The sequence below is a fragment of the Macaca thibetana genome, chromosome 17 (assembly GCF_024542745.1).
Source record: "Macaca thibetana thibetana isolate TM-01 chromosome 17, ASM2454274v1, whole genome shotgun sequence".
NCBI lineage: Eukaryota > Metazoa > Chordata > Mammalia > Primates > Cercopithecidae > Macaca > Macaca thibetana.
This window is the reverse complement of record NC_065594.1, coordinates 17750235-17894413: the sequence shown is the minus strand read 5'-3', so window position 1 is coordinate 17894413 and position 144179 is coordinate 17750235. Positions and strand designations below refer to the sequence as shown.

The 144179-nt window shown below is 39.2% G+C and overlaps 3 protein-coding genes and 1 long non-coding RNA gene across 7 annotated transcripts; 2 read left to right on the top strand and 2 right to left on the bottom strand.

The window, feature by feature from the left end:
• Positions 1-3368: 3368 nt before the first annotated feature.
• On the bottom strand, positions 3369-34486 carry LOC126940355 (uncharacterized). Of its 2 annotated transcripts, none has more exons than XR_007720723.1 (3): positions 34179-34486; positions 27986-28256; positions 3369-4233 (listed from the first exon to the last, which is right to left on the bottom strand). It is a non-coding gene; the product is annotated as an uncharacterized LOC126940355 (long non-coding RNA). The 2 variants fall into 2 exon arrangements; XR_007720722.1 differs by lacking the exon at positions 3369-4233 and adding an exon at positions 21725-24383.
• Positions 34487-63191: 28705 nt separating this feature from the next.
• On the bottom strand, positions 63192-74946 carry NHLRC3 (NHL repeat containing 3). The gene is made up of 7 exons (XM_050766141.1): positions 74541-74946; positions 73971-74123; positions 73547-73694; positions 70984-71184; positions 68816-68907; positions 66151-66263; positions 63192-65627 (listed from the first exon to the last, which is right to left on the bottom strand). Exons 1-7 carry the CDS (start codon positions 74622-74624, stop codon positions 65375-65377), a joined length of 1044 nt encoding a protein of 347 aa, XP_050622098.1. The 5' UTR covers positions 74625-74946; the 3' UTR covers positions 63192-65374.
• Positions 74947-75418: 472 nt separating this feature from the next.
• PROSER1 (proline and serine rich 1) lies at positions 75419-103995 on the top strand. 3 transcript variants are annotated; one of them, XM_050766108.1, is made up of 13 exons: positions 75843-76067; positions 79054-79119; positions 81526-81594; positions 83805-83899; positions 84876-84969; positions 86795-86905; positions 88627-88710; positions 90049-90127; positions 90758-90808; positions 96289-96333; positions 99687-101457; positions 101914-102064; positions 102650-103995. In XM_050766108.1, the coding sequence occupies exons 1-13, from the start codon at positions 76023-76025 to the stop codon at positions 102770-102772; spliced, it is 2784 nt and encodes a 927-aa protein (XP_050622065.1). In that variant the 5' UTR covers positions 75843-76022; the 3' UTR covers positions 102773-103995. The 3 variants fall into 3 exon arrangements, with proteins under 3 accessions (XP_050622067.1, XP_050622065.1, XP_050622068.1); XM_050766110.1 differs by lacking the exon at positions 79054-79119 and having other exon boundaries at positions 75419-76067; XM_050766111.1 differs by lacking the exons at positions 75843-76067; positions 79054-79119 and adding an exon at positions 82668-82737 and having other exon boundaries at positions 81564-81594.
• A 13418-nt stretch (positions 103996-117413) lies between these two features.
• On the top strand, positions 117414-141927 carry STOML3 (stomatin like 3). The gene is made up of 7 exons (XM_050766145.1): positions 117414-117645; positions 130499-130602; positions 130684-130756; positions 134679-134761; positions 136848-137051; positions 138981-139115; positions 140805-141927. Exons 1-7 carry the CDS (start codon positions 117594-117596, stop codon positions 141027-141029), a joined length of 876 nt encoding a protein of 291 aa, XP_050622102.1. The 5' UTR covers positions 117414-117593; the 3' UTR covers positions 141030-141927.
• Positions 141928-144179: the final 2252 nt, after the last annotated feature.

Here is a 144179-nt window from a genome sequence, read left to right as displayed (position 1 = left end):
GCTGCCATTTTTAGTATCTTTCTATCTCCCAGTATTGGCATAACCCAATTGCTTCACTTTTCCTCACCACTACTAGAGGTAGTACTTTTGTATCCCTTCTATTACCTAGGGTACATTCACTTCATTTTGTCTATTGTTAAGCATTTGTTCTTGGATATACTGTAAGAAAGAAAATACTTCATTACATGATATCTTTATCTAGAGAAGAATTAATCATTTTCAAAATTATGTAAACACACAAAGTCTGAAATGAAAACCAGGATGCTGTGAATCAGGAAGATTGTCAGAGCTGGGAGACCTTCACCTGTCTACTCAGTCCAGCTCTGTGACTGCCACACAGTCCCTCTTCCCTTATGCTCTCTTGGGGAGGGGTATTCTGTCTGAATCACTAGTACCGCATGTAAAGAATAGCATTAAAAATTTGGAATCAGAAAGCTTTGATAGAGTAGGCATCTGTTGGTTGTTCTGACATTGTGTGGTAATTCAAAATATTTCAGTACAAAAAGAGTAATAACTGGGTACAAATTCATTCTCATTTATACCATAGGGGAAGTTAATCAGAATTTTGAATTCTCTTTTTGTTGTCATTTTAACTTGAGTTTTATTTTCCAACTTTTAAGTTCAGGGGTACATGTGCAGGATGTGCAGGTTTGTTACATAGGTAAACGTGTGCCAAGGGTTGCTGCATAAATCATACCATCACCTAGGTATTGAGCCCAGCATCCATTAGATATTCTTCCCGATGCTCTCCCTCCTCCCACCCCAATCCTCTGGCAGGCCCTAGTGTGTGTTGTTCTCCATGTGCGCTCTTATCATTCAACTCCCACTTATAAGTGAGAACATGCAGTATTTGGTTTTCTGTTCCTGCATTAATTTGCTGAGGATAATGGCTTCCAGCTCCATCGATGTCCCTGCAAAGGACATGATGTCATTTCGTTTTTATGCTGGCACAGACTTTTGAATTCTCTAATCAAGACTCTACATTTCACCTTCAGAAGTAGTTACCACAAATATTCTTATCAAAATATATGCTAGGAGTTCTGTTGCACAGCATAAAGTATATTAGTAATAATTTGTATTGAAAATATCCATAAAAATCAAGTCATGTTCAAATTGTGTGATGTTGATTTAAAAAAACGTAGTCTCTTTTCTCAGTGAAGTGTAAAACATCCAGCAGGCCCAGCAGTCATACAACACGCCTACTGGAAGAAAAGTAGTGGTCTTCAAAATGAAGTACCCAAACACCCTTGGAGGTTATGAGAGGGTTTTCTAAGGAGTTTTAAAGAGCTCCATTTCCAGATCCTCAAATTTCTCATGCGTTCTTTTGTAAAAACTGTTTATCCCGGGAATGTGACTGTTCCAAACCACTTCTGCTTTCCCACCACCTCATTTACCATAGTTCTTCTCCTACATTATGAAAGAAAAGTAGACCTCTCACTCAGAACCAGTGACATAGTTTGCAGGAACTAATACAGAATGAAAATGTGAAGCCACTTGAAATTAAGAATTTCAAGACAGTGTGAGCAGTGCATTAAACCAAGGGCAGGGCCCTTCTGAGCTGGGGGTTCTGTGAGAATGTAACCTACCCTGCTGTCACCCTATCAAATTCTGTCACAGCATATTTTTACAGGGGCAGTGTAAAAGTACCTGGACAACAGACGAAGGGAAAAGTCAGTGTATTGGCTTGGTATTGAGAAAGAAACAAGTACTTTTACAAGTCTGGTGGTCTCCCATTTGTTGCTTTCAGCTAAACTAAAAGAGAATGAAATCAAGTTGTAAGATGACAGATAAAAAATAATTTTGATCATAGATCACTATGTGATTTTTGGCATATAACTGAAAAGGAATTCAAAGAATCAAATGACATTCCTATAATAAAAACTTTTTATTCCATCTATTTACTTAGAATGAATGGATTTTCTTTGAAATTTTGCTTATAAAATGCTAAATGGAAGTAAAATCAATGCTGAACACCATCTCATTGTAGTTAATACACAGGCATACATATGAATATACATAATTGTTTTGGATAGCCATCTTATTAAGAGATATGATTCTAATAAAATTTTCTATGCTTAATAAATTTCTTTTAAAAATGGGCTACATATTTCTTATCTGAGATGGTTTGGACCGGAAGTGTTTCACATTTTAAGGATTTTAGAATATTTACATTATACTCACTGGTGGAACATTCCCAATCTGAAAATCTGAAACCTGAAATGCTCCAATGAACATTTCCTTTGAATATCATGTCCGCTCTCATGTCGTGAATGTTTCAGATTTGGAAGCATTTCAGATTTTTTTATTTTTGGATTAGAAATGCTCAACCTGTATATGTAATACGTTTATGACATTTTGACTAATTTTAATAATTATAACAACTTAGACCAGAAGGAAAAAAATCATGAGCCTTAATGTCACAGAAATTTTTTGAAAATTTAAATGCATAGACTTACATGGGGATCAATAAAACCCCTTCGAGTATAAAAATATAAGAAATTATGATACCTCTCTGAAAAGGAAGGAAATGACATGTAAAGAGGAAACAGAGGAATTATAGAAAACTTTTTACTGATAAAGTTTATTTTTTAATGGCTCATAATACTATGGTACTGTGTTTAAATTCCATAGGCTACATTTAAAAGACTAATGTAATAGGCCCAGCATGGTGGCTCCCACCCGTAATCCCAGTACTTTGGGAGGCCGAGGCAGGTGGATCACCTGAGGTCAGGAGCTCGAGACTAGCCTGGCCAACACGGTAAAACACTATCTCTAATTAAAAAAAAAATACAAAAAGTAGCCAGGCATGGTGGTGGGCGTCTGTAATCCCAGCTACTTGGGAGGTTGGGGCAGGAGAATTTCTCGAACCTGGGAGGCGGAGGTTGCAGTGAGCTGAGATAGGTCCAATGCACTCCAGCCTGGGCGACAAGAGCGAAAAACTGTTTCGTTTTGTTTTGTTTTGTTTTGTTTTTTAAAAGAAAAAATCAGGGCTGGGCCAAGACGGCCGAATACAAACAGCTCCTCCGGTCAGCAGCTACCAGCAATAGAAACGCAAGAGAGCGATTTCTGTATTTCCAACTGAGCTAGCCAGTTCATCTCACTGGGACTGACTAGGCAGTTGGCATGACTCACGGAGAGCAAGAAAAAGCAGGGGGCGGGGCGTGACAGTTCACTCGGGAGCTGCGTGTGGTAAAGGGACCTCCCTCACCCAGCCAAGGGAGGTGGTGAGGGACTGTGCTACCCACACCTGGGGTACTACATTTTTCCCACGGATTTTTGCAATCCACAGATCAGGAGATTCCCTTGTGATCATACACCACCAGGGCCTTGGGTCTCAAGCACAAAACTGGGCAGACCCATGACATCTGCTCCCGTCAGCGGCTTTTCCAGCAGGCACTGAGCTGCAGGAGTTTTTACATACTCTGGCAGCGCCTGGAACTCCAGTGAGGCAGGAGAACCATCCACTCCCCATGGAAAGCGGGCAGAAGCCAGGGAGCCAAATGGTCTCGCTCACAGGCTCCCACTCCCACGGAACCTCGCAAGCTAAGACCCACTGGTTTGAAATCCCTGCTGGCCAGCACAGAAGCCTGAAGTCTGCCTAAGACGACTGAGTTCCCAGCAGGACGGGCAACCGCCATTACTGTAGGTTTAGTTGGTGGTTTTCCCCTGCCAGTGCTAGGCAGACAGGGAGGTTTGGACTGAGTGGTACTCCTCACAGCTCAGAACAGTGGTTGTTGCAAATTGTAGCCAGATTGCTTTCTTTAGGTGGGACCCGGATCTATCCCTCCTCACCAGGCAAGGCCTCCCTGCAGGAATTTCAGCACTCCAGCCAGGAGCTTATAGATAATCCCTGGGGCAGAGTACCTTGGGGGAGGGGCAGCCACCGTCTCAGGTTCAGAGGACTTAATCTTTCCTGCCTTCTGGCTCTGAGGAGTCCGGCCGATCTGGACGAGGGAGATTTTCCCAGCACAGTGCACCAGCTCCACTAAGGGACAGTCAGACTGCCTCCTTAAGCGGGTCCCTGATCTGATGCCCCCTGACTGGGTGAGACCTCCCAACAGAGGTTGCCAGACACCTCATACAGGAGAGCTCCAGCTGCATCAGGTCAGTGCCCCTCTGGGATGGAGCTTCTGCAGGAAGGAGCAGGCAGCAATCTCTGGTGTACAGGAGTCTCCACTGGTAATACCCAGGTGAACAGGGTCTGAAGTGGACCCCCAGCAAACTCCAGCAGGCCTGCAGAAGGCAGGCCTGTTTTAGAAGAAAAACAGCAACATCAACAACAAAAAAGACCCCACAAAACCCCCATCCAAAGGTCAACAGCTTCAAAGATCAAAGGTAGATGAACCCACGAAGATGAGGAAAACCCAGCACAAAAATACTGAATATTCCAGAAGCCAGAATGCCTCCTCTTCTCCAAATGATTGCAACAGTTCTGCAGCAAGCGCACAGAATGGGGCTGCAGCTGAGATGAACTGACAGAAGTAGGTTTCAGAAAGTGGATAATAACAAATTTCACTGAGCTAAAGGATTATGTTCTAACCCAACGCAAAGAAGCTAAGAACCATAAAAGGTTATAAGAGCTGTTAACTAGAATAAAAACAGTTTAGAGAGGAATATAAATGACCTGATGGAGCTGAAAAACACAGCACAAGAACTTCATGATGCAAACACAAGTATTAATAGCTGAATTGATCAAGCAGAAGAGAGAATATCAGAGCTTGAAGACTATCTTGCTGAAATAGGGGAGGCAGACAAGATCAGAGAAAAAAAGAATGAAAAGGAATAAACCAAACCTCTGAGAACTATGGGACTACATAAAAAGACGGAACCTATGACTGATTGGAGTACCTGAAAGAGACAGGGAGAATTGAACCAAGTTGGGAAAACACTCTTCAGGATATCATCCAGGAGAACTTCCCCAACACAGCAAGACAGGTCAATATTCAGATTCAGAAGTCCAGAGAGCCCAGTAAGATATCCATGAGAAGATCTACCCCAAGACACATAATCAGATTCTCCAAGGTCGAAATGAAGGAAGAAATACTAAGGGCAGTCAGAAAGAAAGGCCAGGTCACCTACGAAGGGAAGCCCATTAGACTAATAGACCTCTCAGCAGAAACCCTACAAGCCAGAAGAGATTAGAGGTCAATATTCATTTTTCAAAGAAAAGAATTTCCAACCAAGAATTTCATATCCAGCCAAACTAAGCTTCATAAGCAAAGGAGAAATAAAATCCTTTTCAGACAAGCAAATCCTGAAGGATTTTGTCACCACCAGACCTGCTTTGCAAGAGCTCCTCAAGGAAGTATTAAACATGGAAAGGAAAAACCATTACCAGCCACCACAAAGACATACTGAAGTACACCGACCAATGACACTATGAAGCAACCACACTAGCAAGTCTGCAAAATTAACCAGCTAGCATCATGATATATTAACCTTAAACGTAAGTGGGCTAAATGCCCCCAATTAATATACACAGAATGGCAAGCTGGATAAAAAGAAAAGACCCATCCTTGTGCTGTGTTCGAGACACACATCTCACTTGCCGAGACACACATAGGTTCCAAATAAAGGAATGAAAGCAAAGTTTGCCAAGCAAATAGAAAGCAGAAAAAAGCAAGTGTTACAATCCTAGTTTCTGACAAATACACTTTCAACCAACAAAGGTCAAAAAAGACAAAGAAGGTCCTTACATAATGGAAAAGGCTTCAATTCAACAAGAGTAACTATTCTAGATATATATGCACCCAATGCAGGAGCACCCAGATTCATAAAACAAGTTCTTAAAGACCTACAAAGAAACTTAGGTCCTCACACAATAATAGTGGGAGATTTTAATACCCCACTGTCAGTATTAGATCATTGAACAGAAAATTAAAGATATTCAAGACTGGAACTTAGCTATGGACCAAGTGGACCTGATATCTACAGAACTCACCACCCTAAAACAACAGAATATAAATTTTTCTTGGTGCCACATGGCACTTACTCTAAGGTTGATCACATAATTGGAAGTAAAATGCTCAGCAAATGCAAAAGAAGTGAAATCATAACAGTCTCTCAGCTTACAGCAAAATCAAATTAAAATTCAAGATTACGAAGCCCACTAAAAACCACACAACTACATGGAAATTGAACAACCTGCCCCTGAATGACATCTGGGTGAATAATGAGATTAAGGTGGAAATCAAGAAGTTCTTTGAAATCAATGAGAACAAAGAGAATGTACCAGAATCTCTGGGATGGTGCTAAAGCAGTGGTAAGAGGGAAATTTATATCACTAAATGCCCACACATCAAAAACCTCAAAAGATCTCAAATCAACACCCTAACATCACAATTAAGAGAACTAGAGAACCAAGAACAAACCCACCCCAGAGCTAGCAAAAGACAAGAAATAACCAAGCTCAGAGCAGAACCAAAGGAGAGAAAGACATGAAAGCCCTTCAAAAAAGTTAACGAATCCAGAAGCTGTTTTTTGAAAGAAAAAAAAAAAAATCAAATAGACCACTAGTGAGACTAAGAAAATTCAAATAAGCACAATCAGAAATTATAAGGGGGACACCACCACTGACTCCATAGAAGTATGAACCATCAGAAAATACTATAAACACCTCTATGCAAATAAACTGGAAAATCTAGAGGAAATGGATAAATTCCTGGACACATACACCCTCCCAAGACTGAACCACGAAGTCAAATCCCTTAATAGACCAATAACAAGTTCCAAAAGTGAGGCAGTAATAGCCTACCAACACCCCCCTCCCCCCAAAAAAAGCTTTTTCTACCAGAGGCACAAGGAGCTGGTACCATGTCTTCTGAAACTATTCCAAACAATTGAAAACTACCTGACTCATTTTATGAGGCCAGCATTATCTTAATACCAAAATCTGGTGGAGATAGAACAAAAAAACCAAAATGTCAGGCTAATATCCCTGATGAACATCGATGCAAACATCCTCACTAAAATATTGGCAAACTGAATCCAGTAGCACATCAGAAAGCTTATCCACCACGATCAAGTTGGTTTCATCCCCAGTATACAAGGCTGGTTCAACATACATGAATCAATAAATGTAATTCATCACATAAACAGAACTAAAGACAAAAACTACATGATTATCTCAAAAGATGTAGAAAAGGCCTTCAATAAAATTCAACAACCTTAATGTTAAAAACTCTCAATAAACTAGGTATTGAAGGAACATACCTCAAAATAATAACAGCCATTTATCACAAACCCACAGCCAATATTATACTAAATGGGCAAAAATTGGAAGCATTCCTTTTGAAAACTGTCTCAAACCAGGATGCCCTCTCTCACCACTCTTATTTAACATAGTATTGGAAGTTTTGGCCAGGACAATCAGGCAAGATAAATAAAGGGTATTCAAATAGGAAGAGAGGAAGTCAAATTGTCTTTGTAGATGACATGATACTGTATCTAGAAAACCCCATTGACTCAGCCCAAAAGCTTCTTAAACTGACAACTTCAGCAAAGTCTCAGGATACAAAATCGATGTGCACAAATCAAAAGCATCCCTATATACCAACAACAGACAGAGCCAAATCATGTATAAACTTCCATTTACAATTGCCACAAATAATATATCGAGGAATACAGTTAACAAGGGAAGTGAAGGATCTCTTCAAGGAGAACTACAAACCACTGCTCAAGGAAATGAGAGAGGACACGAGCAGAAGGGAAAACATTCCATGCTCATGGATAGGAAGAATCAATATTGTGAAAATGGCCATATTGCCCAAAGCAATTCATAAATTCAATGCTATTCCCATTAAACTATCATCAACATTCTTCACAGGATTAAAAGAAAAAAAAACTACTTAAAAGTTCATATGGAATCAAAAAAGAGCTCATATAGCCAGGACAATCCTAAGCAAAAAAACAAACCTGGAGGCATTACACCACCCAATGTCAAACCATACTACAAGGCTACAGTAACCAAAACAGCATGGTACTGGTACAAAAACAGATACATAGACATGGAACAGAATAGAGAACCCAGAAATAAGACCACATGCCTACAACTATCTGATCTTTGACAAACTTGACAAAAACAAGCAATGGGGAAAAGATCCCCTATTCAATAAATGGTGCTGGGAGAACTGGCTAGCCATATGCAGAAAATTGAAACTGGATTCCTTCCTTACACTTTAAGCCATCTTGATTTAATTTTTGTATAAAGATTTAAGTGTAAAACCAAAAACTATAAAAACTCTAGAAGAAAATCTAGGCAATACCTTTCAGGACATGGGCGTGGGCAAAGATTTTATGATGAAATCACCAGAAGCAATTGAAACAAAAGCAAAAATTGACAAATGGGATCCAGTTAAAGAGCTCCTGCACAGCAAAAGAACCTATCATCAGAGTGAATAGACAACCTGCAGAACGTGAGAAAACATTTGTAATCTATCCATCTGACAAAGGTCTAATATCCAGAGTCTACAAGGAACTTAAATTTACTGGGGAAAAAAATCCCATTAAAAAGTGGGCAAAGAATATGAACAGACACTTCTCAAAAGAAGACATTCATGTGGCCAAGAAACATATGATAAAAAGCTCAACATCACTGGATCATTAGAGAAATGCAAATCAAAACCCCAATGAGATACCATCTCACCCCAGTCAGAATGGTGATTTTTAAGAAGTCAAGAAGCAACAGATGCTGGTGAGATCATGGAGAAACAGGAATGCTTTTACACTGTTGGTGGGAATGTAAATTAGTTCAACCATTGGGGAAGACAGTGTGGTGATTCCTCAAAAATTTAGAACCAGAAATACCATTTCACCCAGGAATCCCATTACTGGGTATATACCCAAAGGAACACAAATCATTCTATTATAAAGATACATACATGAGTATGTTCATTGAAGCATTCATTGCAGCACTATTCACAAGAGCAAAGACATGGAATCAACCCAAATGCCCATCAATTATAGACTGGATAAAGAAAATGTGGTACTTGTACACCATGAATACTATGCAGCCAAAAAGGAAATGAGATTATGTCTTTTGCAGGCACATGGATGAAGCTGGAAGCCATTATCCTCAGTAAACTAATGCAGGAACAGAAAACCAGACACCACATGTTCTCACTTATAAGTGGGAGTTGAACAACGAGAACACATGAGCACAGGGAGGGGAACAACACACACTGGGGCCTACTGGGGGAGGGTGGGGTACAGGAGGGCATTAGGGAAAAGAGCTAATGGATACTGGGCTTCATACCTAGGCTGACAGGTTCAGCAAACCACCATGGTACACATTTACCCATATAACAAACCTGCACATCCTGCACTTGTACCCTGGAACTTAATAAAATAAAAAAGACTGATGTAACAGGTTTACATTTAAATGCCCATACCTGCAAAATCCCAGAAATTAGGTACTTCATAAATTGGTAAACCTTGCAAAGTAAGAAATCTTGACTATGATCTCTAAAGGTGCTTTCCAGCTGTCTTGCTAGTATGTTTAATATTAATTCCATTGTTTTCTCAACACACGTTGGAATAAAAATAGCAGAATACATGACTCGTTCCTTTATGTATTCAATACATTTTATTAAGAACACTATATCCCATGCACTTTTCTAAACACTAAAAATATATTAATGTTCAAAGCTGATGAAATATCCCACCCTCATGGAGCTTATAATTTAGTGGGAGAAAATACAGAAATGCATAAAATATGTAATATATAAGATAGTGATAAATTCTATAAAGAAAAGGAAAGCAGGAAAGGGATGGAGGATCTATGGGGTAGAAGCAATTTTTAATAAGGTCATTGAAGTTCTCTTTGAGAAAGTAACATTTGGACCACGTGTATAGCCATACGCATTGTGGGATGATCCGGAAATCCTCACCTTCTTGAGGCTGACATAAATCGGTAAACACAAAAGTGAGATTTTAGCGACTGTTCACAAGAAAGATTATGATGGTGAACCTGTGAGCAGGGGCTGATTTAATGAGAAGCTTAAAAGAAGCTTCAGTTTCAAAGACCCTCATTTGCATGGGCCCTTATGAGGACCCCAGGAGAAGCTAGCAATAAATTTGCCTGGTATTTTGTGATCTTTTACTTGAAAAGAGCACTCCAAAATGTATAAAACTCAGCCCCACAGAATTTGGATCCTCTCTGGCTGTAAATGTCGCACAGGGGGAGAGGTGATGGTGCGGCTCATGCCAGGAGCACACAATTCAAGGGACTCCCACTGAACCTGCTGATAATTATCCAGCTAGTGGTGGATTGCATTGTTGTCTATGCTTTCCTTCTCTATCTACCAACTTAGTCATAAGACTTTGCAGTTTGCCCTACAAGAGGCAGGGTCTATTTCCTTGCCTAGCTGATACTGGATTTAGCCAGGGAGCTTGCTTTGGCCAATTGAATGTTCTGAATGGGATGAAAGCAGTCCATTTAAAACACATCTATAGGCTTGGGGTTGTCCTTTTGTGCTCTTTCCTTTTGTCATGAGAAGAATATGTCCAGGGTAACCTAATCTCAGAATGAGTAAAACGTGGAATGCATCTGAACTCAGCCTAAGCCTGAAGCCAAGGTCAGCCAAACCCAGTCTAGACAAGTTGGACCTCAGCCAACCTGCAAGCAAGAGAGATATAAATGCTTATTTTTTAAATGCTAACTGGGATTTTGTAGCAAGACTATGTTAACTACATAGCATAATTGATGGAGTAAGCCATACAATTTTGTCAGCTTAGGCTAAGTTATGCTGCAGTAACAAGAGATCCCCATATTTCTCACTCATGTAAATAAGCCATTGTGGGTCAGCTGAAACTCTGCTCCATATTTTGATGGGAAAGTCCCTATTCTGGATTTACTGGTCTCCAAGCAGATGACAAAGAGAGATAGGGAGCTATTCACTAGCTCTTAAAATTTCTGCTCAGAAACAACATACATGACTTCACTGAAATTTTATTGATTTAAATAAGTTACACAGCTCCACCTGAACAGGACAGGAATGTGTAATCCTCCTGCAGGAAACAACACAACAGAGAAAGGGCCCCTAGGAAAACTTTCACTTTGAGAAGAGGCAGTGAATAATCTGAAAAATAAAATCTACCATAACAATATACCTTGGACATATGAGTACATATTATGTAGTGAACTGTCTCCATCCCCTGCCTCTATCTTTTAGCTTTTTTCCTGATTGGCTTGAATTATGCTGCAACTTGAATCTTCAAACCAAAGGGTGTAAGTGTGCATTCATGTGAATCTGCACATTATCACACATTCCCCTGGTGGGATGTGTCCACCACTCTTCACAGGACAGACAAGCAATGATACAGAGCTTATAAATTTTTCCCTGATAATATTAACACTGCTCTGCTCTCTAAGCATCAGATTTCCCATGGAAAAGAAATTAGAAATCATTAATTTTCCACATCAAGATGACTAGAGTGGTGCCATGATGCTACAGAGACCTCATTTTCATCTGGTGCTTTGCAACAGTGAGTCCTAAGTGTTTGGATGTCAAAATTGATCCTGCTGGACCTAAAATTCCACCGAGCCTCCAACTCATGCCACAAAAACTGAGTTTTATGTTTCACCCTAGTATGGAAGAAAAATTCTATAATTTCTTTTTTCTGTAATTAAAATCTAAAGAACCAGTTAGTCAAAGCAGTGCATTTTTTTTTTTCTTTGAGAATATGAACTTTATTGTTGTGTGGTTCTTTTTGGTATTAGTATTTTATACAGAAGCCAAGATGGTCACTTTCTGTGAAGGAGATACTGGAGGATAATGCAACCATCCAGCTGCTTGAGCAAGAGACCTGGGCATCTCCAAGAACCGTCTATTCTACTTTCCCTATTTTATTGCTGCTGCCATTGCCTTAGTTCAGGCCCTGGGAATCATTTGCTATATTTAGCCTTCTAAGAGCCTTTCCACTTCTAATCTCTTCCCACTCTAACCCCCTAAAACAGCCAGTGATACTGGAGCTCCTCTCGAGTTTTCTTTTGGTAACTGACCTAAGAAAGCTTTGGATATGTTGTAATTAGAGGAAAGAGATTTGATACAGAGGCAAATCATGACTGCAAAATATGACACTATATCTGATAATTTCACATTTTTGACACCTTGTATCTTTTTGGGGCAGCAAAAGAAAAAAAGTCAAAAGGTACATAGAATCTGTGTTGGACCTTTTTTAAATCATTGAAACTTAGGGGAGAAAAAGGTCATCCACATTTTGAATGAGAGTAGAATAACAGGAGAACTCAAAGTGCTTGAGATCTTGATTAAGCAATTCTGAATATGGTCTCATGAATCCCTGGCTCACTTAAATGCATTAAGACTAGCCTGCCCTGAACAGGAGTGGAGAGAGAATTCTCCAGGCTAACAGGCTGGGCTGTTAACAGCTAACAGCTGAGCTGCAGCATCAGCTTTTCCTGGGTTTTCAGCCTGCTGGTCCACCTGCAGATTTTGGACTTGCCAGCCTCTAGTATAGTGTGAGCCAATTCCTTCAAATAAATCTCTTTCTCTCAACACACACACCCTATTGGTTCTATTTCTCTGAAGAGCCCTGACTAATAAAGGCTATACCATTTGGCATTCCCAACAATCATGTATGAGAGTGCCTGCTTTCCCAAAGCCCTGTTGATAGTATATCAACAGTGTTGAAATTTTTGCCAAACTGGTAGGTAATAAATGGTATATTAATGTACATTTAATTTGCATTTCTTATGAGTGAAATAGAGGATCGTTTCATATGTTCAATGAAATGTCTTTTGAAAAGGTTTTTATAATGAAAAAAATAAATTTCTTCCTATGGACCAGGCTAAATCACACTTAGAAACAGACTGGGTTCTGATGATAAATATAATCTATTATTTCTAATAAGATGACCCAATTCCTTTATGGAATGCAGGGTGTACATACTCCTTATTTTTATATATATACATTTTTATTAAGCTTTATTAAGCAAAATTTGATTAGCAATAATGTATACAGGGAAATTCAGTTTCCTAAATTCCTAAAAGAAGAAAAAGAATGCACTGCTTTGACTAACTGGTTCTTTATATTTTAATTACAGAAGAAATTATAGAATTTCTTCCACATACATTTTTTTGATAAAAATGTGTCCTGATGAGAATCCAGATTTTACAATGTAATTGTAAAAAACGTAGGGGAGAAGAGATGCTTTGTTAGGGCACATGGACTCCTGAGCTGACATTTTTTATTAACCAGGGTAGTCCTCACTTTCTCTCCCCTCTTCTTACTCCCTATCATCCCCCAGGTTCTCCAAAGTTTTCTTTGTGTTAGTTGAATGAAAACAAGTCTGTGGCTTTTCCTGTTGCTCAACACTTTCATTTTGACACAAGTGTAAATAACTGCTCAAAAGCTGCAAAGTGAATGCATTTCAAGTTAAATCTTCCTCCAAAGTGCTAACTCCCAAGAAAACTGAACTGTAACAGGAACTTTAATATCCTGTGTGTACGGCTCGCCCCTAAATGATATTCCAATTCTCCCAAACTTGCCAGAGGAAAATGTGTTTAATGCAAATAGAGGTTGAAGTAATCAGCAAGTAGCGAGCTAGCAGTTCCCCCACACCCGACAGTTGCAAACTGGCAGCTTCTGAGATGAATACACCTTTCCAACAGGTTCCATTTTATTTAGGTTTAGAATAAGTTGTATTTATTTTGAAACTTAAGTTTATTGAGCCAGTGTTTTTTGAAAAGTTCCTAGTTTTTCTCCAATATTTTCTTTCAAATGTTATAATGGATGCATGCGATGAATGCAAATGTCGTTTTGCATAAGGAAGGTGTAATTTCAACATAAATTCCTAAAAGGTGGACTTCTGGATCAATAAGAATGTAACATTTTTTTAAAAATCAAAATCTCTTTGAGAAAATGAAGCATAAAAACTGTTTGCCAAAGTCCCCACCACACCCTATCACTAAACATGGTTCACTTCTGTCATTATTATTCATCTGGCATCAGTAGACATTTGAGTTTACCAACATTGCTGCAAAGAGCCAGGTACCCTCTGTTATGCTCATGCTTCTTAGGCTCCATTTGTGGAAACATCCGTCTGTGCTTGGAATATTTCAAGCTCTTCCAGACCTCTAAAGCCTTTATTAATTGTGTTCTCTCTGCTTGGAATAAGCCCCCACCCAGCCTTCCCCCGGGAGAATCCCTGCACCTTCTGCAATTCAATGTCAATTTGTGATATGTGGCAAAATTGCCTGCTCCCTCCTCTGGAATCACACCGTAGTTGAAGGCATCTTTGTCATACAGAGTTCTCTCCCCATTCTATATTATGATTATGACTATACATCTCCACCCCCCTTGACTGAGGGGTCCTCAAGGGCAATTGTGAGGATCTACATGTCTTTGGATCCCCATCACCTGTCTGGCACATGGTTAAGATGTGGTACATGTTTGTTCTGTGAACTGGCAATAAATAGCCTCTGGGTCTTGAAACAATGTAGCACCAAGTAGAAAGAATAATATTGCTATTTGAAAACTGCATCCCAAACTGGGCCCTCCCACTTACATAACCTCTTTAGCCTATGTCTTCATTTGTAATAACGGTTAGCAACGCCTACCTTAGTTATTGTGAGAATCAAATGAGATAATTTAAATAAAGTGTCTATCATCACAGCCGGAAGCTCTTAGCACATGCAGATTGCTCATGATTGGTTTGGACTAGTTTGTCTGCTGAATTTGAAAATATGAAAATAAGTGCATACGCAGAGAAATAACTTATTCCAAATAGACAAATTGTCCATTTTTCACCAGTCCATCTTAACCATGTAAAGTGAACTAAATTTATAATTTCATATGTGCAACAGAGCCACAGCACAAGAGGGTGGGCAATAAGCAGACGCCAGCCAGAAGTTTTACTCATGAAAGAAGGCCCTAAAAATTGGCCCAGAAGAACCAAAGCTCAACAATTACGGACATTCTCATTTTTTCTATTCCTTGGAATTCTCTTACCTGTTTCTTTCTAAAACTACTATGAAAAGCAAAGATTTTTTCCCCTCTCTTCTCTCAAGAGAGTTACCAGCAGTTACGCTAAACTAAGAGGAAGACAGGGTTCAAGTTTTCTCAACTTTAAAATTCTGATAAATAATCATTTCAGAGACTGGATTGTGTCCAATAGGATATATTTTTATCTACCTCAGAGCTACTATATACATTTACATAAACCCATTTTTTTAACAGGCTAATATCATAAAATATGAGAAATGAACAAGGAGAGAAAAGGAAAACAGCTCTTGAAGCTCATGAATCAGACTTTTTCAAGAGAACCAGATTCAGAATTGGTTGCTTTTTGAAGATATTAAACAGGACCCCTGATTTCATCAGAACTGTGCTCTGAAGGATAGTCCAAACTAGAAAGCTACATAGGAAGCAAACATGACAAATTGTCATTCCCCTTGTCACTCAGAAGAACCATCTGCTTCTGAGTTAAAGCCATTTTCTATTAAATTCACCAGCATGCTAATTAAAGAATGACTGGAGGATAGTGAAGCTGCCAGATGCTATGAGGATATATCACTGTCTTTTTATATGGTTAGGCAAACGTTTAATTAAACCTGCAGCTGCTGTGTCTGGTCGATCCACCAACACAGCTAAATCTCATTTACCTGAGAAAATCATTTCGCATTAGTGTCTTTCAAGAGGTAAAACAACTTAAAACGGACTTTGCTGAAATATGTAATGTCTTTGTACATGATTTAATTATATGCAACAGTAATTACATCAGGGCAACTTGAAACTGACTTTCCTTGGAGTTCTTGTTGTGTCTCCTGATAACTAATCAAATGTCCTCTCATTGAAGACATTGGAGGAGTAGAATTACAGAGCGCCTAAGTGCTTAGCCCGTTTCTATTACATTTTACTCAGGCATATGAGTTTGAGTGCATTTGAAAGACCTCTTTGAAGAAAATTAGACAAGACCTAGAGGAGATGGAAATGAAATGCAGCATCAAGTTCTGCTTATCTTGAAACTCTAATGATCAACACACTCGCCACCAGGACTGTGGACCTGTGCTGATTGTCTAAGAAAATAGCCATTTTCTTTTGTAATAGAGTTGTTTGAATTTTGGATGTATGCACATTCTTCTACTTTTTAAATAGAACAGTATTTTGATCAGCAGTGGATTTTTAACTGGAAAACATTCTGTATATCCACAAATTCAAAAACAAATCATAACTATTAACAGATGCTAGCTTCAGATTAAAATGGAGACAGCCGTCTTGAGGATCTTGAAGACTAGAGACATAGTCTTCATTGACAGGTTTTTAGGCTAATGTCTTAAGCATCAGATGCAGTACAAAGGGGTTTAAAAAAAAAAAAAAAGGTCATGTAAAAGCCCTAGATCGGCTGAGAGTTGAGCCTCAGCTGCAGATTCCCCTGCTCTTCCTCAGGGAAAAAAAAGCCTCCCGGAGGCAGCCAGCTTCACCTCCCTGCTTGGCTGGTCCTTAGAATGCTGTGGCAGCAAAGCTGCTGAGACAGTTTGCCTGAAGGATGTGGCAGAATGTGGTAGTATATGTAAGAGAAGCACCACCTGCCTGGATTGTGCCACGAATGTATCCTAAGGAGTTTGTGATTCTATTGGCTCCCCCTTTCTAGAATGCTCGGTGCACTGGCGACTCCTTGTCAAGCACAACTTAGCCAGCAGTTTCTCCCGACTTTCCAGCACCAAGGATGTTTCCTTCTATTATTAGGTACATGGATGTGCTTTGGTCAAGAATAGGCTGAGGCGGACATCCAGGGCAGCGTGACTCGGAGTTTAGAGTGCAGGCGCACAACTCCACTTGTTATATAACCTGTTTGTAGAAGCTCATACTTGGCTCAAAGCCACTATTGTCTGCAAAAGGTATAACTGCCCTGCTGACGCTGTACATACAGCTCTTGCAGACGGACAGTGAGGACCCGGGAACTAGCTGCGTGCCAAGGAGTGCAGCTGTAAGTATGGGAGCGGCAGGAGCTGCAGAGCCGGAGCAGGCAGCCAAAACAAAGGTGGACAGTGTAAGAGGTGCAGAATAAAACCATATTTCACCTGCCTATGCCTCCTCCACCAGTGTTCTTTCATCTATCTGCCACCCATCTACCCAACTCCCCTCGGAACTCAGCATGAGCTGGAACCTAACACTTCGTGTGACACCGTCACAGAAGAGCTGGGGAGAGATGCCACAGTCAAGATCTGTGGGATCAGCTTTATGATGTATAGCTGCTGGGACAACACGTTGACCTTGTGGCTTGCTTTCTTGCTGAGGAGAAAGAGGGAAGTTCTCCTGGGGAAAACCTGGTGATATTTTCAGTTCTATGCGGTCAAATATTTTATCATTTTGGTAATGGGATAGCTTGCTACCTTGCCTAATACCCCTAGAATGTCTTCCCCCTTCTCTTAATAACAAAGGGCTTCTAAATGCAGTAGTTGTAGTTGCCCAGGAAAACAGTAGAGGAGGGACACAGGAAGCAAGAGAGTGATTACTTAAGAGTAGAGCACTGTTTTGTGAGCCTGCACCCCCTGGTGTGAGTTGATGTGTTTCATTATGAAGTCGTACAATCCAAATTAGAATTTTTCTGGGTTTGTTGTCGTTTCTATTTTCATTAAGGAGAACATTCACCATGCTGTAATCACACCACAGCTATGTTTTGACAGCATGGGACACAGCCACTAACATTCTGTCCTCTTTCTGATTATTTAGGAATAAACAGTGCAGAAACTAAGAACGCAAGACACACTGAATGGAGTGGGATTCCTTGGAAGCAACTCTATGGGGAAGTGTTAGACAATCACTTCCTACTTGGTCTGTTTTAAATTAGTCCTCCAAGTGTCCTTATTTCTAAATTTTAAGTTGACTCTCCAAATTTAAAAAAATCAGACAATCAGGAGGTTGCAACCTGAGTTAGGCCTTTGATTTCAAACTTACAATTGTCTGCAATCTCGCCATTGGCAACAGTCCAAGAAAACATGTGTTGTGAATGCAGCTGCCCAGTGTGCTCTGCCACAGACATATGGTAGACTTAAAGATATTAAACCACAAGCTCTAAATACAAGTATGCCAGCTGTTTTTCCATCAGGATCAACTTACCCAGGTCAATTCTCTCAGGAGAGAAATTGGAAAGTGTAGGAAATAAATATTCTTAACAGGAATTCCCTTTTTTTTCCTGAAATTACACAAAGTAAATAGTTTTGGATTCTGAAAACTATCGTTGTAAAAATTAAATATCTGGGGTAAGATAAATGAGCCATTTATAATCCTGAGAGTCAAAAAGGGAAACAATTAGCTATCAATGTTAATAGTTGGTTACAAGAAAGCAATCAAAAGTATAACAATATTTTCTTTTAATTTATAAGCATGGCATTTATATACCCCTGCTCAAGAGGAAATGAACTTTGGGTGGATTTTCCAGTGGTGGGGTTCTTCTGTTCCACTTTTCTGAGATGACTAGTTGTGGCTAAGGATGGGATTTGTGACTTTGTAATATGACAGGCTGTTTGATCTTGGCCTTATTGGTGCCACCTGCCAATCAGTTGAAGTGTACAGTCAAGACAAAGCAATAATTTGTAGGGAAAATATATTTTCAGGGAGGGTCTCAACTACAGCTCTCAACAGCCATTCAGATGGGATTCATGAGTTAATTGATTCTCATTTCATCTAATCCCAGTTACCTCTCCAATGGCCCCATCTCAGAATACTATCAAATTGGGGGTTAAGACTTCAATATATGAATTATGGGACACGCAAATTAATCCATAGCAGTTAACAAGAAATATATATTTGTAAGTGCCCTCCCAGGTATTTATCTTCATTTAGCAATTTTTTTTTTTTAACACTACTATGGGCATACAAAATGCAAAAATGATTTAGACACATTTCCTAACATTGAGTAGCTCAATGAGTAACTCAGTGAGGAAGATAGACACAAATCAAAAATTGCAATAAGGTATGATTATTATAATTAAGTTTGTAAGAGGAAATGTGTTAAGGCTTTATTACAGTTCAGTAGGTTAGTTCATCAGCAGTCTCTCTGAATTTGAGCATCAACTACATACCAGGCAATATACACTTGGCACTCAGAATATAAAGATCAATAGAAAGAGTACTAAGCTCAGTCCAAAGGATCCAGGGAAGATTTTCTGAAGAAAATGGTATGTGCTTACCTGAAATGAGGAAAAGTTAGCTAGGTTGGTGAGAGAGGAATAGGCATCCCTAGCAATGAGAGGAAAGTGTGCAAACACACAGTGGTATGAAGTACTGGCAGAGAACTAGACAGTGTGGCTGGAACATAAAAAGATGTGAGATTGGCGTGGGTCAGGGAGGTCGGGATGGGAGAGGTGATAAGAAATGGCCAGATTCTGGATCTATTCTGAAGCTAGAGCTATCCATTAGGGTACGTGAGAGAAAAGAGTCAAGCTGACTCAGATTTTTATTCAAGAAACTGGAAGAATAGATGTGTCATTTACAAACAAAGACTGGTGGAAGGAGTGGACATGTGGGAAGAGGCTGGTTCAGACTCAGGAGTTTGGCGACTGGAGATTCATTTGCTTCACAAGTTTTGTTTTAAGTGGGCTTCCAACTGAAAGAGAACAAAGGCTTGAGTGCTGTAGGAGGTAGAACTGACGGAATTTGTGGACTAATTAGATCTAGGCAGTGAAGAAAAAAAAAAAAAAAGTGGAGTCTTAGATGACTGACTGGATCACGAGGTAGGCAGTGGGACCATTCACTGTGACGGGCATTACAGGCAGGAAAGGGAAGTTACAGTGGGGTGATAACAAGCTCCATTTTTTTCATGTTAAAGGCCTGTGATACACAAGTGGAAATGCCATCAGAGTCTCTGGAGCTAGGGAGGGAAAAGTGCTAGAAACATATCCTTTAGTGGTGGAAACTGAAGCCATAGGGTAAATGAGAAAGCACATAAAGGTGAGATACAATGCAAAGAGAAGCAATGTAAAGACAGAACTTTATTGAATATTTAAGGAAAAGAGCCCAAAGAAAATCTATCCTGATCTAGTTCAGACTTCCCTGTTGTAGAAAAATACGTGTGATCTGTACAGAAGAGCCATTAAAGGTTTACAGACTAAGTTTTCATAATCATGGTAAGATAAAGAACTGTTTCAAAAGATCAAAAGCAAGACCAATTAAATTCATTCTTCTATACTTTACACTCAAGAAATCTAGGCTATCATAATTTGAGAAAATACTTTAAAATTTTTATTAAAATATAGTATGCCTACAGAAGTGCACGTATCATAGAAGTACCATTAGATTATTTTTCATAGACTGAGCACACTCATGTAACCGAACCAAGAGGAAGAAATAGTATATCACCAACATCTCAGATGATGTATTTATCAATTTGAATGTCATGGACATTTGAGTAGCTTCTAAGTTTGGGACTACAAAGGACTGCTAGAAATATCCTAGAACTTAGCTTTTGGTAAATATATATAGAAGTGGACTAGTTGGATCACAGTATTTCCTATGTTTAGCTTTAGTTTTTCAAAGTGGCAGTCCCAGCTTCCACTTAAGCAGAAGTGTGTGAGTTCTAGTTGGACCAAAAGTTTTCAAACAGAGGGAAAACTGTTGCAAAGGAGCTCTTCAATGAGCGGAAAATGCCCAACTCTCAACACTGATTAATTTTTTCTCATTTTAATTTTCTATGGGTGAAAAGACTCGTGATGGAAATAGGAATTACTCTAGTTCTACATATATGCATTTTACTTAATAACTAGTAAGCCACAGCCCCCTGGCCTCTCAACTTTGAGAAAGTCTGCTTTAAGTCAAACTCAAATGCTACTACTGTCCATACAGCTTTCCTTATCCTCTCAGCTACAAGTGATGTCCCTTATTAAAACGTTTTTTCACTTTATGCTATTAACATCCCAACTTGTATTTTGGTCACATTGTCTTATCTCTTCTGATTAGTGGCTTGAAGGTAAGGACTGTTTACGTCATCACTATTCCATCTAGGCTTTTTCCATTTACCCATAGACAGTTTTTCATATACTTGTTCACAGAATAGATAATTTTCACATCTATTGTGAAGAGTCCCACTCATTTATTTCCAGTACCACAATGTGTTATATCCCTTGGCTTTAGGGAACAAATGACTAAAAAAAGACTTGATTTCAGAAAATTAAACATTGAAGCTCATCTCTAACTTACGCCAGGGAGCAGGGAGTGGGAAGGAATTTGGAGGGGAGGCAGAAAGTCAAGCAATTTTTACTGTTCAAAGGAATGTGCAATATGTTCTCTTGGAGCTCTGGGGATTTAAATATCAGAGGGATTGTTGGCAGCTTGGGTTTGCATATGCAGCACTGTTTGGGAATGCTCATATGGTGTGTGATTGTGCTGTGCCTAGAACTGACAGCGCCATCTGTTCCTCGCTTTATTGAGCAATGGGAATTAGCCTGCCCTCTCCAAATGAGCACATGTGTGAGTGCACACACACACACGCATAGCCCCAACCCCCACCCCCACCCCAGCCTAAACAGAATACTTGATCAACTCTCCATTTCAAGCTTTAATCTCAGCAGGCAATTCAGATGAGTCAGGTATCAGTACGGCCATGGCAAGATCCTACTCTTTCATGGAGAACTGTGAGGTCCAAGTGACAAGGAAACCAGTAATCATCACATGCAAAGCTATTCAGCATGGAAGATGAGTTATAATGACAGATGGTACCAGTCAAAAAAATAGCTCTATGGAAAAAAGCATGCTGACAGGGTACCAGTGTACAAGTTAAACATGGGCAATGTAATAAAATAGCAATAAGATGACAGAACAATTTTTTGAGAAATGTTCACAAGAACCGTTTTCTTAAGTGCACCTGTATATCTGTTCTCTATTCATCATTTGGAAACAAAAGTCATTTCCTATCATCATCATCATCAAATAAAATAGATCTCAACATCCACAGATATAGCTGTGTTGAAGGAAATCATGTGCCCTGAACAGAAAGGGAGAAGCTATGTGATTAATGTGCTATAGATGTGGAGAACATATGCCCAGGACTTTCCTGTGATTGTCTCAATTTTATGTAATTTTATTCTTAAAACAGAAAGGACAATGATTGACTAAAGGTATGAGAAATTTTTACACAATTGTGTTTTCACACGAAAGAGTTCACAAATCAAGAGAAGTTTAGAAAACAAATATCACAATGATGGCCTTGAGAAAAGTATGTTGGCGGCAATGTACGCAGGTGGGTAAAGCAATAATCATTTTCAGCAAGTTGTTAGAGTTAATCTGAAAAAAATAATCCCCATTACAAAATGCAGGGGAAATGCTGGATAAAAAATAACAAGCATTCTATTAAGTGTATTAGCTGAGTTTGTAAGACAGTAAGAAGTAATATGGGTCTGAAATGGAAAGGAAACTGAAATCTTTCTGGTAAGCCTCTAAGCTGAGCCTGTGGAAGGCATTTATTTTGGGTAAAGTGGGCGAGTGCTTGTTAGTTTAGGTAACCTAAGAACTTCAGTTTTATACCCATAGAAGATTAGGTCTTGGGTAGCCTGATGTAAAAGTTCAAGTCCAAATGGGGCATTTGCATAGTCTCAAAGTATCTCCCTTCAAATATGCAGCAATTACAAATGGAAAAATAGTTAACATTAGAGTGGAGCAACTTGGCAGACATCATCTAAGCCAAGGTATGATTAACATTGTGAGTAATATAGACACTTGACACATACCCCCGACAGGATGTTTTAAAAAGGGCCCATAACTTTTCTAGTATCCTTCCCATTTGTGCATAAATTCAGCATAATCATGAGAAAACGATAAACCCAAACTGAGGAACATTCTACAAAATAACTGAGCAGAACTCTAGGTGAGTGTCAAGGTTATGAAAGACAAGAAAAGGAGGAGGACTTGTCCCAGAGGACTAAGGAGTTATGATAACCAAAACCTAATGTGAGATCTTGGTTTGGATCCCAGAACAGAAAAAATGACAGTTGAAAACCTGGTGAAATCTAAGTGATCTTAGTTTATTAGCTTTAAAAAGCTAATAGTGTTATAACAAGATATACTTCTTTGTTTTGTTTTGATCAATGTATTGTGGCTAGGTAAGATGTTAACACAACACCGTATACAGTTATAGAAAATATGAACATAATGGAAGGACATATGGAAACTAGTTTCTGCAATTCTTTAAATTTATGTCAAAAAAATTAACTGTTTAAAACAAAGGTACCAGTGACCTCATTGTGGCTATAAAGGGGATCAAGAATGAAAGAAAAAAAAAGTCATTAAATCATGGCTAGAAAATTTATTAAATTCAACTCTAATAGTTAAAGAAAACTGCCAACTCATTATAAACAGGATGTGTGGGCACTGTGCCCATTCACTCCTTCCCACCTGCTGAAGTCACCCAGTAAGTGACAAGCCACTGCTAATGGCAAGGTAAACCCCAAAAAGAAGCTGTCAGAAGCAGGTGGTTTCAATGTCCCAGGTGGCTTTGAATTTCCTGGAGTCAGCTCCTACCTCTTAACTGTGGGCTGAGCATTGTGACTTTACAGAAACCATAAAAGTAACAAGGCATTCAACAAGCCTCAGACTGAAGAGACTGGAAAAGTGAGAATGTGGGAACATGTGATTTGAATGAATCAATCCCAACTAACGATACATGCAATCACTGTAAATCAGTTACTCCAGGTTTTATGTTCTTTCATGTCCCTAACAATTTCTTACATTCTGAAAAGTTTGAGGGTGAGTGTGGTAGATCATGCCTGTAATCCCAGCACTTTGGGAGGCCGAGGTGAAAGAGTCGCTTGAAGCCTGGAGTTTGAGATCAGCCTGGGAAACAAAGCAAGACATCATCCATGAAAAAAAAAACTTTTTAATTAGCCTGGTGCAGTGGCATGTGCCTGCAGTCCCAGCTCCTTGGGAGGCTGAGGTGGGAGGATTGCTTGAACCCTTGAGCCCAGGAGCTTGGGGCTGCAGTCAGCTATGATCATGCTACTGCACTCCAGCCTGGACAACAGACCAAGGCCCTGTATCTAAAACAAGTTTGAGAAATGGTGAATAACATTGTCTGATTGTTCTAGAAAGTGCTACTACTTTCCTTGCAATTTAGGAGTGAAAAAAAATGAGGGCTAGGGATGGAATTTGGAAACAATTTGACCTTTGATTACAAATATAAATAAGTTCTTCACAATTTGATGCAATGGTGTTTAACATGGTGGACACAGATGCAAGGACTGGAATATTTTAAATGTGGAAAAATAATCATAGAACATACCATTTGGAGCTTGACAGAACTTGAGGTTATCTGGTCCAGCTCCCCACTTTTGATATGAGAAAACAGGCTCAGAAGGATGATTGGACTTGTTCAAGACAACACGATGGCCTAGCGGGTCACAGTCTAAATGTCCTTCAACCTCTGCTGTGCTTCTTAAAAGCAAAGATACAAGTTGCCAGGTGAGAATAATGTGTGGAGATCAAATCTGAAACAGGCTTCAAGATGTAAAATGAAGTGAAAATACAAGTAGTACCTTCACTTTGTTAATACTCAATTACAAAGGAAACCCATCATGTTCACAGGGAAACTCAATTTCTTTTTGAAGATTGTAAAGTTAACTTTTAAGAATACACAGAATATGATCCGATTCACCAAGAACCACACAAGAGACACAATGGAAGGAAATATGATCTTGGGACAAAGGCAAATGGGGATTCCTTGCATGGCCTTTGGTGTTTTGATAGTAGCTATACAGAAGCATTAATGTCCATGCTTTAATGTATGTGAGTTTCTTACCCTAATTTTATACTGTATGTAAATAAATCATGGCTTTTTGGTGATGCAGTAAGCTTTTAAATAACTTATACGTAAGACGTGATATTCTGACAGGATACCTAGACTTTATGTTCTACAAAACAGTCATACATAAAGTGTAACACAGAATGACACTAAAGTATTGATATGGTTTTGGCGGGGTCCTGACACAAATTTCTTGTAATTTCTTTAATCCCCATGTCATGGGAGGGACTGGCTGGGAGATAATTGAATCATGGGGGCAGTTACCCCCCATGCTGCTGTTCTCATGATAGTGAGTTCTCATGAGAGCTAATGGTTTATAAGGGGCTTTTCCCCACTTTTGCTTGGCACTTCTTGTGGCCACCATGTGAAGAAGGCTGTGTTTGCTTCTCCTTCTGCCATGATTGTAAGTTTCCTGAGGCCTCCCCCAGCCATGCTAAACTGTAGGACAAACCTCTATCCTTCATAAATTACCCAGTCTTGGGTATGTCTTTATTAGCAGTATGAGAATGGACTAATACAAGTATGTTGGTAAATCAGAGCGCGAGCGCGAGCGAAACAGCTAACATTCAAGAACCCAGGTTGAAAAATACGAAGATAGAATAAAATACACCAAATACTTTAAAAAAAAAAAAAAAAAAAAAAAAGCTGGCAGAGAGTCTTATTTAGGAAAGCAGAAACTTTAAAGCAAAAAGCATTAAGAATAAAAAGCTTACTATGTGGCCAGAAAAATAATTCACTAACCATAAAAACAACAATCCTAAACTTCTATGTACATGACACAGCCTCAAACTATAAAACAAATTGATAACATTCCAAGGAAAATCAATGAATTCACATTTCTGCCATTAACTCATGGGGAGCAAAATTTTTTAATATAGAAAATTCAGACAGGTAGTTTTAGCTAGTGACAACAATTAAAGACTCATTCTTTTCATGCATAAAATGAGGCATTTCAAAATTGACCATGCACTTAGTTATAAGGCAAGTTTCAACATACCAGATGGTCTGTATCAAACATACTACCTTCTCTGTCCACTATGCAATTAAGTTAGAAATCAGTAATGCAAAGAAATATAATTAATCATAAATTTAGTAACAAACTTCAAAGACAAATTATGGAAATAAAGCATTTGGAGCTGTATTACACAATCAAGACACTACACTCAAAACCGGGATGACCTAACTGAAGTGGTACTTAGAAATTTATAAAATTACAAAATAATTTAAAAATAACAAAGCATGTACTTAAGTTAGATAACAGAATAAACCCAAAAAGTAGAAAAAGAACAAAGGCCAAAATTAATAGAAAGCAACAGATCACAGAATCAACAAAGGCCAAACCTAGTTTTTTGAAAAAGACAGATAACCTCTGGCAATATTAATTTTTTTAAATAAGGGAAATAACAAGTAATATCAGGAATGAAAAAGAGGCCATGAATAGAGTGTAGCACATACTAAACACCAGAATGAACATTGATGAAGTGGCAAGTTCCTATTCTCATCTCTACGGCCTTCAGATTTTCCCCCACTAGTTGCTTTTTTGGCTCACTCTTTCATATTTTGTTCTGCAAAGCTGACCATTCCATTTATTGGATTTAAACTTGCCTAAGTCTACAGGGCCTTGTGCTTGTAGAATGTGTACCTTCCCCGTCAACAGGGTAGTAGAAAATGAGAGAGTGAAGTACTCAATCATGTAAACTAAACGAAATCAGAGCTCTCACCCAGCCCCAGTGTACCCCTGGTGTCATCAGATGTGCTGCCTTCCTTTCCCCTATTTCTACCCCTAGTCCTCATTGTCCCATCAGCAATTACTTTCACAGCCCGTTAAAGGTTACTTTTTCTCGAGTCTGGCTCTGTTCTAATCTCTAGGATAGAAATAACAATTTTAGCCATTTTGGAGACCTGAGAAAAATACACTTTTTCTGTGGCTTTGAGGGCTCAGGAACTATAGCTGTGAACCTAAGATAGTTTCCGCAGAAATTCCTGCCCAACAGAAAAGGCCTACCAGCATTTAACAAGTAAGGTTTGCGGGAGCTAAGAAACTTGCCCCGAGACAGTAGGTATCACAGTTGTAAATCTCAATTTAGGTCTGTCTGAGACAAAATACTGCCTTCCCCGCACCCCCCACCCCCCACCCCCCACCCATGTAATTTCCACTGAGGTTAAATCTTGGTTTCCTGTGATGAGTCCTTTCTATCATTATATGCTGTTTATATTTCCCATGCTTCGTGTGAATGCCATTACAACCTCAAAAATGAAACCAACAGAGATCTTTCCGAACTGTACACAAAAGGAAAGGTACTATTTTGAAAACTAAAACCCTAAATGCATAGTGCCCTTATCAGACTCTGAAGATGCAAAATATAAAAACATCCAGTGTGAGCACATTTTCTCCATAATGATCTGTCTCCTCACTTGAAAAATAAAAGATGGAGAATTGGACCAAATATTAACTCCTTTAGCTCTACTTGACTAATGAACTGAATAGTACATGCACAGACGTTTTTCCCCTTTCAGTGTACCTAAATTAATATTTTCAGGCATCGTGGGAGGAGCTCTTTTGTTCAGGAGCTGATAATTGCCATTTTTGCAAAGCAAATCAACAGCAAAACACCTACAGGTGAGTTTTAAGATATTAAAGAGAACAATTGCTTTTGTTTTACCATGTTTTTGAGGTCAAGTTGATGCGATTTCGTGCAGTTTGAGAGGTTTTTACTAATCACCACTAGTATTTTTATTTGTGATGTTTTTATGCCATAAAAATCTGTGCCTAGATATACTTATCTTCAAAGTCTTGGTGTGGAAGAAAAGGAATGGGGTTATTTTAACGATTAAGGTGGGAAGGTATGGGAAGCAAATGAGTATTTCCATTTCCTCTCTCATATGCACTTTCTTTCCCAATTCAGTGGGAGCAGCTTACAGCATAATGAAAACTAAAGCAAGCCCCACTCCTCATTCTGTAGACTCTCCCCGTCTTGCGTCAACTATACTTTCTTTCCAATCGTTAAACTCCATCTTCCACTCAGCAAGTTTTGCCATTTCTCTCCAATCTTAAAAGCAGACACATTTGTGCATTCAACCATGCATCCTTTTCTAGTAAGCTGACACCCCATATCTCCTCTTCTACAAACTTGTTGAAAATTATACTCCTTATCTCTCCTTCACGATACATTTCTCAACACACAGAAAGTTGACTTCAATTTTCTTAAAATTACTAAACTGAATTTGCCTTTACCGTAATTACTGAGGACCTCCTCAATGGTTATTTCATTATTTTGTCTTTCAAATGTTTCCACGCTTGCCGCATTTTCGTTTTGAAATTCTTCTTCTGGCTTTGGTAACTTCTATCATGCTTGTCTTTCCCTGGGTTTCCTGCCATCTCTATGGCTGCCCCTCAGTCTTCTTTGCTAACACTTTCTTTTAACCCTCCTCTTAAAACTTAATGCTTTTAGGCTTAACTTCTCAGTATTCTGTTACTGTCTCTGCTTCCTGAGACATCTCACCTACTGACTTAACTTCTGACTTCTACCTAAACAAAGATGTTGTTGGGGTGATCAGACCCAATACCAGGTCGTGGGGGTGACAAAGTCCAGCGGAGTCAAAGGATTGAGGAAAAGAGTGAAAGAAAAAGGTGGGACGCCAGAGGGCCATTGCTATTGTAGAGGCTGCGAAGGCCCCAAAGCCCTGGGAGCCCACGGTATTTATGGGTAATCAGCAAAGAAACAGGTGGTGAGAACGTGGAGGTCAAAAGGACATGTTGCATTAAGTACATGATTTACAGCTGTGATGCTTTAGCATTTATATGGAACATGTTCTGCTACTTGAGATAATGGGAATAGGAGCCTAGGAGCCTAGGAGGGCTATAAGCAAGGAGCCAGCAAGTCTAGACACATTCCAGAGGACATTAAGCAAGCCCTGCCTCAGTTTCCCTCCCAACACTCAGCTTTTTCCCAACACATGGGTCCCAAATCCCCATCCTCAGCTGAGACCTTCTTCCTAAGCTCCAGGCTGGGATATACAGCTGCCTGCAAGGCATAAAATCTTTAAAAAACCACAATCGTCAAGTTCTAATCATGTCCCAAGTTGAGTTTGTTGCTTTTCTTTCTCCAAACCTCCTGGAACTTATCTCTTTCCTTTTCTAGAAACCCCAGCCAGAATCTAGAATCATTCTAAACTCTTCACTGTTCATCACTTTACTCATCCAGTTTCATGCAACCTGTCTTATGGATTCTGTAGTTATAATGCTATCCATTTCTAGCTCCTCCTTTACACCCCCCCTACTGACTTAGCTCATATTCTCTTTATACCTGGCTTTAACCTACTTCAGTGATTTGAAGAATCCCTGTCATTTGGTCATCTGTGCCCTTTATCTCCCTTCCCAAACATCCTCCCCACAGTGATCAATCTGACCTTTCCAGAGTGTCATTTATTAAATGACATAAAGGTACATTTAACTTTGATGTTTTAAACCCTGTTTAACTCCTGTCAATGTCTCCCCATTTCAGAAGTCCCTAAACATGAGTTTAGGGATTACTGCTGGGCCGTGTTCAGTAAGCTGATTAGAGGGGTGACATAGATGAGAAGAATATGTATTTTTCAAAAGCTCCCACTATAGGATTCTAACATACAGCCAAGTTTGAAATTCTCAGGGCAAAAGGCCAAACCAAAAATCACATATACTAAGGGGATTAATCACTCTAGATGACACATTCATACTAATTGGGATGTGGGCCAAGTGGTATCCTGTATTTCTCAGGACTGTTGAGGACCTCTGACCAAGAGGTCCAAGCCAAAACTCAACAGGTACAGAGGGCTTCCTATCATTGGGTCCTTGACCCAATGTGCTGCATTAATCCCCTGCCCCCTCCAAGCATCCTGTGTTCCAACCCTATGAAGCTGTTACAACTCCTGGCTGGGCGCAGTGGCTCACGCCTGTAATCCCAGCACTTTGGGAGGCCGAGGTGAAAGAGTCGCTTGAAGCCTGGAGTTTGAGATCAGCCTGGGAAACAAAGCAAGACATCATCCATGAAAAATTTTTTAATTAGCCTGGTGCAGTGTCATGTGCCTATAGTCCCAGCTCCTTGGGAGGCTGAGGTGGGAGGATTGCTTGAACCCTTGAGCCCAGGAGTTTGGGGCTGCAGTCAGCTATGATCATGCTATTGCACTCCAGCCTGCACAACAGACCAAGGCCCTGTATCTAAAATAAACAAGTTTGAGATATGGTGAAAATTGAGTGCAAGGAAAGTAGTTGCACTTTCTAGAACAATTTAGCGGTGAAGAAATGAGGGTTAGAGATGGAATTTGGAAACAATTTGACCTGATTATAAATATAAATAAGTTCTTCACAATTTGATGCAATGGTGTTTAACATGGTGGACACAGATGCAAGAACTGGAATATTTTAAATGTGGAAAAAATCATAGAACATACCATTTGGAGCTCGACAGAACTTGAAGTTATCTGGTCTAGCTCCCCACTTTTGATGTGAGAAAACAGGCTCAGAAGGATGAATGGACTTGCTCAAGACAACACAATGGCCTAGCTGGTCACAGTCTAAATGTCCTTCAACCTCTGCTGTGCTTCTTAAAAGCAAAGATACAAGTTGCCAGGTGAGAATAATATGTAGACATCAAATCTGAAACAGGCTTCAAGATGTAAAAAAGTAAAAATACTAGTACCTTCACTTTGTTAACTCAATTACAAAGGAAACCCATCATGTTCACAGGGAAACTCAATTTCTTTTTGAAGATTGTAAAGTTAACTTCTAAGAATACACAGAATATGATCCGATTCACCAAGAACCACACAAGAGACACAATGAAAGGAAATATGATCTTGGGACAAAGGCAAATGGGGATTCCTTGCATGGCCTTTGGTGTTTTGATAGTAGCTATACAGAAGCATTAATGTCCATGCTTTAATGTATGTGAGTTTCTTACCCTAATTTTATACTGTATGTAAATAAATCATGGCTTTTTGGTGATGCAGTAAGCTTTTAAATAACTTATACGTAAGACGTGATATTCTGACAGGATACCTAGACTTTATGTTCTACAAAACAGTCATACATAAGGTGTAACACAGAATGACACTAAAGTATTGATATGGTTTTGGCGGGGTCCTGACCCAAATCTCTTCTTGTAATTTCTTTAATCCCCATGTCATGGGAGGGACCGGCTGGGAGATAATTGAATCATGGGGGCAGTTATCCCCCATGCTATTCTCATGATAGTGAGTTCTCATGAGATCTGATGGTTTAATAAGGGGGTTTTCCCCCCCTTTTGCTTGGCACTTCTCCTTGCTGCCACCATGTGAAGAAGGCTGTGTTTGCTTCCCCTTCTGCCATGATTGCAAGTTTCCTGAGGCCTCCTCAGCCATGCTAAACAGACAATTAAACCTCTATCCTTTATAAATTAGCCAGTCTTGGGTATGTATTAGCAGTATAAGAATGGACTAATATAAGTATGTATGTTGGTAAATCAGAAAGAGAAACACCTAACATTCAAGAACCCAGGTTGAAAAATACAGAAGATAGAACAAAATACACCAAAGAATACTTTAAAAAAAAAAACAAAAAAACCTGGCAGAGAGTCTTATTTTGGAAAGCAGCAACTTTAAAGCAAAAAGCATTAAGAATAAAAAGCTTACCATGTGGCCAGAAAAATAATTAACTATAAAAACAACAATCTTAAACTTCTATGTACGTGATGACACAGCTTCAAAATATATAAAACAAATTGATGACATTCCAAAGAAAATCAATGAATTCACATTTCTGCCATAACTTGGGGAGCAAAATTTTTTAAGAATAGACAATTCAGATACAGTTAGGTAGTTTTATCTAGTGACAAAGAGTCATCCTTTTCATGCATGAATGAGGCATTTCAAAATTGACCATGCACTTTAGTTATAAGGCAAGTTTCAATATACCAGATGGTCTGTATAAAACATACTACACCTTCTCTGTCCACTATGCAATTAAGTTAGAAATCAGTAATGCAAAATAAATTCATCGTACTTTGTAAATTTAGTAGCAAACTTCAAGGAAATTATGGAAATAGGAAAGTATTTGGAGCTGGATTACAAATTAAGATACTACACTCAAAACCGGGATGACCTAACTGAAGTGATACTTAGAAGTTTATAAAATTACAAAATAATTAAATGAAGCATGTACCTAAGTTAGAAAAACAATAAACCCAAAAAGAGTAGAAAAAGAACAAAGGCCAAAATTAATAAAATAGAAAGTAACATCACAGAAAGAATCAAAGGCCAAAATTAGTTTTTTGAAAAAGACGAATAAGATAACCTCTGGCAATATTAATTTTTTTAAATAAAGGAAATCAAATTAGTATTGGGAATGAAAAAGAGGCCATGAATAGAGTGTAGCACATACTAAAGAACACCAGAATGAACATTGATGAAGTGGGAAGTTCCCATCTCTGTGGCCTTCAGATTTTTCCCCACTAGTTGCTTTTTTGGCTCACTCTGATATTTTGTTCTGCAAAGCTGACCATTCCATTTATTAGGTTTAAACTTGCCTAAGTCTACAGGGCCTTGTGCTTGTAGAATCTGTGTACCTTTCCCATCAACAGGGTTGTAGAAAATGAGACTGAAGTACTCATAGAAACTAAACAAAATCAGAGCTCTCACCCAGCCCCAGTGTACCCCTGGTGTCATCAGATGTGCTGCCTTCCTTTCCCCTATTTCTACCCTAGTCCTTATTGTCCCATCAGCAATTACTTTCACAGCCCGTTGAAGGTTACTTTTTCTCGAGTCTGGCTCTGTTCTAATCTCTAGGGTAGAAACAACAATTTTGGCAGTTTTGGAGACCTGAGAAAAATACACTTTTTCCTTTCTGTGGCTTATGGTGAGGGCTCAGGAACTACAGCTGTGAACTAACCTAAGATAGTTTCCGCAGAAATTCCTGCCCAACAGAAAAGGCCTACCAGCATTTAACAAGTAAGATTTGCAGGAGCTAAAACTTGCCCTGAGATAGTAGGTATCAACAGTTGTAATCTCAATTTAGGTCTGTCTGAGACAAAATACTGCCTTCCCTCTCCCCTCCAACCTATGTAATTTCCACTGAGGTTAAATCTTGGTTTCCTGTGATGAGTCCTTTCTATCATTATATGCTATTTATGTTTTCCATGCTTCGTGTGAATGCCATTACAACCTCAAAAATGAAACCAGGAGATGTTTCTGAATAACTGTACACTAAGGAAAGGTACTATTTAAAAAATAAAACCCTAAATACATAAGACTCTGAAGACGCATAATATAAACATCCACAGTGTGAGCACATTTTCTCCATAATGATCTGTCTCCTCACTTGACAAAAGATGGAGAATTGGACCAAATACTAACTCCTTTAGCTCTACTTGACTAATGAACTGAATAGTACACGCACAGACGTTTTTCCCCTTTCAGTGTACCTAAATTAATATTTTCAGGCATCGTGGGAGGAGCTTTTGCTCAGGAGCTGATAATTGCCATTTTTGCAAAGCAAATCAACAGCAAAACACCTACAGGTGAGTTTTAAGATATTAAAAGAACAATTGCTTTTGTTTTACCATGTTTTTGAGGTCAAGTTGATGTGATTTTGTGCAGTTTGAGAGGTTTTTACTAATCACCACTAGTATTTTTATTTGTGAAGTTTTTATGCCATAAAAATCTCTGCCTAAATATACTTATCTTTAAAGTTTTGGTGTGGTAAAAAAAAAAGGAATGGGGTTATTTTAACGATTAAGGTGGGAAGGTATGGGAAACAAATGAGTATTTCCATTTCCTCTCTCATATGCACTTTCTTTCCCAATTCAGTGGGAGCAGCTTACAGCATAATGAAAACTAAAGCAAGCCCCACTCCTCATTCTGTAGACTCTCATCCCTTCCTGTGTCAACTATACTTTCTTTCCAATCGTTAAACTCCATCTTCCACTCAGCAAGTTTTGCCATTTCTCTCCAATCTTAAAAGCAGACACATTTGTGCATTCAACCACGCATCCTTTTCTAGTAAGCTGACACCCCATCTCTTCTCAGGCAAACTTGTTGAAAATTATACTTCTTATCTCTCCTTCACCACAATACATTTCTCAACACACAGAAAGTTGACTTCAATTTTCTTAAAATTACTAAACTGAATTTGCCTTTACCGTAATTACTGAGGACCTCCTCAATGGTTATTTCATTATTTTGTCTTTCAAATGTTTCCATGCTTGCCGCATTTTCGTTTTGAAATTCTTCTTCTGGCTTTGGTAACTTCTATCATGCTTGTCTTTCCCTGGGTTTCCTGCCATCTCTATGGCTGCCCCTCAGTCTTCTTTGCTAACACTTTCTTTTAACCCTCCTCTTAAAACTTAATGCTTTTAGGCTTAACTTCTCAGTATTCTGTTACTGTCTCTGCTTCCTGAGACATCTCACCTACTGACTTAACTTCTGACTTCTACCTAAACAAAGATGTTGTTGGGGTGATCAGACCCAACACCAGGTCGTGGGGGTGACAAAGTCCAGCGGAGTCAAAGGATTGAGGAAAAGAGTGAGAGAAAATGAGAGAAAAAGGTGGGACGCCAGAGGGCCATCGCTATTGTAGAGGCTGCGAAGGCCCCAAAGCCCTGGGAGCCCACGGTATTTATGGGTAATCAGCAAAGAAACAGGTGGTGAGAACGTGGAGGTCAAAAGGACATGTTGCATTAAGTACATGATTTACAGCTGTGATGCTTTAGCATTTATATGGAACATGTTCTGTTACTTGAGATAATGGGAATAGGAGCCTAGGAGGGCTATAAGCAAGGAGCCAGCAAGTCTAGACACATTCCAGAGGACATTAAGCAAGCCCTACCTCAGTTTCCATCCCAACATTCAGCTTTTTCCCAACACATGTGTCCCAAATCCCCATCCTCAGCCGAGACCTTCTTCCTGAGCTCCAGGCTGGGATATACAGCTGCCTGCAAGGCATAAAATCTTGAATAAACCACAATCATCAAGTTCTAATCATGTCCCAAGTTGAGTTTGTTGCTTTTCTCCAAACCTCCTGGAACGTATCTCTTTCCTTTTCTAGGAACCACAGCCAGAATCTAGAATCATTCTAAACTCTTCACTGTTCATCACTTTACTCATCCAGTTTCATGCAACCTGTCTTATGGATTCTGTAGTTATAATGCTATCCATTTCTAGCTCCTCCTTTACACCCCCTACTGACTTAGCTCATATTCTCTTTATACCTGGCTTTAACTACTTCAGTGATTTGAAGAATCCCTGTCATTTGGTCATCTGTGCCCTTTATCTCCCTTCCCAAACATCCTCCCCACAGTGAACAATCTGACCTTTCCCGAGTGTCATTTATTAAATGACATAAAGGTACATTTACTTTGATATTTTAACCCTGTTTAACACCTGTCAATGTCTCCCCACTTCAGAAATCCCTAAACATGAGTTTAGGGATTACTGCTGGGCTGTGTTCAGTAACTGATTAGAGGGGTGACATAGATGAGAAGAATATGTATTTTTCAAAAGCTCCCACTATAGGATTCTAACATACAAGTTTGAAATTCTCAGGGCAAAAGGCCAAACCAAAATCACATATACTAAGGGGATTAATCACTCTGGATGACACATTCATACTAATTGGGATGTGAGCCAAGTGGTATCCTGTATTTCTCGGGACTGTTGAGAATCTCTGACCAAGAGGTCCAAGCTAAAATTCAACAGCTACAGAGGGCTTCCTATCATCTGGTCCTTGACTCAATGTGCTGCGTCATCCCCTGCCCCCTCCAAGCATCCTGTGTTCCAACCATATGAAGCTGTTACCACTCCTGGCTGGGCGCAGTGGCTCACGCCTGTAATCCCAGCACTTTGGGAGGCTGAGGTTGGTGGAGCACGAGGTTAGGCAGCTTGAGACCAGCCTGGCCAACATGGTGAAACCTCGTCTCTAATAAAAATATAAAAATTAGCCGGGTGTGGTGGCAGGCACCTATAATCCCAGCTACTTAGGAGGCTGAGGCAAGAGAATTGCTTGAATCCGGGAGGTGGAGATTGCAGTGAGCCAAGATGGCGCCATTGCATTCCATCCTGGGTGACAAGAGCAAGACTCTGTTTCAAAAAAAAAAAAAAAAAAAAATCCCTAAGCTTATTGTGCTGTTTTGTACTGACTGGAAAATTCCTACTCATTCTTTAGACCACTTTGAAGCTGCTTTGCTACACCTTCCTAGGCTCAGGAAATAAAAGTGAATAACTTCTCTTTTATGCCCGTATTATTCCTCGGACATGTTTCTATGCACTTGCACTGCACTTTAACTCTGTATACATTACCCATTAGCCTGTGATAGCCTTAAAGACAGAGATAACATCTCAGACATTTTGGAGGCTCTAGAACCTGAAACATTTGACTCATAAATATTCAATCTATTGAATGAATGTATTCCTCCAAAGAAGATCTCCCCAAAAGATTAAATGCTCAAATATTAGAAAATGAGGTAAATGACAAGGATTCATTCAGTCTTTGATCTAAATTAATTCAATAAGTCAAAAGCTTGATTAGTATCATCTACTAGTTATTCTAGTCCCTAATACTTCCTCTTCATTCTGATGTGCTAATTCATGGGCCATTTGGTGAAGGGCACAGATATATATCCAGTGAGACTCTGGAAAGACCAGTGTTTGCAGTGTTTATTTTTTCAGGGACAAAATGAAATAAACTATCTGAGTGATTTCCATCAATGATCAACTATTAGCTGTTGTGGAACCTATTATATGCCAGGCATTATACTTGGCATTGAACATGCAAAGATGACACAAACAGAACTATGCCCCCCAAATCTATTAGGGTTCCAAAGAGATACTTGATGAATTCTGCCTGAAAGACTGCACATGGTCTATGAATTCATGAAATCTTAGTTTGTGAAAGCCAAAAGGTGACATCTTAGATAATAAATGGCTATTATTCACAACATTTACACAAACAAGATGACAATAATGCATTTGTTAATTGTACTCAATTTATGGACAGGAGCCCAAGCTGTAGATGGCAATAGTGGCTATTGCAGAAGGCAGTGATGAAGTAATCAGCATAGCCAGGCCTATGTGAAGTTATTTATTGAGAGGTTTAATCATTTATTATATCAGGGAGAGCCTTATGCCTTAATTACAGTTGATAATAGAAAAAAGTATCAACTAGGCCTGGATTTCTGTCATGAAAGGAGAGATTACAAGGTACCTTCTTTATCAGTAGACCTTGTTGACTTTAAGAAAGGCAGACTTTCCTTCAATCTTAGTTTTATGGAAAAATGAAAACATTTAATAAAATTTTTATAAAAAGGGGAACCAAAACCTCAGAGATATAAATAAATGATTCAGAGTCACACACTGGCAGTCAATTTCACTTAGACCCTAAGCCCACCCTCTTTTCACCACATCCAAGATTGGATGACCATCCAAATTGACTGGATCCACAATACAAGTGTAGAGTGTTACTGATTCCCCTCAACCAACTGATCCGTTCTGTTCTAAATATGCTGTGGTGCAGCAGACAGCGCACCAATCAAACATAGTAATGAATGCTACATGTAAAATGGGTGCATTGCATTCACACTTTTACTGTCTGAAGTAAAATATGAATAACTTGGGAAGAATAGTATTTTAAGGACATCAGGAGAGCTATGGTTTAAAATTTCAGGCAGCTTCAAGAGCGGACAAGCAAATGAAATTTCCCATTTTGATTTCTGTCTTCATGTGGTGGAGCTTGTGACTCAAAAGGTGGAGAAAATGTCAAGAATTTTGGTTATAAACTATTAGGCACGTATCAGCCAGTAGTGGGAATTGCCAGGCTCTAGAGGCAGACAGGCCTTGGCTGAAACCCAGCTCAGTCACTTCCTACCCTTGTAATACTGGCACTCAGTTTCCTATATAAGTGATAATACTAATAGCTGCCTTGGAGGGTGGCTGTCAGGAATAAACAAAATAATGTACCAAGAGGAGCCTGGCATGAAATTCTTAGTGAGGCTCCCACCTTTCTCCTTTCTTTTGTGAGGCCCAAACTATTTGTCAGGTTCAGACTGGTTCCCCAGTCTTCACCCTAAAGCCAATGTTAGAATGAAGTGAGTGAGGCACTCAGCTCAGGCACAAAATTTATGAGAATGCCAAAATGCAGTAATCAAGATAAATAATGCAATATTTTAACAATCAAAATGCCAAAAAAAAAAAAAAACTATGACGAATACAATTTCAGCAGTTTAAAATTAAGATAGGGTCCAGCCCTTCATTTACATGACTCAACCTCACTTGCCTCACCATAACATTGGCCCTGCTAGATCCTATCTTTATTTACAAGTTTGATATTTTGTTCTTCATGGGTTTCTCACATTGTGATTTTAAAAATCACTTCAGTAAATATTATTCAGATTGATGACTGAGTTTTTTGGTGGGCATTACATTTTATGTCTGAGCCAAGTGTATCACTCACCTCCTCTTAATCTTGAACCTGTTTCTTCCTTCTCCCAGGCCCCAGGTCTCAGGAGCCTTTCCTATCTATCCTCCCCCTAGGAAGCTGGCATTCTAGTCTTAGGGCTCCTCAGTGCTAGACTTGCTGCAGTGGGAGGCAGTCTATCAAGGGCAGGTTCTTTTTGTCTTATGAAGCACTTTGAAGATATAAGGATAAGACAAATGTAAATGGAAGAGGGCCATTTTATCCACTAGGAGACACCCACACAGGGCCAGGAACCATTGAGGTAGAGAGGAGAAAAGTGTGGTGCTGAACAACCTAGTAATTCCACCTCTCACTACCTGTGTAACTTCAGGAAGTTACTTAAGCACTGCCCTGTACTAGCTGTGTCATTTTGGGCAAGCTATTTAAGCTTTCTCCTTACTGGTTTTTTCATCTAGGGCAACCTACTTGAGCTCCTTTACTAAAAATTAAAGATAGCTGTTGTACCAGCTAGATTGCAGGTAGCTAGGTAGCTTATGCAGATGTCAGAACTCTGTGTCCCTTTTCCATCTCCTTTTGATGAGAATGGTAAGTCTCCTTACCCTTGTATGTTCACATAGGAAAAAATTAACCTATTTAAGGTTTGATCCCTGATTTAGCAACAGAGGGATCCTTTGGACCTGAACAACTGGCTACTTAGGTTCTAGGGGAACAGTCTTTCCTCTCTGTTTGCTCCAGCCACTTGTGAGAGTCTTGCCCTTGACACAGCACTGCTCCTCTGTGCTCAGCTCTGTGCAGACTAGAAATCCTGCCCTATAGCTTTTCTACTCTCCACCATTGAAGAATCTTTGAATCCAAGTGCAGTCGTATTAGTTGTGTGTTTACTATGTCATAGTACTAGGTGAGGCATTCGAATGACATCAAAATTCTGTTCTCTGTTATTTTACAAATTTGATAAAAGTTAAGGCCTTACAAAAGCAACTGAGAATAATAAATATACTAAGGTTGAAACTAAGGAATAAATAATTAAGAATGGAGAAAAGAAGAGAGACGTTTTCAAGAAAGATTTCAAAAGCTATTAAAAAATAGTCATGGTCTTGATAGTTCATGACATATCAAATGCCCCAAGAGAACTTTCATTTAAAATTTGCCTTTCATATTTTTCTAAATGGGAAAAGTAGTGTTCATTTTCTTTTTGTGATAATTATAAGCTCTTGTTTCTACATAAATATTCATAGGTCTGATATATCCAAACGAGGCAGGTAATGATTTTTATGTGCATTTTTTCAAATTCATTGAAGATTTACTTTAAATATGATTTCCAGCCGTTTCTTGAGAGTCAGCTGCTTTATTGATGATCTGAAACCTCTTTGTCTTCCCTTTCTCCAGTAGAGTCATACATCATCAGCCCTATTAAGGGCCTGAGAGGCTGAAGACATTCTAGCCCATTTTTTTTGTCCACAGTAAACTTGTCTTCTGCCTTGTGGAGTTATACCCTAGAGGATCCTCTGCATTACAGACTGAAAGGTCCATGTTAAACTGGGAGACAAGGCACAAAGTTGTCTTGAAAATAAATTGTCGCTAACAGCCATAAGTTAAGGAGAATATAAAACACTGTCAGAGCTAAAAGTTGATAAGGTTGATGTTTATTGAGTTATTTCCTACAGAAAGGACAGGAACTTTTTCTAAGCCTATGACTGACAGAGGTGTTTTATATTTTCAGCTTTGACTACCTGCCATTGCTAGTAATAGCTTACTAGTTGGTAAGTAGCTTAGTAGCTTGCCAGTAGTGATAGTTTACTAACTTGGTAAGATCGTGTCACATAATATATAACTGATCATAGAAAACTTTTCCTAGTTCAGATTATTCTTATCTATCATCTTTTCCTGTCTTACATACATGCTCAACCTCTTCCTCATGCCAACCAACCTTACCGTTCCTACCTCTTCCCCATCCATTACGTTTTCTGTTCAAATTTTTTAGCCATATCTGCATTGCTTTTCCTAACACTATACATTCCTTGTTAGTCATATGCACTTCTGTAATCCCTAATCCTTAGTAACTTCTGCTCTTCATGTTCTCTGGGCCACAAACCACAGTGAGAGAAAGCAAGGGAAATAAGAACACTGGACACATTCAGTATTCTTGCTCTCTGATTTCAGTTGGCAATCACTTCATTCGTGTTGCATTTTCTATATGCTCTGTGTAACAGATGTTCAAATCCTCTTTACTTTCTCTTACACCCAACTACTTTTCTCACTTAACAGATGTATTATAGGTCAAAGTTATTTTGCAAGTGTTCTCTCACCTACCATTCCTCCACTGAAAAGTCTCTTTTTTGTTGTTTTCATTCTCCATTCTACAACCTTCTGTTTTAGTTTCGTCCCATTCTTTAAATCATTTGATTAAAAATAAATTTTTAGGTTTAATTTACATTCAATAAAAAATGCTCATTCAAGTATACAGTTCAGTGAGCTTTAACAGATGTATATACCCATGAAAATATCACTAAAATAAAAATAATTTTTTCATAACCTGAAAAAAGTTGACACATACCACTCATGATTAATCTCTGACACCCACCATAACTCACACACTGATCTGCTTGTGTCATGAGAGATTAGTTCTGCCTTTCTAGAATTTCATATGAATGAAATATTTGGTAATTTTTCAGATGTTATTTTGTTATTGACTTCTAATCTAATTCTAATTAGATTACAAGCATATTCTGAAAGGTTTCAAATATTTTAAATTTATTGAAACTTGTATTATGTCTCAGCATGTGCTCTATCTTAATGACTATTCCATACGCATTTGAAAAGAATATGTATCCTGCAGTTTCATTCTTCTGCAAGTGGTTAGCCAGTTTTCTCAGCACCATTTAATAAATAGGGTGTCCTTTCTCCATTGTTTACTTTTGTCAACTTTGTTCAAAAATCAGCTGATTATAAATGTGTGGCTTTATTTCAGGGGTCTCTATTCTGTTCCATTGCTCTATGTGTCTATATTTGTACCAGTACCATGCTGTTTGGTTAAGGAAAGCCTTGTAGTATTGTTTGAAGTTGGGTAATGTGATGCCTCTGGCTTTATGTTTTTGCTTAAAATTGCTTTGGCTATTCAGGCTCTTTTTCAGTTCCATATAAATTTTAGAACAGTTTTCTAATTCTGTGAAGGATTGTCTTGGTAATCTGATAGAAATAGCTTTGAATCTGGAGATTCCATCGTATAGTATGGACATTTTAACAATATTGATGTTTTCAACCCATGAGCATGGGATGTTTTCCCATTTGTTTGTGTCATCTATGATTTCTTTCAGCCGTGTTTACAGTTCTCTTCATAGAGAGCTTTCACCTCTGTGGTTAGATGTAGTCTTAGGTATTTTATTGTGTGTGGCTATTGTAAGTGGGAGTGTGTTTTTGATTTGACTCTCAGCTTGAATGTTATTATACGTAGAAATTCCACTAGTTTTAGTACGTTGATTTTGTATCCTGAGGTTCTACTGAAGTCATTTATCAGGAAAAGGAGTATTTTGGTGGAATCTTTAGGGTTTTCTAGGTATAGAATCATATCATCAATGAAGAGAGATAATATGACTTTCCCTTGGATGTCTTTTATTTTTCTCTCTTGCCTGATTCCTCTGGCTGGGACCTCCTCCAGTACTATGTCAAATAAGAGTGGTGAGAGTGGACATTCTTGTCTTATATCAGTTCTTAGGGGGAATGTTTCTAGCTTTTGCCCCTTCAGTATGATGTTGGCCATGAGTTTGTCACAGATGACTCTTATTATTTTGAGGTATCTTCCTTTAATGCTTAGCTTGTTGATAGCTTTTATTGTGAAAGGATGTTGGATTTTATCAAAAGTTTTTCTGTGTCCATGGAGATGATCGTGTGGTTTTTATTTTTAATTCTATTTGATGAATCACATTTACTGATTTGCCTATGTTGAACCACCTTTGCATTCTGTGAAAAAAAGTTTAATTGATCATGGTACATTAACTTTTTGATGTGCTGCTGGATTTAGTTTGCTGGTATTTTGTTGAGGATTTTTGTGTCTACGTTCATCAGGGTTACTGGCTTGTAGTTTTCTTGTGCCTTTGACAGATTTTTGGCATAAAGATGATACTGGTTTCATAGAATGAGTTAGAGAAGAGTTCCTCCTCCTCAATTTTTTTGAAATAGTTTCAGTAGGACTGGTACCAGCTCATCTTTATATATCTGGAAGAATTTAGCTGTGAATCCATCTGGTCCAGGGCTTTTTTTGGTTGGTAGTTTTTTTTTTTTATTGTTGATTCAATTTTCAAACCTGATATTTGTCTGCTCAGGGTTTCAGTTTCTTCCTGGCTCAATCTTGAGGGGTTATGTGTTTCCAGAATGTGCCAATTTCCTCTAGATTTTCTAGTCTGTGTGCATAGAGATGTTCTTAGTAGTCTCTGAGGATTTTTATTTCCATGAAATTGGCTGTAATGTCATCTCAGTCATTTCTGATTGTGCTTATTTGGATCTTCTCTCTTTTTCCTTGTTAATCTGTTTATCAGTCCATCAATTTTGTTTATCCTTTCAAAGACCCAACTTTTTATTTCATTTATCCCTTGTATGGATTTTGGATCTCAATTTCATTTGGTTCTGCTCTGAGTTATCTTGTTCCTTTCTCTAGCTTTGGGTTTAATTTGTTGTTTTTCTGGTTTCTTTAGGTAAAAGGTTGTGTTGTTAATTTGGAATATTTCTATATTATTGATGCTATAGTGATGCATTTAGTGCTATAAGCTTTCAAGATTGCTTTTGCCTACAGTTGGGGCATTGTCCACTCTCATTACTCAATTTTGGCTGTTGGGTCCCTTCCCCCGTCCAGAGTCAGCACTCCAATCTCTGGTCATCTTAGAGGTTTTGGTATATTGTGCCTCTATTTTCATTTGTTTTAAATAATTTTTTGACTTCTGCCTTTATTTTGTTGTGTACCTAAAAGTCATATAGGAGCAAGTTGTTCAGTTTCCACATGTTTATGTGGTTTTGAAAGTTCCTCTTGGTGTTGATTTTTATTTTTACTCCACCGTGGTCCAAGAATATGCATAGTATAATTTCATTTTTAAAAATTTACTGATACTTTCTTTATGACAAAGCATGTGGTCAATTTTGGAGTATGTTCCCTGTGTAGATGAGAAGAATGTGTTGGGAGAATGTTCTGTAGATATCTATTAGGTCCAATTGGTCAAGTGTCATATTTAAGTTACAAATTTCTCTTAGTTTTCTGCCTCTATTATCTATCTAATGCTATCAGTGGGGTATTGAAGTTCCCCACTATTATTGTGGGGTTGATAGTCCTTTCTTAAGTCTTGAAGTAAATGGTTTATAAATATGGGCACTCCAATGTTGAGTGTGTATATATTAGGATAGTTAAGTCTTCTTGTTGAATTGAACCTTTTATCATTATGTAATGCCCTTTGTCTTTTTTTTTTTTTAAACTATTCTTGGTTTAAAGTCTATTGTATCTGATACAAAATAGTGATGCTTGCTCTTTCTCGTGTTCCACTTGCATTTGCATGATAGTTCTTTCTCCATCCCTTCACTTTGAGCCAATGGGCGTCATTACATATGAGATGGGTCTCTTGAAGACAGCAGAAGGGTGTCTTCTCTATGTCTTTTAAGAGGAATGCTTTGGTTATTTACATTCAAGGTTAATATTGATATGTGAAGTTTTATTCTTGTCATAAGATTAGCTAGTTTCTTTGTAGTCTCTATTGTGTAGTTGCCTTATGCACTCTTTGGGCTATGTGCTTGTGCATGCTTTTGTAGTAGCAAGTATTGCTCTTTCATTTCCACATTTAGAACTCCCTTAAGTATCTGTTGTAGGTCTGGTCTGGTGGTGACAAATTCCTATAGCAATTGTCTGTCTGGGAAAGACTGTTTCTCTTTCATTCATGAAGCTTAAATTGGCAGGATATGAAATTCTTTGCTGGCATTTCTATAAGAATGCTAAAAATGGGCCCCCAATCTTTGGCTTTTAAGGTTTCTGCTGAGAAGTATGCTGTTGGTCTGAGGGGGTTCCCTTTGTAAGTGACCTGATCCTTTTCTCCAGCTGCCTTTAAGGCTTTTTCTTTTGCATTGACCTGGGATCATCTGATGACTATGTTCCTGGGGATTGTCATCTTGTATAGTATCTCATAGGAGTTCTTTGGATTTTTTTTTTTTAAATCTGCATGTTAACCTCTTTAGCAACATTGAGGGAAATTTTCCTGAATTATATCCTCTAATATGTTTTCTAAATTGCTTACTGTCTCTTCTCTCTCAGGAATGCCAATAAGTTGTAGACTTGGTGGCTCTATATAATCTCATATTTCTTGAAGGCTTTATTTTCTAAATTCTTTTTTTCATATTTTTGTCTTGAGTGGGTTGATTCAAAGGACTAGTCTGCAAGCTCTGAAATTCTTTATTCTGCTTGGTCCAGTCTGTTGTTAAGGTTTCCTATTATATTTTGAAATTCCTATAGGGAAATTTTCAATTCCAATAGTTCTGTTTGGTTATTTAATATAGCTACTTTGTCTTTCAAATCTTGGTTCATTTTTCTGGCTTCTTTCTGTTCAACTTTCTATTGGATCTCACTAAATTTCTTCTTCATCGATATTGTGAATTCTATATCTATCATTTCACACATTTCATTCAGGTTTATACATTGCTTGGGAGCTAGTAGAATCCTGTGGACGTGACAAAACACTCTAGCTTTTTGTATTGCCAGAGTTTTTGCGCTGCTTCCTTCTCATCTGAGAGAGATGATGTTTCTTTCATTTTTTAAAATTTGCTATTGTTTGGATGGAGCTTCTTGATTTTTAAATTCTTCTTTCCCTTGGGGTTATGGCTGTTATGTATATTGTGTCTAATCAATTGGCTTCACTTCTGGGTGCTTTTGGGGTGCCAAGGACCTGTAAAGGTTACTTGGTAGCAGATATGTTTATGCAATGACTCTTTCAGATATTGCTTTTTATAATGATGTAAGTTTATTTGGCAGTATATTTTATGCTGTATTCCAATAGATGGTGCTTAAGAATAAAAGCCAGCAGGTAGGGGAAGGGGTGGAGCCAACAAAGAATTGTGAAAAGTGCCCTCTTCTGGCATGTATTCACCTTGAGAGGGAGAGGAGCCACTGGAGAAGTCTGCAAAGCAGAATTTTTCAGCCCATGTTCCCCAGGCCCAAATGGGGAATGTCCCTGCTGAGCCTGCAACAGCACACTGAGAACGGGGCTTGGGGGGCTAGAGATAAACCCCTCCCCACGTCCATTCCTGGACTTTGGTGGTGCTGCCTTCAGTGGCTGACACTGCATTCATGTTTCCTTTGACCCATGGGGGGGACTTTGGTGGGCTGCATTCTGCACTCCCTTAGGGGCAGTCTGTATTGAGGGTTAGCTTTCCAGGGGAATGGGATCTGCCTCTCTCCTGCTCTTCAGAGCTGGTGGAGCACTATCCCCCAACTGACCAAGGGAACAGGCTGGGACACCCAGTAATGACACATGGAGACCAGTTCCAGGTCATAAAACTGTTCCTGGCTGCATGTCTTACTGCCCAGGAGAAACCTCGGCTTCAGCAACTCTCCTTCTGTTCTAGTTCTGTGATGGGAGAGATCCTAATTCCAGTGCCTACAGCTGGGGCACTGTCCACACTCATTACTCAATTTTGGCTGTTGGGTCCCTTCCCCTGTCCAGAGCCAGCACTCCAATCTCTGGTCCGAGACTAAAATGCCAGCTGTAACCACCACGGCCAGGTCACCAAACAATGTCTCTAAAGATTATGCCAGCTGTAGACTTGCAACTGCAGAGGTTGGGCCCCTCTCAGACAAGCAGTATGGGCAAGAATCTGTGAGGAGTGTGGTCCACTTGAGTCTCAGTCTCACTCCAGCCTGTAGCAGAGTGTTGGGCATTATCCTAGGCAGGCGTAGGAGAACCTGGCTTCCCTTCCCTTCCTTGGCTGGGTGGCACCTGAAGCCACATCAGCCAAAACTCAAGCCAAAGATGGGGCAGGGCTCAGCATTACAATCTCAAAAATGATACTTTGGGCCTGCAACCAGGTAGGATGAGGCACTGTCTGGGCAAGAAGCATGGGCAAGCAGCTGTGGGGAATGCAGTCCAGCTGTATCTCAGTCTCACAGCAGCTCATTGCAGAATAGTGGGTATTGTCCACTATATGCATAGGATGGCCTGGCCTCTCTGTCCCTCTTTGGCTGGGTGGCAGCTGCAACTGCATCAGCACAAACTTGGGCCAAGGGTGGGGTGAAGTCCAGCATTAGCCTCTCAAAATAGCGCCTTAACCTGGGGCCAGAGTTGTGGCACCACCCAGGCACGAAGCATGGGCAAAAATCTATGTGAGGTGCAGTTCACTCATGTCTCGGTCTCAGCAGCAGCCCCTTGCAGGGTAGCAAGTCTCCTCCTAGGGTTGTATAGGCAACCTAGGAGGTTCTCACCTTTTCCTTACTGGAGCAATGCAGCAGCTGAAGCTCTGTCTGCAGATTCCCAGTATCTACGTTCTGAAAATAGTGCCCAGCTGAGGACGCTCCAGACTCGGATGCCTGTGGGATTCTGTGTGGATTCCCTTTATGCAGCAACGTCTCTGCAATATTTAGGCAGCTCTGTGTGTCAGGCATGAGGCCCTAGTGGGTTGAGGGTTTCTCCTGTAGCAAAGATCATACAAACTCATTTCAGAGCTCTGGGGATTTCTCTCTGTCTCCCTGTGTCAAGGAGCCTCTCTTGGTGCTGTCAGTTTCCAGCTGGGGAAGCTGCCTCAAACCCCCTCCTTATTTACTTCTAGCACTTCCTGTCTCTACTCCGATGAGCCCAAGTGTTCTCTCCTAGATGATCTGTTCAAAATGTATATACTTATTATTCTGGTTCTTCCCTATGGAGAAGGAACACACTACCTGTGTCTACTCAGCCATCTTGATCCCTCTAAATGAAAAAAAATTTTAATGAAAAAATGTATTTTCCATTTAGCTACCAAATTTACCATTTTGGGTCCTTTTTCGTTTTGTAGAGACAAGTTTTCAACTGATATTATATTCTTTCGGCCTAAAGATCTTTCTTTAATATTTCTTATAGTATAGGTTTGATGGGAATGAATATTCTCAGCTTTTGTTTGAAATGTCTTTATTTTCCTTCACTTAAAAAAAGTTTGCTGGATATAAATTTCTAGGTTGACCAATTTATTTTTCTTTCAGCAAATTTCAGACATTATTATACTGTCTCTTATGACTTGCAGGGAAGATTCCATTCCTTGCCTCTTCCAGCTATTGGTAGCTGCTGGCATTCTGTAGCTTTTCACGGTCAAGTTGACTTCTCTGCTGTCCTGCTTTAGGAAGTATCTTGTAAATCCATTATTTAGATTACAACAACTACCTATTTCTTTTCTTCAAGTAAAATATTTCCCGTCCTTTCAGCTTCACAGAATGTTAGTTGGACACACAAAACTCAGAAGTTAGAAAACAGCTTCATCCCCAAGGTGATTTATGGGGACAAACAATAGGAAAGAAAGTTGGAGATAGCTGTGTAAAATGTAATGTAGGATACAGAATATATTTGAAGTTGCTTTGAAAATTCAATGTTTCAATATGAGAAAGGATTCTTGAGTATATTTAGATGAAGAGAAAGTGAGAGGTAGCATGAAAATCATACATTCACAAAGAAAAATGCAACACAAAAAAAGAAGGCAATGCTGAAAGCCACCATATGCATCTGGGTATCACAGTGAAGCCTAGGATACTGCAAAAAGAAACAAACCTAGAAATGGGAAAGAAGAGGGTAAAATAGTGATGGGTGAAGGCAGGCAGTAAGAAAGGAAAAAAGAAGAAAGGAACTAGGTCTCAAGAAACCAGGCTAGGACTAGTGCAGGCTGGTGGGCGGATCCTGCCCACAAGTCTGAAATAGAATCTAAGCTGATAAATTACTCAGATCATTTGACCTGAGAAGTTTAAATTGAATTGATTAAATGATATAGTGAACTATTAAAAGACATGAAACTCAACAAAGAAACTAAGTTATGATACAAGGTAATGAGAGTCATTCACTTAGTCACACTTGACAAGTACTTACTGACCACCTACTATGTGCCAGGCACTGCAGTACTGAACAAAGCAAACTCATCTTGCCCTCATAAAGCTTATATTCCATTGAGGGAAATAGGTGATACACAAATAAAAAAATAAATGAGCAGTGTTAGAAAATTATGAGATATAACAAAAATAAGGCAGAATAAGAGAAGAGAGAATGACAGGAGTCGAAATTTATTTATCAATAGAGCAAATGTTCAAGGTGCACCTCTTTGATGAGCTTGTATCTGAGCAGAACCTGAAAGAATAGAGCCATCCTCAGTATCTGCAGGGGACTGGTTTTAGGAACTCCTTAGGCACCAAAATCCATGTCAAGTCTCTGATATAAAACAGCATAGTATTTGCATGTAACCTATGCACATCTCTGATGCTCAAGTCTCTTGATATAAAATTGCAAAGTATTTGCATGTACATATATGCACATCCTCCTGTATACTTTAAATCTTATCTAGATTGCTTATACCTAATACAATGCAAATGCTATGTAAATAGTTGCTATAGTGTATTTTTTATTTGTCCATTTTTGTTGTATTATTTTTCCCTCAAATATTTTCAATTTGCAGATACAGAACCCATGAATATGGAGGGCCACCTGTATGTGGACTGAGTCACAAAGATTTGGAGCAAAGGTGTTCCAGGTAGAGAGAAGAGCAGCTAGGTAAATAAATGGTGGTACTATTTTGAGATGAGGAAAAGAGATCAAATATCTATTTTGCACATGTTATGCTTGAAATAACCATTACATGTGCAAGTGGAAATGTCAAGGAGGTAATTGTCTATCCAAGTCCATAACCCTGAGGAGCACTTTGAACCACAAGTGTTAGTTTGGGAGTCATTTACATTTGGATGGTAATCTATTTCATCAGACTGATGTGGTGGGATGAGTACAGATAGAGGGCAGGAACAAGCACTGAGTCCTGAGGCACTCCACCATTTAAAAGTCAGGATGAAAGAAGCAACCAAAATGTAAATGACGAGTTGATGGGTGCTGAGGAGTTGATGGGTGCAGCACACCAACATGGCACAAGTATACATATGTAACAAACCTGCACGTTATGCACATGTACCCTAGAACTTAATAATAAAAAATAAATTAAAAAAAAAACAAAAAACAAAAAACAAAGACACTAGGAAAGATTCTGTGAGGTAAGAAGTCCAAAGAATGTGAAACCCTGGAAGCCATGTGAAAAGTGTGTTTCAGGGACATGTAATTTGGAAAACCAGTGTCCTAACTTTATAGTCAATTTTGCAATTTTTACCAGTGAAACTCTCATATTCAAAATAATTCTATTCTGAATTATTATGGAGTGCTAAGATGTAGTGGCTTTCAGAGAGGCATGGGAAAGGAAAAAGGAGAAGTTGACGGAAGTAGCCAGTAATTGTCCATTCTTACACTGCTATAAAGACATACACAAGACTGGGCAATCTACAAAGGAAAGAGGTTTAATTGACTCACAGTTCCACAAGGCTGGGAAGGCCTCAGGAACCTTAATATCATGGCATAAGGTGAAAGAGAAGCAAAGACACATCTTACATGGTGGCAGGTGACAGACAGCGAGCGAGTGAAGGGGGAAGAGCCCCTTATAAAACCATCAGGTCTCATGAGAACTCACTCACAATCACGAGAACAGCATGGGAAAAACCACCCCTAAGATCCGATCACCCCCACCATGTCTCTCTCTTGACACATGAGAATTACAATTCAAGATGAGATCTGGATGGGAACACACAGTCAAACCATATCATAACCCAAACAAATGTGCCTGGAAGGGTTCCATTCTAGAAGGGTAATTTCCCCCTTTTGCTTTATTGAGTGTGATTGCAAATGAGGTCAAAATCCTTTTGGGGTACATGGGATGATACCTCTCTCCTGTGATTCTGCCATACAAACAGTACCATTATTATCATTTTGATCTCTCCTGGAATTTGTTGGTGCAATGAATAGAACTTTAGTTCTACATGTACACTCTGAAACTAGATTGCCTGATTTCAAATCCTTGCTCTTCATTTACTGTTGTTAGACTTTGACCTTAGTCTATCTGTAGCCCAATTCCTTCAGATGTAAAATGAGAATAACGATGACAACTACTCACAGGATAATTTCTCTATGATAATTAAGTAATACACAATGCTTAGAACAGCACCTAGTTCAGAGGAAGTACTATGTACATTGTTATTTAGTTATAACCATATTAACATAATGGACATCTTATAGTCTTACATTGATTACTACAAGTCTTTCGCATTTCATGTTGTCATAATCATTTTCCGAGTGGTTTAATACTCTTCATAATCATTTTTAAAGCCCACACACATAAGGGTCAATGTAGAATAAACAGACCATACATTATTCATTGCTGTCTTGTAACACCATGACTTCTAAATTTTTGCTACTTAATTAACAAATATCACAGTTTGAGATATTCCTTAATATAGTCACGTTTGTGCACATATCCCTCTGAGAGAAGCAGACTAGCATAATGGTTGAAGCACAGGCGTTACAAACAGACCACAGGTGGTATGACTCCCAACTCCCCTGTTTACCAGCTGGGGCAAGTTGTTTTCCTTGCTGTGATGCAGTTTTCTTGTCTAATAATGCTTACTTACCTCGAGGCCATGGTGAGGATTTAGCTAATACATGTTAAATGCTTACAGCAGTGCCTGCCAAGTAGAAAGTACCTATTCAATAAATGCCAACTATTATTTCACTTGAAATATTTCTCAAAGCAGACCACTTTGTTGAAGTACAATTATTAGCTCAGAAGTTATTAAATGTTTATAGCTTTTAATACATTACTAAACTAAATCATTAAAAGATTGTATTAATTTATACTAGCAATATTATATAAGAGTACCATTTCAACACATCTTAATCAGCATTCACCACCCAAATTACATTAAAAATAATAATTTAACAATAATTCCTTGTGGATTTTTTTGCATGCACTTTATTATGCAAAGAATTTAATTGCATTTAACTGCCAGTGCCTTATTTTTCTAATCCTTTTATTTGAATTTCCAAAATAGTTACTTGATGCTAGTATGTCATTTCATCCTTTGCTTGTCTTAATTCAAGACCCATTTTACTCAACTTTCATTTTTCTACATCTTGAGGTAGCCTTCTTTCATATACATATATGATCATTTTATTCAGATTTAGGTATGTTTCAAATACACAAAGTGCTTGGGTACAGCGCAACTCTCTAAAAGATAATGAAAATCTACTTAAGTTCTACACCTACTCTGTGTAAAAAAGGATTGCCCAGAACAGGAAGAAATGTGATATATATGATTAATCATTCATGGATCGCAATCAGTACAATCTGGTTTTTTTTTTGAGACAGAGTCTCACTCTATTGCCCAGGCTGGACTGCAGTGGTGTAATCTCGGCTCACTGTGACCTCCGGCTCCCAGATTCAAATGATTCTCCTACCTCAGCCTACCAAGTAGCTGGGATTATCGGCGTGCACCACCCACCTGGCTAATTTTTTGTATTTTTAGTAGAAAAGGGGTTTCAGCATGTTGACCAGGCTGACCTCAGGGGATCCGCCCGCCTTGGCCTCCCAAAGTGCTGAGACTATAGGTGTCAACCACTATGCCTGGCCTACATAATCTTTTAATCAGGAAAAGTATCACTGAACAAGGTAGTAGGGATGATAGACCACCTGAAGTGACAGAACACTGCTGAAGGGATAGATCTGGGATCCACCCTCAGCTTACTCACTAACTCCTGCCTCTCACATTGCTTGTCTGAAAAATAAAGGGGGTTGGACAAAATAAGAGGTATCTTAAAGACTTCTGCTTGGCTTCATGCTCTTCTTCAAAAGTCCAAATTCCACTTATCATTCCATATTGAACTCAGATGTCCCCTTATGCGTGAAGCCTTTCAATATTCTCCACATTCTCATGTTTCCTTTTCTTTGTTCTAATATTCTCAGCCCATACCTCTACCTAAGCACTGCTCAACACTGAAACAGAAATATTTGTCCTCCCTTAAATCACCAAAGGTCCTGAGGGAAGGTACCATATCAGTGCCTGCTATTAAATATGGTACTGGAAGTCCTAGTCAGAGCAATTAGGCAAGAAAAAAATAATAAAAGGTATCCATATTAAAAGGAAGAACTAAAATTATCTCTGTTCACAGATGACATAATCTTACATGTAGAAAACCCTAAAGATTACACACACACACACACACACACACACAGAATAAACAAATTCAGCAAAGTTGCAGGATACAAAATCAACACAAAAAATTCAGTTGTGCTTCTGTATACTAACAACAAACAATCTGAGATGGAAATTAAGAAAACAATCTCATTCACAATAGCATCAAAAAGAATAAAATACTTCGGAATAAACTCAATAAAGAAGGCAAAAAACTTACACAAACTATACAACATTGCTACATGGAAACACATTCCATGTTCATTGATTGGAAGACCTAATACTGTTAAAATGTGTGTACTACCCAAAGCAATCTACAGATTCAATGCAATTCCTATCAAAAGCCCAATGGCACTTTTTTTTTTTTTTGCAGAAATAGAAACAAAATATTTTAACATTCTTATGGACTCTCAAGAAACCCTGTGTTGCCTATACAACCTTAAAAAAGGTTGAAGATTTTGTACTTCTTAATTTCAAAACATTACTAAGCTATAGTAATCAAAACAATGTGGTATGTCCAAGCACAGTGGCTCACAACTGTAATCCCAACACTTTGGGAGGCCAAGATGGGTGGATCACTTGAGGTCAGGAGTTTCAGACCAGCCTGGCCAACATGGTGAAACTCCATTTCTACTAAAATACAAAAATTAGCCAGGTATGGTGGTGCTCACCGGTAGTCCCAGCTACTCAGGAGGCTAAGGCAGGAGAATTGCTTGCACCTGGGAGGCAGAGATTACAGTAAGCTGAGATCGCACCACTGCACTCCAGCCTGGGTGAGAGAGCTAGACTCCCATCTCAAAAAACATAAAAAACAAACAAACAAACAAACAAAAAACAATGTAGTACTAGTATAAAGACAGACCAATAGACCAATGGAAAAGAACACTGAGTACAGAAATAAACCTTCACGTATACAGCCAAATAATCTTCAACAAGGGTGCCATGCATACACCGTGGGGAAAAGGACAGCTTCACTGACAAATGGTGCTGAGAAACTGTGTCTCCACATGCAAAAAAAAATAAAACTGGACCTTTACCTTACACCATATACAAAAATTAACTCAAAATGGATTAGAAATATAAACATGAAGACCTAAAACCAGGCCAGGCACAGTGGCTCACACCTGTAATCCCACCACTTTGGGAGCTAAGGCAGGCGGATCACTTGAGCTCACAAGTTTGAGACTAGCCTGGGCAACATGGCAAAACACGGTCTCTACAAAAAAATACAAAAGAAAAAAAAAATTAGCAAGGCATAGTTGTATGTGCCTGTAGTCCCAGCTACTGGTAGGGGTGCTGAGGTGGGAGGATCACCTATGTCTGGAAGGCAGAGGTTGTAGTGAACCTAGATCATATCACTACACTCCAGCCTGGGCAACAGAGCCAGACCCTGTCTCAAAACAAAACAAAAAACAAAAAAAGGCCTAAAACCATAAAACTCCAGAAGAAAACACAGGAGAAAAGCTTTATGACATTGGTTTCACAATGATTTTCTGGATATGACACCAAAAGCACAGGCAACGAAAGCAAAAGTAGACAGAAGGTATGGCATCAAATGTAAAAACTTCTGCACATCAGAGGAAACAATTAACAGAATAAAAATAGGCAACCTATGGAATTAGAGAAACTAATGGCAAATCATGTATCTGATGATAAGCAGTGAATATCCAGAATATACAAAGAACTTTCACAACTAACAAAAAAACAAGTAACCTGATTACAAAGTAGACAAAGGACCTTTATAGATATTTCTCCCAAGAAGACATACGAATGGCCAACAAGCACATGAAAAATACTCAACATTACAAATTATTAGAAAAATGTGAAGCAAAACCACAGTGAGATATCAGGTCATACCCATTAGGATGGCCAGTGTCAAAACCCAGAAAATAATAAATGTTGATGAGAAAGCAGAGAACCCTTGTGCACTACTGGTGAGATTTTAAAACAATGGAGCAGCCGCTGTGGAAAACAGGATGGTGGTTCTTCAGAAACTTAAACATAGAATCACCATGTGATCCAGCAATCCCACTTCTGGGGTATAAATCCAAAAGAAGTGAAAGCAGAATCTTGAAGAAATATTTGCACACCCATGTTCACTGCAGCATTATTCACAATAGCCAAGAGGCAAAAGCAGCCCAAATGTCCGTCGACAGATGAATGGATAAAAAAAATTGGCATGCCTGTACAGTAGAATATTATTCATCCTTTTTAAAATAAGAAAATCCTGTTATATTCTACAACATGGATGAAACTTGTATGCTAAGTGAAATAAGCCAGTCACAAAAGGACAAATACTGTATGATTACACTTATATGTAATATCTAGAGTAGTCAAAATCATGGAAAGAGTAGAATTGTGGCTAACAGGGAATGCAGGGAGGGGGAATAGGGAGTTGTTCTACGAATATGGAGTTTCAGTTTTTAAAGATGAAAGAGTTCTAGCTATCTGCTATACAACAGTGTGAATACTGTTAACATTACTGACCTGTATATTTAAAAATGGTTAAGATGGTAAACTATATATTATTTGGTTTTTGCTAAAATTAAAAATGAAAAATAAAGCCAAAAAATCTCACTGCCTGGCATGGGGCACCTGTTAACAAAAAACATAAAAGGAATAAACTCTCTCCTCCTCAAGGCTGATAACATGGCTTTACAATCAGATATAAGGAGCGACTACAGAAACAAATAAATGTTTTGTAATTACTCAGGAATAAGGAGTCCAATACTAGTCATGCCAAAACAAAAACTACCGAAAAAGAGGGAGGAGATTTTTTTCTAAAGTTCAAATTAAAAAAAAAAAAAACTGAATAACTCATTCATAGGCCGATTTGTTCAGTAACCTACATTTTTGTGGCTAACTTAGTCTGGGTGTTACTCAAAATTAGGTCACCTTGTAAAAGCAAAGTGTGTAGAAGACACCACCTTCTCCTAATTTTCTTCTTGGTTAAAATTACCTCCATAAGGACTGAGTAGGTAAAGATTTGTGCTGTTTATAGTCTGGCATGTTAGTTCAGAAACTCAGTTTGGTCTGGATCCAAAATGACTTTTTAGAAATTACTGATCTTCTCCATCTGCTGCCATCCCCTTGGGCTCATATCCACACACACACAAATGTAAAATCCAAACACCCCCCACAACTCCAAATTTCTAAGCATGAAGGTCACATTGGATAATACACTATATTAAGGGGTTGGCAGAAGGCAAATTACACAAATGAACAGGGGAATTCAGTGAAAACAAATGATTTATCATCATTACGAAAATCTAGTCACCTACTAAGCATCCAATATAGTAGCCAATAGCCACACGAGACAATTTAATTAGAAATATGGTAGAAAATTCAGTTCCTCAGACACACAGCTACATTTCAAGTGTCCAAAAACCACATGAGCTAGAGGCTACCCTATTGAACAGCAGAGATATAGCATATGACATATATGTATAAGATGAAATACATATTATCATCATCACTTCTATTGGATAGTGTTGAAAACTAGGCATCCAGTCCGTGGTGTGCGTGCCAAATATGAATGCTTACTGAGTTACTGATTTAAAGACCTCGTCCCCTTTTCATGTCATTCTTGACTTTTCATCACATAAAAAAATGAACATTTCTTTCTATTATATTTTTGTTTAAGATGTGTTGTTTTGTTTCACTGACAAGGATCCATGCAATGAAAATAGAAAATATTTTGTGGAGGGAGGAGGACAAGATGTCTGACTTGATGCAACTGGGAAGTGCCTCTCCCAGCAAGAGAAACCAAAATATCAGGTAAACCATCACGATCTCTTGAGCAGAAAAACTGAGTGCTGATAGAAGGGTGATATAGACATTGAGGTGGAAGAGGAAGTTGGGAACCCTGCATGGAGTTGCCAAGCACTGGGACCAGCTCCAGGCCTTAAATAGGTCGTGAGGAAGGGGTGAGCGAAGGAACTGCAAGGCAACACTCTCCTGCTGTGGACCTCCAAGATCCTAGCTACAAGAGCTCCCACCACCCTCACAGATATTCGGATTGGCAAGGGGAGCTGCCCAGAGAGTAGACAGAGGCAGAGTTTGAACCTGCATGGAGCCCAGAAGGTTTTGCATGGAGGCAGCTGCAGCAAAACACGACTATCAACAACCATTTCCCTGTGGCTCTAACCTCTGCTGACCACCAAGGCCAGGAGAGAGCAGGGCTATCTTTCCCATGAGACCAGGGTGACTCTAATCTGCCACGCCTCTTTCTCTGCCAGTCCCTCCCAAGTCTTCTGGCTGGCTGCTCCCATAAAAGCATACACATAGCACAGCTTCCACTGCCCCTCCTGAGTGCTTTGCTGGTGGCCTAGGAGCACTTCAGCCCCCCTGCACAGCCTGTGCTCAACCCCAAGAGGTCAGAGGACAAAGCCATAGGTCTGGTCCGAATCCCCCAGAGTTCGGACACACAGCTGGGGAATATCCAACCGAGATCTGTGGCCAGAGCTAGATTGGGGTAAGAGCCCCTACTCTCCAAACACTGAGAAATATAAGGTGCGGGTTCGTAGGCCGGAGCAGGAGCAGAACATGCTTCCGTCTGCAAGACCAGCCAGGGAAAGGTGTAGCCTGTTGGTCGGCCATAGCCTCTGCCAGAAGGAGCCCCACAACCCAGAAGAACCAACAGCTCAGCAATCTGGGTGCAGATGGAATGGGACAAAACTAGCTGGTCAGGCCAGCTACTAGGATAGACACCGTAAGGAGATCCTATTGTGGAAGCACTAGTGGAATGGTCCCCACAGCCATCTGCTAGGGGAAAAAAACCCAGGCTGCAGTCACCACACCAGCGGCATACCCACAGCAACACTGCCCTGCCCAGGGATCCTCACCCTTGACCTACTGCATCAAGGGGCCACCTGTTGACATATCCCGCAACCTGCTCTGACTCTGCCAAGCACAGAGGACCAGTGGGTCCCCAGGGACCTGTGGGTCTCCTGGTAACCTAAACTTTGGCTTGGGTGACACTAAGGGAAGGGAGAACACAACCTACCAGCACCCCACTTTGGGACTAAGAAAACATGAGCATGGCACCAGTGATTGGAGGGGGCTCTCCAAGACCCAGGAATGGATTTGGTGAGGAGGTTATCTCTTGCCCACCCCGTCTAACTCACCCCAGAGTACTGCTGTGAATGCACCAAAATATAAGAGGCATGTGACTGAGAGCCTATCTACCAGCCCTTACTCTTTTTTAAAAATTATTTTTTTTATTTATCAGCCTACATCATGCTTTTTCTTTTTTAACGATTTTTTTAAATTAAAAATTCTTTCTCTTTGCCCTTACTCTTAAGAGCCACGTACTAGGGCCGGGCGCGGTGGCTCAAGCCTGTAATCCCAGCACTTTGGGAGGCCGAGGCGGGTGGATCACGAGGTCAGGAGATCAAGACTATCCTGGCTAACATGGTGAAACCCCGTCTCTACTAAAAATACAAAAAAAACTAGCCGGGCGTGGTGGCGGGCGCCTGTAGTCTCAGCTACTTGGGAGGCTGAGGCGGGAGAATGGCGTGAACCCGGGAGGCGGAGCTTGCAGTGAGCCGAGATCACGCCACTGCACTCCAGCCTGGGAGACACAGCGAGACTCCGTCTCAAAAAAAAAAAAAAAAAAAGAGCCACGTACTAGATCACAGCCTTAATTAAACCACCAAACATAAATTCTTTCACCATACATCACCAGTGAAACCCAATGCAGGAATCTAACCACAAAGAAAGATCCCGCACAGAGCCTTGACCCTCTGAAAGCACTCAGGAATGAAGTCAATCAACTATAGGCAGCATACTCCAGTCAAACCCTCAAGGGAAATAAAGAATATAAAAACAAAAAGCCCCATCCAAACAACAGCCATTTCAAAATGATAAGGCAACACCAGCCCTCTCATATGAGAAAGCATCAGCACAAAAACTCCGATGATTAAAAAAGTCAGTGTCTCCTTACCTCTAAATAATTGCACTAGCTCCCCAGCAATGTCTGGTTCCTAACCAGATTGAAATGGCTAAGAGAGATGACAGACATAGAATTCAGAATCTGTATGGCAAAAAAGCTCAATGAGATACAGGAGAAAGTTTAAACTGAATCCAAGGAAGCCAGCAAAATGGTCCTGGAGAGATGACATAGTAATTTTTAAAGAAAGAAACAAACTGAACTTCTGGAATTTAAAAATTCACTACAAAATTTCATAGTACAGTTGGAAGCCTAAAGAACAGAATAGACCATGCTGAGAAAAGAATCTCTGAGCTCAAAGACCGGTCCTTCAAATCAACTCAGTCAGATAAAAATTTAAAAAAATTTTTTTTTTTTAATGAACAAAACCTGAGAGAAACATGAGATTATGTATCAGGGGAACCACCCCCACAATATTTTAACATAAGTTCTTTTCTATTTCCCTAAGTGTCAGCCGGTCTAAGAAATAAAGGGAAAGAGTACAAAAGAGAGAAATTTTAAAGCTGGGTGTCTGGGGGAGACATCATATGTTGGCAGGTTCCGTGATGGCTCCTGAGCCGTAACACCAGCAAGTTTTCAATAGCAATTTCCAAAGGGGAGGGAGTGTACGAATAGGGTGTGGGTCACAGAAATCACATGCTTCAAGGGCAACAAAAGATCACAAGGCAGAAGGTCAGGGTGAGATCACAAGGTCAGGGCAAAACTAGAATTGCTAAGGAAGGTCCATGTCCCACTGGGCACACATTGTCACTGACAAACATCTTAACAGGGTTCAAGAGCAGAGAACTGGTCTGACTACAATTTGCCAGGCTGGAATTTCCTAATCCTATCAAGCCTGGAGGTGCTGCAGGCCAGGGTGTGTTTCATCCCTTATCTGCAACTGCATAAGGCAGACACCCCAGAGCAGCCATTTCAGAGGCCCCCCCGGGAATGCATTCTTTTCCCAGGGCTATTAATTATTAATATTCCTTACTGGGGAAAGAATTCAGTGATATTTCTCTTAGCTGCTTTTTGGTAATAAGAGAAATATGGCTCTGTCCTGTCCAGCCCACAGGCAGCCAGACTTTAAGGTTATCTCCCTTGTTTCCTGAAAATCGCTGTTATCCTATTCTTAAGATGCCCAGATTTCATATTGTTCAAACACACATGCTTTACGAACAATTTGTGCAGTTAATGCAGTCATCACAGGGTCCTGAGGCGAGATACATCCTCAGCTTCTGAAGATGACGGGATTAAGAGATTAAAGACAAGCATAGGAAATTATAAGAGTATTGATTGGGGAAGTGATAAATGTCCATGAAATCTTCACAATTTATGTTCTTCTGTCACGGCTTCAGCAGGTCCCTCCGTTTGGGGGTCCCTGACTTCCCGCAACATCTATATAAAGAGACCAAACCTACAACTCATTGGCATTCCTGAGAGAGGAAAAGAGAGAGTAAGCAACTTGGAAACATATTTGAGGATATAGTCCACAGAAATTTCCCCAATCTCACTAGAGAGGTAGACATGCAAATTCCAGAAATCTAGAGAACATCTGCAAGATATTATACAAGACAACCATCCCAAAGACACATAGTCATCAGATTCTCCAAAGTCAACAGGAAAAAAAAAAATCATAAAGGTGGTTAGGGAAAAAGGCCAAGTCACTTACAAAGGGAACCCCATTAGGCTAACAGCAGAGTTCTCAGCAGAAACTTTACAAGCCAGGAGAGACTGGGGATGTATATTCAGCATCCTTAAAGAAAAGAAATTACAACCAAGAATTTTATATCTTGCCAAATTATGCTTCACATGGAAAGGAAAATGAAATCCTTTCCAAACACGCAAACACTAACGGAATTCATTACCAGTAGACCTGCCTTACAAGAAGTACTTAAGGAGAGAGTTCTAAATGTGGAAAGGAAAGAACAATATCTGATACCACAAAAACACACTTAAGTACATAAGCTACAGATCCTACAAAGCAATTACATAATTGAGTCTACAAAACAACCAGTTAATAACAAAATGACAGGATCAAATCCTTACATATCAATATTAACCTTGAACATAAATAGTCTAAATGCCCCATTTAAATGGAACAGACTGGCAAGACCCAACCATCTATCTTCAAGAGACCCATCTCACATGTAACACCCATAGTCTCAAAATAAAGAAATGGAGAAAAATCTATCATGCAAACAGAAAGCAAAAGACAGCAAGGTAACTATTCTTACATAAGACAAAATAAGCTTTAAACAACACAGTCAAAAAGAATAAAGAAGGGCATTACATAATGATAAAAGGTTCAATTCAGTACTACTTAACTATCCTAAATAAATACGCACACAACACTGGAGAATTCAGATTGATAAAACAAGTACTTTTAGAAAGATATCAAATTAATAATCAAACATTGCCCCCAGAGGAACTAGAAAAACAAGAACCTCAATGCTAGCAGAAGAAAACTAAAATCAGAGGAGAACTGAATGAAGTTGAGATGCAAAAATACATACGAAAGATCAATGAAACCAAAAGTTGGTTTTTTGAAAGCATAAACAAGATACCCTGCTATCTAGATTAATAAAAAGAGTAACAATACAAATAAGTAGAATCAGAAAAGACAGACATTACAGCTGATCCCACAGAAATACAAAAGATCCTCAGAGACTAACTACTAAAACATTTCCATGCACTCAAACTAGAAAACCTAGAAGACAGCCTGTGCAACACAGTGAGAACCCATCTTGACAAAATATTAGAAAGTTAGCCTGGCATGGTGGCATGCACCTATAATCCCAGCTACTCAGGAGGCCGATGCAGGAGAATCACTTGAACCTAGGAGGCAGAGGTTGCAATGACCCGAGATTGTGCTGCTGCACTCCAGCCTGAGTGACAGAGCGAGGTTCTGTTTCAAAATAAATAAATAAATAAATGAAAGAAAAGGAAGGAGGGTAGGGAGGAAGGGAGGGAAAGAAGGAGAGAGAAAGAAAGAGAGAAAGGAAAGGAAGAAAGGAAAAGAAAAAAATCTGGAAGCAATGGATAAATTTTTCATTGTTCAAGTTCTATTCAATTCTTATACACAAAAGGAGCATCTACATGTCATTTAGTGTTTAGAGGATTAATTTATAAACTCATGGATTCCACAGAGTAGTTGATAAAGAAATGACTTAAGAGCCTTTATAAAAAACTTATTTTTCTTATTTGTAAAATAGCAACCACAAGGTGAAATTGTTTTTTTAAACAATAACAATGACGACAACAAAAAACACCTACTAGGGAGAAAAAAGAATAATTCCCCACTAATACAAATTCATTCTCTATTGTACTAAACTTACACATTCAGATTATAGTTTCACCTTCATTTAAAATAAGTTAATTCACTTCTGGCTGTTAGTTTGAATTACTGAAAAGGTTTAAACTTTTCTTTTTAATTGTGGACAAGTCCAATTAACCAGTAAAAAATTTCCAACAATGCTTGGAAAATGTTTCACCCATAAACCAATTTCCTCAAGATGTAAGCAAGTTGTGGAAAAAAGAAAAACAATGAAAATATGGTGAACATGGTAGCTTCAAAAAAAAAAAAAAAAAAAGCAAACTATGAAGCTTAGCCCATGTTTGAGTTCAAGAAATGCTTATAAGCAGAACACTACTGACCTCTTGTGTATCAAGAATGTAACATAACGCAAGTGCCAAAAATGGTACCTCCTAAAACTACTGAAAGACAAGGTTTAAGTAGCTTGTTTTCCCATCCAGGTAGGGAACTATTAGAGCAGAGGATACCTGCCTGAGTGCCTTTATATGTTTGTTGTCTCAAAACTTTTTACTGAATCAATAAAGCTGATTAATTTGATTTTTTTATTGTTGCTGAAAATATATAGCAGATAATGCAACAAATTAAAGTAATACATTTAGGACTTTTAAAAACTCTCATTTATTTTGGTGAGCCTAAAAAGCAAAACTTGGAGAGTTTCCATTTTAGTGCTGACCATCCAATCTGTCCTGTCTTCAAATGCAGAAGTGCTTAAAACCAGCAAAGGCAAAACAAGTTAGGACTTGACTGCCTTAGCCTTACACTACATTGCTTGAAGCAGTCTTTTAATCTGTTAAGTGACCTAAGAACATAATCCCAGCAGTTTGGGAGGCCGAAGCAGACGGATCATGAGGTCAGGAGATCGAGACCATCCTGGCTAACACGGTGAAACACCGTCTCTACTAAAAATAAAAAATAAAAAAAATTAGGCGGGCGTGGTGGCGGGCACCTATAGTCCCAGCCACTCGGGAGGCTGAGGCAGGAGAATGGCGTGAACCCGGAAGGCGAAGCTTGCAGTGAGATCACGCCACTGCACTCCAGCCTGGGCGACAGAGCGAGACTCTGTCTCAAAATAATAATAATGATAATAATAATAGTTTATGGTAAATCTTTGTTCGCCATCAGATTTCATCCAAGTTTTCTCTGCTTGATAAATATTCCACTTGAAAGACCGAATCTGATGGTACAGGTAAGGAAAGACATAGCTAAGTCTACAGTCTTTGGTTTTCTGGTTTAGAACACTTTCTCCCCTCCCCTACTCCAAGAATAGACCTAAAAAGTAGAAGTATAAAGATGTTCCACTTTTAATGCAGAAATGTAGACAATTAGCTAGTTAGTACTGTCAGTTGTACCCGCCCACCACCTCAAAACAAGCTACATTCTTTAAATGTTGTAAGCAACTTCTAGTCATATTTATGCACATCAGCTTACACCCTAATGTGTGAAAAGCAGGATATTCTTTCAGCATCAACTTGTGATTTCATAATTGTTGAAATTCTTTAAATGAATAAAGAGTTATAGACTGCTTTTGTGAAAATAAAATCAAACTTTAATTGTGGAGCCAGATAATATTGCCTTTTCTTGCCAAAATTTTAATTTATACTTTTTAGTAGAAAACATAACACATTTCTCATTCATTTAACTAATTAATCCAAATGAAAAAAGTGAAGTACTATAATCACAGGTATACTAATAAACACTTTTACAAAGATATTCAGAAACATTTGCAGCAGGTTTTATAAGACTCTGATATAAAACAAAGTAAAATAAAACATTTTGAATTGGCAAAATCAGTTTACCTAGCCTAAACTGCTTCAAAGAGGCATTTGCACTTCTTGTCCTGGCTTCATAAAACAAAGTAAAACAAAACATTTCGAAATTTCAAAATCAGTTTACCTAGCCTAAATTACTTCAAAGAGGCACTTGCACTTCTTGTCCTGGCTTAAAAACAAACCCTGAAATTACTTTCTTTTATCCAAATCAATTGACCATATTAGCTAATCTGCATAAAGTCTATGAGGATATGTTTTGATAAATGCTATAAACACAAAATTAAGACAAATCTGATAGCTATTGTCAGATATATAGCACATTTAGAAGGGCCTTTGTTAATAAAATGCCTCTAATGTATCCAGAGGTATAGATTTCAAAGGGTATCTGTTGCACATCTAATTCTCACAGCATTCATGAAAGAGGAGACAATGATGTTCCCATTTCACTGAAAACTAAGGTGACTTGTTTAGGGTCATACAGTCTGATCAGTGGCACAAAGACATTTATCAAAGGCCTTAGAATACAGAGTACAGGGCTTCCTGTTGGTAGATTTACCTTCTTAACCACACGGAGATGTGATCCAAGCATCAAAACAAGTGTGAGTCCCTTCAGGTCTGGAAAATACTCCAGCCGTAACAGGTGAAGAGCAAAGTCAGCTCAAGATCTGTCATATGCTACACAATTTACAGTAAAACACTGGGAAAAGAGGAAGCTGATGCGAGGAAGAGGGAAGAATGATTTGAAAGATTATAAAATGGCAAAGTTCCTCCAAAACCTATAATAAGCTAAAACAAACTGAAAAAAAAAGGTCTTAGTTGGGAAGCCAATATTCAGACCAAAGGAGGGGGTGGGAGGAGAAGATGTAGAAGGAGGAAAGCAGGAAATTATCCATCTTAACAGCTCAAAGGATTTGGCACATATCTATGTTCTCTGAATAATCTTGAAATTTCTTTGAGGTAGACAAATGTTAGGAATAAGTTGAGTTCATGTAAAACAAAAAAAGAAAGAAAGAAAAAGAAAAAAAAAAAAGAGAAGGAAGCTCTACAATCCTTGGTTATTTGTAAAAACCTCTTTTAGTAAAGTGCTTAGATGCCAGCCATTTTATTCCAACATTTAAAGGCTGATTGACGTTAAGTATCTTATAGGTAATGGACAAAAGCCAAGTTGGGCTTTAAAACAAGCTTAAAGCCTACCAAACTTTACAGTACGTTTCTAACTTTTTATACCTTCTTTACATGGAAATTATTGTTTTCTCCTCCTTGTCCCTTGGTAAGCTCTTCCCGTTTTCAAGTCTGAGCTCAAATTCACTTCTCCTGCGAAGTATCCACGATTCCCTCAGTCAAATGCAGCGCTCCTACTCCAAAAGTCCCACTGTGCTCCAAGGTCGCTTTTGCTGTGTTGTGACTGTTGGCCCACTTGTCTCCCCACTGGACTGGAAGCTACTCAAAAGGCAACCCTGCTTCTTCATTTTTACGTGGTCAAGACACAGCACTCTGTGGGTACTCAAATTAATCAATAGTTCATCCTATTTACAATCTTTCAAGCAACTCATTTTATGTTAGTTGCATGATCTGGAGGTCTGGAGTTCTTCATATGAAATTTAATAAATTATCCTGCAAGCTCATTTTTATTCCCATTTTTTTTACCCAGGGACAATCAGTCTACCCGGGCAAATAATGAGGTTGCGACCTTAGTCCCTCTTCCCAACTTCATTTTTTAGTTACATTCCTTTCATTAACATGTCCTTATACACTTACAAATAAAACTTAAGTCCCAAGAGGGCAACAAAATATATGATTCTTAATGATATAAAAACAAATCTTTCTGATACTAGATCTTTTATACTAGAAAAGTAAATTCTTGTGCTTGAACATCATTTTTAAGCACTTAGTGAATTTGAGAATCTTAACTGCCACTTGAAATATTTGCAGGAAAGAAACATTATGAACCAAATGCAGGAACATAGCTATTCAAAGGGACATATTTTTGTACTTGTTTTGCTCCAATTTCTGCTACATAGACCGCTCCAGTCTTTCTGTCGACTTCCAGGAGATGTGGCAAAACTTGATCTGCTAGTTGGATTGTGCTGATCACAGAACACTCCCCAATGCTTCCCACTGGGGGTGCCGCTACAACTGAGAGCCTGCTAAGATTCAGCTGGGCCACAATCAAGTACTTCCCATCAGGAGTAAATCTAAGGAGAAAGACATTTAACATAATAAATGTCTGTGAAATAAACATAAGGGGTTATTTTTTTTCAACATTTTAATCCCCTACTGTGCCAAACAACAGTAGGCATCTACTTGCTGAATGAATCTTTTAAGGAGAATTTTAATTTAATCTAATTCTGTTTATGAGGGAATAAGATGTCCATGATGGTAAGCAAAGCCAAAGATTAGCTTAAAGTTTTCAAAAGTATCAATATCATAGTCCACAAAATGAAACTAATGAAGAACTGACGTTAGGCTGGTTTTGATTTTTGTCCTGTGTTTAAAAATTTACCAAGTAAAGGCTAGAGGAGAGGTCTAGCATGTTATTTCTTGTGTTCACTTTATCTGGGATCTGAAAATCTCGGATATCAACTTTCTCTGTATATTTCTATTTTCCCCTGATTCAAAATTAACAATAAACATTTTAAACTTTCAGCTAGCTATTCAGAGAAGTGAGATATGTACACTAACTAAAACAAGCATTTGGCAATAAAATGAAACAATTACCTGACTGAAGAAGGTCCCTCTTCTGTGAAACAATTATTCCATGCTCCTAACCACTCCCCAGTGTCTTTATCAAATACTTGGATTCTTTTATTTCCTCGGTCAGCAACCCACACCTGAGAAACACACAAAAAAAGTCCATTGAAAAATATCCATAATATGAGAAAAAGAAAGGGAAAAGAACATTTATTTTCATTAGTTTCACATACAATATCTCACTTAAGAGGATTCCAAAGAAGGTAGTATAAGTCCCATTTTCAGATGAGGAAAAACTAAAGTTCAGAAAGGTTACCTTCTCTGAAGTGAGCTTACAAGTGGGAGAGGCACAACTCAAAGCTGTCTTAACCCAAAGCTTATAATACTCTGTCTACTGTTCTAAATGTGTGAATAACTAAAAAGCTGGAGTACTCTACCATAATGCAGGGGATCAGTAGATAATGAAAAGTGACAACATTCATTCATTCCTTTAACAAGCATTCATTTTTCAATGAGTGCTACTGGCTTGTCAGCTCCTGGGCCAGGCAATGTGACAAAGAAAAGCAGCCTTACTTCTCGAGAGCTCAAGATAGCAGGATGTGAGGTATTCATTCATATTGCAGTATCATTAAACCCATATCTGCTATTACCAAGGTATGTACAGAGTGCTGAACCAACTAAAGAAGCTTGAGATATTTTAGCAACACATAAAGAACGGTAATAGGTTTAATTTAGGTTTGTTATACACTGTAATGGGTTATTAAGGAACTTGTTATAAGACAAGAAGTGAGACGCATTCTAAATATTTCATGGCTACAGGCATGCAACTTAAAGCATAAAGGGAAATGGTTTTTGATGACTTATGGCCAGGGTTGTAGAGAGGTATGAAATAATGCACTGGGAGTGGGTCAGTCCCATTTACTTCTACCTCCCTGCTTTTGGTCCTTTGGATTTCTTGGGTTTGTGGATTGAGAGATTATTTCTTCACCAGTAACCCTGACTACAACTTCATCAGTGTGTGCGAATTTTGGTAGCCATTGAATTCATCTCCAATCAGAAACAAATCAAAACTCACTATACCATTTAAGAAACTTTATTAATGCCAAAATAAAGCAATTTCTCAAGGTCTTTTCCTGATCTATGATCCTTTACTAAGGATGGGTTTTCTTAAAGATTTTGAGATTAGTATCCCAGACAAATGACCAAGGAAGAAGTACAGTTTACACCCTAGGATGGAATGATACTTTAGATTGTAGTATTATCTTTCCTGCTCAACATTCAGTGAATTTTGATTATGGGAACTCCTGTTTAACACATAACAAGAAGTCTGGAACTGACTAATCTTTCATAGACGGTCCTGGTGATGATTAAATGAGTTAATTATGTAAAATACTCAGAACAGAATTGCTATTGTTATAAAACAATTGTGTATAATTGACACTCTTTATCATTCAGGAATGCCAGAGTACCCCCATCAGATGATTTCCAAGGCCTTTTAGAAGGGTGTTCCTCACCATGATGAATTTACCTGGGTCAAGGTTTCCCAGGCTCTGAAATTTGATTTTTTTTTTCTTAGCACACAATGAGTCACCCAAGCTCAGAAGGATAATGTGCAAAAGTTTAATTTAAACTTTCCAGTTCCCAATTTACATACAAAGTTCACATGGTTGATTAACGTCTTATGGCAGATCAGAAGATTTAATGATCAAAACATTCTCATTTTTGTCAATCAATTATGATTAGGAAGCCAAGTCATAATTAGAAGTTTGTTTGCTGATCACTGAATCTGCTAATCCAGTAGAAATGGATTAAATGCCTAATGGTATGAAGGCAAGCAGCCTAATGTATCCATTGTGTGTCAAGACATTTAGTCATTTAATAAATAAATATGACTACGATATACTAGGCACTAAGAAATAAAGCAAAAGAGATTCAGTAAGCACTCTCAACAGCCTAACATCTATTAGGGGAGACAGACAAATGATTATAATATAGCATGGTAGTTACTATGATAGGAAGTACAGGCTGCTATGGGAAAAGGAGGAGAAACTAATATACAAATTTTTTGGTGGGGGTTTTGTTGTGAAAAGGTAACCTCAAAGAAGTCAGATCTATGCTTAGAAGTTGAGTCAAGGCAAAAGAGATAGTAGTGAGTAGGGCAGAAAAGAGAGAAATTGATTGAAATTTGTTGGCTAAAGCTTTCTGTTCCCTAAACAAAGTGGAGCTAGTGAGAACAAGAGTTTGCCTAGGTGACTCTTTTTCAAACTTCCAAGATTAACCTCTCCCACTCCACTTTAGATCAGCACTTTTTTTCTTGAGAATTGAAAAGATATGCAAACACTTTTAGCGGAGTTTTCCCAGTAAGCAGGCAACTTTCTCTTTCAGGCAACTTTATGTTCAGATCCATTATTTGTTCCTTCTATCCTTTTAAATGGTACAGGAAATCCATTGTGCTCATTTCTAAATATTTGGGGAACCCCCTCACTATACGACTCAAACATTTGTAAGGAAGTATGTGTGCACACCCAGCCCCAGAGTAATTACCCAGACATACCCACTAACACACGTCTCCACATGCCCAGACACACATGTATACCACAATCTATATATACATGCCCAGACACAGACACAGACACATGCACAAACATATTCAGATGCATAGTCCCAGATACAATGACACTGTATTTTTTACCCGACCAGCTGAATCAAGTGTAACACTGTGAGGTATGTTGAACTTAGCAGGCCCTGTCCCATTTTCTCCATGCAGCCAAAGGATCATGAAATCTATAAATGATAAAAATATATAGTCAGAACAACATATAGAATGTCTCATGCATTTGCATATTTTATGAAACAGGTTACAAAGAACTATTTAATTACACCGCTGGTTCACTTGACTATGCTTTCTCAGCTTTCCTGTCTATACGCCCACTTGCCCATCTCTTACAATTAATTTTTTTAAAGTTCCTTCTCTGCTTTAGGCAATTAATCTACTTCTTTAATCATTATCTCCACTTGAATTTTTCATGACTGCTTCAAAATCAGTTTAGGGTTTATGCCATCCTCTCCCTAAAACTGGTTCCCCTTCCCAACTTATCTGTTACTTGATATTAGTATTCCACAGACCTTAGAAATTCACATTATGGGCCGGGCGTGGTGGCTCACGCCTGTAATCCCAGCACTTTGGGAGGCCGAAGTGGGTGGATCACGAGGTCAGGAGATCGAGACCATCCTGGCTAACACGGTGAAAACCCAACTCTACTAAAAAAATTCAAAAAATTAGCCGGGCGTGGTGGGGTCACCTGTAGTCCCAGCTACTCAAGAGGCTGAAGCAGGAGAATGGCCTGAACCCGGGAGGCGGAGCTTGCAGTTAGCCGAGATCACGCCACTGCACTCCAGCCTGGGCAGCAGAGAGAGACTCCGTCTCAAAAAAAAAAAAAAAAAAAAAATTCACATTATGATTTTACCATCTATCTCCTTTATTATCCACTATGGTGGGTTCAACTGTAGTCCTTTAAAAACATGTCCAAGTCCTAACTCCTGATACCTGGGAATGTGATGCTATTTGGAAATAGTTTTTGCAGATAAAATTAAATTAGGGATCTCACGAGATCACCCTAGATTTAGGGTGGTCCCTAAATCCTTATTCAGAGAAAGAAGGGAAAGACTGGAGGCACAAAACCACACAGAGAAGAAGGGGCTGCCATGTGAATATGGAGACAGACATCAAAGTTATGCTGCCACAAGCCAAGGAATGCTTGGGCCACCAGAAACTAGAATCGGCAAGGCAGGGCCTTTAGAATGAGCACGGCCTACCAGATTTCTGACTTCTGGATTCCAAAACTGTGAGAATAAATTTATGTTGTTTAAAGCCATGCAGTTTGTGGCAATTTGCTATGGCAACCACAGGAAACTAATATACCCATATTCAATCTGTCTCCTAGATTTTGTTGTTTCTTTCATTGAAATTTTTGGATTCTTGCTTTATCCTTACCCTATACGTCCCTTTTAACTGTTATCAACCAAATTCAGTTACTAAATGATAAATTGACTACACAGCCTCCAAATGACAGAGCTCACTTGAAATAGATCCTAAAAGAATGTCTTATAAAACCTGCTGCTGTAACATCACTTTCCTACTAAGAAAACCTCAAAAACTTTACAGGCAAAAACATGGCTTTAATAATCCTTAAATAAGACTTCAAAAACATCCCAAATTGTATTTTATGCTGCTGAAAAAGTGCATCTTCACCTTCTTTCCTGCTAATAACGGCCTGTAGACCATGCATGATAAACCCTCCATGAATGTTCCATCCATCCTCCCTTCTCCTCCCACCAAAACCAGTTTAGTTCAATAACTACTTCCTTCATGACATCTGGTTCTATTTCTCCAGGCAATTTAGTTTCTCCTCCTAAGTCGATTTTGCTTTAAGAATCAATACCATAAACCACATTGCATTGTTTCATACATAACAGATCTGCACCTCCTTATACTAGAGAGGACAGAGAAAGGTCACTCAATAAAATGCTTGCAGATTAATCAGCCTGTAGGATACCTGACTCTGGACTTCTAGGTTTCTAATTTCTACACACTTATCTCCTGAGCCCACTAGAAATTCTCATACTGTTGCCAGGTACTTTTGGAGGAATCTCCTGGCCTTTGGTGAAGAAAGTCGGCCTGTTATCAGGATCATTTATTGTGGGCAATCATACATCTGTTTTTCAGTTTTCTGGCAGTAATACACTTAGCTCTTTACACACTGCTTCATACACAACACTTAAAACATTATACCAAGTATCAAACAAATTCAATCCAATTTATAATATTTTTATAATACCATAAACAATTAAGTCATGTACCTTGGGACAGTTTGATCAATCTGTTATTCAATCCTCCATCTCCATCCACAATGTAAATATCTCCTGTGTCCTCTACATATAATTCTGCTGGGTTATCAAACTGCAAAGGATTCAAACCAGTGCCTTTTTTGCCTGGAGTACCCAAGACTTGAACAAGATCACCAAAAGAACTGTATTTTTTAACAGTATGACCAAAGAATCCTATAAAGATAGATATGTACATCTCACAAATAAAACCACTATACAAACATTCAGATTTTTCAAGTAAGCTAAGAGCAAAACTTTGATAGAATTAAACAGTAATAAATGGTTGATAGACTTAGGAAATTACATATAACTAATAAGCACTATAGCTTCTTTGTAAATTATAGCCACATTTGATCACGAATTAAAATCTCCATTAGTACAAAATAAGTGGATTCTAAACTCAAATGAATAACATCCCCATAATTGACTCATTATACAGGAAACTCAGAATGTTAACAAAGTATTGGGGCAGCATTTTCTTTTTTAATCTTTTGACCTTGAATAAGCATTGCTTATGAAAGGAAATCAAGAAGAAAATGTAAAGGGAACAACTTATATTTGAAACTGTTACTTCAATCATTCACATACAGATCTTAAATTTCAGTCAGTCAACAAAAACATTCTCTATGGTACAGAATTTTTTTTTTTTTTTAACTGCATTTTCACCTTGTGGAGACATTCAAAATGCAACCCCTCAACTTTTCTTTGCTAAGAAGAAAATAATCTTTGTAAATCATGAGTATCTTATTTTCTCACGTTAAAATTTCTTTAAGTTAAAATTAACAAGCAAGAGCATAAAGCAGACTATCAATAAGGGAATATCATAAAGCAGTTAACAGAAATCAATTTGAAGGTACATATACCCAATTAATTGATAGGTATTCAAAAGACAAACCGGATACATTGAGCTTACCAGAAAGAAAGTGAATCAGCTTACATTACAATTCTATGTTAAATTATTTATTTATTATTATACTTTTGGACAGTTGAGCTAAAGTTTATAGCAGTAAAAAACACATAAGCCTCCAAGTTTCTAAAAACTAGCAAAAAAGACTACCAATAAAATTTTTTTTTTAAAAAAAGGCTAATTTGTAGCCATATTTTTCATTAGAGGAAATTTATTCCTTTGGGAAGTAGGAACATAAAACCGTCTTCAGATCTCTGGGTAGAAAATTAGCTGTAATGGAAAAAATGAAGAGATCATCTGTGCTCTTTTTATTTCTGGGAATCAATGAAGTCTTATTTTTAAAAATCACATGAATAAAAAACTAAAAGTAATGGTCTTTAACAGTGGATCTTCAGGAAAAAAGTGAAAATAGACCCTCATTACAGTATTACAATTCACTCAGTGATAATCTATAGATTTTTTTTGGTTGAACCAGAATCTTACTATGTAAAACACAGCATGAAATAAACAGGCCATCAGCTGAGGCCCAGAAATCTTATGGGTTCTGAAAACAACTGCGATAATGGCACTACTTACAGAAACTGAGAACTCATTATCTCTAAAAAATGGTATCTGAATCAGCCAGGACTGTAGCACCAGGATGTCCCTGAATTCAAGAACACAACTGAGCCAAGGAATGCCAGAAATAATGTCTTTATAATCCCATTTCTTCCTGAATTCCTAGGGTAATGCCAGGACATCTCAGGTATTGCTTTAAGCTACAGCCACAGGTGAATTGTTTCTCTGAAAACTTTCTCCATAGCTGCCATTCAGCTGTGCTCACTTTATTTTTCAGCTTTTTTGTACTAAAAATATTTGATGGCAGGAAGATTTCAGACATACTTCAGTCAGTAGAATTTCAAAAACATTAACACCAATTTCTGCAATCTTTGCACTTTGAGCAACCAAACAGTTACGATTTCACAATCTTTTATGAAAGAGAACTGGAAAAGGAAAATAAGAGTCAAGGATTCCAGTCATTGCTTTTAGAGACTGCCACTTTATTTGGCTTCAGTTTAGTTATTTAATCTGAGAAGAGCAACTGATGCTTTAAAGAGGAAAAGTCCCTAGACAAGTTCAAGGAAAGATTATATTAACAGGCTCCTTGTCAAATTTCTTAATTCCACAGAAGCATAATATAAAGTTTGTTAAAAACATGTGATTTCGGCCGGGCGCGGTGGCTCAAGCCTGTAATCCCAGCACTTTGGGAGGCCGAGACGGGCGAATCACGAGGTCAGGAGATCAAGACCATCCTGGCTAACACGGTGAAACCCCGTCTCTACTAAAAAACACAAAAACTAGCCGGGCGAGGTGGCGGGCGCCTGTAGTCCCAGCTACTCGGGAGGCTGAGGCCGGAGAATGGCGTAAACCCGGGAGGCGGAGCTTGCAGTGAGCTGAGATCCGGCCACTGCACTTCAGCCTGGACGACAGAGCCAGACTCCGTCTCAAAAAAAAAAAAAATGTGATTTCATGAATCGTTAAAGAAATTACAATTAGATTCAGCAACTCTGATTTTAAACAACACAAACAAGGACATGTGCAAAGATGCGATTTCCAGTAAGATAATTTAATAGATATTAGTATACATACCACTTCCTACATCCGTGATCCAGATGGATTGTTCATATAGAGTACTGGCTGCAAATATACCATGAGGTGTGTCAACTGTATAATTCCAGGCTCGTAGAAAATATCCATCCTCTGTGAACACTAATATCTTTGGGATGTTATCCCCTCTCTGAAGGTATACAAAAAATAACTAGGATCAGTTTTAAGGAAAGGTAATCTGTATCTTGGCGAAGAAAAAAAAAATAACTGAGAATTTTACTAATATTTCAAAAACCACTTTCAAAATCTAACATATCTTTCACATTCGAAACCAAAATACTTGAAACCAACTCAAAAATAAATTGCACAATTAGCATGATATAAACGCATATGGTCAGTTACTACAGCAAGAGAGGAAGGTTGTTGTTTCGTGTTCCTAATTTTTTTAACTCTCTATTTTACTTACTTGACCTATGTAAACCAATCCGTTGAGGGAGTCAACTGCAACACAAAATGTTGTTCCGGTAAAATATTCTGGGTGCTTAGGCCAATCCACATCCAGCCGGTAAAGACTTTTCTCAGTTCTCCAGGAAACTGCAAAAGTAAAGTTCCTCAAAACCTTAAATAAAATCAGACAATTCAGATTTAGTTTACCCTCTAGGGAAGAAAAAAAGGGGGGGGGCGGATGGTAACAGGGCTTATTGTTAAGCATGCCTTGACAACTAGAAGTTTGCTGGACTGAAACAATTCCAAAGAAATGGGCTTATGTGCCTGAAGACCAACACGACCACAATAGAAGTCTGCAAATTATTTGAGGGTGTAGTAGGAGTTGGGAAAGAGGAAAATGGCGATGTAAGATACACAGATTTTTAAACTCAAATTTTATAACAGTCAAGGCAGTTCGGACCCAGGTGCAAGCTTTGAGACAAGCTACTGAGGGAACCAGGGCCTGCCACCTCCATCCCACGACCGTGGCGACGCCTCCCAACAGGGCTATCCGCACACCCGACAGTCATTTCCTCACTACCCAACTCACTGGAGAGCCACAAAAACGCGAATGCAAAACCAGAAATGCAAGAAAGACGCCAGCACCGGCTACGCAGACCCAGAATCTCGCCATGACCAGACGGGAAGCCAGGCGAGGGAGGGTCCGCAGGTGTCTGGGGGAGGACCTGACAGCCTCAGGCCCGAACGGTGTGTAGCGGCACAGAGGGTCTGCCCGGGGCCCGAAGACCCTATCTCCGGTTTCCCCTCCCTGGAGGCACGAGCTTTGAGTACGAAAGGGAACAGAGACTAGGGCGAATGAAAATCAAAGAAGACCAGTTCCGGACTTCGTGTGCATTTCGGGGTCCCCGCCCTTATGTCAGGTGCTTCGGGCTCACCCAGTGACCACCCTTTCCCGCCCTCAGGCCAGTCCTCGCCGGTGACTTCCCGTGGCCACCAAAGTATGGGCGCCCGTAGATATGCCTTAATCGCTCGCCTTTTATTCTTTTTAATTCAGACGGCAAAATCAAAAGGTCGCACACTCAAACACGAGGTATGGTGGGGATAACATTTAAAATAATGACAGCTAGGCTTCGGGAAGGATTTTTGCCACATCCTATTCCTACCATCCAGGCATCCGCTATGGATGCCTATGTTCCCACACCAGGACCCCACCTCTGGCTTTCAGGAAAGAGGGGCCCAAGCTGGCGGCGCAGTGTTGAGTTTACTTGGGCGCGACTGGCTTTATAGTAGGTCCCCATGAGCTGGTGGGGGCTGTAGGGGTAACCAGGCAGGGCGCCTGGCGCTGCTGGGGCTGCGTTTTTCCGGAGTCCCCCTATGCGAGGCCGTGCCCCTCTTCGCCCGGCTCCCGGTGCTCTCCAGCCGCCGGCCCGCTCCCGGAAGCCGCAGCAGCTGGTAACAAAGAGCCTGCCGGCCCGCCTGCTGCCAGGGCCGAGGTACCCAGGAGTCGAGCGCAGCGGCTGGGGATGAGCGCGAGCCGGACCATGCGTCCGGGTTCGCGGCGGTGAGGGTCGCGGCCGGCGGCCGAGGCGCAGGTGCGGGTCGAGAGACCGGCGCCTCCCTCCCCGCCGCCCGTGGACTCCGAGTGCAGGTGTTTCTGCTCTGCCGGCCGCTCCACCTGGGCAAGCGGCTTCAAGAGCTACCTGTGGCTGCACCTGGCCCTCAGCTGCAGGGAAACGGCACTCAGCCCCGCCGCGGAGCCCGGGTTTTTCTGCAGAACTCAGGGGACCTGGCTCTTGCCCGAGGTGCCCTGAAGCATTGTGTGAATAAGCTGGGGAAGCCTGACTGGAGTGTTTTTTCTTTTTAATAAAAAAAGTTTTTCTGAATCTCAGTTTTTAGAATTTTTTTTTTTGCGAAGTTTGCAATACTCTCTACCTCTTCGCATCCTCTCTTGCTCGTGGAGTCTTTTTCCTCCTCAGCTATAAATATTTTTACTATCGGCGGAGCTGACCAGGGATGAACGTCTTGTAATTGCAAGTATAACTGTTAAAACCACGTCGGGGTAGTAGTCAAGATGGATAAAAAGTCCTTTGAAATGGTGCTGGATGAAATTAGAAAGGTAATTACACTCGATTCCAGGAATTATTTTATGAGATGACTTCTCGTGGTTTAGACTCTCTTTGAGGTACTGTGTGCAGATTGTGCAGCATGAGGATCCTAGGATTGCCAAATTGGTTTGAATTCTCACGTGTAATGGAGGAGTTTGTATCTTGATACGTTTCCAATACAGATAGAAATTAAGTTACGTTAACGCCGAATTTGAGACTCAGCGCGGTGTCGCGGGAATGATACTCAGACGGCCCTCCGTTCCAAAGCCTGCTTTACAAATCCTTAATAGCTCTGTACTTTGGGGCAAGTGGCTTAGTATTTTTGAGTTTATTGCCTCATCTTTCAGTAACACACGAGTGACTGAAAACTAGAGGTAATACGCAGAAAGTTTCTTTTATGGTAGTTATTATGATGGGGTTTTCAAATCTAAGCATAAGGTAGAGTGTATTTGTTGCGTTGGCCATGCAAAATTCGTGTCCTGATGTTAAGTGTGGCATTAAGTTTAGAGTCACGTTCTTAGGAACTGGCCGTCAATAACTTGAGGTTCAAATTTTTTTCTCCCGCTTTCCAAGTTTTTGCTGCTTTTTGAGGCTGTTGTGTGGATCCCATCTCCCAGAGTGAACCAGACAGCAATAATTCTGGAAGGTAGTCTTGAGCCTAACAATATCTCAAGCACAAAAATACCGAAAAGTTACTTATTTTAAAATGTAAGGACTTGGTGCACCATTGTTACATCAACACACGGTGCTTTCCTTTGGCCTTCCGGGCAATTATTCTTCCTCACCTGCATACCTTTACGACCCTTGACTGAAACGGAAGAAATTGTTCCCAGGTGCTCTGGGGCTTATTTCAGTTTACAAAGGTGTTATTAAAATTGTCTCTGGTCTTGCACTTTTACTTTGGTTTTATACAGCTTTTTTCTTTTTTCAAACTGACGTGTTTGAGTTTTCATATTTGATAATACTGAACATTCTTTTTTGAACAAATTCTGCTTTTGCAAATCCAATGTGTCCAATTAATTTTTGAAACAAAATGTTGGTTTGCTAACTATATGCCTAGGAATTTGTCAGAATTTGTTCGTGAGCTGATTTTTAATTACTTTTCATGAGAAAATAATTGGTGAGTCCAAGTAGACCGGCAGATTTTTACTTTTGGAAGATACAGGGTCTCAGTGTGCATATTCTCTTCCTAGTGTCATAAAAATGTCACAGTAAATTCTAAAGAGGGGAATAGGGAAATTTTCCAGATATGAAAGTCCTGTTCACATGAGATGGCAACTTAAGTCTGTATTTCTGGTCAGCAGTTAAAACATGTCTTCTGCTGGCTTTGCGGAATTAGATACATCAGCGTTGTCATGGTCTATTAAAATGGAATAAACTATTGGCGTATCTAAATATGAGCATTACTATTGATTTTTTTAAAAATTGCTCTTTGTAAATGTAAGTCAGTTTAAACCAGGTCATCCCTTGAGTATCACAGTGAGTTTATATAACAGATAATACTGGTTGTCATTACTGTCATTTGAAACTAGTGGCATTTAAGAAGCCACTAGCTAGAAGAACTGGGAAAGGGAGTAGAAAGGGGGAAAAAGCAATGCTTAATTGATTACTCAAAAAGGAGGGAGTAATGCTATTACTTAGTGAGCACTTACTTTGTGAGCCTGTTTTTAAGCACTTCTCCAGTCATGATTTATTTTGATTCTCTTTACAATCCACGAGGTGTAGGCACTGTACTTCTTACTTAAAGCTGGCGGCCTACTCTCTGTGAGGTTAACTAGTCAGCTCAAGACTCACCAGGTGGGAAGTTGGGGGCAGTGGCCGTATTCAAACTATGCTTGCAGAGCACCATGCTGCCCTGCCTGGGTTTACAGCTGGGTCTCTCAGGCATTGATGGAAGAATTGAGATATGACTTGGCATCAGTACAATCCAAGACCTTGTTCAGAAACTTGTATTTGACTGTGTCCGATTATTATATTGATAGTAAAACTCCTAGGAGTACATTATTTAGAATGCCTTTTTCTCCCTTTTCAGTGAATATTGAACTACTGAGCACCCAGGATACTTCAGCTGACTGGTCATAATACTTTTTCCTAGCAGAATGATATATGTGAAAAATATGATTATAATTATTTTGTAGTACAAGCAAAGGGATTCGTTCATTTTTAATGATTAGTGGCTACCGACTTAAGACAGCTGTTTCCATCGCTAAGATGAGCAGATAGCTGCAAGGGGAGCCTATGTGATTTAGTGGGCTCTAGATAGTGCTGCATCAAAGCCACCAACTTCTCCCTCACCCACTGACAGATTCCATAAAGGAAAGGAACCATCACTTATTGATTACCTATTACGTGTCACATCTAATGTCTGCTATTATAGTTTTCATGGTAACTTTTTGGGGTTAGTGAATGGTGTTCCCTGTATGAGTGAGGAAACTCAAAGGGAATTCAAATACCTCTCAAAGTCTACACTGCCAGTTTAGTGGCAGGCACAGACTTTGAATTCAGGGCTTCTTGCATTCTTATATCCCTGTAGAAATACTGAGAGCCTCAACTAGACCTTGTCTTATTCTTCCTGTCACTTAGCACATAGATATTCAATAATTGATGAATAACAACATCTGATATGTTTAATCTTAAAAATGACAATGTGATTGGATTTGGAATGTTTTGAAACTCTTTAATTACGTATTTAGGAATTCTAAATGTAACGCGTACTAATGTTGAATCATGTCTATTACAATTGTATTCCCTTTCCTTGTAGAAGCGGGTAGGGAAGCCCAGCAGATCTTCCTGCTTGCTCAGTGTGTCCCTCACAGTAGGGAACCTGGAAAGGTGGAAGGAAGGGCCTCTCACCACAGTGACCTTAGTTCCTCTGCATGACAGGGCTGAAGTAGACCTGCGCCTGTTGAGTTGCTTAGGCAGTTTTGATAGATACTTATTACTGTGCTGTTTACGTATATTAATGCTGTTTTACTGTGTGTGTGTGTTTTTTTTTAGGCTGTTTTGACAGAATACAAATTAAAAGCAATTGAATATGTGCATGGATACTTTTCTAGTGAACAGGTATTCCTCATTATTTGTTTAAACAAAGCCTTCTTTTTATACCAATGTTCTGGTTAATGTCTGTCTGCTGGCTGAATTCAGAATTGCTTTTACCTTTTTGCTGTATTTATCCAGGAACTCGAGAAGCTCCCAGTTTTGGCAGAAAACTTCACAGAATTTATAATTCAGGGACTAAGCACCTCTCCACTTTCACCCCAATTCCTATTTTAAAATGATTTTAAATATAGGGTCTTAAAGCAATTCAAAGCGTTTATGGTTCTGGGCACAATGTCAAAGATTTAGAAAGTTGTAATGGTAAATTTACCCAAATTTTTATAGTTATATGTAAGACAATTACAAAATTCATCATGTAATATAAAAGAAAATGTGAACAAATAATGAAATGTTTTTATATGAAGCCACTAGATAAAAATTTCAACAGTAAGAAAAATACACAGTGTTATTAATAAATAGTTGCTGTAACTGCCGGAATATTAACATTTTAAGCATGATGGTTTAGTGAAAACTTCACTCCACCTTAGGGGCAGTTTGCTAATTAAAATAAATGTGTGTCACACACATAAGGGGGCATGTTTCTGAGGGATAGTTAGAAAATTCTTGATAGGGAAATCAGGTATAAATATTAATAAGAATGTCTGGAGAACAGCTCGGGGAAAGGATGGACAATAAATTACATATTGAGTTAATAAATGCTCCAATTGAGTTAGTAAATGGTCCAACTTTTCATTGGTTTCTCAAGAACTTCAAAACTTGAAAGCATGAATGACCTTAAGCCTGTAGAAGTTCTGCCCACTAAATTCTCAAAAGCTACTTTATGATTTGCATTTATGGTCTTTATGTCAGTTTTTCAGCTTTCCCATTGCTTTACAAAGTTACTTTATGATCTTAAAAATTTAAATGTTTTGGCCAGGCACGGTGGCTCACACCTGTAGTCCCAGCACTTTGGGAGGCCGAGGCAGGCGGATCTCTTGAAGTCAGGAGTTCAAGACCAGACTGGTCAACATGGTGAAACCCCATCTCTACAAAAATACCAAAATGAGCCGGGCATGATGACTGGTGCCTATAATCGAGAATCACTTGAACCCGGGAGGCAGAGCTTGCAGTGTGCCAAAACCGCACCCTTGCGCTCCAGCCTGGGTGACAGAGCAAAACTCTGTCTCAAAAAAAAAAAAAAATTTAAATGTTTTAAAAAGATTTATAATTTCTTACAGCTAATAGCATTTTTTTCTTGTGTGTATGTGATGTACCACCCCGAGTGATGTTTCCACTTTGCTAAAGTCATTGCAAAGTTTATTAAGCCTACTTTCTAAATGAGCTTATTGTATTAAAGATTTTTCTTTGTATCTTAGATGTGGTGGCTTGTAAAATTTTATGGTTGGTAAAATACAGCATTTATTAGATATTAAGAACATTATTCCCATCAAAGTTTGAAGGACTTATACTTTTATCAAATTAACTGGAAAGTATACATAATACTTACTTGCTATATATGTCTCTCTTTATAAGGAGTAAAAAAAAATTCTTTTTTTAAGCATATTTTCAGGAACTGTCTTCTTGTATCACTTTTTTCCCCCTTTGGAACGTCTTTGGAGGCAGTGAAACAGGGTGGTGGTGATCATGCTGAGACCTCAGTGTCCTGATCTTTATGCCCTGTGCTCACCTCTTATTGGCTATCTCATAATGCTTCCCTCATTTGTTTGAAGTTCTTAGGTGGTAGTGGGAGCTGGTCTGAGCTGCACAGTCTGAGCTCTCAAATGATGTATCATTTAGGGGCTGCTGGAGTAATTCATGTTGATTCTTGACATTTTTAAGGGACTAGATTTATGATTTGAGTTTATGCCCTCCAGATTCAAGTTAAAAGACCTACTAGGACTAAAGTTAGTGGACCTACACTAAAACATACCACTGTGCCCTTGTGAATGCTCTTCTCCCCTCACATTGAAAAGTTTTCCATTCACAGTCCATCTTTATATTCCTAAGCCGACATTTGATCTCTGTCTAGTACTTTGAACCATCCTTTTCTTATTAGGATACTTTGTTTTTTCTGTATTGTATATTTTTCTTTCTTTCTAGACCAGTGCTGTCTAGTAGAACTTTTTGTGATGGTAGAAATGTTCTCTCCTGCAGTGTGCATTATTGTAATTATCAGCCTCACGTAGCTCTTGAGCACTTGAAATGTGGCTTGTGTCACTAAGGAACTGAATTTTTAAATTTTATTTGATTGTAAGTGATTTAAGGTTATGTAACCGCATGTCGCTATTCTATTAGCACAGTTTTCAGACTTTAATGCCACCTGTATCACCTGGGCCTGGGCTGCACACGTTGAATTATAATGTCAAGTACTGAAATAAATCTTATAGAAATGTTTGCAAACATGCTGTCATTAGAGCTGTTCTTTGTTTTCAGGTGGTTGATTTGCTGAGATATTTTTCCTGGGCCGAGCCCCAGTTGAAGGCAATGAAAGCATTACAGCATGTAAGTAACTTATTTTTTCCTTTAGAACGTAGAATTTAAGTATTTTTAATTCTCCCAGTTGTCTATAGTTGATTTCAGTTGTAATTTATTTGCATTAGAAAAGCAAACTCTAAGCGTTATTGTACTTTGATTGAAAATAGCTATGTTAAAAAATTAACATTTTCCAAACTGTACATTTGAATTGTATGCCACAGTGTCCTGATTGGCAAGTTAGAGGAAAACTTCACCGGCAAGCAAAATATGGGATTTGAATTCTTAATGGTTTTTTGCACTTCTGTTTTTTTAATATCCATCTTCACCATCTTTCTGTTTAGTCTTAGAAAAGTTAGTACTGTCCAAATAAATTTTCAGTGATGATGGAAATTTTTATATCAGCACTGTCCATTATGGTAGCCACTTGAATGTGCCTCATCTGAGGAACTATATTTAATTTTATTTCATTGTAATTAGTTCAAATAGGTACATGTGCTTAGTGGCTACTATATTGGATAGCACAGCTCTAGAACCTAGGTCAGCAGGAGCATCTAGATCACACAGGAGTATCTGCCTGTGTAGGAAGATTTTTGAAGCAATATCAGGCCTGGGTATCTTCAGTGAAATCGAAGTCAAGTGAAAAGATCCTTGACTTTCTAAACTGATGAGCCTAGGAAAGTATCTGGGTCTGTTAGTGCTACTTTGTGACCTCCTCTTTAATATTTGCTTTTTTACTGCTTTACTAAAGAAAGAGTTTCCGCTCCTATTCTCTGGGGGTGAAGATGTTTCTCCAGGTTCCAAAAGGACAGTGCTTTGCTCTTGAGAGGGAGAGCAAAGCAAAGAGGCTCTATAAGAAATACTGATAAGGGGCTCAGGGTGGTGGCCAAGCCTGTAATCCCAGCACTTTGGGAGGCTGAGGGAGGAGGATCGCTTGAGGCCAGGAGTTCTAGACCAGCCTGGGCAACATAGCGAGACCCTGTCTCTACAAAAATATAAAAACTTTAAATTAGCTGGGTGTGGTGGTATGCTCCTGTAGTCCTAATTACCCAGGAGGCTGAGGGAGGGGGAATATTGATGAGGGCTTTGCTTTATTTTATCAGGACAACAAACTCATGACAAAACTCTGAGGCCTGCTTGCCTGTCTCCCTGCCTTAGACTTAAAATTCAGAGGTGAGAAGGGTATCACAGGGACAACTCAATACACTTACTTGAATTAAATTAAGTCTGACCTTTTCTAACAAAGTCAGTCTGATTTGATTGTTTTCTCACTGAAGACTGATTTCACCAATTAGTTTACATGGTAAATATTTCCATAAATTAAATGAGCTAAATTAGTAGTTTCAAAGTTCTCACAGATAAATAAATGTATTTAAGAAAATCGACCTTTTATGAGTATTTAAACTTCTGATAAAATTGTTAGGTATCAATTTAAAAATATGCAAAGGGGCATATAGTTTTATCAATTCTTCTGGTAGTGCATAAATAATAGTATGTGAAAACCACTGTTCCAAATTTAAGGAACTCTTGGATATTGATTCTAGCCAGTCTTACTTCTTATGTTGATGTTGCTTTTAATTTTCCTTCACTGTTAACATAAATCTCCAAATTGGCCACATCTTCTGGATGTTCTTCAAAAATAAAGGTACCCTAGTCAAATAATCATGTAACTTTCCACACAATCTTTTTGCATCACAATGCACATTAAATTAAAATAAGACTTAAAGTTCTGCAGTAGAGAAACCTGTTTAACCCAGCTTTTCCCCTACCTTATGTGGCTAGTGTAACCTTTTTTTGAAATACGTTTAACACCATGGAATCACTGATCTGTGGCATACTTAGCCCCCTGAGGAGCATAATAATGTTTTTCTAACCTTTGAAAAATTTAATCTCCCATATGTATGAGTATAACCTTTTTATATAACCTTTCTGAGGAAAGTAATACTTCTAATTTTTTTAATTATGTAAGTGAACACATCGAGAAATGTGGATTAAAAAGAGCTTGTAGGAGAACTTAGATCTTCATTAGATATTTAGCTGAAATGGTTACATTGATAGAATATGAGTATAATTCATTTATTTTTAGAACTTTCTTTTGAGTAAGTGGTTTTCACCTAAAATGTGATATATTTTATCTAAAATGTTTATATTAAGAGCATTTAACTATACTTCCAGAAAAAGGTAATTTCTGGCATGAAAATTTCACGTGTTAAAAATAAAATTATTTTTTATATTAACAGAAAATGGTGGCTGTCCAGCCGACAGAAGTGGTCAATATACTCAACTGTTTCACTTTCAGTAAAGACAAACTAGTTGCTCTTGAACTGTTAGCCTCGTAAGTATTTCTTTTTCTTTTTACTTCATTGGGAAAAAATGTGGAAGCCTTTTAAGTGTCTAAGCAGTGTGTGTTAATGTGTCAAAATTCTGGTGGTAAAAGGAACTCTAACAAAATACAGTCAGAAGCATAGGGATACATTCTGATTTCCTCATGAGAAAAAGTATCTAGTGTACTTATTACACACATGGTTATAACTTATAAAACGAAGGGGCTTAACAAGATTGTTTGATTTGATTTTTTGTATTTCAGTTATTTGCTTTGCCTTCCTACTCTGAAAAGACAGGAATTTAAGAATTAGAGATTCTTTCACTTACTGACACAATAATTTTTTTTTTTTTTTGGCAAAGTGCTTATTTTTTCTGAGCCTTATTTGCCTCACTTGTAAAAATAAGACTTACCCACTTAATAGGGTAATGAACTCTAAATATCAGAAAGTCTGTGAAAGCACCTACCACAGCATTTGACAGATGACCGTAATGAATGTAAGCTCAAAAAGACAAGGAAAGAACCTACTCCTTTGCGTAACTGAAGAGTGGATAAGTTATTTATTTGTAACACATACATTTTTAAGTCCTTTTTATATTCATAGGTGTCCATGAAAGCACAAAATTAAAATAAAGCACAAGATAAAACTTTATACATTTAGCATAAAATGACTCTTATGCATTTTGCACGTGGGTGGTTTCTCTTGCCATAGCTCTCCTATCACTGAAGAGAGTATATTTTGAAAAAACTCAAAATAGTGATTTTTATTTACAGTATTACTGTTTTACTTTTCAGTAATCAGATAAACCTGTTATTATATTTATATGTAAACATATTATTTAAATTGAGCTATTAAAAGTAGTCACACTTTTCTGCCTATGTCACGGGGAAAGCTTACTCAGATATGTTTGTGCAGTAAACAAAGATTGCTTACCTCTATGTATGGTCAGGTTTTTAAACAAAAAGCTAAATTGTGTTTTCTTGGTAGGAACATTATTGATGCACAGAATTCTCGTCCTATTGAAGATTTATTCAGGATAAATATGTCTGAGAAGAAACGATGCAAGAGAATACTTGAACAGGTAGTTTTCTGAAGATTGCCATGTACTTGGTATGCTGGTTTTTCTGAACGTTGAAGGCGAAAAAGCACCTTTCTTCTTACTAACTTTGGTGAATAACTTGAATGCTGTTGTACAATGGGTTAAAAATGAACATCTCTGTGGTCTATGGAGTGGAAATAGAGCTGGTTGACAGGGACAGTCAAGGGGGAAGAGATGGCTTGAGAGTGAGAAGTTGGTTGGCCACTCAGCTTGAACCTCATGGAAATGTTTATGTCTTGGTCCCTTGGTACCTTTGTCATGGCTTCAAGTTTTTGCTTTAAACTTTATTTAGGAACTTAACTTTTCAAAGTTGCTTTGTTATCCAGTTTATTTTAAATCAGATTCATAAGAGATGAATATTAAAGCAAGTTTATTAGTTAAAACTACAGTTTATTAGTTAAAAATCTATAAGAATTGGAGCACAATAGTACTTGTCCAACCTTGGAAAACTTGATTTGTCATCTAAGATAGTTACTTCTAAGGTAGGATTTTGATGGCTGGAAGCTGAATTAATTAATTATTATGAGCCTGGCAGTTCGGTTGTATTTAATACTCACAGACTCCTTTAAGCCCAGGGATGGTTTGTGAGCAAATTTGCCTTAGTCATACATTGTTGTAGAAGTGTTAAGATCTGAGCCATGTTTCTTTACTTTAGTAACTTCCTTATCAGTTTTCTTGACTAAAACCTTTAAGGCAACATGGGTATTACTGCTGTAGTTTTCTTTCTTATGAAGTGTTCCGAGCATGTCACTTTCCTTCTCAGAAATTTTCTGGGCCTGAGTGTTATGTGGAATAGGCCCTCTGGTCAATGTAAGTTAGTACAGCTTTTCTACAAGGTAAACTTGAAGAGCCTTTAAAATACTTATACTTTTTGGCCCCAAATTTCTACTTCTAGGAATTTATCTGAAGGAAATGTTGAAATATACAAATTTATATATAAGGGCATTCACCCCGGTATTCTTTATTATAGCCAAAAATTCAGATGATTTCAGGATTGGGGTATTCAGTAGAGGGGCTGAGTTATATAGCTAATTTACATATATGTACTGTGAATGGATTTATACAGCCAATATGTAATACATATAACATTGTACATACTTGGGAATATATATATACACACACACACATAGCTGGATATTTCTATAACATAATTGGAATATGTGTTGCCTAATACAGTGTTTTTTCATTTATTAGTATGTATTGAGCACCAACTCAGTATGTGTTTGGTATCATTTAGAAGCTGAGGATGCAGTAATAAACAGACCTAAATCCCTTCCCTTACTATTTCTCATAAATACGTAACAGTATGTTGAACATTATTACTTGGTTTTTGAACGGTGTTTAGCTCTTTGGACCACCCAATGTCATGTTGTTTGTTTATGTTGTCCTCCACTGGGTTGTAAAGAGCAGGGACCATGTTTCTTTCATCTGTGTCCTCCTTTCCTCAAATGTAACATGACCTTGGCGTTTGTAGATTTGAACTGTTATTTCTTGATAGTTGAAGAAATGGGACATATTAGATAATAAAGACTTTTTTACACCATTTACAAAATCTGTTGTGAAGACATTCTTTGAGTCTGTTAGTTGCAACATTATTATGTTACCATTTTAATTGTTCCGTTTAAATAAAGTGATTTTACTTATTACTTTTGGTCATATTCACCACTGTAAGTGCTGAATGATGTATGAGCAGATTGCATGTAGTGCTGTTCCTTAACTCATTTTTTTTTTTAGCTGAGCTTCCCAATGTTCAGAATACTTGACTTTAAGAATTTTTTTTCTACCCCTCTTCTTTGTTATATTACAGGCTTTTAAGGGGGGCTGCAAAGCTCCTCATGCTATGATATCTTCTTGTGGAACGATCCCAGGAAATCCATATCCCAAAGGAAGACCTAGCCGCATAAATGGCATTTTCCCAGTAAGCATACTTCTATAGCTATATATGAAACTTCCCATGGTTAAGTATGAAGTGTAGAATAAGTTAATGGTATTTAAAGGAAAGGAATTTTATGTCAGTAACTTAATTCCTAGGCCCACCACTGATCGAAAGTTCATGTCTAAACTTCATTAAAGCATTAAAGATATTTATATAAAATCTATAGAACAAGACAAATAGAAGAGAAGATGATTTTGTTTTATTTTTCAAAGTACTTTAGAAGCACTGATTTACATTTAGTAAAGGAACAGTTCTCAAATTCTCAGTATTGTTACAATCTCAGTTTCATTCAGTGAATTGTGTTTGGGAAACTTTGCATGCAGTGTTTCCTTCCTGGAGAATCACACTGCATATAAAGGCTCTGAGAAGTATATAAAAAAGAAACTTGTTTTTATATCATCTAATGTTCCTCAAACCTCTTTGTAAAACAACTTTCTCAAAGAATGTTATATTTCTGTTGCTGCATAACAACCCCACAGCTTAGTGAATTGAAGTAATAAACGTTTATCACCTCCCATGGTTTTTGTGGGTCAGGAATACTGGAGCGCTTAGCTGGGTAGTTCTGGTTCAGGTCTTTTCATGAGGTTACATTCATCTGAAAGTTTGATTGGAGCCCAAGAATAGCGCCTCAAGGTGACTCGTTTACATGCTTGGCAAGGTAGTGTTGGTGGTTGGCAGGAGTCCTTTGTTGTCCACCACAAGGACTTTTTTGTAATGCTGCTTGGGTGTCCTCATGACATGGCAGCTGGCTTCTACCAGAGCAAGTAATCCAAGCAAGAGAGGACAAATGGAAGCTGCCTGGAAGTCAGATGCCATCCTTTCTGCAATATCCCGTGTGTTACACAGGTCAGCCCCATTCACTCTGGGAGGGAATCTGCAAGGGCAGGTAGGAGATGAGGATCGGTCAGGGACAGCTTGGGAGGTGGCTCCCACGCTAGTATATACCATTTAGCCACACACACTGTTAGGGTGATGGCACACTGCAATAATCTATCAACTTATTCCGATCTGTAAATTTTAGCAGTCTTAAATAAGGTCTCATTTACCCTTGACAATATAAATAATCACACTTAATCTTTATAGAGAACACCATTTTTTCTTATCCACTTTCAACTGTAACATAGGTACTCTTATTCTTTGAGGATTATGCATACTGTGGCATTGGAAGTTAATTTCTGATTGCTCCTTTTTGTGAAGGAAAAAAATTAGAACATACTGTATTCCAAAAAAAAGCAGTAATATAGTAAAACAATGCAGCATAACAACTATTTACATAGCATCCACATTGTGTTCAGTATTGTAAGTAATCTAGAGATTATTTAAAGTAGATGGGTGGATATGTTTAGGTTATATGCAAATACTGTGCCGTTTTATATAAGAGACTTGAGCATCATGTATTTTGGTATCTATGGGGGAGGCCCTAGAACCAGTCCCTCTGGATACTTGATCTTTTCCTGTCATTCTGTGTTTTTCATGTTCACTTCTGAGTACCTTTGCATGTGATACGAGAGTTCCATAGCATAGGAGGACTGAGGACCTTATCAGGGTCATGCCGCCAGGCGGTGCAGAATTGAAATGGGAATGCAAGTCTTTACCCTCTTACCAAGTCCTTTTCTTCAGTGTAATCCAGTGAGGTTGGTTATTGTTATTGGTTTGAGGGGGTTTGTTCTTAATTTTGAATTATCTTTTTTTTTTTTAAATAGGGAACTCCTTTGAAAAAAGATGGTGAAGAATGTACTAATGAAGGCAAAGGAATAGCTGCACGAATTCTTGGACCATCCAAACCAGTATGTTTAGAAAAGGATGAAACAAGCCCCAACTCCTTCCTACTTAGTTTTCTTTTTACTCAAAGCATAAGTTTTATTTTTGTGTTGCAGAGTTTGAAGTATTCTAGAAATTGTAGGAGAGTGAGAGAGTGAATGGTTGAGGGAAATATAAATATTTAACAGTATTAAGAGCCCCTTTGAGGTTAAGCTTTTTATTTAAAGTAAAATCAGTCAAATTGCTTTCAGTTTTTTCTCAAGACGCGTTCAACTGTTCAATTGCAGATATGGAGTGTGAAGAGTTTGTTTTAACTCAGTTTGTAGTTAAGCTGAATCAGTGTTAGTGAAACCACAGTGAAGCCAGGAGGTTGAAAGTATTTGCAAGATGGTGATTATAATGATTGCACTGTAAACAGGACAGGAGAAGACAACCCCATGGGTTGAAGGATCTTTGGAGTTGAAGTACTAGAGGCCTGCATACAACCACCTTGCAAAACCTGCCCGTCCACATGACAAGAACTCCAGTGGAGTAGTTTATGGCAGAATAGTCACACATCGTGGTTCTTGCACAAGACTTCAGATAGGGCCACAATTATGGGAGCTGAAAATAATCTGGCTACCTTACCACCAGGAGACCCTTTCCCCTGCCTCGCAGGCATGCACAGGCTCTCTCTGTAGGTAAAAAGTAGAGCATTTATTTAGCTTAGCTTCAGGTACTTCCAGTTTTCTAAAGACCAGTTCTTTGAATGCTTTTTGTTACTTAGATAGCTCCATCAACTGTAAAATAAGTACTGGTGGATTTATGGATTTCAAAGGGCGGAACAACTAACATCCTGAATTCCTGATTCCAGTCTACATTCTACTAGAGTTGTCAGAATGCCAAATGCTAAAGCAAACAGTGCTTTTTGTCTTCCAAAAGGAGAAGAGAGGGTGGGAATGAGGATGAATTCCTCTCACTGTAGGAGGATGTTGCCACTGGGAGTTCTTGCGTCATTTGAGATTGTAAAACCTAGAAGACTTCTTGTCTTTGTTATGGAGGAGGAAACAGGAATTCTTGGTGTAACTTAGTCTGGGCCTGGGAGGAGTTTGCTGTTTACGATGAGGTCTAACCCCTTATTGGAGATGATTTTTAAAAATAAACACCTTTGTGACCATCTTTGGCAAGATCTACGTTTGGAATTTAATAGCAACCACATTGATTAAAGCAAAGAAATTTCCGTCATTTGTCGTCGCATGTAGTCCAGTAGTTGGTATGCTGGGACATTTTTAGCGTATTGGGACTAAATATTTTGAAAGACAAGTTGCCAAGGAGACGGCTTACTTGGTTTTCTTCTAACTGCTGTGTTTTCCCCCGTCTTTTAGCCTCCTTCAACATATAATCCACATAAACCTGTTCCTTACCCAATACCTCCATGCCGACCACATGCAACTATTGCACCAAGTAAGGAGTTCCCTTATTTTTTACTTGTTTTTCTTTTTTGCTGTTTATTTATTAAATTGACAGTAAGTGCTGGTCTATGTGCTTGGGAAATCTGTAGCACCTCTGATATGCTACTGTGAGCTTAATTATGCCCATAGTTAGCTAGTAGTGTCCTGGCCTCCAACACTGTAGCAGACAGTTTATTTAGGATATTTTCTTTATGATAAATTACAGATTATTTTTAGTCATTCATTATTTATGGGTTTTCACTTTGGTAAATCATCTAGAATTCCTTTTTTGGTAGTTGGTGTTCGGAGGAGTCATTAATGCATTTAACTTAAAAAAGTCAAGTATATGTGTTTGGCAGGAAAGACAAATAATTTAAGTATAGCAGGTTCTGCCTGCCATGCCATTCACTGAGCTTATCCCTGCAATGAGCATGCAGTGGGAAATAGGAATCTCTGGTTGTTTCATTTGGTGTCAGTTTTCACGTAACTCTAGACCTAGACCTCTATCTAAAATCAACTCTATTAAATAGGAGTTTTTATAATGCATAGCTGCATTAATATAGTTTGAACTCCTAGTCACAGAACAATACTAGTCACAGAACAGTGCTAACTTATATTTATTTCTGTTGTGTTTTTATTTTAGGTGCTTATAACCATGCAGGTCTGGTACCATTAGCCAGTGTCATAGCTCCAGGTACGCCCCCTCCACCTCCATATACTCCTAATCCTGTAGGAACAGGTAAAGTCATGTTATTTGGGAGTGTTTAAGTAACTTATTCGTACACAAATGTATACTTGGAAGGGACAGTTGTTTGGCATGACGTAATATTCTGACAGAGGGAACATAAGCTCAGGAGTCTGAAGGATCTGGAAGTGAATCCTTGGTAATATTGGATAGTTTTCGTAGTCTTGATGGACTTCACTTTCTCTGTTTGTAGTATAGGATAACATTTTAATAGCATTTATTCAGTAACATATTTAATGAATATTAGATGATCCTATCATGTGCTGTGTGCTGTGGATACAGAGGTGCACAAAGAGTCATGTTTGCAAAGAGTCTAGTGAAAAAATACAGATGAGGAAAGAGAAGGCCATTTCAATATATTCCACATTATTGGTTCTGAATTGCACATTTTTTATAGTTTAATTTCTCTGAAATTAGAATGTGATTTATAGCAAGTGGCATCTTAGATTCAAAGAGAGAAGTTGGAATGATCAGTGCTGTGATAGGGTTAGAATGCTATAGAAGCTCATAGGAGAGGCATCCAAACCAGCCCTACTAAGGTAAATGTGAGCTGCTTGCTTAATATACTGCTAAAGGTTGTTGACCCAATAATGAAGCTGCCATTTAATTGAATTAAGTTGAGGAGGAAACGGGTAAAAACAGACTGATAATCAAATATGAGGAATGACAAAGCAACAATGAGGTGGTTTCTCTGTAGTCAGGAACTACCTGGGGCACTTTAAAAATATATCCTTAGTTCCCCACTTGTAGAGATTCTATTCAGTGTATTGTGGTGGGGTTGCCTGGTATTTTTATTTTTTATTTTTAATGATCTGGTGCTTCTTTAAGCAAGTTTGGGAAATGCTAGAATTTGTGCACAGAGAACCCAGAAGAGATCAAAGTATCAACTTTTTTTTAAGGATCTTTATTAAGTGCTAGATTGAAGAGAGCTGGAGGACTTTCTGCCTCCAAAGTTTTATTAAGAATCTTTGGACACTAGGGTAGGCACCTTTCTGACTCCGCAAAGGAATTGTCAGAAACTGAAATTGATGGATGAATATGTATGGAGTTGACAGCGAGGTAGCAAAGAGTACTCTGCGCAAAGGCAGTGTGTCACATGCAGATTAGAAGGGTAATTACTTGGGGAGGGGGTGAATTGGGCACCCCGTGCCTGGCAGAGATAGGGCAGGAGCTGGAATTCAGCCCGCTGTAGCCTAAGTTCCACTGCCAGTTGGCATGATTGTCTCCCCATTCACTTTGCTAATGACATAAAGACTCCATTTGAGTGGCCTTGGGCCGCCTATGTAAACACCAGCTAGTTATGGGAAAAAGAACTGTTTCTCATGAGTGGTAAAACTTTGACATGCTATGGAGAAGTATCATTGACTTAATGAATGCCACCATTTGGGTAAATTACTCCTACCATGGAGAGGAAGGGGTCATAAAAAACCAGTGAGAAAGGACTGAGAAAGGACTAAAACACTCCAACACTTGCCAGGCCAACCTTTTTCTTTGGGTGTTTTGGTGGTATGGGATATGAAGAATAAATGGTTTCCCATATGTTGTCAAACTATTCTCCAAAAACCCTATACCAGTTTATACCTGTCCATAAGAGTATGTGAGAATACAGTTTCTTCACACCCTTTCAACATGGAAGATTTTCAGTTTTTTAACTTTGCCAATCTGGTAGACTAATTTAGCTTACATTTTTGTTTGTGTTTTTTAACAAAAAGTTAATTTTTATTTATATCAGTTGTTGTTTTACTCATGAGTTTGTATCTTGCTTAGGAAATGCTTGCTTACCCCAACAATATGAAAATATCATGTATATTCTCTAATTAGTTTTATAGTGATCCTTTTAAATGTATAGCTTTTAGTTCGACCACCCTTCATATTTTTATATGTGTGTGGGGTAGGAATAGAGCTTAATTATCTTCTTGTCCTTCCTAGAGACTTTTATAGTCGCTCGATAGTATATAATTATTTTTTTCTTTACTAGCCAGGAGTGGATTCTGTTGAGTACACTGATGGAAGTTGCAAAACATTTTTTCCAAAATTTATCATTTTAGTTCTTGCCCTTTCTTGTGGTGGTACCTTTTGCCCTTAGAGTTTTGAGTTTTACACTTTTGCCTAGACAAACAGGCTGTGAAAGCAAAGCTCCAACCAAGTTGCGTTGGTTAAGATCTTCTTATCCCAAGTAGTTCAGATATTCTAGCTCCTAGAAGATACCTACTCCATCTGGAACTTCATTTCATATAGAGGATGAAATAGAAGTTCATCTTAATTTTCCCCAAATGGTGGCCAGTTGTGCCAGCACCGTTGATTAATCTGTCTTCCCCACTAATTTGAAATACCACATTTATCTTAAGTTTCATACACACATAGATATGAGTTCTTTATTAAAATTCCACTGTAGTTTATTTTATGATTATATCATACTAATTTTACTAGCAGATCTGTAGTGTGTTCTAATGTTTCATAAGGCAGGCTCCCCCTTACTTCTTTTTGTATTTTTCTTATCATTAGAAATCTTGCATCTTAACCTTAAAGATCATTTTCTGCAACTTAAAACAACTCTGTGTGTGTGTGTGTGTGTGTGTGTGTGTGTGTGTGTGTGTGTGTGTGTGTACAGAGAAAGAGGGAGATACAGTGATTTCAGAAGAACTGGCATTTTTATGATAGTAAGTCTTACCTTTCAGTTATGTGTGTATATCTTTATATCATGTCAAGCTGGTAGTGTTTTCTTCCCCAGGGTTTATTTTATTCCTTTCAAGAGGATATTGTAGTTTCCTACATGCAGGTTCTATGCCTTAAATTTGTCTATAGAATTTAGAGATATTTTTGGTTACAATTATAAATAGAATGTTTAATTTCTAGGTGCTTATTACTAATTACCCTCTCTAGTTTTTTTTCTTTTGTCTCTTGAGTTTATAAAATAAATATATAAAATAAACTTGTTTATAAAATAAATTATAAAATAATATCAGCTGAGTTATAGTCTTACTATAAAATATTTCTTTGTTTCCTAGGCCTTATTGAGTGATAATATTGTCCTTATTTTTATTTTTACTTCATAAAAAATATTTTGCCTGTACCTTTATTTTAAACTTTTTTCCCCTATGATTTTATTTGGTAGATTGGCTTGGTTTGTAAATTATATATAGCTGAATTTTTATTTTTAAGCCTGTTAGACTTTTAATAGGAATTTGTAATGATAATAAATATTACACATTTGTTCTTATTTCTTCTATTTTTATTTTCATTATTCTTTTATTCCAGTTTTGTTTTTCTTACCTTTGCTAAATTGTATTCGTCAAATTGCCATTTTTTTTTAACAACCGTTTTCTCCTTGACCCCACCTAAACTTAGAAATTTTCTTTAATATTGCCAGCTATTACCTTCTTATTCTTAATGGTTGTCAGTATACACAAACTTAAAACTGTTCTGTATATCATTTTACTTCCATATTCTTTTTGTTTTTGTTTTGTTTTGTTTTTTTGAGATGGAGTTTCGCTCTTGTTGCCCAGGCTGGAGTGCAGTGGCACAATCTTGGCTCACCACAATCTCCGCCTCCCAGGTTCAAGCAATTCTCCTGCCTCAGCCTCCTGAGTAGCTGGGATTACAGGCATGTGCCACCATGCCTGGCTAATTTTTTGTGTGTGTGTGTTTAGTAGAGACGGGGTTTCTCCACGTTGGTCAGGCTGGTCTTGAACTCCTGACCTCAGGTGATCTGCCCACCTTAGCCTCCCAAAGTTCTGGGATTACAGGCATGAGCCACCACGCCCAGCCTCTCCTTTCTAAAATCAATTTGTGTGTTTTGTTGGGATACTAGACATTTTTGCTTCTGATACCTAATTTCTTTAAAATTGCTTTTGATCATGACTTGTTACTGTTTCTTCTGTTTGTTTTATTCCTTGTCTTGATATGCCTGTTCTGATTTTCTTTTGGTAGAAAATGACGTTAAGAAATTTTTTCAGAAAGGACACATGTATAGAGCTGGGGATGGAAAATTCAATTCCAGATGATTTTCTTTATTGGGAACTTGGTCTCTTTCTGTAAGCTTACAAAGAATTTTTTTAATCTTTGGATTTCAGAAATGTTACCAGTATGTTTAGGTGTGTATCTTGTCATTAATCTTTTCTGGCACTCTGTAAGTTCTTTTGATGTGAAAACTCAAGTCTTTAAAGCTTAGGAAAATTTTGTTTTTATTCCTTTAATTGTTGCATTTGCCTTGCTCTTTTCCCCCTCCTCCTGCTACTCTTATTTTACATTTTCTGTATTTGCCTTCTAAGCCTAGTACCTATTCATTTATGACATCTTTTCCATTAAAATTTTTTTTTTGGCATTCTAAGTGATATTTGTTTCTTATTTCCAACCATTATTTAACTTTTAGTCATTTTATTTCTAATCTTTATTATTCTTTCCATTTATTAATTTGGAATCAGATTTTTATATGTAAAAGGCTTCTCTGCTAATTTCCCAGTAGTTTTTGTGTGTGTGTGTGTGTGTGTGTGTGTGTGTGGTTTTAAAGTCCTTTTTCTTTAATTAAATCTCCATTGTTCTGGTGGTTATTTGTTGTCAGCTCAGTCAAGCTCATGAATTCCTTAAACAAGCTGTGGTTTTACTTTGCTCATTATACCAGGACATGGAGGTTTCCTATACACTGTATGCCTGTCACAATATTGGTTTCTTGGGCAGTTTTTGTCAAGCCAGAAGATGGTACATTTTTCTCCCTTTGTATCCTTGGCTAATGGGCTGTTTGGATAGATCCTTTCCCTTGAGGGGTGTGCTTTAGGTTGTCAGTCTCACAGGCTTCAAGTCAGCCTCAACTAGGCTAGTTCCCCATGGCAGTTCCTAATACAGGGCCTTTCCCAGAGCTGAGTACAGCAAATGGGCAGGACAGTTTCTTTCTGTTGGCTTGGGCAATCCACAGTGAATGGCAGTGAATTCTACACTCATTCATCCAGCTGCCACCTTTCCCTTCTCAGCCTTCCCACTCCTGTAGGCACTGGTACTCAGAGGATCTGTCAGCTCAGCCAATGATAGTGGTCCTCGCTGCACTACAGCTGCAGGGTACACTTTCTCCTGGGTGGCACCCTTAGGCCAGCGTCTTTCCAGAAAGTGTTCTTGAACACTGAGTGTATATGTAAAATTAACAGTGTGTATTTAAAACCTGACAAGCTCAGGTGGAGGTGCTAGGGGAGAAAAGAGCAGTTGCTCAGCTGGTAATCCTCTTACTCTTCAGATAGAGTAGTAAAGTATTAGTAGTAGTAATAGTAGAGTTACCACTATTTTTATTTCCTTTCTTTTTCCATATGTATACATTTTTTTCCTAACACGGTATACATATATTTATATCCTGTGTTTTTCTTTGTATCCAAATATCTGTTTATTATGGTGGCAACTATTTGATTAAAGTTTAAAATGAACTTTTATTTATTTTTATATAGAGAATGAAGACCTTTCCAATCAGTCAAAACCTATACAGAATCAAAGTAAGTACCAAATTTGATCCAGAGATAACAGATATCTGTCATGATTTGCTCTGTTATTCACTGAGAATAATTTGAGTATATTTGGAATTGTTATGTTTTAGGGAAAGTTTCTGGTTAAAGAATATAATTCATACTTGGTAAAAGTGGTTTACTAGTGTTACATATTATATATATAACATGAAATGCATGTATTAACTGGACTTAAAATTAATCTTAGGACTTTTATACAATTTGCAAAACTTGCAGTGTAATGTAAGTACTACGTAGCATTGCATTCACATTCACTTTACATTCTGTGATACTGGAAACCTCATTTGTTTTTTGATATAAACACATGGGATGATAAAAATCCCTTTTGACAAATGCTAGTTGGATGCTACTTTTAGAGTTCATTATTTCAATAAGTATTATTAAGCATATCTTAATATAGAAAAGAACAAGGGGCACCAAAGCAGAAAATGGAATTGAAAAGTGAAAATGAAGTGTGTCCTACCTAGTGCCTCCAGATGGCAGCGATGCTGCCGTGTATTTTTCCCCCAGGTTAGGATCCGTGTGGTCAGGCAGGAGAGACTTTCTTGTATGAGACAAAAACTGACATCAGTTCTTGTGCAGCAAAGTATCACAATAGCCTGACCGTTGTAGTACATAGTTAGGAGTCTCAGTGGGAGAATTCCATTCCCTGAGAACAGTGCCTAGCAGGTGCTTCTCAGCTGGTGCTTTCTAAAGGAGGTCGCAGAGTGGGGTGTAAAGAACACTAAGTGAAACGTCAGGACATCCAGTTTCTTATCCTGCCTCTGCCACCACCTAGTTTTGTGGCCTTGAACAGGAAATTTAACTCCTGTGAAAAGGAGATTGAGGAAACTTCAGCTGTTATGTTCAACTTTATTATTTTATGTTCAATTGTTTTTGAAGGGAGTAATCAGGTTAGTTGTTGTAAGTACCATTGGCAGGAATAGCATATTTTGTTTTCCTATGTTGTATGATGTTAGCATGATTAAGATTTTATTTTTTCCTTTTGGAACTGTATTAAGAAACAGAAATTGGCGCTGTGGCTCATGCCTGTAATCCCAGCACTTTGGGAGGCCGAGGTGGGTGGATCACGAGGTCAGGAGATCGAGACGATGCTGGCTAACACGGTGAAACCCCGTCTCTACTAAAAATACAAAAAATTAGCCAGGTGTGGTGGCGGGCTCCCATAGTCCCAGCTACTTGGGAGGCTGAGGCAGGAGAATGGCGTGAACCTGGGAGGCGGAGCTTGCAGTAAGCCGAGATCGCGCCACTGCTCTCCGGCCTGGGTGAACAGAGCGAGACGCTGTCTCCAAAAAAAAAAAAAAAAAAGAAAGAAACTAAGACAAACTAGTATAGCAGGTAGAGATGTGGGTCTGAAAGACCCAGGCTCAAGTCTTGTCAAGTCTTGGCTCCACCATGTAGTATCTGCATGATCTTTTATCCGGTTGCTTAGTCATAGCAAGCCTCAGATTGCCCATCTATAAAATGAGGGTGTTAGTTTCTATCTCAGAGAGTTATTGTGAGGACAAGTGAAATGATGGGCCTAACTTAGCACAGGGCTTGACAGATCGTGTTTTATGGTTAATAACCAAATTAGATGATTGGAAAGTGCTGTTTATTATGGTATGTGGTTGGGATTTTTAAAATTTTTGTTCGTTACATTTTTACCTGCAAGTGCTATGATTAATAATACATAGCTTTTGCTTTATTAAATAAAAAGATATCCAACAGAGGCTGCTATAAAGAATACTCTAGGATAGCTTGGTTTTACCTTCAGATTTGTCATTAGCTACATGGTCTTCAGCATATAGTTTAATAAATAAGATAGTGAATTCTCAAATGGTACCCAACACCTACAGACTTAAATACCTTTTTGGTACATTTTTTACAAACATTAAGATTAGGATTATTTTCCTTATGCTTCTAGTTCTTAGAAATTAAGTACAAAAAAGGTACAAATCCATTTTTATAGGTACTGTAAGTTTAAAATGATAGCTAGTCTTATTTTATTGCAACCAAATCACTGCTTACAACCATTAATATGGTGAAGACTTAAGAACTTTGGAGTTTCAGTTTATATACTTAAATATGACTGTCAATTTTCCAATCATATTTTTTTTCTAAGACAACTACAAAATTTGTTCAGCCCAATGTGACGCCCCTTGGCCTTCACGTAGTGCAAATGAATTATGTGTGTGTCGTTTACTTCCATTTTCTTCCTAATGTCCCTTCCCATCTATGAGTAGCATAGTGTACTCGTTGACCATGTCAGCTTGCTTATGTCAAAAGAATCTTAATTATACATAAATTTTAAAATGTGTTAATCCGTGAAAATATTTCTCAGTTGGTTATCACTGCAACAGGAACATTCTCTGTTTACAACTGAAACAGAATTTGATGTGGGTACACTATCAGATGATGGTTGTCTTCAGGACATTAGCTACCTAAGTCATGGTTTCCTTTGACACCAAGATTATCACAGGTGGGGATAGCCATTGAATACATTCAGAGGGGAGCCCACATCATCCCCCAAAATGCTTATTATTTTAGAGTTTATCAGAATAAAAATACTAGAACAAACTAGAAATAGTGTTGGGAATAGTCCTTGAGTGGGTTTGGGAACTGTAGTTTGGGGGAATTGTGATATATCCAGCTCAGCAGACACTCATTAAGTATGCAGGTGCTGTATTCTGTGCTAGGTAATAGGACTATAAAGATGAATTAGACATAGCTTTTGCCCCTAAAGGAGTTGCCAGGTAAAGGTTGGGGTTTAATGTAGTGCAGAGTGGTCAGTATGAGCAACTGTTTGGGGGTTGGGCGGGACAACTGTACAGATTAACAATCTGGAATATTAAATTCAACTCACAGAATGGCAACAGACAGTACTGGAGAGATGGGCATGAATCCTGGAAAGCCTTGTATGGCCCTGCAAGGGAAGCCATGTTCTGAAAGCTCCTATGAGGGGGACTGCCTTGTGGTTATTACTCTAGATAAGTAGATTGAATTAGAGGTAAAGTCAGTGCAGCAGCACTAATCACAATGAAAAGAAATGCTTTAATTTTTAAAAAGTGGAAAAATATGAAAGGACACTTTGTAAGCTTCTCAAAACTTCCTGTGATTTGGAGAGCTATTTTGAGCAGAGTCTAGACAACAACCGAATCTGGTTCCAGGGTAAAGATCTGAGAAATGGAACCCAGCAATTTAGACATTACAAGAGCCTATTATACCTGTCATTTTTTATTTGGTATTTGTTAAATATTACAAAGATGGTTATGCTTTTTAATTTAAAATTTGACGTTTCAGCATGATGATACATTCTTGCCTTTTTTCCCCTTTCCATATAGCATTTTCCACCCCAGCAAGTCAACTCTTTTCTCCTCATGGTTCTAATCCTTCAACACCTGCTGCAACTCCTGTTCCTACTGCATCCCCAGTCAAGGCAATCAATCATCCATCAGCATCAGCAGCTGCCACCGTTTCTGGAATGAACCTGCCGAATACTGTCCTTCCTGTGTTCCCAGGGCAGGTCTCCTCAGCCGTTCACACACCTCAGCCATCAACGCCAAACCCAACAGTTATCAGAACCCCTTCATTGCCTACTGCACCTGTTACATCCATCCACAGTACAACCACCACTCCTGTTCCTTCCATTTTTTCTGGCCTAGTGTCACTGCCAGGTCCTTCTGCCACTCCTACCCCAGGACCTACACCACGGTCCACTCTTGGTTCCAGTGAAACATTTGCTTCTACTTCTGCCCCTTTCACTAGCCTCCCCTTTTCCATCAGCTCTACTGCTGCTTCTACCAGCAACCCAAATTCTGCTTCATTGTCATCAGTTTTTGCAGGGCTCCCTTTGCCCTTACCACCAACATCCCAAGGCCTATCCAACCCAACTCCTGTCATTGCCGGTGGCTCTACTCCCAGCGTTGCCGGTCCACTTGGTGTGAACAGTCCTCTTCTGTCTGCGTTAAAAGGCTTTCTGACATCCAGTGACACCAGTTTAATCAGCTCCTCTGCTTTATCCTCTGCTGTCACAAGTGGGCTGGCTTCACTGTCTTCTCTTACTCTTCAGAACTCTGACTCTTCTGCTTCAGCCCCTAGTAAGTGCTATGCCCCATCGGCCATCCCTCCCCCACAGAGGACTTCCACTCCAGGGTTGGCCCTGTTCCCAGGCCTGCCGTCTCCTGTGGCTAACTCTACTTCCACTCCCCTGACTTTGCCTGTACAGTCTCCTTTAGCCACTGTTGCATCAGCTTCCACATCAGCGCCAGTTAGCTGTGGCTCCTCAGCCCCCCTTTTGCATGGCCCCCACCCAGGTACCTCAGATCTGCATATTTCATCTACCCCTGCTGTAACAGCTCTTCCTGTTATGATCAAAACTGAGCCCACGAGTCCTACTCCCTCGGCCTTCAAAGGCCCATCTCATTCTGGGAATCCCTCTCATGGCACTTTAGGTTTGTCAGGGACATTGGGCCGTGCATATACTTCAACATCCGTGCCCATCAGTTTATCTACTTGCCTTAATCCTGCATTGTCAGGTCTCTCCAGCTTGAGTACTCATTTAAATGGTTCAAATACCCTTTCCTCTATTTCCCTTCCACCACATGGTTCCTCCACTCCCATCGCACCAGTATTCACTGCTCTTCCTCCTTTTACTTCTTTGACCAACAATTTTCCTTTAACTGGCAACCCATCTCTTAATCCATCAGTATCTCTCCCAGGGTCATTAATAGCCACCTCATCTACTGCTGCCACCTCCACATCTCTCCCTCATCCCAGCTCAACGGCAGCTGTTCTCTCAGGGCTTTCTGCTTCCGCACCAGTCTCAGCAGCGCCTTTCCCCCTCAACCTGTCTACTGCTGTTCCCTCACTTTTCTCAGTTACTCAAGGACCTCTGTCATCTTCAAATCCCTCCTACCCAGGCTTTTCTGTCTCTAATACCCCAAGCGTTACCCCTGCTCTTCCCTCATTCCCGGGGCTGCAGGCACCATCTACGGTCGCAGCTGTCACACCACTACCTGTGGCTGCCACAGTCCCATCCCCGGCTCCAGTCCTCCCAGGATTCGCCTCAGCATTCAGTTCCAATTTCAACTCCGCTCTTGTTGCACAAGCCGGGTATGTGGATAGTTTGGAAATAGGATAAAATTATTCTTCACCTAACTTGTAGTTCACATTTCATTTCAAGCCATCCAAATGAATGTCAAAATCTAAACGATGTTTTCCTGGGCGGAAACTTTAGCACTCAAAAAAATGTTTTATGAGCCACGTTAAGATAAATATATAAAATATTAATGCCTGTTGACATAGTTTTGGGATTTGTATTTGGTAGTTTTATTAGACAGCAGAAAGGATTATATGCAAAACAGACTTACTGAATTTTGAATAATATACTTCACAGAAAGTAAGTTTCATATCGGTGAATGGCTGATTTTTATGGTCCTTCCAACAGAGGAATAAATTATAATGTTTTTGTTTTGTTTTTAACATTTTAAGATTGTATTTGACAAATATGGAAGCAGTAGCTTTTATGTCTTGTCTGCAGTTAACTTGTTTTTCTGTCAATTGTTTTAGTTTATCATCTGGACTTCAAGCTGCAGGCAGTTCTGTTTTTCCAGGCCTTTTGTCCCTCCCGGGTATCCCTGGGTTTTCTCAGAATCCTTCACAATCATCCTTGCAAGAATTACAGCATAATGCGGCCGCACAGTCAGCATTGTTACAGCAGGTAAGCAGCAATGGCTGGCGTAAATAAAATGGTAACATGTATAACTAACTTCTGTAGTGAGAATGTTGCAGTATCATTTGCGATATCCCAACATCGGCCAAAAAATGGCTCTTAGGGGAATGCATGGAGATTTGATAATTAGTTCTCCCCAAATTTGCAAATTATGCTTGTCTTCTTTCAGGAGAGTTACAAAGGTGGTAGGATATAGACATCTGTATGAATTGTTTTTCCTTTCTGCTTATAGATTTTACTTGATAAAATTTAAGAATCTATTCATGACAGTTAAATGTTAACTTGTCTTCTATAATTTAAGCTAAATAATTGACCATTAAGCACATTATCTATAGAAAACCTATTGACTTTTGAGAGAATATTAAATATTTTAATGGTGATTCTATGCATCTCCTTCACCTGAAGAAATTTGAACATTTTCTTAAAAATTTTAGGTGACTGAGCAACTTGATTGTGCCTCAGAGTTTTGTCTGTCTTTCCTATTCTGAATATCTCTGTGTGGCATGGGTAGAAGCAAGCGTAGGCTTGAATGAACTTGGCACTCTGCTAAACCACATGCTCTTCTTCCATCAGGTCCATTCAGCTTCGGCTCTGGAAAGCTATCCAGCTCAGCCTGATGGGTTTCCTAGTTATCCTTCGGCGCCAGGAACACCATTTTCTTTGCAACCAAGCCTGTCCCAAAGTGGGTGGCAGTGAATACTTTTAACTTTTATTCTCCTTCAGAGAAACATCAGAATTGCCTAAGAACTGCAGTGAACAATCTGACAAATGTGAAGCTGGCCAAAAGTCAGAAAATGAGAATGAGGATAATCCTGGAGAAATTATGACAACAATTTGAAAATTGTGGTTGCATTTTAAAAAATGGTTTTAAGTATGAACACTCCCCTATGTAAATATGCTGACAATAAATTGTATGGAGAATGGTATTTAAAAAGTGTTTGGAGACTTTTCACCTGTCCTATAAAATTTTGGATTGTGTATGTGATCTACATAGAAAAAGTATTAAAGAGTAGATTGAACTCTTTATAGCCGAATACAGCCTTAAATATGCTTGTATAGCATCCACTGGCAGAAGTAATAGTTGTGCCTCAGACTTAGGGGTTGCATGTGGCCCTGGGGGAGTTACTACCCTTGGTATGCATGAGCGGTTCCTATTAGCATCAGTGGGAACTCAGTACTCTATCTGTATCCACAAAAGGGAACTTGAGACCCACAGTTATTCTTAATTTCTGATATTAACAACCATACATACTGCTGAATTTAACTCAATATATTCAGGTAAGTGGAAGTGGTGCTTAATGTAGTCTTCAGAATGACTTTCAGGTGTTTTCAACTAAAAGTATATATCCAGAACTACATCCTTGTCAGAAATACAAGTAAGACTTAGGATAATTTGCCTTCAAAACAGTTCTCCTAATCTCAGCAGTATCCAATGAGTGAAGAACACTTGACTGACTCTTGGGCCACCTCTATTACTTACTGCACTATGGAAGCTCCTGGTGAATGTTTACAATTATGGGATGTAGTATTTCTACTTGTACTTTAAGTCAAATGCTTATATGAAATATGTGACAACAAATAGGGAAGACTGGCTCTGTTAGTAATTATGCAGTATGTACTCTAAGGATTGTGGTAGTATAACGAGCGAATGTCATTAATTTTGGAGTAATAACTGCCACATGTGGGGAGTAGGGGAGTAAGGAGAGTGAATTCCAAACCTGTGATTAAAAGTGTAAACTATAGACTCTACTGTAGTACATTTCAGGATCTAGAAGTTTTACTTTTATAAAGATGGTGTCTGGAAGATGTTGCTAATGTATTTTACTTCAACATAGGGAACAAACTTTTTAAGTATATTAATAAACCTGTATGGTTAGTTTTTAACAATTTTTTAAAATAAACTTTATGGATATGACAAATATTCTGTGTTTTGCTAAGTGCTTGGATAGGCTTTCTAATTTTGTATATGTGCTAGAGTTAATATATTGAACATTTTTATCCAAATTTAGTTTAACTCAGTTTATACTACTGATTGCTCATTCGTTTAAATGATATCCTAATGTAAACGTCATAACCAACACATGAACAGACTGATTTATGTCTTTAAACACACAATGTAAGCTATAGTTTAATCTGATAACAGTTGCTAGAAGTTGCCATTTGTTTTTCTTAAATCTCTACCCATAAAACTTTTTTAAAGATTATATTGTGTTTTTTTATGTGTTGACCATTCATTCAGAAAATATTGAATGAGTAGTCTTGATACAATATGATGCCACTACAAGGTGTATTTCTGCTATCCTATGAGTCCCTTGAGAAGAGGAGCTATATCCTGTTCATCTTATAGATCCCTGGCCTCACACATAATTGGTCATTCAAAGGTGTATTTAAAGTGAATGTTTTTAGAATCCTCGCACTATTTCCTGGAGGCTAGTTTTATGTGTATGTTTCCCAACTATATGGGATAAGTAACCTAATTCACTTACATCCAAGATGTAAGTCATAATAAGTGGTAAATCTGAATCAAGCATCTACTAGGAATGCTTCTACTACCAAGTGCTAAGAAAACACGAGACATGAGGGGAGTATCTTACTACCTGAGGGAGTCTAGAAAGATTTATCAGTGGCATTAAAGTCTTAAAGAATGAGTAAGAACGTGATTTATAAAGGCACAAAGTATGACAATAGCATAGCAATATAATATATTTGGATGGAGCATAGTAGTTTAAGGATGAAAAGCAAGAGAGGTACCTGATTATGAAAGACCTTTAAACCATGCCAAAACCTGGGGATTTGTTCTGTGGATAGTTTGGAAATGTATTGGAGTGCTTTAGAAAAATCACTTAGGCTGCAGCATGGAGGTTGGATTAGAGGTTATCGGAGAAACCCAAAAATGAAGACTCTGAAGACTGTTCCTCTCCTTTATGTGAAGGCCAGTAGTGTGTTTAAGATTTGCAAAAGCTGTTAGTTAACTCATAAAATTGGTGAACTTTAAGCCTCACCATTTGATTTGCCAGATTAGTTGTATATTTACAAAATATAGTTGGTGTCAGAATTGTAGAAAAGACTTAACTCCAAATTTAATGAGGACTCCAAATTTCTATTGTTTTTAGAGGTGACACAACATATTGGCAAACTGGTCAGTTACAAGGCTAAATATTGAACATTAGCAAGTAAGTTGGGAAGGGTCATCTAAATTGTCCCTGATAAAAACTCCAGCCAAATTAAATTTAAAGGCGTTTAATTGAGCAATGAATGATTTGCAAATTGGGCAGCCCCCAGAATCACAGAACATTCACAGAAACTCAAGTGCAGCCACGTGGTGGAAGAAGATTTATAGACCAAAAAAGGAAACGATGTACAGAAATCGGCAGTGAGATACAGAAACAGCTGGATTGCTTACAGGTTGGTGCCATATTTGAACACAATTCGAACACTCAGCAGTGGTTGAAGTATGGCCGCTGAGGTTGGCCAAGATTCAGTTCCTGTTACAGGCACATACATCTAAATTAGGTTTCCAATTTTGTCTGACTGTTAAGCTAGATTACAGTTCATTCAGAAGGACTCAAATATAGAAGTACGGAGTCCTTCTCAGGCCATATTTAGTTTGCGCTAACATCCCCAAGGTCTTTTCAGTCAGATAAGGCATGATAGTAAGTTTTTAAGTATCTCTGACAAAATTTTATGGTAAGAGCTAGAAGTCAGTGGTGTTTATCACTCCTAATTTGTAGAGAGGGTAATTGGAATAAAACATCCAAAAGACATGAAGAAAGGCACAGACACGTGTAAGAAATAAGTACACGGTAAGACTTTGGTTAGGCTTTCCTGTACAGTAAGTCTTCATTTGGGTCATCAATTGGTTTTTGGAAACCGACTTTAAGAGAAACAGTGTAACGCAACCAATTTTACCAGAGGCTAATCGATGTAAGCAAAATTAAGTTCCTATGGAATGTTTCTGGTCACAAAAACTGCACCAAATGTCTAAAGACTCACAACAATTCTAATTAGACGTTGAAATAAATATGAGCTAAACATACATTTAAGAAAGAGTAATAAAAACTAGATACCCAATTTTTCGTCAGTGACTGGTGGTGGTCAAGGTGGTGGACTAAGTCAAGGTATAGGCACACCTATCCTTTACAAAGCAAAAATTGTCAGGAACACCTCCTACCACTGCGGAGTTCAAAAACAATCAGAAACACGGCAGGCTCGCTGAGCCCGCTTAGGCACTGCATCATTTATTGTCATGCACTTGCATGATTATCGTGGACTTTACAAACCTTTATTTCACAATTTGTATTCATTGATTTTCCTACGTACTTATTCCAGTTCAGGGTCACTGGTGGCTGGAGCAGATCCCTGCAGCTCAGGATGCAAGGCAGGGACCCATCCTGCACAGGACACCATCCCATCCCAGGGCACACACGCACCCACGCTCACTCAAACTGGGGCAATCTAGACACACGAGTAAACCTAACAGGCACTTTGGGATGTGAAAGAAACCGGAGTATGTGGAGACAGAGATATGTGGAGAATGCAAAACATGCAGACAGAGGCCTCAGCCACTCATAATGAAACAATGTCTAACAAAAGGATGTTATCTGGGGACCTCCTATATTAGTAATCTCAACACTTGTAAATGGAAAGGAAGCTTCCATTTGAATGAATGTTTACAATTATGGGATGTAGTATTTCTATTTGTATTTCACGTCAAATGCTTATATGAAATATGTGACAACAAAGAGAGAAGACTGGCTCTGTTAGTAATTATGCAGTATGTACTCTATTTAAGGATCTGTGGTAGTATAACGAGCGAATGTCATTAACTTTGGAGTAATAACTGCCACATGTGGGGAGTAGGGGAGTAAGGAGAATGAATTCCAAACATGTGATTAAAAGTGTAAACTATAGACTCTACTGTAGTACATTTCAGTAGAAAGTACTGAAGACTTTTCTGAGTCCGGAACTTTCAGGGATGAGTCGTTTTAAGGACACACAAACTCTTCCAATAGAAAGAGAGAGCACTCCTCAAGTCTTTCTTAAAGACCAGCTTAACCATGATACCAAAACTCAGATGAAGATAGTAGGAAAAACAGAAAATACATGTCAAATTTACTCAAGAGGATAGTACAAAATCACAAATTATTAGCAATACAAGTAGAGCATTTTTTTTAAAAAAGATGACACACTGTGATCAAGTCATGTTTATTTCAGGAGTGCAAGGGTAAAACAACATTAGGAAATCTAAAAGTGCAATTTGCCACATAGAGAAAAAACATTCTCGGTCTATGCATCAAAAACATTAAACATTTGATAAAATTCAACCACCATGATGGCTAAAAACTAAATTAAAAAAAAAAAAAAAAACCCTTAGCAAACTAGGCTAAAAATAACTACCAAGTGAAATAAATCTATAAAAGTATTGATGGCATACTTTATTTTTAATTATGAAGTGCTAGAAATACCCCCTTTAAAATCAGATATCAAGGAAAATAATTGAGCATTGTATTAGACATCCTAGCTAGTAGTAAGGTACAAAAAAATTAATAAAAAGTACAAGGATTGGAAAGGAAGACATAAAGCAGACAATATTCAGAGGCGACAAATTATTTGAATTCATAAAACTTAGTGAGATTCAGATACACTATATTCAAAGGTCAGTTGCATTTTCAAACATGAGCAACAGCATCAATAGCATGTTCTTTTGTTTTTGTTTTTTGAGGCAGAGTCTCACTCTGTCACCTAGGCTGGAGTGTAGTGAAGTGATCAACAGCTCACTGTAGCCTGGACCTCCCTGGGTCAGGTAATCTTCCCACCTCAGCCTCCTGAGCAGCTGGCACTACAGATGCACACCACCATGGCTGGCAAAATTTTTTTTTTTTTTTTTTTTTTTGTAGAGAAGGGGTTTTACCATGTTGCCCAGGCTGGTCTTGAACTCCTGGGCTCAGGCAATCCACTCGCCTTGTCCTTCCAAACTGCTGAGATTACAGGCATGAGCCACCATGCCTGGCCAGTATGTTCTGTTCAAAAAAAGAAAACAGTGACATGTCATTAGTAATAGATCCGACAAAAGATGAGTAACAACTTTATGGTGAATTTGTTTTTAAACTTTATAAGCATCATTAAAGAAAACCTACTTAAATGGAGAATACACAATGATCATGTTTATGAATCATAACCTTAGAACATAAAATCTCTCAGTCTCCAAATTCCACACAATTCCAATCAAAATCCCAACAATGTTTTAAGAAAGTTTTACAAATTTATCCTAAAATGTATGGGTGACCAAAGGATGAAAAATAGCCAAAATTCTTCTGAAGAGAATGAATGAAGCAGAAGGACTTTCTCTACTAATTATCAAGGCTTGATATTTCAGTCTTTAAGACCTTAGGAAGGGAAGAATTTTTAAACAAGGCACACCAAGCATTAAATATATTGAAATTGTATATATTTGATATCAAGCGCATCATTAAAAAGGTGAAAAAATAAGTGACAACTGGAAAAATATATGTGCCACTTATGTGCTGTCAAGTATCAAGTATTCATAAGTACATACAATGTATAAAGTGTATATATACACCCACACATTGTATAGGTGTGCATATATTTATATACAGGTTGAATATCCCTAATCCAAAAATCAGAAAATCTGAAATCTGAGACATTCCAAAATCCAAAACTTTGAGCACCAACATGACACCACAAGTGCAATGTTTCACACCTGATCTCATGGACAGGTCACAGTCAAAATCCAGGCACACAATGCAGTTTATTCAGCATTGGCAAGGGGAAAAAGACCTTCCCAGCTTTTTTTCAGCTACGATGTATCTCTTCCATGCATCCTGAGTCCACACTCAAACAAACCCACAAAGGGTAACAAAAATAGCACACGTGCAGGCCAGACACACTGAAGGCAGGCTCTCCATGATGCCAAAGTCCTATAGACGAAACCAAGTCCTATAGACATGGCTCACTTATTCTCTGCTCTGTGGTGTAAAGGTATCGTTGAAAAGGTCAAAAAGCCCCGTAGACACCCGTATAAGTAATAAGAAAATAAGGAAGCACTTATGTTTATGTATAGTTTGATAGAAAGCCAAGCTGTTGGAGGAACTGGACAGTTGCGGTAAGTGTGGGACATCTTTCAGAAGAGTATGTCATTGGAATGACCACCATATATGACTTGAAGAAACAAAAGGATAAACTGTTGAAGTTCTACGCTAAAGGTGATGAACAGAAGTTAATGAAAAATAGAAAAACACTACATACAGCTAAAAATGAAGATCTCAGTTGTGTATTGGAAGAGTTGATTCATCAGTGTTACAGTGAACATATGCTGCTTAATGGTATGCTGATCATGAAATAAGCCAAGATTGATCACGATAAACTGAAAATTGACAGGAACCACGAATACGCAACAGGCTGGTTGCAGAAATTTAACAGAAGACGCGGCATTCCATTTTTAAACCTTTGTGGTGATAAGGCATCTGCTGGTCACAGGTCAGTAAAGAAATTCATTAATGAGTTTGTCAGGGTCATCACCGATGAAAATCTGATGCCAAAACAAGCCTATACTGTTGACGAACATCACTGTTTTGTCCTTACTGCCCTGGAAAGACACTGACTACAGCTGATGAGGCAGCCCCTACAGGCATTAAGGATGCCAAGGACAGAATAGCTGTGCTGGGGTGTGCTAATGCAGCAGACACACATAAGGGTACACATGCTGTGATAGGCAAAAGCCTGCATCCCTGGCTGTTTCCAAGAAATGAATTTCTTACCAGTCCATTATTCTGACCAAAAAAAAAAAAAAAAGGCATGGACAATCAGGGACTGCTTTTCTGACTGGCTTCACAGACATTTCATATCAGCAGCTCTTGTTCACTGCATCCCGCTCATTCTCCAAATGAAATTCTCATCAACAACGTTTATGCCATGTACTTCCCCCCAAATGTGACTTCATTAACTCATTAGCCATGTGACCAGAGCATCCTTAGATAAACGAAGAGTGAAAATGGAAACGCTTTCTTGACCAATATGCTAGCAGTAGTGAATGGAGGCATGCGTGTGGAAGGTTTCCAACATGGTTTTGTCATGACAGATATCATATATGCTGTTGCGTTCTCTTGAAACACAGAACTAAGGCCACAGTGGTGCATGCCTGGCACAGCCTCTGGCCTGTGACTCTGTTCAGTGAAGGTGACGAACAAGATGGAGACTTTGAAGGATTCCATATGTCAAATGAGAAAAAAAGTCTGATCTCCTTATATATGCAAAAGAAAAATTCTTTCAGAGTCTATCAACAAACTGGAAGAAATTGATATTAAAGAAGTTTGTACCTTCAATAACGAGGCTCCCGTTTTTTATTCATTGATAGATTGTGAAATAGCCAAAATGGTTTTGAATCAAGGTGATCGTGATATTAGTGATGATGAAGATGATGTTGTTAACACTGCAAAAAAGTGCCTCTAGACAACATGATGAAAATGTGTGATGGGCTTATTGAAGGAGTAGAGCAGCATGCATTCATAACAGCAGGAAATAATGTAAGCTTATAAAATCCAAGAGAGACGTCTAAGACAAAAACCATTTTTTTTTTTTTTTTTTTTTTTTTTTTTTTGAGACAGAGTCTCGCTCTGTCCCCCAGGCTGGAGTGCAGTGGCACGATCTCGGCTCACTGCAAGCTCCGTCTCCTGGGTTCAGGCCATTCTCCTGCCTCAGCCTCCCGAGTAGCTGGGACTATAGGCGCCCGCCACCGCACCCGGCTAATTTTTTGTATTTTTTTAGTAGAGACGGGGTTTCACCGTGGTCTCGATCTCCTGACCTTGTGATCCGCCCGCCTCGGCCTCCCAAAGTGCTGGGATTACAGGCGTGAGCCACCGCGCCCGGTCAAAAACCATTGTTTAATGAGGCAGATGACTCTGGAGGAAACAGTTTAAAAGACCTTCCAGCAGGACGCCTCTTCATCCCTAGAGGACCCACTTCCTTGTCCTTCAACTGCTTCTGATGTTTCTTCCCACCAAAAAAAAAAAAAAAAAATACAGTGTATTGTAACCTTTTAATCAAAACACAGAACACAGCATCACAGCTAGAGGCCGAAAGCCTGCCGTTGTTTGTTGTTGCTGCCGTTTAACAGCTGACCCAGGTATTCTGGTGATGCTACTGTGCTGCTGAACACATTATGTTTTCACCGTGTTAATGGGTATCATAGTTTTTATTGTTAAGTACTTATGTGTGAATAAGCATAAGAAAATGATCACTTATTGGTAGCAAAGAAATTCAGTTGGGAATGATGATGATGCCAAATAACCACAGTACTGTCCACATGGGTTCAATGTACACTAACTTTGTTCCATATAAAATTATTAAGTCTTGTATCGTTGCCTTCAGGCTATGTGTATAAGGCATACATGAAACATAAATGAATTTAATGCTTAGATTTGGGTGGTGCCAACCCCAAGATATCTCATGTATAAGCAAATATTCTAAAATCCAAAATCTGAAACACTTCTAAGTCCCAAGCATTTTGGATAAGAAGTACTCGACGTGTATATAACAAGCATATATAAGTATATATAAAGGCTACCTATTAAATTAGCAAGAAGAAGTCCAAAATAAGAGCAAAGGACATGTATGTGCAACTCACAAAGGAGAAAACACAAATTGTAAATAACCATGTGAAACTTGTTCTGCCTTATTAAAACTCAGGGAAATCTAAAGTCAGATTATAATGAAATACTATTTTACACTGACCAGATAGTCAAGTATTAACAAGTGCAATCAACGATTTGGAACAAAGGGAATACTTGTACACTACTGGTAAGATTAAATTGACATAAACCAGTTTGGAAAACAATTTTACAAAGTCATTTACAATAATCTTGTAAAGTCGAATATAAAGTATAACAGTTTCATTTCTGGATGTATATATCTGGATTTCAGGGCCTTAGAGAAACTCTTGCATGTATACGCAACCAGAAGGTATGTACAAAACATTCATGATATTATCATTTCTAATAACGAAAACCTAAAAGTATCCTAATAAGTAAGTGAACTGTGGCCCATTTACACTTTGATGTATTAAATTGCACTAAAAATTAAAGAGCAACAGCTTCCTGGAACATAATATGGAATGTCAAAAGAAATTGCACAGCACTCTTTTTTTTTTTTTTTTTTTTTGAAATGAAGTCTCGCTCTGTTGCCAGGCTGGAGTGCTGAGGCATGATCTCAGCTCACTGCAACCTCCGCTTCCTGGATTCAGGTGATTCTCCTGCCTTAGACTCCTGAGTAGCTGGGATTACAGGCACACGCCAGCATGCCCAGCTAATTTTTGGATTTTTAGCAGAGACAGGGTGTCACCTTGTTGGCCAGGATGGTCTCGATCTCCTGACCTCGTGATCTGCCCACCTCGGCCTCCCAAAGTGCTGGGATTACAGGCGTGAGCCACCGCACCCGGCCTACATGGGTATTTTTAAACAAGGCAAAAGCAAAACTAAATCATATGTGTTTTAGAAATGTATATATAAAATTTTAAAAGTTCTATTTTAAAAACAAGTGAATAAACAACAAAATTATAAATTGTAGTTTTAGAGAGGTGAGGATGAGACCTAGGAGGAATACGCAAGTAGCTTCAATGGTATTGGTAATATTCTAGTGGTGCTGTTGTGTGGCAAATTGATGCTTGTTTACTTTATTCAATAAATACATACCTTTTAAATGTATCAACAGCATTCCATAATACAAATGACTTAATTCAACAGATTTCATTTTAATATATAGAATATTTAATTGGGGGGCGTCCAGGTAGAGATGTTTCATCAGCTGATAGTTAAAAATATTTATTATTCTGAAGCGAGGTCTAAGCCAGAGTTGCAGCTTGGGGAGTTATCACTATAAATAGCTTTACAGATTTAGAGACCGAATTTCTCACTTAAAAATGTGAGAATTCGGCAGGGGGTGGTGGCTCACGCCTGTAATCCCAGCACTTTGGGAGGCTGAGGTGGGTGGATGGCCTGAGGTCAGGAGTTCGAGACCAGTCTGGCCAACATGATGAAACCCCATCTCTACTAAAAATACATAAAAATTAGCCGGGCGTGGTGGCGTGCGCCTGTAATCCCAGCTACTTGGGAAGCTGAGGCAGGGGAATTGCTTGAACCAGGAAGGCAGAGGTTTCAGTGAGCCGAGATTGAGCCACTGCACTCCAGTCTGGGGAATGAGACTCCATCTCAAAAAAAAAAAAAAAAAAACTGGGAATTCAAGAATTGAATAAATGAGAATAGATAAGTTAGAATGTATGATGTATATTAGTAAAAAAAAAAAAAAGTTAATGAGATCAGAGAACTTCAATTTAAAGAAAAGGGCATGTTTTCTTAGGAGATCAGCCACTGTCTTGGAACACCTGGATACATCTTAGCAAGAAAGGATGGTGGGTGATGACTGAAACAAGAAGCTTAGGAAAGGAAACAGGTGGAAGTTTAGAAAAGATTGTCTCAAGAGAGGGTTTGTGCTATAAGATGAACAATCGGGGAAAAGCAAATATGCATACTCAAGGACGGATGTCCTGTATGTCAAGAGTGGGAATAGAATTAGGACTTTTAAAAACATAGCTGTCTTCAGCCAGGGTCATTGGCTCATGCCTGTAATCCCAGCACTTTCGATGGCTGAGTTGGGCAGATCGTTTGAGGCCTGGAGTTCAAGACGAGACTGGGCAACATGGCAAAACCCCGTCTCTACTAAAAACACAAAACTTAGCTGAGCGTGGTGGCGCATGCCTGTAATCCCAGCTACTTGGGAGGCTGAGGCATCAGAGAATCGCTTGACCCCCGGACTGGGGGAGTGGAGGTTGCAGTGAGCCGAGACTGAACCACTGCACTCCAGCCTGGAAGACAGAGTGAGACTCCATCGTAAAAAAAAAAAAAAAAAAAAAAAAAAAAAAAAAAAAAAGGCCGTCCTCATCTCAGTACTTTCACTAGTGCAGAAATTGATAGAATGAAAGTGTACAAACACTAAAAAGTCTTCATCCGGAGCATCTTCCAGAAATTCTCGTATCCTCCTTTCCCATGATAAGTGAAAGAACATCCACAGATGATAAGAATTCATCCACTGTGCTTACTAATTTATATTTTACAGTCAAAGAGGGAGGAAACTTGAAAATGAGCTCATGTTTCATTTCCTGAGGCCCTGCTATGAGGATTCAGTTTGTTCGAGGTGCTCCTTGCTTGCTGAAACACTTCTTGCTTTCTAGGCTGAGACCTTTGAAACTTTCTTTAGGAAAAAGAAAAACAGTTGCTTAGTCATCTTCCAAAGGGATGGGCCGTAGTAAGCACTCTTGAGGCTCTTTGTAGCAGCTCCCAGGGAATAATTACTGTTTCTATTGTTTTGAACCTTGCATCTCAGTGACTGGCAGTGCTAGCATAAGTGGGTATTTGGCTAATATGAAGAGAAAATGTATTTAGAAATAAGCTAAACTAGCACCTCCAGAACTCTTTGCTGCAGACTATGGAGAAGCCTCTGATTCAAAGGGAAAGGGGCGTTTAGTTCCAGGCAAAGACTGTCTTTGGCTTAAGTCAGGAGAAATGATGGAGACAGGAAGTTTTTCTGTTGCTCTTTCCATGAGAGGTTAGTTACAAAGTGATGATGTCGTGGTGATAAAGTAGAGGCCAGGAAGAAACAGGATGGAAATTGACTAAATAGAGACCAGGAATGGGCCTTGAGTTTTCAAGTTTGTGGAAAATTATGGTAGCATTAGATCAGAGAGAGAAGAGAGTTGATAAATGTATTGACATACCAAATCAATCTCTCTCAGTCTTCTTTTCACTTGAAATGAGGGGAAAAGGGAGACATTGTGAAAATTAACCCAATATTGCCATTGTAGAGAGAAGTTAACTCAGTCCTTAGAAGTACAGCCCAGCTTCCATTCATGGTAATAATAGTTACCATTTATTCATGTTAGTCATTATTCTGACTATTTTACATGTAATTTTCATAGGATTATCATACAGGCAACTCTGCTTGGTAAATATTATATTACCATCCGCATTTTACAGATGAGAAAAATAAAACACAGAGGTTAAATAGGTTACCCAGCATCACACACTGGTTCATGACAGAGCAAGGTTTTCTTTATATCTAGGCAGTATGAACCCAGAGCCTCTCTCCTGCCCGCTGTGCCTCCGGCAACATTTCTACTTGGAGTTGTAAGCGAGGATATTTAAGGGAGATGCAGAGGAAACTATCCTAGAGCAGACAGTTGCTGACTCTGTGCACACATTACGCGTGTCTGTTTTAATCTGTGTTCTGGTCTCCTTCCCTAAATTTCTAATACTCTGTATTAATTATTGTAATTACAAACTGTGGATGACAGCCATAGTAGTTATTCCAGCAATTTGAGTTTGTGGAGAAGGCAATTAAGATTATCAAGTAGTTGGTATAAATAACCCATAATCTGGAAAATTTTTTACTTTTGTTTTTTTCTTTTTTGAGTTAGAGTCTCGCTGCGCCACCCAGGCTGGAGTGCAGTGGCGCCGTCTTGACTCACCGCAACCTCTGCCTCCCAAGCTCAATCAATCTTCCCACTTCAACCTCCAGTGTAGCTAGGACTATAGGTGCACACCACCATGCCTGGTTAATTTTTGTATTTTTAGTAGAGACGGGGTTTTACCATGTTGCCCAGGCTGGAAACTGAGACAACTTTTAAGATGAAGTTGCTAAGAAGGAAATAACTAGGTGGTTGGCAAAAGAAAAACTAGAAAAGACAAGATTTGGCCAGGGAGAGATTAGAGTTTTTTACTATTGTTTTGTTTTCACAAAATAATACAATGTAATATAATAAATGCTGTACAATAAATATAATGGTATACAAAAGAAAAACAAGATATATTTGGGATATTGATATGAGAGAAATGAACATCAGAAAATTAGAAAATTGATGTTCTTAGTATTGGAATAACCACAAAATGTTCTGTGGTTCTATGTGGTCTGATGAAAGAAGGAATCCTACTACAGGATCCTGAGGATCTGGATTTGAGAAAGAGCTTTGCCATTTGAGAGCTGTTTTCATTTGTGATTTATATATTCATTCATTCAACAAGTATTGTTGAATATCAGCCATATGCCCACATTGTTCTAATTGTTGCAGGTGCAATGGGAAAGGTTAGACCATGTCACTCTCCTCATGGAAATATATAGTGTAAGGCAGGGGTCAGCAAACTTTTTTTTGTGAAGGAACAAATGTAAATATTTTAGGCCTTACAGCTTTTATGGTCTGTGTCACAACTACTCAAATCCACAGGTGCAATGCAAAAGTGACCACAGACAATACAAAAACGAAAGAGCCGGGCATGGTGGCTCATAGCTACAATCCCGGCAGTTTGGGAGGCCAAGGGTGAAGGATCACTTGAGCCCAGAGTTTGAGGCCAACCTCGGCAACATAGTGAGACCCCATCTCTACAAAAATAAAAAATAAAAATTTGCCAGGTGTGGTGGTGTGCACCTGGAGTCCCACCTATCGAAGAGGCTGAGGTAGGAAGACTGCTTGAGCTCTGCAGGTCGAGGTTGCAGTGAGCTGGGATTATGCCACTACACTCCAGCCTGGGCAACAGAGTGAAACCCTATCTCAAAAAAAAAAAAAAAAAAAAAAGCAACAAAAGGACATGCTGTGTTCCAATAACACTTTATTTATTTATTTTTTTATTATTGTACTTTAAGTTCACACTTTATGTTTTAAAAACAAGTGGTAGATCAAATTTAGCCAGTAAGCTACAGTTTGTCAATTCTTGGTCTAGAAGAAGAAACAGACACAAGCCAAATAATTAAGCATATGATAACACGTGCAAAGATCCGGTGGCAAGAAGACACATCAAGCTTTGGAGGGACTGATAGGAGACCCATGGAGCTGCTTCAGGGAGAGGCACGTGAGTGAGGCTGGAAAGGGAGGAAGGGGCAGACCAGCAGGGTCTTGTAGGACACTTAGGAGTTTGGTCTTTACAATATTGACAGCTGGCAATCTTGGATTATTTTAAGCAGGATGATGACATGATCAGATTTGAGTTTCAAAAGATCATTCACTGCAGTGTTAGAATGAGTTGTGTTAAATTTTCTCATCTGAAACATAAAGATGGATATACTTGCCGTGTGTATTGAACAGGTCATTGTGTAATCAGGGATCACACAAGATTATACAAGGTGCACAGAAGTGTTTTATGAAATATAAATGCTATAGAAAATTACACAGTCATATTTTACAGGAAGCAATACCACCAGATGGTCATATTCTTTCAAGTTTTCTCTATGAACAAAGGCAATCTGAACTCATAAAAGAAATCTTTTTGTTTATGTTATCAGGCTTCCCTCACCAGGGAAACTACTCCTTAGGGAGTTCACTAAAGAGAAGGAATGTCTTTCACTCTCTCATATTTTCTCCTCTCCCCTCTCCCAAGCGCATCTGAGTTGCTGCCTGGACTTCACACTTAGCTCCAAACCCATGAAAACTTGCCAAGTATAAAAGCTCCTCAAGAATCAGATGGATTCTAGGGTGTCTTCACCCGAGAAGCAGGATAAAGAGAACTTCGTGGGTAAGTTCCTTTTTCCTGTCTTAGGCTTGTTTTTCACATATATGGCAAAGCAGGAGTTGTAGCATTATGGAGAGGTGTAGAGTATGAGACATATTTGCAGAAATTGACTTCAATTTCATCTATAGCCCAGGATTTTGAATTCATTGCTTGTGCTGATTCATTTGCTTCTGGAACAGCAGCCTATAACTTGCTTTATTTTTCATTCAATTTTTGATAAAATTGTTGTTTATCTTTGCATTTCTTCTTCTTGTATTAAATAGCAAAGATATGTTGAAGAGGCTGACTTTTCTCCAACTTCAAATATTTTCTGATGATGCTGAGATTAAAAAGAAAAGTTGGTTTGAGCTGCATCATGTTTGATAAATAGAGAGAAGTTGAGAAAAATAAAACTTAACTTATAAGTACCAACTACTATCCTTAATACTAATGACTATTATGTGTTACAAAGCATTTTGCTTGCATTATCTCTTTAAATTTTACAATAATCCTGAGGTAGATCCTCTTAGAATCTCATTTTACAAATGAGAAAACTGAGCCTTGGAAAGTTTAAAAAGTTGCCCAGAAAGTGATTATGATGATGGTGTGTGTGTGTGATGATGGTGTGCGTGTGCATGTGTGTGTGTATGACCTAACCTGTGCTCTATACCTTAAGTTGCCAAAAAGCCATAGTACATGTTAGAAATAGAGAACACATTTGGCATTATTAAAACATAAAAGAAAAAACTAGGCTGCGTGCCCTGGTGCATGCCTGTAACACCAGCACGTTAGGAGGCCAAGGCAGGCAGCTCACTTGAGCTCAGGAGTTCGAGACCAGCCTGGGCAACATGGCAAAACTCCATCTCTACAAAAAATACAAAATTTAGTCAGGTGTGGTGGCACATGTCTGTGGCTAAGTGGGAGACTGAGATGGGAGGATTACTTGAGCCCAGGAGGTTTTGGCTTCAGTGAGCTGAGATTGCACCACTGCATTCCAGCCTGAGTGACAGAGCGAGACCCTGCCTTAAAAAGAAGAAAAATAAAAAGGAATAAAGAAAGAAAGAAAAAGGAAAAAGTATACATTTAGAGACATTTACGTGAATTGGAAACGAAAGTTTTCTTTTGAAGTAGGCATGGAAACCTTGATAAGCTTGAAGGCAGTAAATAACATCTGGAAATGCAAGCGGGAGGTCTCAAGAGTCCCCTTATTTATCTTTCATGAGACATTTAGTTTCCATTTTAACAGGTCAAGACATCAACTCGGTGGATGGCGTGACTGAAGCTGTATCATCAGTGAGATACTTGAAAGTACTCATGAGTTTTCTTGGTTTCGATTTTTGAATATGAAAAACTGGCACTATCACAGAATGAACAGAATGGGGCTTATATTTTGCAATGTCTGATTTCCTGTGCTTTTGTAGTTTCTTAGGAGAGATGCAGTGTGGACCATTCTCCAAGATTTGTGGACTAAGTTTGCCCTTGCAACTCAGATATATATAAAATATATATATTATACAATATAACATATATTATATAAGATGTATCTTATATAATATATAATATATAATACACATGTAATATAGTATATATAATTGTATATTATATACTATTTTATATATAATATAAATATAATATATAATATAATTATATATGCTATAATATATAATTATATAATATAATTATATATTAAATAAAATATAATACATAATTATATTATATATTATATATTAAATAAAATATAATACATAATTATATTATATATTAAATAAAATATAATATATAATATAATTATATATATTATATATTATATAAATAATTTATATTATATTATATATAATATAATTTATAATATGTACTTATGAATACTTGATACTTGACAGCACATAATGACAAATATATTTTTCCAGTTGTCACTTATTTTTTACCTTTTTAATGATACGTTTGATACTAAATATATAAAATTTCAATATATAATATATAAAATATACGCTATATAATATAGTATATGTAATATATATATTTAAAATCTTTATATATATATTGAGCCAGTGTTATTCAGTCCTGTAAGCATTATAGACATTTCCCTTCACAAATGGTGAGGAAATTATTTAATATGTAAATAACTGAGCCCTTGTTGTCCTTTCCAGCAGGAGCGTTATGTGAGAGTGTGCTGCTGGCACACTTTCTTTCTTTTATGTTTAGAGATGGAGTCTTTCTCTGTCTCTCAGGCTAGAGTGGAGTGGTGCAATCTCAACTCACTGCAACCTCAGCCTCCTGAGTAGCTGGGACTACAGGTACGCACCACCATGCCTGGCTAATTTTTGTATTTTTTTTATAGAAATCTGGTTTCGTCATATTGCCCAGGCTGGTCTCGAACTTTTGGGCTTAAGCGACCCTCCAGCCTCAGCCTCTCAAAGTGCTAGGATTACAGGCATGAGCCACTGGGCCAGGCCTGGACCAGCTTTTGAAAGCCACTTGTGTGCCTCTGTTTCTAACTCCAAGCTCATGACGCCACAAGGGTAGATTAGAATCACCTGAAGGGGTAGGTGATATTTACACTGTGGAAATGCTATAAGTTAAGACTTTCTTCCTTTCTCAAGGGCCCAATTTTTAGACATTTATTATCACATCACTACTTAATAGCTTCTGACATTCTCTTCTGCCTCCCCTTTATTCTTTTTTGATTTGTTTTGTTTTCTAAGAGTTAAAGTGAATTGGAATTTAAATCACAGAAATCTTAGAAGTTCTTCTCAAAATTAACATGCAAAAGAATCTTCCTGGGGAGCTCCTTAAAATACAGATTCCTAGTCTCTATCCCCAGAAGTTCTAGTACTTAGTCTATGTCTGTGCTGGGTTTAAGATTTGCACCCACACCAGCTCCTGTGAGCTGGCTTGGCTGCCAGGCTAAGAGAGCATTTTGAGTAGGACTATATTCCTTCTCAGCAATTCTGCACTTTCCTTAAAAGTGTTCCTTAATGCCAGCTGTGTGCATAGAGAAAAAGGAAGGAGGGAAGATGAATTACAGGGGATGAAAAGATAATGTTTACCCCTCGTGTTTTACTTTAGATTTCATCTTTGATAATCAAAGTCCTTCATTCTCTAGAGAGAGAACCAGAAAGCTGCTGAAGTTCTATTTTGCTGACTGTGTCTTCACAGGATTGGAAATGAACACCGAAAGGGAGATAGAATGGTTAACACTCATCCCCAAGCTCAGGAAAGGTGATTGTTCTCATTCCACATACTTTTAATTTTTCCTCTGGGAAGCATTTGGTCTTCCCTGCTCTGATAATGCAAAGCACTTCCTTTTTGTAAAATTTGACATGATTATTTATTTTAAATTTTACTTTTAAAAATGGTAAATATAGGCTGGGTATAGTGGCTTATGCCTGCAATCTCAGCACTTTGGGAGGCCAAGGCAAATGGATCACCTGAAGTCAGGAGTTCGAGACCAGCCTGGCCAATACGGTGAAACCTTGTTTCTACCAAAAGTAAAAAAATTAGCCGGGTGTGGTGGTGCCCGTCTGTTATCCCCGCTAATGGGAGGGAGGAGAATCACTTGAACCCGGGAGGCAGAGATGGCAGTGAGTCAAGATCATGTCCAGGGGCAACAGAGTGAGACTCCATTTCAAAAAAACAAACAAACCAAAAAACAAACAAAAAAACAGGTAAATATATCAAAAACAAAGAAAACTCAGAACAATGAAAAGCACTTATATTTCCATTATTTAGAAATAGATGCTGGGGGATAGAGCGAGACCCTGTTGAAAGAAAGAAAGAAAGAAGGAAGGAAGGAAGGAAGGAAGGAAGGAAGGAAGGAAAGAAAGGAAGAAAGGAAGAAAGGAAGGAAGGAAAGAAAGGAAGAAAGGAAGAAAGAAAGGAAGGAAAGAAGGGAGGAAGAAAGGAAGGAAGGAAGGAAGGAAAAGAAGGAGGAAGGAAGGAAGGAAGGAGGGAGCCATTGATAATATTTTGGTTAATTTTCTTCCAATATTTTTTCTATTCTATACATATACTTCTATATAATTGTGATTCTACTGTCCCTATAATTTTGCATTTTACTATTTGTTTTTTTAACATCATACCATAATTATTTTCTCATGCTTTTATAAACTTAAAAATATATACATAATATGACATTGTGTAGATGTATCATAGTTTGCTTAATTATTCCTCCACTGTTATATTTTCAGGGTAGTTTTCATTTACCACTGTAATAAATAACATTGTAATGGGACTTTGGACATAAACCTCAAGGACGAAGTATTTTTATTTGTTGTTGTTGGCAGTGCTGTTATTTCAAACAGAGAGAACTGAAAGCATGGGAGAATTGGGAGAAAGAAGAATGATGCAAGGAAAACATTTCCCCTTCCCTTCTCCTTCTCCTTCTTTTTAGACAAAGTCTCGCTCGGTTTCCCAGGTTGGAGTGCAGTAGCACAATCTTGGCTCATTGCAAACTCTGCCTCCCGGTTTCAAGCGATTGTCCCACCTCAGCCTTTTGAGCAGCTGGGATTACAGGCGTGTGCCACCACACCCAGCTAATTTTTGTATTGTTAGTAGAGATGGGGTTTCACCATGTTGGCCAGGCCAGTCTCAGACTCCTGACCTCAGGTAATCCACCTGCCTTGGCCTCCCAAAGTGCTGGGATTACAGGCGTGAGCCACCGTGCCCAGCCCTGTTTTCTTCTAGAAATGATGTGTGAGTGAAGGTACAGTCAGGTAGAATGTATGGAGAAAAATGCAAGGACATATGGTTCTTTGGTTTATTGACTTTTTTGAGAGAAAATGGAATCTTGTCTGATGAACCATGGTTTCTATACAAGGACTTTCCAACAGATCATGAATTCTCTTATGTTGCTGAACATCGCCCCGATCCTGTACTTCAAAGCACTTAAAAGTATGCCCTGCATCCATTCAGCATCCTCTGTGAAGCAGGAGGTGGAGACAAAAAATAAAATACCTGCTCTCAGAGCACTAAAAAATTATGGGGAAGACACAAAAGTTACTAAAAATTACAAGGTCCTATAAAAAAAGTTATGATAGAGGGTGTACAATCGTGTGCCGCTTAACAATGAGGATCCACTCCGAGAAATACGTTGTCAGGTGATTTCGTCATTGTGAGAACATCATAGAGTGTACCTACACAAACCTCAGTGGTACAGCCTACTGTACTCCTGGGCTATAGGGTACAGCCTATGGCTCCTAGCCTACACACCTGTACAGCATGTCGCTGTACTGAATACTGTAAGCAGTTGTGACACTGTGGTATTTGTATATCTAAACATAGAAAAGGTACAATAAAGGCCGGGCGCGGTGGCTCAAGCCTGTAATCCCAGCACTTTGGGAGGCCGAGACGGGTGGATCACGAGGTCAGGAGATCGAGACCATCCTGGCTAACACGGTGAAACCCCGTCTCTATTAAGAAATACAAAAAACTAGCCGGGCGAGGTGGCGGGCGCCTGTAGTCCCAGCTACTCGGGAGGCTGAGGCCGGAGAATGGCGTAAACCCGGGAGGCGGAGCTTGCAGTGAGCTGAGATCCGGCCACTGCACTCCAGCCTGGGCGACAGAGCGAGACTCCGTCTCAAAAAAAAAAAAAAAAAAAAAAAAAAAAAAAAAAAAAAAAGAAAAGGTACAATAAAAATAAGAACACACTATGATAATCTTATGGGACCACCATCGTATATGTGGTCCATCATGGACTGAAACATCATTACGTGGTATGTGACTGTATTACAAACTCAAAAGAGGAGCACCCAAAGGTGAGGGTGACAGAGAAAAATCTTCCTGGAAAAGAAGGGGATGTTTGAGCTGAGCCCTGCTGAGGAAAATGTGGGATGCAGAAGGGGGCTGAGGAACACAAAGACCTGTGCGAAGGGACAAGATGTGTGAGGACCTAGGTTACTTTCTCTACTGCAGCGGGTATTCATGTGATGTTAGCACATGGCTTGACTCCCTCATCTGGATCACCTAGACCCATACTGAAAGACCATCAAAAGTCCTGCTACTTGAAAAACAAATTACGAATGTGCAAAGAGCCCATGTGTGAAGCCTGGGCTCTGAGTGGCAGCCTTGCGGTTGCTCCTGCTTTGGGGTGATGGCGATGGGATTCAGCATCCCATCGCCATCATTGTAGGGGACAATGCCTCCAGGGCATGAAGAGGGACACTCAAGGGGGCTTTGATTGTGTTGGCAAGGTGTATATTCTTAAGTCAAATAGTGGGTTTAAGCCTAATAGTGGGTTTAAGCCTTTCTCTGAAGATGATTTTGAGGGCTCCGAATTTAAAGAGGAAAGAGTGGGGTGTTGAGAAGTACACAATTTTCATGTAAGAGAGGAGTAGGGGGAAAATAATCAGTCACTCATGCCTGTGTCTGGCTCAGTGAATCTGAATTTTTATATAAGGTAACAGACAGATAGGGGAAAATTCAGGGAATCTGCATTTTTTTTTTTTTTTTTTTTTTGAGACGGAGTCTCGCTCTGTCGCCCGGGCTGGAGTGCAGTGGCCGGATCTCAGCTCACTGCAAGCTCCGCCTCCCGGGTTCCCGCCATTCTCCTGCCTCAGCCTCTGAGTAGCTGGGACTACAGGCGCCCGCCACCACGCCTGGCTAGTTTTCTGTATTTTTAGTAGAGACGGGGTTTCACCGTGTTAGCCAGGATGGTCTCGATCTCCTGACCTCGTGATCCACCCGCCTCGGCCTCCCAAAGTGCTGGAATTACAGGCTTGAGCCACCGCGCCCGGCCAGGGAATCTGCATTTTACATAAGGTAACAAAGATAAATGGGACAGGGGAACAATCAGATATGCATTTGTGCCAGGTGGACAGAGGGGTGATGCATCTGTAAAGATAAGCTATCCATTTACATTGCTATGGTGAATTTTAACAGAAATGCTTTAGGGTAAACATCTTGGAGCTCAGTAGGAATTTCCTTGAGGGCAAAAATATGGGGGAGGGGTGTAGCTTTTCATCTTGTAACCATCTTACTCAGGAACCAAAAAGAGGAGGCAGATTTTTGTGACTCAGTTCCCAGCTTGACGTTTCCCTTTGGCTTAATGAGTCTGGGGTCCCAATATTTATTTTCTTTTCACAAGGTAGTTTCACAACTCAGAGAAAGGTGCCCACTGAAGTTAGGCTTTTACTTCCCACAGAAACTGATAGATAGGGGTGCTACTTTCTTTGATGTTTATATTCCAAAGGCTAGCTCCTGAGACCTTGAGAAATTTAGTCGTGGGTTGTGAAACTGGCAAGAGGCTTTTCAAAAGATTTAAATCACAAAGAGGCAGAGAAAGAGTTTATATAAGCTAGTATATCCCATTAATGAAACAATACAAAATAAACATATTTTAAAAACAAAGAAAAAAGAATTTATAATGACAATTTTGTTTTTGTTGTTTTTGTTTTATTTAATTTTTTATTTAAGAAAATGCCCTAAGAAAAGGGAGATTAGGGGCCTAGAGTCAGGAAGAAGCCCATCTAAAGTTTAGTCAAGCTGAGATTCGCTTTAAGGTTTTTTGCCCACTATTATATCTCTGAGATTCATCCATATTTTACATACAGCAGTAGTTTTGTCTTTTTTTCTTGCTAAGTAATATTCCTTTGAATATGAATATACCACAACTTCATTTATCCATTCTACTGTTGATGGATTTGGGCGAACTTCATATCTTGGCTTCTGTGAATAAAATGGCAATGAACATTGTTGAACATATTTTTCACTATCATCAGTAGTCATTGCTCTCAGGTGTTAGTTGGAAATTGAATACTGAGTCATAAAGTAGGTACCTGTTTAGCTTTAGTAGACACTTCCAAATAGTTTTTGAGGTGATTGTATCAACTTAACTTCCAACAGCACATCTGAGCACTCCAGTTGCTCCTCAACTTTGCTAAACATGGTTTTGCCAGTCTTTAATGTTTGCTATTCTGGTAGCTGTGTACTGGAATCTAATGGTGGTTTTGACTTTCATTTTTGTGATGTGTAATGTACATCAACCTATTTTGATTGTTTAAAATCATGTCATAATACTTAAACAGTTATTTCTGCTAAGAAACTAAGACTATGATAACACAGACTTGAGATAAAATATTGTAGGTAGTATTGATCTAATATTTAAATACTCTTGACCAAGCTGAAGTTGAGAAATAAACAACCAAGTCACCTAGCCTGTTTTATTGAGTATAATTCATTCCTGTTTCTAGTATCATTTAAGTGGGGGGTAGTGATACAGAACATTCTCTCCTACTTCCCGGCTCACACACGTAGCCAATCTCGCCTTGAGTGTTTGGCCCTGGTTCTAAAGGGTATTTAAGCCTCCCCTGGTGTAAAGAGCTGTATCTAAGCACCAGGAATAATGCCCTGAGGATGTGCCTCTACCAATGAACCTTGGCTTTGCCTCACTCCCTAAGTCAGTAAAGGTAGACACCACCACTGTCAGTTTGTGGAATTTGTGGGTGTCACCTTACCTAATGAGAGATTAAGATGATGGAGGCAACACTAAATAAACCATGAAGTTCTCTGGTTGCAAAATGAAGGGTTGGCCTTGGTTACATCTTAAGTCCTTCCAGCTGAAGTTAATGGGTGCCTCTCCTCTTGTCAGTGGCTCTGGGCCTCAGCTTTCATAGCTTATGGCTCTACCTTTTTCTTTGCAGATTGAAAGGAAGGTATTGATGAAATATTTTGCTGCTGTTGTCACAGCTGCACACGGGGGGAAGTCTCCACATGTTTCACCAGCTGCAGACTTCCTAGAAGTAAGTGCAGCAGAGTAATTAACCTGGTATCATATCTGTTTCTATTGTTTCCGTAACCGCCTGAGGGAAAAAATCCTGCCCTCTGCATAAAGAAAGACCACAGCATTGTAGTAGAAAAAGAGTTTAATAGATTGGAACTCTTGGAGGCATGTTTCCCATTTTATTCTCCAGCACAGCCTTCGGCATAGAATTGATAAAATATTTGTTAAATGAATGAAAAAACCAGGGGCAACGTGTTGGGGGCAGCAAAATCCAGTTCTCTACTAGGAAGTAGGCATATGATGGTGGCTTTATGGTTATGTGACAGTTGTCCAGAGAATACACACGTTTGTGGATTGGGTTCAAACAGACGATCAAATGTGGTCGTCACTTAGTGACCAACAAAGGTGTTGTGCAGCCCCTTTTTCTTCCATCATCCCCTCAGGGCCTTGTATAGCTTGAAGTAGGGCGATTTCTGAAGATCTTTGTATTTAATAATACAATCCCAGCATATCCCTTCAGTCAGAATTGTGATCTTCAAACACTGTTCTCAGTATAGCATCCTAGTTTCAACTGTGGGAGCGAGTGGGGAGAGAGACAGGCTGCCAGGAAGAGTTGCTCTGTGGTCTCATTCCCGGCTGTGCATGCTCCCAAGGCTGAGCTGGGAGCCTGCAGGGAAGGTGACAGCAGCATTCACAGCTCCACTTTTAACTGGCAGCTAATGAGACCGCAGGCTCCACCAATTCTGCCAGAAGCCACGGCCTGGGTGATTCTAATGCTCCCGTGTAACTCTTGGAAGAATGGTCACATTCTCTTCTCTTGTCTCTGGCAGCATGTCTATTACCTAATGGAGCTGAGCCTCATGTGCACATGTAATGATGCAAGGGCTTGATGGAACTCTAGAGGCGAGCTTGTAGGTCAGTGCGATTTTCTCCGTGACGAACACTTGCTTATGCAGCTGGTGTTAAGGCTGTGTCTACTTTGGAAATGTCCAGGGCTTGGCTCCGGGCATTAAGCACAGTTGGTGTCCTGTTGGAGCCCCAGCTGCCAGTGCATGCTGTGCTGCTAGTCATAGCCCCAGAACACCCCAAGGTTTCTGAATACCAAATATTGCAGTGCCAGGAGGGAGGAAATACCCCAAACGTGGCAGGAACTGTGCTGCCTTCACAATAGTTTTACCAAGATTTTATAAAGGTGCATATTAGCCCAGTGAGATATGTATAAGCACAGCTATTACAGCTGTGTCTGTATAGGCAAAATTGCAAATAACCTTAATGATAAATAGGAGAATGGTAAGTAAACTGAGACACAGGTGTAAGATGGAATAGTATGCAACAATAAAGAAGAATGAGGTAGATGAGTAGGTAATGCCATGGAAATCTATACATGATATAAAGTAGAAATGTGGGTACAGTGTAATGCCATTTATCACAAAATAAAATTTATAAATCAAAGCCAATATTTTCTGAATGTAGATATATGTATGTAAATACATAGGAGTGGGTCTGTGGAGAATACACACCAAACCAGTAACTATAGAACTTCTCTAGATAAAAGCGGGACTGAGGGAGAGGATGGTTTCGGGGAACTTTAGTTGTGTTGCTTAAATTTTTTTTTTCAATGAGAATGTACATCTGTAGGCTCTGTCATGAATACTAAAAAAGCACTAATAAAATTTGACAAAGATTCTATGAGAATGCATAAAGTGTCTTTCCACCTTGTGTAATGATAGTTTGATTCACCTCCATGTGGGTCCAAAGTTTTGGGAGGTGATATTTTAGAAATTTAAATTTCAGAGTATTCAGGCAAGCCCTTATTGTTCAGAATATATATTTATATGCATTTGGAGCCTATAAAAGGCCATTTGTACTCAAAAGTTTTTAATACGAAATATGTAGCTAAAATGTAGTGATTTTCACCTATCAGAATGTAACGACTGAGAAGGTTGGAATGATTTAAGGAGAACAGGACATGTGTGAATATGCACGTCTATGCTGTTGGTGAGAGTGGAGGTTGGTACAAACTTTTTGAAAGGCATTTATCATCTATCAAAATTGTATGACCTAACACTTCTACTACTAGGGATTTATCCTACACAAGTGCCCCAAAACACACATTTAAAAACATTCATCAAAGCGTTGTTTATAAGAGCAAAAGCCCAGAATTCTCCTAAATATTCATGAATTTGGCTCAGGTCTCAAAAAATTAGTAGCAGTAAAATGGGTAACGGGGGATGGATTTGAGGTAGTATCATTTAGGTTTAGTGACTTTCTGCAATTGGATAGGGAAGAGGAAATGATGACCTGCCTAACTTGGGCAACAGGGTGGATGGTGAAGGCATTGACTGAGATAGAGACGGTATATGGCGTTTGTAGAATGAGCTGGCTGGGGATATCTAGTCCTAGTGCTTGTGTATGGAGAATATAAATCAGCTGGAGGAGATAATGGGGATGAGAATGGGGGTGGTTGTCAAGCAGAACGGAATAAGGAGGAACAAGGATTTAAAATTAGGTAAAATGGGCCGGGTGCAGTGGCTCATGCCTGTAATCCCAGCACTTTGGGAGACCAAGGCAGGAGGATGACTTGAGGTCAGGAGTTCGACACCAGCCTGGCCAACATGGCGAAACCCCTTCTCTACTAAAAATACAAAAATTAGCCACGCGTGATGGCAGGTGCCTGTAATCCCAGCTACTCAGGAGACTGAGGCAGGATAATTGCTTGAACCTGGGAGGTGGAGGTTGCAGTGAGCCGAGATTGCGCCACTGCACTCCAGCCTGGGCGACAGAATGAGACTCTGTCTCAAAAAAAAAATAAGAATAATTAAAGGAGGTAAAATGGTGACTATAAAGAATGCTAAATTAAAAGAGTCAGCCAGACCTGCTTATTTTACAAACAAGAATCCCTGGCCGGGCGCAGTGGCTCACGCCTGTAATCCCAGCATTTTGGGAGGCCGAGGTGGGTAGATCACGAGGTCAGGAGATCAAGACCATCCTGGCTAACATGGTGAAACCCCGTCTCTACTAAAAAATACAAAAAATTAGCCGGGTGTGGTGGCGGGCGCCTGTAGTCCCAGCTACTTGGGAGGCTGAGGCAGGAGAATGGAGTGAACCTGGGAGGCAGAGCTTGCAGTGAGCCCAGATTGTGCCACTGCACTCCTGCCTGGGTGACAGAGCAAGACTCCGTCTCAGGAAAAAAAAAAAAAAAAAAAAATCCAGAGACACCAGAAATTATATAATTGATGTAATTAATGCTACAGAGTTTTAGGTGGTTGAAGTAGGATTTTAACTCAGTCTCATCCTATTGCAAAGCAATATTCATAAAGCCAAAATGCACCTGCTATCATTATGTGTGATTAGCAAGCAGAGATCTTATGTGACGAGCCAATATAACAAAACTTTTATGAAAAGTTAGAAATGGCAAATATCAACATCTGACAACAAGTCCCTGGAATACATATTCATCTGTAAATGGGAATAATAGTAGAATACCTGTTTAAAACTGTAGATGTTAATGTATGCCCCAGGAGCCATATAAAAGTAATCTTATTTAATCCTCATCAAATTCTCTACGGTGGGTAACTTCTAACCCCATTCTACAGATGAAGAAACAGAAACCCGGAGACTGAGTGATCTTCCATCCTAATGCTTTAGAATTGGTAAGTGACAGAGCTCACATAAAAACTCATACCTCGGGACTTTTCAGGATATTTTTCCATGTGCCACACTGTGTCCCTCTGGGTATAATAGTACCTACCTACCTGCCTTAGAGGGTGCTTTGAATTTTACCTCGAGAATTCACAGGACCCAGACATCTGATGATTCTGGTGTGGATGGTCCAGAGATTATATTTTGAGAACTACGGTTTAGGTGTTTTGAGAATAATAAACTATAGCAACCCTATAAAATGTAATAATAATTGTTTCTGCTTATTGTTACGAGATTTTTCTTGGAAGGAATAAGTTCATTTTAATTTTTAAAAACCTGAATAAACATTTGAGTGTGTGTGTGTGTGTGTAACTACATTCATGGTGTAAATGGATTTAGGTTTCCTATTCAGCCACATCAGGCTTGGCCAGTTGTCTGGATAGGTTCCACACCCATGCAGCTGGGTGGCTTTTTAAAGAACCACATTGATTACAGATTTGCTTCCTTCTCATTTCCTAGGTGTCAACAATAAACGGCTTGGTGTATGCGGCTGGCTCCTGTTTTCCCTCTCTTTCCTGTTGGTGATCATTACCTTCCCCATCTCCATATGGATGTGCTTAAAGGTAACACCCTGGGACATAAACTGGGCTCTCTATATGAACTGACAAACCATTAGGACTAAACGTTCTCCCTTAATCTCCTAGATCATTAAGGAGTATGAACGTGCTGTTGTATTCCGTCTGGGACGCATCCAAGCTGACAAAGCCAAGGGGCCAGGTATGAATGACGCTGTGGCTGCCTCTGACAAAGATCAGGGACACCTAATGCTACTGCTACCACCTTCAATATTTTTCCTGGTGGTGCCTATGAAGAGTCAAAGAACAATTGCTGGAAGCTGGCTCTCTTGCCTTTTGGTACAACAGAAGAATGCCACCTTTTTATGCAAGTTGGTGGGAATAACCACCAGTTTGAGAGTCTGGAAATCTGGCCTGGCTTCCTAATTCTCCCTCTGAGAGATTCAATGAATGTGAGCAAAGGGTGGCTCTGGTTACATTGGCTGAATGTCACTTATTACCAGGACCACCAGGAGAATGTGAGAAGAATAAGAGGGAAAGTAAATGGCCAACGTAGACCATTAAGTTACTCAACGAGAGTATATTGAGAGCTGGTGTTTGATGCTCACTCTTTGAAAAGGACTAAGTGAAAAGCAAAAGGTAATTTCCTCTCATGGCAAGTAGATGCATAGAAAGATAGAGCTGGAAACCATTGTACGATGCCTTTTGCCAAATCCCTTGGTTTTGAAATAAAAAACATGAGGCCCACATAAGTTTGATGAATGATCTAAGATTATCCTTATAGTTAGAAATAAAGATGAGCTTTCAGGCCTTCTAACATCTAGTATAGTATAGTGTTTATTTCCATCCTTTCTTTACCATCTTGAAAAAGAAAATATTCCAAATAGTCATGTTATAAAAGAAGGTGGTTTTATTTGTTGTTTCTTATTTTTGCCAGCGGTTGGGGTGTATACTAAAACTATAAGGTACTAAAACTCCCTGAAGTAAGATATTGATTTAATGCTCGTAACTTCTCTGAGCATATATGTAGTTGAACTATAGGAAATTGCTGACTTTGTTTTGACTCCCAAACATGGCAATTTCATAGGATTAATTCTAATACTCTGGAAATGAGGGGCTACCAAAAGCACTGTCTTAGAAGGCACAGGAAAAGCAATTGTTACTAGCTATATTTCTCTGATAACATTTGCTTTCTGCCCCCATTATGGCTTGTTTGAATAAATTGTTCTCTCTGCAACTGGGAGGTCTCTGGGGTAGGAACTTTCCTAAGCATGGCGATGCTCTGTGTGCTTTGCCCTTGGCCATAAGCCATGGATCTGTTAATATATAAAAAAGTATGGGAAACTTCAAGAGGAGAAACTTGTGAAGGAGGCTTCTTGGCCTTTTTTTTTTTTTTTTTTTTTGAGATGGAGTCTCGCTCTGTTGCCCAGGCTGGAGTGCAGTGGTGTGATCTCAGCTCACTGCAACCTCTGCCTTCCAGGTTCAAGTGATTTTCTCGCCTCAGCCTCCCGAGCAGCTGGGATTACAGGCACCCACTATCATGCCCGGCTAATTTTTGTATTTTTGTAGAGATGGGGTTTCACCATGTTGGCCTGACTGGTCTTGAACTCCTGATTTCAGTTGATCTGCCCATCTCGGCCTCTCAAAGTGCCTGGACTACCGGCATGAGCCACCACACCCAACAACCATTTCAAGCATAATCTTACTTGTCTAATTTCATAAAGGACCTAAAGAAAAAGAAGGTAAAAACTACTTACAGATGTTCTCGTGAGTTTGGCAAAGCAAGAATCATTCAACTGAGTTATAACAGCCCAAGATTAACTTCTTCCTGGTTCTGTTCCACCTGGTGGGGCTAAGATTATAAGTTAAAATAAATTTTGGATCCAAGAGAAGCAGAACAGCCAGAACTTGGAGGCCTCTAGAGAAAAATATGTCACTTTTAAATGAATTTTCCCTGAAGATTTCACCATTAAATGTCTCAGGATAACAACTCTCGTCATACCTGTCTCTGGGTTAATGAGTTACCTCAGAATGTCATAAGGACAAGAGGGAAACAAGCCAAATTGCTAATGGAAAACCTTTCCACTTTTATAAATTGTAAATTATTCTTGAATAATAGCTGATACTTCATGAGCATTTAACACATACCTGGCGCTGTGGTTAGTACTTTATTTCATTATCATGTTGAATCAGGCTTAATCTTCACTACCAGCTTATATCTATTAGGTAACCGAAGTGTTAGGTGAGTTTTCCCTAGTCACAAGGCTACTAGGTAGTAGGGTTGGGACTTAACTCTGTCTAGTTCTCAGGTCCATGATTTTAACCACAGTGACCTGGCACCAAAAATGGCAGTAAGGTTTAGAGGCCAAAAGAAATAAAGCACTTTAGCAGCGTATTTTGCGGACATTGCCACCCCTTTGCGTGGTGTTCGGCTCCAGAACTGGTTTCTGCTGTGAAAACAAACCAATTGTGCAAAGCCTTCTTGATTAATGGAAATAGATTAGTGTCCCCATCTTGCCGACATGCCTTGTGGTTCTAATCTTTGTAACTCTCACAGTAAAGAATGACATTCACCAGGGTAATGTTAAGAGTTCCCAGGGTCCTCTAATGAGCTTTCTTATGCCCATCCTTCCCTGACCCAGCCCCAACTTAATGCCCCACAAATCAGAAAGAAGTAGATGTGTTTACAGCTGGAGAATGCTATTGTACATGAATCAGATCAGGGCTGTGGAGAAACTATTAATTCTGGAATACATTGATTTAGAGGAATGTGAGACCCTGGGAAGATTTTAATTCAATAATCCTTCATTACTATTTAAATTGACTGAGAATGTTGGTAGTCACTGATATTCAAAGTCAAAAGTCTATTACTTGAATCTGTTACGTGAGTATCTTTATTATAAGGAAACTACTTCCCAAAGTATTTTTTTGGTGGAGTATTTTAGAGCAAATACAAAATACCAGATCATGTCATTTTACCTGTAAACACTTTAGTCTGTGCATCTAGCTGATAAGGACTTTATTAACACCGTGCTGCTGTGGTCTGAGTATTTGTGTCCTCCCAAAATTCATAGGTTGAAGCTAATCACCAGTGTAATGATATTAGGAGATGGGGCCCCTGGGTGGTAATTAGATCATAAGGGAGTCATCCTCACGAGCGGCCTTGTAAAGGAAGTCTAAGAGACCTGCCTTGTCCCTTTCAGGATACCACATGACCATCTATACACCTGGAAATGAGCCCTCACAAGGCACTGTATCTATATGCACCTTGATCTTGGACTTTCCAGGCTCCAGAACTATATGAAATAAGCTTCTGTTGTTTCTAAGCCACCCAGTTTATGGTATTTTGTTGCAGAAGCCTGAACAGACTAAGACACATGCCATTATCACAACCAGGACAGTGAACTAGAACACCTTAATATCTTCTTCTTTTTTTTTTTGAGACAGAATTTCACTCTTGTTGCCCAGGCTGGAGTGCAGTGGCACGATCTCAGCTCACTTCAACGTCTGCCTCCTGGGTTCAAGCGAATCTCCTTCCTCAGCCTCCTGAGTAGCTGGGATTACAGGCACGCATGACCGTGCCCAGCTGATTTTTTAAATTTTTTTAAAAATTTTTAGTAGAGATGGGGTTTTGCCATGTTGGCCAGGCTAGTCTTGAACTCCTGACCTCAGATGATCCACCCGCCCTGGGCTCCCAAAGTGCTGGGATTACAGGCATGAGCCACCATGCCCGGCCTTAACAAATCTTTTAATATGCATTCTGTGTTCAAATTTCCCACTTGTCCCAAAGGTGCTTTTCACAATTGGTCAGAATATTATTTTTAATTAATGTCAAAGTAAACACTTGGGTAGAAGCAGATTGTTTTAAAAACAAAAACCAAAATTAAATGTCAGGGATCTTTAGCTTCTTACCAAAAGACTTTACTTCCCAGGAAATTACTTTTCCTTAGTCACTGACTTAGAGGATGAAATCATTTTTCTCAGAGTTTCACGTGTTCATACTGAAGATCATCTGAGAAACATGTATCGCCCCATGTAAGTGATGCATCACACTGCTATGAGACTACTTGTAGTTATTTGCAATAGAGCAACATTTTAAACTGATTTTTTTTTTTTTCTCATAGGTTTGATCCTGGTTCTGCCATGCATAGATGTGTTTGTCAAAGTTGACCTCCGAACAATTACTTGCAACATTCCTCCACAAGAGGTAGTACTGATTAAGGATATGTCGCTCGACATTAAAGGTGTATTTTCCCTATTGTACGGACAATTACAACTTTATAGTACACTTTTAAACTACAGGAGGGGAGGTGAGCTGAGTACCCCCAGAGACCTACTTGAATTGCCCGTGGTGGTTCCTGAAACTACCAAGAATTTGTTTTGCCAAATGAGAATGAAGCCAAGAGCAAGGAGACTTAGAATTGGCCTGGTGTGAGAAAGCCTGACAGCAGAGAACTAGTCAGCAGGAAAGCTGAGATGGAGAATGACAGAGCAGAAGCTTGAAAGAGACAGACAGACACTGTATAAAACAGCTGAATAGAATCTGACAGAGGGCAGATGGATGGCAGTGGCTGTTTTTGATTCCACTCTCTCTATCACCCTCTCCGAACAATTTTTCATAATATCCACATGAGTACCATTTGCTTTTGACTTTAAATTATTTCTGTGTTTGGGTGCAATAGAGGGGCAGGCATAAGGACAGAGGAGAGGCTGTCAGGGCCCACTCGTGTTTGTATTTCACATAAGTCTTTTTTTTGAGACAGAGTTTCATCCTTGTCGCCCAGGCTAGAGTGCAGTGGTGCAATCTCGGCTCATTGCAACCTCTACCTCCCGGGTTCAAGCGATTCTCCCAAGTAGCTGGGATTATAGATGCCTGTGACCGCACCCAGCTAAGTTTTGTATTTTTAGTGGAGACAGGGTTTCACCAACTTAGCCAGACGGGTCTCTCGAACTCCTGACCTCAGGTAATCCTCCCGCTTCGGCCTCCCAAAGTGCAGTGATAACAGGCCTGAGCCACTGCACCCAGCCCACATAAGTCTTTTAATTCTTGAAGTACTACAAGTAAATGACCAGAACAGTAACTCAGCAATAGGGAAGAGGAACAGAGTTACTAATTATCATGTCACCCTCTCATAACCAAAGTGGTTCAGGTTAGAGGAAAAGAAATGCAGGACCTAGGATATGGGAGGGCAATGGTGATAAGAAGACAGAAAATCCACATTTATAAATATATGTTAGTTTTCTTCTGTCTGGTTCAGGAAACTCAACCAGGACTCAAACATGGTGTCTTCATGTCACTTAGGAACTGCAGAATACTTTTGAATTCAGCCCCGGGTCAGACGTGGTGGCTCATGCCTGTAATCCCAGCACTTTGGGAGGCTGAGGCAGGAGGATTACTTAAGGTCAGGAGTTCAAGACCAGCCTGGCCAACATGGTGAAGCACCGACTCTACTAAAAATACAAAAATTAGCTGGGCATGGTGGCATGCACCTGTAATCCCAGCTACTCAGGAGACCGAGGCAGGAGAATCAGTTGAATCTGGGAGACGGAGGTTGCAGTGAGCAGAGATTGTGCCACTGCTCCAGTCTGGGTGACGAAGCCAGACTCCGTCTCAAAAAAAAAAAAAAAAAAGAGAATTCAGCTGTAGTCAGGAGAGGTTGGGATGCTTAGTGACCTTTAATAGGGACTTTTCTGGCTCTGTAATGGACAGTTCTAGGTTCTGCTTCCATAGTATACCCAGAAATCTCTCATTTGCTCCAAAACATTCTGTCACATTATTCAGAATGATTGATGCTGAACCTCTCCATAGAGCTGAATCGATTTTTCTTTACATGGTCTCTGGTGCCATCTATGTTTTCTAAGATACACTGCTTCAAGTCGATACACTGCTTCAAGTCTGATAAAAACTGAAAACCAAAGAGTACAGGTATCAGGGAAACAAGTGTTCTACCTCTGCTTAGAAAATTGAAGATAATAGAATGACAGAAGGGCTGTACTGTTACATTTAAAATGGAAGGGCCTGTTCTTAGGATGTCAAGTCAAGGGTTTCTGCCTATAGGATGTAAAGCTTCTTAAAGATGAAGTCACAGGGGTAAGTATAATGACAGCTTTAGAGGAATTGCGTATCAGCTGGGAAGATATTCTGTCCAAGCCAGAACAGGTTTTAGGTGACTATAGCATGAGTTGTCGTTACTGCTCTCCTTCTGTGGAGGATGGCTCTTGGGCTGGCTGTCACTTTGTCAGCAGTGGTGAAAGTCATAAATAAGTGATTTTGCCCTGTTCTTACTCGACAGATCCTCACCAGAGACTCCGTGACTACTCAGGTAGATGGAGTTGTCTATTACAGAGTCTATAGTGCTGTCTCGGCAGTGGCTAATGTCAACAATGTCCATCAAGCAACATTTCTGCTGGCTCAAACCACTCTGAGGAATGTCTTAGGGACACAGACCTTGTCCCAGATTTTAGCTGGACGAGAAGAGATCGCCCATAGCATCCAGGTGAAGATACCATGAGCTAATAGCCTATATCTTTAACTCATTGATTTTAATTATTAGTGATGATGAAATATCAGCAGTTCAAAACATCCCCACCACATGCATGCTTGCACACACTCACACACAGACAACTGCTCTAGAGGTGAGCTTCCGTTGTGATTTCACTCACCTGTGACCACAAGAAATATATTTAAATATCTGAGTGCAAGAAGGCAGTTGCTGAAATTGTGCCCCTTATCCATTTTCTTTGGAATTCAAAATTACGAATTAACATCTTACCAGTAGTCTTTTCTGAAGAAGTTAGAGATCAGATTTATTTTTAGCTTAGATTACTCCAGGAGTGCAGCCATTTCTCAGGTAGCCTATATATTTAAATAGTGTGAAAGTTAAATTCAATCGAGACACCATAGACCTGTCATCTCTAGAAATTCTTACACCATACCATCAATATCACTAACAACATTAATAGTAATGATAATTATAATATCAATGAAGATGTAACAGCTATCGATCTCATCTCTTACACACATGAGTTTATGAACAAGAATACTTCTGTATTTTCTTTTTTTGAGATGGAGTCTCGCTCTGTCGCCCAGGCTGGAGTGCAGTGGCCAGATCTCAGCTCACTGCAAGCTCCGCCTCCTGGGTTTTACGCCATTCTCCTGCCTCAGCCTCCCGAGTAGCTGGGACTACAGGCGCCGGCCACCTCGCCCGGCTAGTTTTTTGTATTTTTTAGTAGAGACGGGGTCTCACCGGGTTAGCCAGGATGGTCTCGATCTCCTGACCTCGTGATCCGCCCGTCTCGGCCTCCCAAAGTGCTGGGATGACAGGCTTGAGCCACCGCGCCCGGCCTATTTTCTTAGATCAATTGGATTCTGAGCTTCTTTTCTGTAAGTTAATTATATAAAGACATTCAACTTTGGTTCTTCTTGGCCTCTCCTCTAGTCCCTGAGGTAGAGGAAAGATCCCAAGCTTTTATGAGGCCGTATGAGTTCTGCATGATAATTCTCCATATTGTTTATATGTGACCCATGAATTTAACAACTCAAAGGTATCCCATCCACAGCCAGGTCACTGACTTCTTGTGAGGTGTCACTATCTCTCAGTGTCCTGCAGGGATCCCAGAAAGGCAAGGGAGGGATCTCTTGCTGTTTGGTAGCAGAGATCTCTGCCCCCACCCCTTTAGGGGAGCTATCCTTCTGATCCTACCATTTCTCAAGACATTCATCTTCTCCAGGATGACCAGCAAGATATCTTCAATGGTTTTAAGCTTTTACAAAGACAAGCGTATCTTTGCATTTATTGCTTCTGCCTCGAAAAATATGCCTTGCTTCTTCTTTAAAGCTGGCCATAGAGCAGAAGTTAAACAGCGTGAGATAAATAATATCTTGAAAAGGACCCAATAATAGTATGCACTGAATCATTGTTAGGTACTGAGAGAGATCTTATATGCATTGTCTCCAAATCTAATAACAGTCCTGAAAGAAAACCTTTTATAGGTAAGAAAACTGAGAGCCAGATAAGTTCAGAAACTGTCCTGATGATTCACAACTGCAAATGGCAGAGCCAAGGCAAAATCCAGGTCTGTCTAAGAAGCCCATTCATTGCTGTCTGCTTGATACCAGCGACAAGCAAATTTGGGATATTTGCTCAAATCTAGACGGATCTCATATACCTCCTTGGGAATGGTTTTGGGGTAGATCCTGCTGATGGACACCCACTAAAAGGTCTGCCATGAGATTCACTTTAAAGTCCAGAAAATGATCAATAAGGTTAACTCTTATTCTCTTCCCAAATTGTCTCACTCCAAATGCTGTAAATGCAACAACAACAACAAAAAGAAAAATGTATCTTGCAAGTATAAAACATAACAGAAATGTACATCATATCACCTGTCTTTCTTATTAGTCTTTTCTTTTGATTTGGAAACAGACTTTACTTGATGATGCCACTGACCTGTGGGGGATCCGGGTGGCCCGAGTGGAAATCAAAGATGTTCGGATTCCTGTGCAGTTGCAGAGATCCATGGCAGCTGAGGCTGAGGCCACCCGGGAAGCCAGAGCCAAGGTGAGGGCTGTGCAGTTCACACATGGAGGGAGAACCGCCTAGCATTGGGGCCAACAAGGATAGGACTTGAACCGAAGATTGGGTCTCTCAATTATCTTCATAAGAAAGGGGTTTCTTTTCCCAGTTTTACTGAGAATTTTCCCTGAATTAAAAGGTAACCAGCAGCTTACTGCACCTTGAGGAAGTTTGGTAGCAGGTCTTGCGTTAAGAGGACGCTCAGTAACATACTGAGTGACTTAGCCAAGTAGGTCCCAACTCCAGCCGCATGTCAGTGTTCCCTGGGGAGAATTTAACAAAACAAAACAGAATACCAATTTCCAAGCCTTATTCAAACCCAGGCTTGAAGCAGTCTCGTGTGGGCTAAGAAACCTATATTTTCATAAAGCTAGTGACTTAAATGTAGCCAACATGGAACCTGTCTTTTGCGCATCGTTGTTCTTATATATTAAATGTTGCTGGAATAAAAGGGGGCAATTAAATACAATCCAGGTAAGAATTACAAAAGGGAAGTGTACCCTGGCTCTGAATGTCCTTGAATCTGTTGAGATTCTGGCTTTCAGGCCTGTGTGGATGGCTTTCCTGAAGTATCAGAAACCAACTGGGCTTTCAAGCCTGTGTGTATCCTCTTTGGAAACTTACCTGTTAGCTGATGAAGGCGTTTCTTTGACTCATTTTTGACTCATCTCTGGTTTATCTGCTAAGCTCCAGCAGCTTCCAAGAAGGGACTCGGCAACGAGAGAAGAGAGATCACTTTTTCACCTGGGTAGATGGCCACAGATAGGGCAGCTGAATCACTCTTGGACAGTCTGAGAGCTCGAAAGAGTGATGTACTTAAGAGATTGCCAGTGTTACAAGGCTGGCACTTATTGCTACTTGTAATCAAGAGCCAAGAGAACTAGAAACAATTCTCGGTTTGTAAGAATGACACCAAAGTGGCAACAGTATGAACTTAAAAACATCTAAGATAAGTAAAAATGATAAAAACGTCAGTTAGAGGCCTTAAATTTCAGACGTCTCTGAAAATGAACGCAGCAAGTAGTGAGGCTCCAAAGTGCTTCAAGGCATTAGTAGGGTAGGTGCCAAGTATTCACTTGTATTCAAGAGAGTACTTTTATTTATTTTTTTTATTTTTTTATTTTTTTTTGAGACGGAGTCTCGCTCTGCCGCCCAGGCTGGAGTGCAGTGGCCGGATCTCAGCTCACTGCAAGCTCCGCCTCCCGGGTTTATGCCATTCTCCTGCCTCAGCCTCCCGAGTAGCTGGGACTACAGGCGCCCGCCACCTCGCCCGGCTAGTTTTTTGTATTTTTTTTTTAGTAGAGACGGGGTTTCACCATGTTAGCCAGGATGGTCTCGATCTCCCGAACTCGTGATCCGCCCGTCTCGGCCTCCCAAAGTGCTGGGATTACAGGCTTGAGCCACCGCGCCCGGCCGAGAGTACTTTTATTTTTGTTTGACAATAAAATCTAGGGACCTGTCATTTGTAAAATATAACTCCTTGCTTCCTGCAACCTCCTTGAATTTCTCTAATTACGTTAGGAAGTGAAACTCTTATCCTGGCCAAAGAAGTAGATGAAACACATGTGGCAACATGGGGACTGGGGAGAGGGGTATCAATACAGACCCAGAAAAAGAAAGCACTAGTTACAGTGTAAAGTTTTATTTCTGAACGATTTTTTTCTGTCATTTCAGGTCCTTGCAGCTGAAGGAGAAATGAATGCTTCCAAATCTCTGAAGTCAGCCTCCATGGTGCTAGCTGAGTCTCCCATAGCTCTCCAGCTGCGCTACCTGCAGACCTTGAGCACGGTAGCCACCGAGAAGAATTCTACAATTGTGTTTCCTCTGCCCATGAATATACTAGAGGGCATTGGTGGGATCAGCTATGATAATCACAAGAAGCTTCCAAATAAAGCCTGAGGTCCTCTTGCGGTAGCCAGTTATTGCATAGAGAGTGGTGTCTATTCCTATGGAGAAGCCAGCAGTTAGAAACGGAGAGAATTGCAACACTGTTCATGTAACAGTAACTCCACAGATGGAAGAGTATTGGCAGGAAAAAGCTCTAGAGGCTATATGGAGAAAAAAAAAAAAGCAAAAATGAGACCTGTATATTACTTTTATTTTTAAGACCATAATCAACTTTATAATATTCTTATATAATTAATTAGTGGTGGTCTCTGACTTTATAGCAGGAACTTTCTGGTAATATGAGAAGAAATCATTGGGTGACTATGACTAATGTTTCAGAATTACTTTTTAACTGTTGTACGAAGCGCTCCAGATAATTTATAAAGTAACATAGGCCTCATATTTACACTGTATATTTGCTTTATAACTCCGAAGTAGTTATTTGCTAAAACTCCAATGGTTGCAATCAAACCCCACAATGCTGAAAACAGATTGATTTTGATGTTAAGAACAAAAGAAGTATGGAAACTTCTAGGCTCAGACCTGTCCCCTGTGCCACAAGGCAAACTGCGTTCAGCCTACAGTCCAGGTCTCTTGCCGCATGTCCTACAGGGAGTGGCCAACTCTCCACCTCCCTGCACCATTGTCAGAGGGTGGGACAGGGCACATGAAAGCGGCCAGCTCCTGTCAACTTATTTACTTACAAGGGAGAATGCTTGGAAAGGTTGTGTTGGTTGAAACCACTGAGGAGCCCCACCCTGGGGATTGCATGTTTTCACTCTGTTCTTAGTCCCAGGAGCCACAGGTAATCGAGAATGTTTGTGAACTCTATCCACATCCCCTCCCCCACCTGCCAAATAACCTGTTAAAAACAAAGAAGGCATAGAATAGAAATGAATTGCAAAAGTTACATTGTGGGAGGTTATTTCGTTGCCATGGTGCAATTTCCTTTTGGGATCAGTTTTGAGAAATGGGCTAGAATTTTTAAAAGTTATTATTTTTGGACAGTCTTTGTATTACACTGTGCTCAGCCCTTTAGGGATGCCAAGAAATATCTTTATTTTACAGGTAAGGAAGTGATGTTATGAGGCTAAATCACATGGCCAAGGTTCCTCAGCTAGTGAGTGCTGGGTTAGGATTGAAAACCATGTTTCAATCCAAACTCCTTGCTCCTAAACATCATCAAGTTTTATTTTGAGGAAGTGTGAGCCAAAGGGAGAGAGCACTCTAGTTCCTTTTTGCTTTCAACACCAAACTTTTAGGTTCTGGAAGTCCAGGCACCTACTGTAGTGTCCGGGACTACACGTGCATGCACACATATGTGTATGTGTATGCACACCATTCCTACACGCTTCATGCTCCTTTTCACACTCCACACACACCCTCCATATAACCTCACCATCCTCACATCCTCCACCTCTGCTCCCATCCCTCCCTGTCCTTATCACACACATCCTTTCGACACATAGGCATCAACTACATAGTGCAAAATGGGAATAATGCTCTACCTTTGCTTTTATAACCTTCCCCCAGCCCCCATGAAACCATATGAGTGTTGGACAATCCACAGCTTCTGAATCTAGTACTTGATCCTACTGACTTGATGACTCCAGCACTCATGTTTAACCCACTAAGGCTTATACATTTTCATTATATACTAAGAACTTGCCTTTTAACAGGAACTGAGGACTTAGGAACATCGGCAGAAACCTATAAGACAGGTCATCCACATCAGCTAGAATCTGAGTCCACAAAGTTATGCCATTTAGACACTTAACTGATAGCCCTTACATCTTCAGAACAATGACACAGGTTCAACCCACGCCAGGGCACCTCCTACACTGAGAACCACAGGAGAAGGAGGCCCTGCTTATACAAGGGCAAAAGTCTCTTTTTAGCCTTGTTCCAGAAGTCTAGAGCTGTTCCTTGTTTTGGTTTCAGTGATTAGCCTTAAAAATGCAAATCTTTCCTGGCAATGTACATCAAATTGTAAACTAGTGGTTCTTGCTGAAAGTAAACATCGTCTCACTCATTTAGAACCTCTTTTTTTGAAATGCACAACCTGGTTGCATCCTTGTGGATTGGCAATGGGGGTATGAAAGCGGTATCAGAATATTTGAGGCTGTGGGAGATGCAGTTTGAAAACTTCCAGGAAATTCAAATTATTCCACCCCCTCCAGTACAAAGCTTCATTAATTCTTTAGCATTATAATAGATCTTACTGCATTAGTTACTAAAGGCTGACTAAAGAAGGCTCCTGTGAAGGTGAGTATATTTTGGGGCCAATGGTCTGGAGAAGAATCAAGAAATGGTCAGAGTTCTTCTGGAACGAGGATGCCAAGGCTAATATTCAAAACACAGTCATATGCACCTCTAGAATAAGACTAAAGATTTTGTTTGTTTGTTTGTTTTTGTCTGTTTGTTTTCTGGGGGAGGGAAGTTGGAAGGCAAGGTGAGGCCAGAAGGGGGAAAGAGTAGACAACCTCCCTTGCAGAGAGAAGTGTCCATTCTCCTTGTAATGCAGCTCCAGGGCTCACAGTCATCACCATCAATATTGAAGCCGGTGCAGATAATCCCACTCAGGTGGTTTTCCTGTTTTAACAACAGGAATGGTTTGGCATGGCCATAGTGCTGAAGCAGGGTTTGAAGTCCCCAGTCATCACAGACATTGTGCCTTTGTTGCTGGGCCTAGAGGTAATACCAGTGATTCTGGTGCTATTTTAGTGAGTTCAGGCTATAGTAACAAAATCCCATAAATTGGGTAGCTTATAAACTGTCAATTGAAATTTATTTCTCACAGTTCTGGGGACTGGGAAGTCCAAGAATAAAGGTGCAAGCAGATTTGGTGTCCGGTGAGAGACCACTTCATAGACGGGGCCCTCTCCCTGTGTCCTCACTTGGTGGAAGGGGTGAGGGATCTCTCTGTCTCTATGTTATAAAGTCACTAATCCCAATCAGGACAACTCTGCCCTCATGACCTAATCGCCTTCCAAAGGCCTTACTTCCTAATATCATCACATTGGGGGTTAGGATTTCAACATATAAATTTTGGGGTGACACAGATGTTCAGACCATAGCAGATGCTTGCAGGTGGAACGCCAGTTGTGGTAAATGCTCATTCCAAGAGCTTCTGAGCTGCCAGAGGACAATGGAAAGGCACTG

Coding starts and splice junctions, on each gene's coding strand:
- STOML3 (XM_050766145.1), top strand. CDS start 117,594: ATGGATTCTAGGGTGTCTTCACCCGAGAAGCAGGATAAAGAGAACTTC. Junction 137,052..138,980: donor AGATCGCCCATAGCATCCAG/GTGAAGATACCA, acceptor ATTTGGAAACAG/ACTTTACTTGATGATGCCAC. Junction 139,116..140,804: donor CCCGGGAAGCCAGAGCCAAG/GTGAGGGCTGTG, acceptor CTGTCATTTCAG/GTCCTTGCAGCTGAAGGAGA.
- NHLRC3 (XM_050766141.1), bottom strand. CDS start 74,624: ATGGCGAGATTCTGGGTCTGCGTAGCCGGTGCTGGCGTCTTTCTTGCA. Junction 71,185..73,546: donor GATCACGGATGTAGGAAGTG/GTATGTATACTA, acceptor CTATCTTTATAG/GATTCTTTGGTCATACTGTT. Junction 65,628..66,150: donor GAGGGACCTTCTTCAGTCAG/GTAATTGTTTCA, acceptor CTTTCTCCTTAG/ATTTACTCCTGATGGGAAGT.
- PROSER1 (XM_050766108.1), top strand. CDS start 76,023: ATGGATAAAAAGTCCTTTGAAATGGTGCTGGATGAAATTAGAAAG. Junction 84,970..86,794: donor GCAAGAGAATACTTGAACAG/GTAGTTTTCTGA, acceptor GTTATATTACAG/GCTTTTAAGGGGGGCTGCAA. Junction 90,128..90,757: donor ACATGCAACTATTGCACCAA/GTAAGGAGTTCC, acceptor TTTTTATTTTAG/GTGCTTATAACCATGCAGGT.